Source organism: Onychomys torridus, chromosome 4, assembly GCF_903995425.1.
Source record: "Onychomys torridus chromosome 4, mOncTor1.1, whole genome shotgun sequence".
NCBI lineage: Eukaryota > Metazoa > Chordata > Mammalia > Rodentia > Cricetidae > Onychomys > Onychomys torridus.
The window spans coordinates 91,376,309-91,520,487 of record NC_050446.1 but is presented as its reverse complement, the minus strand read 5'-3'; the positions used below and the strand labels follow the sequence as shown (position 1 = coordinate 91,520,487).

At 43.4% G+C, this 144,179-nt stretch overlaps 2 protein-coding genes across 2 annotated transcripts; one reads left to right on the top strand and one right to left on the bottom strand.

Moving 5' to 3' along the window:
* The first annotated feature begins 35,588 nt into the window (after nucleotides 1-35,588).
* Nucleotides 35,589-102,356, top strand: Rasgrp1 (RAS guanyl releasing protein 1). The gene is made up of 17 exons (XM_036184528.1): nucleotides 35,589-35,831; nucleotides 40,124-40,308; nucleotides 70,143-70,248; nucleotides 73,422-73,484; nucleotides 75,118-75,249; nucleotides 77,950-78,103; nucleotides 81,021-81,194; nucleotides 82,085-82,201; nucleotides 84,055-84,330; nucleotides 86,203-86,283; nucleotides 87,473-87,577; nucleotides 88,728-88,837; nucleotides 89,471-89,615; nucleotides 91,271-91,307; nucleotides 91,949-92,101; nucleotides 97,291-97,673; nucleotides 99,826-102,356. The coding sequence occupies exons 1-17, from the start codon at nucleotides 35,797-35,799 to the stop codon at nucleotides 99,958-99,960; spliced, it is 2,391 nt and encodes a 796-aa protein (XP_036040421.1). The 5' UTR covers nucleotides 35,589-35,796; the 3' UTR covers nucleotides 99,961-102,356.
* A 3,522-nt stretch (nucleotides 102,357-105,878) lies between these two features.
* On the bottom strand, nucleotides 105,879-128,118 carry Fam98b (family with sequence similarity 98 member B). Its single transcript, XM_036186239.1, has 8 exons — nucleotides 128,002-128,118; nucleotides 122,238-122,383; nucleotides 120,878-121,012; nucleotides 119,713-119,891; nucleotides 116,431-116,511; nucleotides 115,436-115,552; nucleotides 110,304-110,471; nucleotides 105,879-106,818 (listed from the first exon to the last, which is right to left on the bottom strand). Exons 1-8 carry the CDS (start codon nucleotides 128,070-128,072, stop codon nucleotides 106,423-106,425), a joined length of 1,293 nt encoding a protein of 430 aa, XP_036042132.1. The 5' UTR covers nucleotides 128,073-128,118; the 3' UTR covers nucleotides 105,879-106,422.
* Between the last annotated feature and the right edge of the window lie 16,061 nt (nucleotides 128,119-144,179).

The window sequence follows — 144,179 nt, the reverse complement described above, 5'->3', positions numbered from 1 at the left end:
ACCCTGGTTGGTACATGCCTACTGGCAGTAAATCCATTATACCAGGACATAACTTGAGATCCCTGAAGCAAAACTCTGCAGTAGACAATGTCAGCCTACTGCTTTTCTCACATGTAGATTCAGGCTAATAATGGTACTCCCCCACATTTCTATTTTGAGTTTTAAAGGAGATAATTTATGTCAAATGCATAGAACAGAGTCTGACACAGGAACTTCTGTGAATGGTATTATGATCATTATGCAAGTTGTACTACAGATCACTTTTCTCTGTTTTACCAGTTTGCTATGCCCTTGACGCTTACTTGGCTTTGTGGTGCTGACCCATGCATTACAGAAAGTGTGCCTCAACAACCAACAAACTAAGACAATTCTGGAAATGTATCCCTGGACAGCACAGCTTGCTGCCTCCATTAGGCAGGTCAAAGTGCATGACTCTGGTCTGAAATGTTCCAAGTTCTTCCAAAGTGGCCCAGAGTGAGACTAAATTTTGTCTTTAGATGATAAATCATTAAAACTGAGTCTTATGGAAGGAAATTGTGTTCACAGAAATTATAAGTAAGAATATTCTGCAGCTAACTCTGCCCTGGGAGCTTCATGTTCTCATATAGCAAGGAGATAGCTCATTAATTATCATAAATAACAAAGTAAACTGTGTATTAGCATGCTGCCACTAAGTAATGCCACCAAACCAACATGAGGAATTTAAATATTTCAAGAAGATTGTGATGAATCTGAGCATGGCTCAAGCAATGACTTGTTTGAAATAGGCATGAGAGTTTGTGGATTTGGTACAGAGCAAATGAGGCACAGAGAAACAATGCTGCCTGAGCCACTGTTCATACATACAAGGGATTTCTCAGGCTCTGCTCTATGCCATCATAATCACAACTGCTGTGGGATGTTCTATATATCAAATGTGTTGCTCTGATCATTTAATAAATAAAACACTGATTGGCTAGTAGCCAGGCAGGAAATATAGGCAGGACAAACAGAGAAGAGAATTCTGGGAAGTGGAAGGCTGAGGAGAGAGACACTGCCAGCCGCCTCCCTGACAAGCAACATGTAAAGCCATGTGGCAACTTACAGACTAATAGAAATGGGTTAATTTAAGATGTAAGAACTAGAAAGCAAGAAGACTGCCATGGCCATACAGTTTGTAAGCAATATAAGTCTCTGTGTGTTTACTTGGATGCATCTGAGTGACTGTGGGACTGGTGGGTAAGAGGGTAAGAGAGATTTTTCCTGACTGTGGGCCAGGCAGGAAAACTCTAACTACAAAGAGAAAACTCTAGCTACAAATGGCGCCCCACATTGGGTGCCAAATGTAGATGAACTGTCTTATTAAATAAGAAACACAGAGCCAATTGCAGAGTTAAAAGCCCAAGAAGTCAGAGCAATAGCTAAGAGCTAAAAACCCTTTCTTATCCTTCACTGGCACTGTCAACCTTCCCCTCAGAAAGAGACCTACTCCCTATGTCTCTGTCCTTTTATTGACTTTCTGTTCTGCCTTCTCATTGGTTGTAAACCCAACCACATGACCTTCTCATCACTGCCTGTCTGTACAGACCTCCAGGTCTTCTATGGTTGGTATTGAAATTAAAGGCGTGTGTCTCCATGCCTGGCCGTTTCCAATGTGGCCTTGTACTCACAGAGATCCAGACAGATTTCTGCCTCTTAATGCTAGGATTAAAGGCATGTCCTACCACTGCCTAACCTCTATGTTTAATATTGTGGCTGTTCTGTCTCTGACCCCAGATAAGTTTATTAGAGTGTACAATATTTTGGGGAACACAATACCACCACACACAACCACTGGGCTTACAGGTAAAAGTGCTTGTTGTGCAAGCTTAACAACCTGAGTTCAGACCCCCAAGTCCCTATGAAGAGGTAGATGTGGTGACACACGTCTGTAACCCCAGAACTCTTACTGCAAGATAAGAGGCATAGACAGGAGAATTCCCCTAGGAGCCAGAGACTAGAGATCACTCAGAATCTCATGGGGCAGCTAGCCTTGAGTGCACAGCAAACTGGAAGAAACAATGAGACCCTGCCTTAAACAAGGTGGATGGTGATACCCAACACTCAAAAGTTATCCTTTGACCCATGTGGTATGGCATGCACATGCCCACACATGTGTACACACACACACACACACACACACACACACATACACATACACACACCACATACATACATACAAACATCTCTCATACAGGTGTCTACACACTATACTGCCCCTATAAAATTTTTTAATTAAAAAGCCTAACAACATCTAGGTGTTGTTTAAATTTCTCATTAGATACTCCTGACTATTGTCTTGCCAACAATGGGAAGCAAGTACTTACCAAGTTGCTATTATTTACTATAGGTAGCAAGGATGTAATATTAGGACCCAGGTCTTCTGACTCTTGGGGTTCTTGGCTATCCCACGGTGTCTCTCCATGGTGTGTTGTGAAAACTGTGGGAAGAGGCCCCAAATAGCAAAAGAAACTGAGAAATAATTGGTTTTTTCCAAGTGTGCTCCTGGGTAAGCTTGGGAGCTGGGCTTCACCACATTCCACATCTTGACTTATGAGGCACATTAGGTTATTAGGGGCTCTGAGCAATTCTACCACAAAGAAACCTGAGATGTATTCCTCAAAACTTACTTATGATAGCTTTTTGGGTTGTGTCATTTGTTAATATTGCATAGAAAAATTATTGGGAAGATATTTTGACTGTTAAAAACATTTACACAGTCACACAAATCTTTCCTTACCTAGTCCTGCTTTTTAGGCCCAAACTGATTCCTAGACATAATAATTCTACATATGATTCCTGGAGCTGCAAGGACAGCACATAGAAATAGAGCTGAAGCAAGGCTAGTGAAGGCAGAGAATAGAGCAAAACTCCTGCCTCTCAGTGGCCTTAGGGTTTCTCTTTCTACCTCCATAACTTTTCATTTGTCCAGAGCTCTGTCACTGATTTCAGAAGGAACATATTCCTCCCCCACTCCCACCTGTGACTTTCCCCAGGAAAGACACTCTCTGTCTTCAAGAGAAATTCTTGCTGTTTCTAGAGCTCAGAGTTTCAAGTGGAAGGTGTAAAGGTCACCTGTGGTTGCAAGAACAAAGGTTCCAGGCACTGAGGAAAAGGGGAAAGCAGCTAGTGTGCTTTCCTAGAAACCTTTACCCAGCATGAACCAACCAACCAGTTGAAATCATCCACGCCAACAGGGTGAGCCTTTATGGCATCACCAAAGTTCACTGCCTCTTACCAGTGGCTGCCTCTTCCCAGCTGACTAGTAAACCCTAAGAGAGTTCAGTGTGAGTCCTCTCCATCCCACATCAGCACATATCTGTATTAAAGTCACTGAGCAGGGCTGCATTGCCTGTTGGCTGCACATACGTCCCCTGGAGAGTGCAGGACACACTACCCCACAAACAGAATCTTGGCATTTGCCACTTTCACCTTCCACTGCCCTGTTCCCCCAAAAGAGGCCAACAAATCCAACTGACCTGTTCCTGGTAGATTTCATAGACTCTCTAGAAAGGTACTTCAAACACTTGGAGGAAAGGAGCCGAAGCTCCAGAAGCAACAAGAAAATCCTATTAGACAGGCCTTGCTGACTCTCCCCCATACCCCTGTCTCCCCCATACCCCGTACTCACTGCCTCTAGCTCATCCTTCCTTTTGTCCACTTGGGCTATGGCAGGACTGTCCAATATAAGCATAAGACTATTTCCCCTTACCTCTTTGGGTCTTTATTTTCAAAGGCTCTTGGGGGAAAATAGTAAATAAATAAATAAATAAATGATCAAATAAATAAATAAATAAATAAATAAATAAATAAATAAATAAATAACCTTAAGTGAGTTTGTGCTTTGTCCTCTTGTTTATCTGTCTTCCACTATAGGAGCCTCAACCATGACCTTAACTTTGAGTGAAGAAAGTGTCCAAAGTTAAGTTTTGGGTACACTGTTTTTCTTCCCTGACACCCACTGAGAGAAACACATGCTTCTCTCTGCCTATGCTCTTCCTAAAGCAGTGATTTCAAGAAGTTTCTTCTAGTTCTTAGCCTCATCCTGAGCTAAGGAGGAGTCAGAACTTAGCACATTGGGGACCCTTTAGCAAATTAGTGTTTTCTTTCTTACATGATTCAAGATGGTGGAGGCCCCACAAAAATCTCTCTCCTTCCCAGGTCTCTCTGTTACAGTGATGAACCAGCCTGCCTCCATCTTAGGCTTTAAAGCCATCTTATAATAAAGACAAACTAGATTCACTTCTGTTTGTGACTAAACCTGTTTCTCAAGGATGGGCCATGCCCCACCTGTAACCCGAACTACAAATGATTCTTTCTGTACTGCCTGTTCCAGGAAACAACAACCACATCTTTGTTGCAAAAAGTTGTTAGGACCCTCTTGCAACCCTACCTTTGTTTCAAAAGGTTATTATAACCACTTGTTGTTATGGCTACCTTGTTATGACTGCCTCATTATATTCTGCTTCTGTAACCCACCTGCCAAATCCCCCATTTGGTGACCCCTACTCATGAGCTATAAAAACCTTACCTTCCCCACATCCAGTGCTGACCTCTTAAACTGCACCTTTAGGAGGAGGAAGCCCATGCACATCAATAAACAAGGCTTACTCTAATTAATTCCTTGCTTTAATTAATCTGGCCATGATGATTTGGGTCAGTGGTCTTTTTCCTTGAGTCTTTGGGATTATCAACAGCAGAGAAGTTCTCTCAAAAGACAGTCCAAGCATTTACAGACAACTTCTCCCCCAGGGCGTAGGCCAGTCTCTCCTCTGATCCAGAAGCAGAAAATGCCCAACTTCTTGAGCAGGTATCTCTTCATCACAGGAACCATCTTATGCTATAAAGAGTCTCCTGAGTAGAAGTAATGACTAGAAGTGGAGTAGTGCTCTCCCTGGGACAAGAATGGAGGCAGCTCCTTTTCCAACCCTCCTGCCTCCACTCTCCCTAGCCCATGTGACCAAAGAGATAGTCTCTTTCATAGTTCCTCCAAGGGAAAACCACTGGATGAGGGCTGAGTAATGGGAGCACCCATTCTGCTGTTTTGGTCAGTGGGAACAACACATTAATATTGGGAACCTCTGAGCATTCCTCTGGGAAGCCACTGTCCTCTCCTGTACCTCCACCTTGCTCAGAAAAAGAGCAAGTCTGACTTTCTACACATTACAGAGTGAGGGACTCCTTCTTAAGGATTATAACTACCAGGGTGGAGGAAGAAGAGCCTGCAAGGATGACTTGTGTTCTTGGATGAAAGAGATAGGAAGGATTGCCAAAGTGAGGCTGAAGTAGCAAGACCTGTTGGCTCACATTCTTCTGTGTTCCTGTGTCTTTAGAGATAAAGATGTCTCTTCCCTCTAGGTTCCAGAACTGGGAGGAGAGGAGGCTCTCCTGCATTGGAAGTGTGCTTTTGACCTGCTTGGAGGGAAAAAGACAAAGAGAAGACAAGATTGTCTTTCTTGCTTCCATAGTTTTCAAAATGCCTGGGTGAAATGTTTTAGAATAGCATGCTTGGAAAACTGGGATATTTGTGATTTTTATGTTATTCAAGATATTATTCTCAAACTGTAACAACTGCACTATGCAATAACTAATAGTAAAATCTCTTCTTGCTCCTCTGCTCCTAACTATGACCCTAAATTTAAAGCAGATCCTAAATGATGCTGACTTTCAAAGGGAGGCAACTTTAAATGTAAAGTCTTCAAATGTCCCTTGCCAGGGCACTAAGATAGGATGGACCATCTTTCAGAAATCAGTGGAGCTTGCCTGAAGAACTAGAGCTGTGCTGGAGCTATACTAAATGATCAACTGAGCCACCTGGGTGCAGAAAACACTATGAGGGCCATGACTGCATGACTGTGCTAGAGCAAAGTCGTAAATAAAGGCTGTGTGAAGCTCAAAGAGAGCAACGGGTAGTTCTAATTATGATTACTTACATTGTTTAGTATTTTTTGCTCTTTTGATCCCCACTGTTCTCTGCAATGTTATCAACTCTAAGGAACGTACAATATAGAACAGAACAGGCTTTCAAGATGCATGGATGGACACCAGTGTCTTTTAGGCATCGATTTCATCCCAGTCCTTTGTGTTTGGTCTCTTCTCACCCTACTTTACAAGAGAAATCAGGGTGGGAAGCCAGGAATGGAGAGTGAGCCCTTATCTTCCAATACCTGACTCCACAATCCTGTCCCTGCCGCCTCCCTACAGATGGAGCAGACAAGGACACCCCACAGTGGCAAATCTCCTGCTGTCATGATACACTGAGCAGAAAGGAGACACAAAGGCCACACACACAAGAGTCACCTGGGAATCTGCTGAAAAATGCACATTACCAGACTAGAATATAGCTCAGTGATATAGCACTTACCAATGAAGTCCTGAGTTCAATTCCCAGCATGTGAAGGGGTGAAAGAGAGAATCCTATTCCCATTCCTAAAGCCTTAAGTCAGCTTATGATGTGTCTGCATTCCACAGTATTTAAGTCATTACATTTTAGACAAAACATAGAAAAGGAGAATGCATGTTATTTATCTACCACAGGTCTTAAAAACTAGTCAGAACATGTTAGAGTGGTCTCCAGAAGCCTTTCCTAGAGGGTGGGCTTTGCCCAACCTGCCCCACTGCCTTTCAGGCACAGATAAGGTAGAAAGATGAAACCAGCTTAGGGAAAATGTGATGCTTTCTACCATCTGTTTACTATTTTCAAACCATCTGTTTCTTCTCATGAAATATTTTGCCTATTAAGGCCCCATAGGGTGATGATTAAACTTGTGTTCTAGACCCAGAACACCAGGAATTAAATTCTGATTTTCTGAAGTATAACCTGATTAAAACATTTAACTCTTTCTGTACCCCAGCTTTATGAAATATTAATATCTGGTGAGACACAAGACATAGCAACCCCAATACGGCTAAAGGATGCCAGAAACACAGCACCCCTCAACATGTGTGTGTGTGTGTGTGTGTGTGTGTGTGTGTGTGTGTGTGTGTGTTTTGGCTGCTTGGTTACTTGCAGATGGCCATTTTGGGAAACCGCAGACATAGGAGGAGCTGAGAAGTTGTCCCAGTGTATTAGACATTTGAAAGGAGTTTTCCTCCCTGCACCAAGAAGAGAAGCATGGCCACATCCCTAGAGATGTGGTCAACAGAGAAGACACTGGGCCTGGTCCTACCTGGACAAGTCACCCCTGCCTTCTTGACCATCTTCTTTCACCCCAACCATTTGCCTTTGTCCCACATATTAACAGTGCTCAACTCTGAAGCTTCCTTGATGTATTTTCTGGAGACTGATTAATTCTCTGGGCCTCCTCCCAAATCTAGTAAAGTAAACCAGAAAACTTTTGTGTGTGTTTCTCTCATTAACTGGTCTTTTCTTACAGAGAATTCCATTAATAAAAACAGAAAGAAAATTGTATTTCCTCTCCTATATACTTATTATTATTGCCTTGAGGATTACACTAATTAAAATATGTTATGACATTTTGACCAACACAGATTAAGAATTCAAATAGCAATGGTATATTCAGGACTTGAAGCAGAAGCTGGTAAGTGTTTGTTAACCAAAGTGAGTATTAATTATCTTCCTTTCATTTTTGTTCCCTCTGCTACAATCACTTCTTAAGATAGGAAGAATGGCATCTTCAGCAAATGGCGCTGGCATAACTGGATGCTGGCATGTAGAAGAATGCAAATAGATCCATATCTATCACCCTGCACAAAACTCAAGTCCAAGCAGATCAAAGGCCTCAACATAAATCCAGTTACACTGAACCTCATAGAAGAGAAAATGAGAACTAGTCTTGAGTGCACTGGAGACTGCTTCCTGTATATAAAACCAGTAGCACAGACTCTGAGATCAGCAGTTAATAAATGGTACCTCATGAAACTGAAAAGCTTCTGTAAGGCAAAGGACACTGTCAATAAGACAGAACAGCATTTTACAGAATAGGAAAAGATCTTCATAACCACACATCTGACAGAGGGCTTATAACCAAAATATATAAAGAACTCAGTAAACTAGACATGAAAATACCAAATACTCCAATTTTTAAAATGAGGTACAGAGCTAAACAGAAAATTCTTAACAGAAGGATCTCAAATAAACAAAATACACTTAAAGGACTGTTCAACATCCCTAGACATCAGGGAAATGTAAATTAAAATGACTCTGAGATACCATCTCATACCTGTCAGAATAGCTAAGATCAAAAACACTGATGTTAGCTTATGTTGGAGAGGATGTGGAGTAAGGGGAACACTCCTCCACTGCTGTTGGGAGTGCAAACTGGTACAGCCACTATGGAAATCAATACGGCAGTTTCTCAGAAAAGTGGGAATCAATCTACCTCAAGACCCAGCTATACTAATCTTGGGCATATATCCAAAGGATGCTCCATCATATCACAGGAAAGTTGCTCAACCATGTTCATAGCAGCATTATTCATAATAGCTAGAACCCGGACACAACCTAGATGCCCCTCAACCAAAGAATGGATAATGAAAATGTGGTACATTTACACAATGGAATATTACTCAGGTATAAAAATAATGACCTCATGAAATTTATAGGCAAATGGATAAAACTAGAAAAAGTCATTCTGAGTGAGGTAACCCTGACAAATAAAGACAAACATGGTATATACTTTGCTCATAAGTAGGTATTAGGAGTACAGTACAGGATAACAACAATTCACAGCCGTAGAGGAGGAGAATAACAAAAGAGACCTCTTGATGTCTGTGTGTTGGGGAGGGGTGCATTTCTGGGTTAAGAAGAAACCTGGTGCCAGGGAAACTCCCAGGAGTCCACAAGGATGACCCTAACTAAGACTCCTAGCAATAGTAGAGAAGGTGTCTTAACTGGCCATCTACTGTAGTCAGATTGGTGACTACCCTAACTGTCATCAGAGAGCCTTTATCTAGTAACTGACAGAAGGAGATGCAGAGGAGGCATGGTGTCAATGGCAAAGACACTGAGCCGGGTGAAAGGCAAATAGCAGACTCATTTATTCAGTAATGGGGAAAGCCTTAGATACCCTTCTCTCAGCACTCAGGTTTTGTCCCATTCTGGTGACATTGCATGGTTGTCCCTCATTGGCTGTGCATGATGACAGCACCTGTTGCTAATCCCTGAGGCAGACTCCACATGATCAAGCAGACCCCAGGTTGGCTCATAAGGAAGTATGCTATGTGCATGCCTTGGCAACTGGTTTGAGCCAATATCCTCAACCCTATGGGCCTGTCCTACTACACATCCACTCTTTTTATTTTATTATGTGGGCCCTCAGAGTTCTTTGCTCCAGCCTTCCTCAACACTGTGGGCCTGTCCTACTACACATCCACTCTTTTCATTTTATTATGTGGGCCCTCAGAGTTCTTTGCTCCAGCCTTGTTGAGACCACATCAGGGCCCCTCAGCAACTGGACTGTGCCTGACTTAGGTTGGCTTGCCAAAAAAATTCTTACCCATCATTAACTATCAGCTTTCCTTGGGCAGTCACCCTGGGTGGGGAGGATCAGACAGTAGCCTTTTGAATTTCAAATTTCAGAAAGCCAGGCATGTGTAACCTCCTGTGAAGAGCTATGAGTTGGAGGTCTAAAAGCCATTAACACCTGTAGAGTAACCTTAGTGGATGCCTGTTGTTGCTGCATGTGCTGTAGGAGACACTTTAAAAGGAGGAAGATTAAAAGCACCACCCCACCAATCAAAACATAAGTGAGAATCCAGGAGGGATCAAACAGCCTTTTTATATTACAGAGATCCACAGCCAAGTACTGGGCTGAGCTCCAAAAGTCTTCCTAAGAAAGGGAAGAAGGATTGTATGAGCCAGGGAGATTACGGTCATGATGGAGTAATCCTCAGAGACAGTTGACCTGAGCTAGTGGGAAAACATTGTAGCCAGAAGTTTTCCTGTGTGTCCTGCCCAGTCTACAGCCGCTCACACCCAAGGAAACACACAGAGGCTTATATTAATTAAAACTGCTCAGCCTTTAGCTCAGACTTATTACTGACGAGGCCTTACGCTTAAACACAGCTCACTTCTGTTAATCTATACATTGCCATGTGTTCTATGGTTTTACCTTTGTGTCATTACATTCTGCTCCCTGGATGGCAGGCTGGAGTCAGCTGACTCAGCCTACCTCTTCCCAGAATTCTCCTTGTCTGCTTATCCCACCTATACTTCCTGCCTGGCTACTGGCCAATCAGCATTTTATTAAACCAATGTACAAAAACATTATCCTTTTCTGTTTAATTAAAAAGGAAAGTTTTAACTTTGGCATAGTAAAATTATATATAACAGAACAGTTATCAAGCAAGAATTATAGTTACAATATCTAGTCCATCTATATTTGGCAAATTTAAAGAAAATATTTTATTTATCCCATATTTATGAGTCCAAGTTTCATATCTACCTTATCTTTTATCATAACCAAGGGCAACTATAATTATAATTAGTCTTCAACTACATCAAAGACCTCAGAAGGGTACAATGTAGGGGCACCAATTGTAGATGAATTTCTAAGCAGTCTTATTAAATAAAAAACATGGAGCCAGAAATGGGGGTGAAAATCTGACAGAGATCAGAGGAATTGGAACACCTACCAGCTAACCTTACCTTACCACACTGCAACTTCTAAAGTGAGCTACTTCCTATCTACCCAGGCTTTTATTGCCTTGCTCTTCTGCCCTCTCATTGGTTCTTAGCCCAGCTACCTCATTTCCTTGTCACTGCCTATCTGTACAGACCTCTAGGTCTATATGGTTGGTCCTGGGATTAAAGGCATGTGATACCACACTTGGCTCTATTTACTTGAACACACAGAGACCCTGCCTAATAAGTGATTGGATTGAGGGCATGTGCTATGACTGCCTGACTTCTATGTTTACTTAAAATGGTTTGCTATTCCTCTGATCTTCAGGCAAACTTTATTTATTAACATACAAATAAAGTATCATCACAGAACATGGACTCTGGACCAACAGTTAGGGAGCCTGCATGGGACTGATCTAGTCTCTCTGCATGTGTGTGACAGTTGTATAGCTTGCTCTGTTTATAAGGCTCCTAGCAGTGAGAACAGGACCTATCCGTGTTGCTTAACTGGCTTTTGGGAACCTATTCCCCATGTTGGATTACCTGGACCAGCCTTTTTGTACAAGGAGGAGCTCGGTATTACCTCAGTTTGATGTGCCATGCTTTGTGCAAGTCCAAGGGGGACCTGTCCCTTTCTGAATGGAGAAGGAGGAGGAGTGGATGGGGAGAGGGAGATAAGAGTTGAGGGGAAGGAACAGGGGGAGAGGACAAAGGGGACACTGTAGTCCCCAATGTAAAAGAAATGAAAAAAATGTGAATTAAATAAAATAAAAGTCTTTTTTAAAAAAATGTTGCAAAGAATGGTGAACTATTCACTTGACTACCATGGGTACAATGCCAGGGGTAATTGCACAGTCACGGCTCTGGGCCTATTACTTGGCTGTATCAGTCAAGGTCACTCACCTTGCAGTCTGCCCGCATGAAGGTCATGAAGGACTGGGGCTGGCTGGTGCAGAACTATGTGAGGTGAGGATGTATATGGGGCCAGCCATGTGTCTGTGACAATGAACTATGTCATCCTAAAGAATTTACTCTAAATTAGTATAGTGACTAAAGGGACTGCTCTCTGACCTTTGAAGGTTTGCTGGGACAAACTGGTAAAGACGAAACCAGAAGAAAAGAATGCAAATCTATTAACAAGCAAAGGAGGAGAACAGCATTGGAAAATCACAGTAGTGAGAAAAGTCACTGGCCTAGTGCCTGCAGAAACTTTGTGCTTCTTTCTCTGCAAAGAGTGGGAAGGGTAAAGAATGTGGACAATTTTCAAGTGGGTAGGTGATTTTCAGGAAACATTTGTGGCTTTGGAGATTTTTGTTTGAGTGTTTTGTTTGTGCTGGGATTGAACCCAGTACCCTGTTCATGTTAAGCACACACTCTACCACTGAGCTACATACAATTCCAACTCTCCTTGGGCTCTGACCATCAATAGCCAGAAGCAGTCTGTTTGACCTGCAGAACACACAATCGTTTGTAAGTAATTATCTGTAGGATTGAAACATAGAGCAATGGCAGCTACAGAAGTCTGTCCAGCTGTGCCAACGGAAGGCTTTGGTCTTCATTCCTAAGGTAGGAGCTTGGATGTTTTCCAAAGGGACCAGAGCTCAGTGTTCTCCAAAGGGACCAGAGCTCAGTGTTCTCCAAAGGGACCAGAGCTCAATGTTCTCCAAAGGGACCAGAGCTCAGTGTTCTCCAAAGGGACCAGAGCTCATTGTTTTCCTCCTTGGGTGTCCAGACTTTGAACAGGTGAAGATTTGTAGAAAGCCTCTGCCTGCACTGAGAAAAATAATGGAAGTTAAGAGAGATATTCTGTAACATGATTTGCTAAACAGTCTTACTAATTAAAAACCCAGAGCCAGATATTGGGGTGAAAGCTCAAAGATCAGAGAAACAGAACAAGCCAGCCACGTTCTTACTTCTATGAAATCCTCAGCTTCAAGAGAGAGACTTCCTGTTTATTCATGACTTATATACCTTTCTGTGCCCTGCCATCTCACTTCCTTTCTAGTTCTGGGATTAAAGGTGTGTGCCACCATGCCTGGCTCTGGTCCTAGTACAGCCTTGAACCCACAGAGATCCAGATAGATCTCTGCCTCCTGAATTAAAGGTGTGGGCTACCACTACCTGACCTCTGTGTCTAATTTAGTGGCTGGCTTTGTCCTCAGATCCCCAGGCAAGCTTTATTGGGGTACACAATATATCACCACATTTTCATTTTGGGATTGGAGCTGAGGTCTGTCAGCATGCTAACACAACGGTCTTGGGACGAAGACCTCTGAGGCCTAAATTTAGCCTCCAGTAGAATCAAAGGAATGTTTTAATATGGTTTCCTCAGACAAAAATCAAGAGAGTTACATTTTAAACCAGGGCACAGGCCCCTTAGGGAAGAAAAAGTTGAGACATCTCCCCAAACTGATTTAATCTATGTACTCCACCCCCAAGCCTTTCCTCCCAGATCCCCCAGTTAAGCGTATTATTATTGATGTGGGGATAAAAAGTCAGATGGATATGGAATGGAAAGGGGATGAATCTGGGAGGAATTTGGGGGAAGGGATGGATATGATCAAAATACAATGTATAAAATTTGCAAAGAATTAATAAAAATAATTTTTAAAGAAATGGTATCTATCCAGCCCAAATTTGTTTTCTCAATAAAATGCAAGCAGCACTCACCACAGAACTGAGTGTGGTAAAGTATGCCCTAGAAATGAGATTTGCTTTCGAGAATAACCTTCTTGCTGTTTGGAAACCCATGAGACTTACTATGAGCCCTATGTGAGAACATCATTAAAACTACTGAAGCATGTCATATTGCAGTACACCTTGAGTAGGAGCCATTAGACTACCCGGAGGCAATGCAGGTCGATTCTCACTGTGGGTCTCCAAGAAGCTGTCTACTCATTAAATGACAAACATTCAAGCTATGATGCCCCGGGTGCTGGAGTCCACGGGGGGGGGGGGGGGGGGGGGGCACTAAGACTGAGCTGCTGGCCACTTGCTACCTGTCTGAGTTGGAATAAATAATGAAAATCCCTTTGAGGTTGAGTTGCTCTTCTGGGACATAGTGAACAAGATACAGAACTAAACTATTTAGGTTATAACTTCCCTCAGCTGTAAGTCCCAGAAAAAAAAAAAATCATGACTCAAGAGCTGTATCATGGGAAGTTCCATCACATGTAGTAGGAAATGCCCAGGCATGGTCACAGGTGTGCCACGCAGCCAAGTGCCTACCTACCTCAGCTTTGCCAGGTTCTAGCCTCCACCCTCTGTTTTTGCTTATTTCATAACTATTGCAATTGCAGGTAAATGTCAGGTCACCAAAAGGTAGAGAGAGGGAAATCTCTTCCTCAATGGGAAAACCTTCGTCTTTTTCTTCCTACTATCCTTGGCTTCATCTCTCTCTGACAAGAATTACCCATGTCACTTGATCACTTCTGAACTAATCACTGGAAACAAGTGTCAGATGGGTATAAAAGACCATTCCACCCTTATCCTTGATCTAAGGACAAGACCACCTTCCCTGAGGATGGAGAGAACAACAGCTTCCTTAAAAAACAAAATTGTCCTAATAAGTTGTGCTGGCTGGCATGTAGGCAGCTAAACATGTCTATATCACCATATAAAATTCTTGTGATGAACACATAAATTGGTGAAAATGGCCTATAACATCACCTGGCATGTGAGAATAATAGCAACTTGTATTTTGAGGAGTCATAACATTAATTACTTTATATAAATTACATAATTTAATTGGTGTTCTGTATGATAGATACCATTATTATACCCATTTCAGTTAAAAACACTGAGCCACCAGTGGGATGTGTAACTTAGTCCAGGCAGAATATATATTCAAACTCAGTCCTACTTAATTCAAAGCCCTACTCTCATTCATTGGTTCCCTTCAGAGCCCTACTCTCATTCATTGGTTCCCTCTGATTTTCTGTGCTGAAATGCAAATTGGATGTTCCTTTCCTTCACTAATATCAAGAAATGTATGCATTTGGGACTTCAGAAAATTAACCCACAAATAAATAAGAACATGAGGAAACAGCAGTGATGACCTTGGTGGCAAAGACCCCAAGAGAGAGGGAAGTCTTTCTACACAACTCTCTTTCATCAATGACTTCTTTTTCTGGTCCCCATCCAACTACTCTCTCCCTCATCTCTCTATGACCAGAAGTGACTAATAGGCTGAATAAGGAGACTATGGATTGAGAACCCTTGGGAAAGGGTCCATATGATCTGGACCTTGTGCCACAGTGAATGGAGAGGTGGTAGGACCCCACCTCTGCAGTAGTTTGTAGTATTCATGAGACTTAGGCAAAGAGAAACGACTGTGCACCCCACCAGCTAGAGGAATGGAGAAGCAAAACAGAGGCCCTGACACACTCACCTCTGGGAGACTTTAAATGCTGCCTCCCCTAGGAACTCAGAGGCCTCTGTACTACATCACCATAGACTTTATGAGCCAGGAAACCATTGCACCAAAGAAGGCCAATCCCATTAGAAGACTCAGTCCTTTCCCTAAAATCTTCCTCTATCTCTACCTATGAACCCCAACCTATGTTATGAACTCTCACGAGTTTAACTCTCTTGCCCCCGAGTCAGAGGTATCTCCAGATGCATTTGCTTTAGATAGAGAGTGCTAGTGTTCAAACTCAGAGGGCTTTGTGCCTATCCCCAGTTTTCATGACCCTTCTACAGTCATGTCCCTACACCTACATTATGCCAGCCCGTGTCATAGTCCTGCAAAAGGATTCCCAGTCACAGAACACTAGCAGACCCAGTTGGTCTTCCCCAGGGGAGTCGGGGGAAAGAGGGTTTCTCTTTATGTCTCAACCATTTATGCAGCACCAACTTTAACATCAAGAAAGCACCTTCCAGGACACACTCTGGGCAGGTTTGGGCAGTGATGCTTTTAAACAGAAGTGATTTGTTACCAACCCATGCAGAACCTTGACTGCAGAACCCAAGGGTCTGCTTCTTGTTCATCATCATTTATATTATCTAGTCTGGAAATTTCTCCCTAGATGTCTCTGCTATCTGACATCAGAAAGGTTAGTAAAACAGTCAGTCTAGGAAACATTGGAGTGGACTCAGTGCTTACTGTGATCATTGCAAGTTCCCCTGGACCCAGGACTGAACCTCTGCAGTAAAGTAGACACAGAAGAGTGCTCGATGCTGACAGAGGTTAAAAAGAAAGAATAAGAAAGACATCTTGCTCATTGTCTGCACATAGTCACTGTTTTGAAAGACAGTTATTTCTTCTTCTTTGCCCTTTCTCCACTATAGAAAATGAAAAGGAGTGAAAAAACAGTCAAAGCACAGAATATCTGTCTAAGATTGTATGGTATGTGACTACGTCACCAGTTGCTGTGTGACCAATGGCGAGTGTTTTGCCTTCTCTGGATCCTATCCCTCATGTCCACAAACAGAAGCTTGGTTTTGTCTTTTGGGTTTTTTTTGTGTGTGTGTGTGACAGTTGATATTGACTCTCAACTTAAAAGGGTCTAAAACAGTGGTTCTCATTGTGGGTCACAATGCTTTCAGGTCTGCATATCAAGTACTTACATTATGATTCATAACCATAGAAAATTACAAAACAAAATAATCTTATAGTTGGGGTCACAGCTTTAGGAAGGCTGAGAACCACAGGTCTAGAATCATCTAGGAGACCAATAAATATCTGGGCAATTCTGAGAGGAAGTCTATAGACTGGGTTAACTGATGTGAGAAGGCTCACCCAAAATGTGGGCAGTGCCATTGCCTGGGCTGAGATCTTGGACTGAGAAAATGAGTTGAGGACCAGTGTTGATCTTTCTCTCTGCTTTATGACTGTGAATGTGATGTCATCAGCTTCCTGAAACTCCTGCTACACTGACTTTCATGCCATAATGGACTGAAATCAAAATAAAACTCCTTTAAGTTACTTTTGCAAGATATTTTATTACTGTGATGAGAAAAGTAACTAATTTTATTTTCAAAATCACTTATATATTAAAATTGCATTTGAACATAATTTACTGTCTGTGTTTCCCAAGTCCTGAGTCATGGGAATTCTCCAAATCCATCAGCTTCATGCAGGCTCAGACCCATCTCCCTCAACAAGGTGTGGTCCATTCTTCCCTTTCAACTCTATCTTCAGGATCCTGCCTTCTTCTGGTGTGTTGTGCAATGGCTGCTTTCCGAAAATAGCGAGTACCTACTGACCACTCAGGAAGGAGGTGCATTGAGGACCCAGAGATAACGATCTACAAAAGGCACAGCAGCCAGATGCGGCCAGACAGTCTAAGGTTCAATCATAGCAGACAAACCAACAGAATAGAATGTAGGGTCAGCTGGTCCTGAGGTCTGTAAAGTGTGGCCCTATGAGATAGGAAGGTTTCCCAGCGGCAATGGTGCAGAGAGCGTGGGGAGACAGAAACAAATGGGCCAGCTCTACTCTCCCAGAACGAGTCCACCTCTGACTCATACATTCCCAGGTTTTCTGTCTAGAAAGAAATGTTCCAAAGGTCACCAGTGTTGTCTTCCCTTCCTCAGAATGAATCCTGCACTTCTGGTAAGTTCTCCTAAGAAAATCATTCTAGATCTATGAAAGCTTCAAGAGCATCATCCCGCTGCACTTTACAGTAGAGAAGGAAACAGGGATCATAGGCAAGAAAGAGAAGTGGCTGAATGTGCATCACATTCCCAGACATGGGACACTGGGAAGTCCCAGAGAGCATGGAAGATGGGCGCTTACTTAGGAAAATGTTCACAATAGATTGCTAAGTGGAACACAACACATACACATTTGTTCTGTGGCTAATTGTCTCCATCTATGTCATTGAAGGCCATTCTTGGAGTGTCTAACTGGGGCACCATCCTGTCCACAATGGTTAACAGTTGACCTGTGGCATTGGCCTGGTGGCCCTTTTCTCATCTGCCAACTCTCTTTCCTGCATGATATCTCCTGCTGCTGCTGTTGTTGTTATTGCTGCTGCTGCTGCTGCTGCTGCTGCTGCTGCTGCTGCTGCTGTAGTCTGAATAAATATCTCCACGCTATAGTGCCATCACCTCCCTGCCTCCATTTCTGGTACACCAGAACTGCAGGATTCTTTACTGGTGACTCTGAGCCACATTCTTTTTTTCTGATCCTGAACTGTCATGAATATACCCAGAGTCTCATCTCCTTCTTTGAATGGTTTCTTCCATTTCTGGCCATCAACTTCTGTCTAACAGGCATCAAATCCTGTTTGTCAGCAAGAAAGGATCTTCTTCTTCTCTGGTTTTGTTTTCCTCTTCCACCTGAAAAACACCAGCAAAAAAAAAAAAAAAACAAAAAACCAAAAACAAAAACAAAAACAAAACAAAACAAAACAAAAAACAAATAACTTCTTACTGTTCTTCACTTGGCAACACTAAGCACTTGTATGAGTGTAAATACCTCTACTCGGTATTACATGACCAATAAGGGAATGTGTCTTGGAGTTGGAAAGATATGATAAACAGATAACAGCCCTCCAGAAGTGATATAGGATAGGTCATAGGACCATGGAGGTAGAAGTTGGAGTCTACTTATGGAGCTGGAAGAAGGAACGATAGCCACAGATGCCAGCAGCTTCCTTCCTTCACTCCAAGGAATGTCAGTGGCCAAAAGGGTCAAACAATCAATCCCTTACCTGCAGTCACTGGTGGGGAGCACTGCTTCTCTCCTGTCATCACTGGTGGGGAGCACTATTTTTCTCCTGCAGTCACTGGTGGGGAGCATTGTTGGCTGTCTTGATCCTTGTTCTACAGTGCACATTTCAGCTTCCAAGCTCTGGATCAGCAAAGCAACACATTTGTATTGCTTTAAGTCATGCAATTTGGGGTATCAGGTTATCACACTGAGGAAACTCATGCAAAAGGTAAGAAGTTCATTCTGGGAACAGCCAACCTGCCCCATTGTTAATGACTTTTCCTTAACTAATTTTCTGTCTTTAGTCAAATGAACACACAGTAACTTTTGTAATAAGACTGAAACATTTTCAAAAAGAAAATCCTAGTGAAGTATTATAGAAAGTTCCTGGAAGGGAGATGGGCTGGAATTTATAAAGGTCCTAGAAGGGTGACCTGCAATCTCACCTGTAGCTTAGTGGGGGATGGGACTGAGTCAAAGGAAACAGGCATGGGGTCTGAAATACTGCCTTTATCGTTTAGGACCTTGATGTCCAGGGAGTCTGGAGATATGGTTAGGATAGCACTCAGGAACTTTGGTACTCCCAAAATATAGACTGAGAGAAGGAATCTAGAAGTGAGAAAGCACAGAAGGAGATTTAAAAACAAAACAAAACTGCAAAGGAGTCAAGGATGTTGCCTATAAGACCAACATTGGGAAGGTGAAGGCAAGAACATGAAGAGTTCAGGGTCTTCCTCAACTTCATAGCAAGTTCAAGGTCATCCTGTCTACATGAGACTGTCTCAGACACACACACACACACACACACACACACACACACACACACACACACACCACAAGGGGAGGCGGATGCACTAGGATGGCTGTGGAAGAAAAGTCAAGCTATTACATGAAAGTGAAAATGAGTCTCAGATACTACAGTGACAAACAGTTCTTCTTTTCAGGTATGTAGGAAGGAAGTCTCAACAAAGTCAAGGTAATGGACTGGGCTACCCTGAGGAAACCACAACACAGGGGATTTTACAGTCCCTGTTGTAGAGGCTATGCAGAGTTACCTACCAGAACATTCCATCCAGGCCCTTCCTGGAAATGACCCTTTCTTGGGATGTTTTCTCACCCTTTTTCATCCAATAAAGACAACTTTCATAAACACTCCATTGTCTCATGGTCGTGGAGGAAAATAGGGGAGGCATATTCTAGAAACGGCCATACTCAAAAGACATATGGCATAATTTTTAATCTTCTGGTGATTCTATTTAAATAAATGAAGTGAGGTGAATTTCAAAGTGTGGTGATATATAGTGTACCCCAATAAACTTATCTGGGGAATCAAAGGACAGAGCCAGCCACTAGATTAGACATGGAGGCCAGACAGTGGTGGCACACACTCGGGAGACAGAGATCTGTCTGGATCTCTGTGAGTTCAAGGCCACACTGAAAACAGGGCTAGGTAGTGGTGGCACACACCTTTAATCCCAGGACATGAGATTTCATGTATTTGCTTGGAAAGCACACACACCTTTAATCCCAGGAAGTAATGTGGCAGGACACAGAAAGGTACATAAAGCATGAGGAAACAGGAGTCTTGCTCTTGAGACTGAGGATTTCGTAGAGGTAAGAACTTGTGGTTGGCTAGCTCTCTGAACTTTCAGCTTTCACCCCAATGTCTGGCCCAGGTTTTTTTTATTAGTAAGACCATTTAGCAATTTGTGTTATACAATAGTATATCTCATTTAATTAAATTATACACAAAATATTTCAACATGTTAAGTCAAAGTTTAAAATATATCAAGATATCTATCATTTATTACTTCACACTAGATCTTCAGGATTTGATGTGTATATTGCATTTATATTTTAGATTTATATCTATTACACTAGCTGTAGTTTAAGTATTCAACAGCTACATATAGTTTGTAACAATTATACTAGACTACAGTTCTAATTAAAAGAAATAAGACTGAATTAGTCTGTTGCATGTTACTATAACAAAATATCTAAACCTGGCTACTCTATAAAGAAGAGAGTTTTGTGTCCATGACCACATTGCTCCTTAGCTCCAGTGGGCTCCTTGTGCTCCACCCAGCTGTACACATGGCCTACTTCAGATCCCTTAGAAGAACCACAGAGAAAGTGCAATTAGGAGGATCAGATATTAATACCTAAAATAAGCTGCAGAAGTGTGAAATGCCAATCATTATAGAATCTTTAAAGCACATTCTCCTCTTAAAGCACCAAAGATTAAATAGAGACAAAGCAGAAACATGTTGTGTATGTTGAAAGGTTCTATTAGCCAAAGCCCAAGGTAGCCCAAAGCATAGCTGTGCTCTAGACACTAGCTGAATAGTATTGGATTTTGTTGTTGTTGTTTGAGAAGTCAAGAGGAAAATACAGATTGTTTTTGTTCTAAGACACAAATCTGAAGGTACTTTTTACCCACTAACAGAAAATGAAAACCAGTATGCAAATGGAGAAATAACTTTCTACCTCAGAAACTCTGCACTCCTGGGTTCCAATTTTTATTTTGCAAATGATCTATTTGTAATGTGTTATCCTGGTCCCTGCTCCTCCCTCTGTTTTCCACACTGTGAAGCTTCTTATGTTCCAAGGTTCATCACCCTTTGCTAGGTCTACGGAACTCATTTATTTCCCTACCCTGCTTCCTTAAGTTCTTTTGACACTAAAAATTTATCATAGCATGTACATTTATATATCCATGCACTCACACTCATCAACACATATAGACACAGACAGACAGACAGACAGACAGACAGACACACACACACACACACACACACACACCTGAATTGACTCACATGTAGGAACATCATACTAAACACTAGAAGTCCTCAGACAATTGTCAAAAATTCATGAGCCACATAGCCTCTTAACTTTGTGACATCTGGTTAAAATTCTTGGCAAAAAGAAACAAAATGTTACATTTTTAAAAGTCTACAGGATATCTTCAAGGATATGGAGTTCTATGATATTGTTTTAATTTCCTAGGATATGCACTAGTTGAATATTCTTTCAGAAGGCTATGTGGTCCACTTTGCTAAACTTACCTGTAATTGGTAGTGTTTTCAAAGTCTATGAATCCTTCAAAGTGATTTTCTTCTTAGTAGGCTGTGATTTGCTCCAGCATTCATGCGCTTGGACTTAAACCCTTACCTCACACATATACTTTTAACTGTAGTGAGCTTCTCTTCATTCCTCTGGAACCCCCAGGCTCCCAAATGTTGAATGTGGATAAATGTTGCCTATCTAACTGAAGAGCATGGAACACAGTGGAAATTTAGCTGGGTGACAGATGAGCAGTGCTACTGACTGAACCCAGCTAAGAAGCCTAGGGTGTCAGAGGTGAGGGGCGTACCTAGTGTGATGAGGAAGAAAAGGAGAAGGAGGAGCAGAAGAAATAATGAACCAACATTCCGAATATAAAATCCTTAGATAGAAGCTGAATCAACTATTGAACTCATGTCTGATGGCCCTTGGTCTCTTCCTTGCCCCTTTGTAACTACTGTGGGGCTGTCCTGGTTAGGGCATCTCCCAAGGATGGGAGGAGAAAGGCCTGAGACTAACTACCCCTCCAGAAATTAACCTCAGTCCTTACCAACATTCTTACACATTGCCAAACAAGACACAAAATTCAGAAGATTGTTCAAATCTAAAATCAAAGTTTTTAAAATTAGTGTTTTCAGTATATTTTTCTAAGCCCCTGATTGAATGACATTTTTAAGGTCAGCATTAAAACTTCTCTTCTGGGCCCAGCTGAACACTGGCTAGAAGGCCAGACACAAAACTGAACAAGAAGCCCCATGGAAATTGTGTCTAAGATGTAGGAAATTTCCACAAGCCAGTTTTATTAAAAAAATGACCTGACTTCCTGCCTTTTTTTAATGAGAGAAAATAACTAAACACACAGGCAATGTGTGAAAATTCAACTACAGAATGTGCATCAGTTATGAAGTCAGGCACCTCAGATCTCTGCTAGAAACCAGGAACAAAGGGCTTGAAGCCTGTGGCCACTTTCCCACCTATGACATAATCTCTACAGATAAAACAAGATATTCTGTTGGTCAGAAGGCCAAGCTGGATTTTTGAAGACATGATGCAAGGCAGAACCTGTCAATGGCTCACTCTACAGGGCACCTATCTCTGAGCCTGATGGAGGATTCCTGTGCCTATCGGACAGGCATGGGAAGTCCTCTTATAATAGGAACTACCCCATCATATACACACATCTCTGGGAAGATGAGGGATTCCCCCATCCTTAGACATGGAAGCCTGGAATTTCCCTGACAGTCGCTCTCCAGTAGCAAGGGTCCAGTCACTGTGTTTCCAGAGAATGCTCATGACCACAAATACACACACACACACACACACACACACACACACACACACACACACTAAACCCAGTTTATTGTTCACGGGGCTCCAGCACCCTCGGGATCCAACCATGCCCCTTGTTACTCTTGGAATGGATTCATTTCTTAAGGTCAACATGAGGATTAATATGACCTTCCTGTGTTCTTCACATTCATACTGAGATCTGGCTCACACCTACTTCAGAACAAGGGAGGTGCTATTGGCAGTCTTTCCACGGGACAGCTCCTTCCTAGAATATCTCCTTTCTCTGTTCGCTATGTTACTATAACTGCAGCCTTGGCCCTTGTGGAGTCCAAGATCAGAGTCACGGCAGAGAACAAGAAAGGAGTTGGCCCTCGCTTTCTGGATGGGCTATAGGTGCATCAGTGAGTAGTAGACATCTTGAGATAGTGGCTGGCCTGTCCATGAAAGTGCTGTTCTTTCTGGATTCCAAACCGCAGCTGTCAGTACTTTCTCCATGCAAATAAGCGACGTTGGTTTAGTGCCACGTGGATATCTGAATCCCAGGACTGAAAGGGCTTTTGTTTTGGATACTTCTTTGACGTGGATTTTGCTTTCACTTCGGTCCTACTCAAGTTACCCAACAATCACTTATTGTTCAGAGAGAACCACCCCTGCCAGAGACATCAGGACCTGAAAATCCAATTCTCTGAGAGACACTCCTAACTCTCAGAAACCTGTCCCAGGTCTGAGATGGTCACCCCCTTAGGAAAGTTAACAGCATTTATTTTTTTTAATTTTTTTTATAATTTAATTTAATTTTACATATCAGCCATGGGTTCCCCTGTCCTCCTTCCTCCAGCCCCCACTGCCCTTCCCCAGCCCACCCCCATTCCCATCTCCTCCAGAGCAAGGACTCCCCTGGGGATTCAGCTCAGCCTGGTAGATTCAATGGAGGCAGGTCCAGTCCCCTCCTCCCTTTGCCCAGGCTGAGCAAAGTGTCCCTGGATAGGCCCCAGGCTCCAAACAGCCAACTCATGCCCTAAGAACAGGTGCCAGTCCCACTGCCTGGGGGCCTCCCAAACTGTTCAAGTTAATCAACTATCTCACTTATTGAGAGGGCCTGATCCAGTTGGGGGCTCCTTAGTTATTGGTTTATAGTTCATGTGTTTCCACGAGTTTGACTATTTGTCCCTGTGCTTTTTCCAATCATAGTCTCAACAGTTCTCGCTCATACAATCCCTCCTCTTTCTCGCCAATTGGACTCCTGGAGCTCTACCTGGGGCCTGGCTGTGGATCTCTGCATCTGCTTCCATCAGTCATTGGATGAGAGTTCTAGCACCACAGTTGGGTTTTTGGCCATCCAATCACCAGAGTAGGTCAGTTGGGGCTTTCTCTCGACCATTGCCAGAAGTCTACAGTGGAGGTATCTTTGTGGATTTCTGTGAACCTCTCTAGCACTTTGCTTCTTCCTATTCCCATGGGGTCTTCATTAATCATGGTCTCTTTTTCCTTGTTCTCCCTCTCTATTCTTGATCCATCTGGGATCTCCCGCTCCCCTAAGCTCTCTTTCCCTTGACCCTTGCCCTTCATTACCCCCGCCCCTCACATCCAGTTTGCTCATGTAGATCTCATCCATTTCTCTGTCATTGGGCGATCCCTGTGTCTTTCTTAGGGTCCTGTTTTCTAGATAGCCTCCCTGGAGTTGTGAGTAGCAGTCTAGTCATCTTTGTTTTACATCTAGTATCCTCCTATGAGTGAGTACATACCATGTTTGTCTTTCTGAGTCTGGGTTACCTCACTCAGAATGATTTTTTTCTAGATCCATCCATTTGCCTGCAAACCTTATGATGTCATTGTTTTTCTCAGCGGAGTATTACTCCATTGTGTATATGTACCACATTTTATTTATCCATTCTTCAGTTGAAGGGCATCTAGGTTGTTTCCAGGTTCTGGCTATTACAAATAATGCTGCTATGAACATGTGTCCTTGTGGTATGATTGAGCATTCCTTGGAGATCAGCTCCCAGCTCCCATCTGGCCCAGAGTTAACAACATTTAAAGTACTGAGACAGTTGTTCATTTCAGGGCCCAGGTGGAACATTTCAGACTGCCTTCAAGACACTACATCAAAAACACAAGTCTTAGCTAGAGAGGTAATTTTTCACCAGATTACTTAACGTGAGACACAGTTAACTCGTTTCCTGGGACCCTGGACATATCACACTTCTGTTTAGCAAAGCTTAAAAAACAGGCACTTTGCTGTCCTGCCAGTGTGCAATTGTCCCAGGATGCTTTTCCACATGATTGCACTTTGAAGAGGCTGTGGTGCAGAGAAAGATTTGGTGTGTGCTCACATAGCTAGCTGAGGGGCCAGCTGTCCTCACTAAATAGAAAATAAAAGTGAAAAATGAGCCACAAGTTCCCTAAAGGGCAAAAGAGCATTGAGACACTGCCAGGATGGACAGCAGTGAAGAGAAGCCTCTGTCTTAAGTCTCATGTAGGCATCTCAGCAGTGGATGGAGGCTCCCCTCTCCTGGAGCAGCAGTACAAGGAGGCTCCCCTCTCCTGGGTGTCAGACTCGAGTCAGAAGCTTCAAGCAGGATGTACAGAGGAACAAGGAGGAAGATGCTGAATGCACTAAGTTTAGACCATTATGGGAAAGAATAATGAGACAAAGGAAAGAAAATTCTAGATGGGCAGTAATTTTTAATTGGTGGGGCAGGCCAAGTATCTGAAATTGTGTTAGCACTTCAAAAACAATATTCACACCTGTTTAAAGTAGACTTTGAGACCAAGACCACAATTCCAGTAACAACTTGGTCATAAGAATAAATTATATGTATACATATTCTTTCTCTCTGTCTCTCTGTCTCTCTCTGTGTCTCTCTGTGTCTCTCTCTGTCTCTCTCTCTCTCTCTCTCTCTCTCTCTCTCTCTCTCTCTCTCTCTCTCTCTCTCTCTCTCTCTCTCTCTCTCTCTCTCCTTGCCCCCTTTGTGGGTGGGAGCAATGAGGGTAGATGTGGGTGTGTGGGTATGGGTGTGCAAGTGCTAAAATCCTGTTACAGATACAGCTTAAAATGTAAAACTTCTTGGGTTGTTATTAGAAAGTCCCAATACCCAAGTCACTTCATCTTAACAATGTCCCTTTTCCTGCTGGAATCGACCAAAGCCTTCAAGAAAAGAATCATGGGGAAGAGATGGTAACAACAGCTTGTTTCTGGACCAATCTAATTTTTTAAATGAAGAGAGAGGGGGAGGCACCTAGGGAAAGAGACAGAGTCAGAGACAGAGACAGAGAGCACTCACTGTCCCTGCCCTGTGGAAACTGGTGTGTTACACTGGCATGACTCCAGCCAACATGCAGACGGCACACTGAAAGCACACTACTTTCACTTTTCAAACAATGTGAAAGTGAAAACTTGGTGGCAAGGCCAAAAGAAGTGATTCTTCTTAGCTATTGTAGAGATGTCCTTGAGACAGAGCAAGGAACAGTTTGTAAGTGAGCCAAGAATCTCATCTCCATGATGCTCAGGGCAGAAACTTCTAGTTGATAAGACAGTTGAGAAGTTAGCACTTTCCTAGGCTCATCAACCATTTATTTCTCCCTTTTCCTTATGAAGTACCTTTTAATGACTAGTGACCAACAAGCTCAAATGATTTGAATGCAGAATCTAAGCTGTCATGAGTGAATGCCATAGCAGAGGGGTGGTTAGCTTGTGTCCCAGTTTTGCTTCTCACAGGCTGTGCTCAGATGAGTAACGTGGCCCCCCTAAGCCTTAAGTTCCTCTACTACAAGGCAGGGACCATGACAACTGAAAATCAACACAGTGTTTTGTGAGGGTGAATGAGGTCATAGACATGCCTTCCTCAGAACAGCTTCCAATGTGTAGGAGTTACTCCCTAATGAGGGTGAGGGAAACAGAAAAGCAGCAGACACATCAAATATTTAAAATAAATTATTAGTAAGTAAATACTTACTTTAAAATATTCTGCTACATCACAGCACCCAGGTCAGTGCAAATCAGCATGCAGCCAACCTTGGCAGTTTAATTGATTTTTCCTGATTTTCCTCAGTAGTCAAGGATTGCTGTGTCCTTTCTGGCTAGTCCTCTGGTATAACAGCTCGAGTGTGACATGGAACAACAGAGACTTATGCACATATGCATGATCCAGGACAAGCACTTAAGAGTTGGTATGCCAGCAGGTAGTTGTAGGGTAGTTATGACTCTGAGAGTCTCTAGTATTTAATGACATTTTGGCCTCTAATTTGCTCAGATTGTGATGGGTTCTTTGTTTATATGTTGTCAGGGTCTCACCATGTACCCCAAGCTGGCCTCAAACCCACTATTCTCCTACCTCAATCTTTTGAGTGTTGGGATTTTTTAAAAAACATGTTTTATTTTTAAAGAGCAAGTTTTATGTTCAAGGCAAAATTGTGTTGAACAGTATCATTTCTTCTCCACATGTGTACAGCATCCCCTTGCAAAATAGAGTGTGTGTGACAACTGATGAGCCTGGGTCGTTATCACCCAGAGGTCATGGTTTGCACTAGAGTTCTATAAGTTTGAATTCAATGTCTAGTGTCCCCACACACATAACAGTGTCTTACAAAATAGATTCATTGTTCCAAAAAGTCTACGCTACAGCCCACATTTTAAAGAAGATACAAGGCAGGTTTGTGGGCCCTGGCCTATCATCCTAGGATTTGGGAGATGATAGCAGGGAGACAATAAGTTTAAGATCTATATTGAATCCAAGGTCAGCCTGGGCTCATGAGACGTTGTCTCAAGAAAATAAAAACATAAAAGTAAAAAAGAGTGCGTGTTTATGTGCCCCCCCCCAATATCCCACTAACTGTTCTTTATTTCTCCTTCCTGTGAGTCCAAGGGAACCAGAAAGTGGTTCCTCTCCAAACTCACTGATGACAACTCTTCTGAGACCAAGTGAGATCATCTAATCTTCCAGGAAGGAGCAAGTCTTATTTGGTTCTGGGCCAAGGACCCAAAGCAATCATAGCACCCACAAAAAGTGTTTCAATTTCACTACTTTTATAAATAGACAAAATGTGTAGTTAGGGCTGGATAGACGACTCAGTGAATAAAACATTTGCTGCCCAAGCATGAGGACCTGCGTTCAAATCCCCAGAGTCCCCAGAAAGATTGTGAGCATTTGTCTTTAGTCCAGCCCCACTCTGGCTAGATGAGAGACAGAGATTGGTGAATCCCTGGAAGATCAGAAGCCAGCTAACTCAGTTTACACACAGTGAACAACAAAGAGACCCTGTCTCAAATAAGGTGGAAAGGAAGGACTAGCAAGCAAGATTTTTCTCTGGCCTCCACATGCATACAGAACTCATGTACTCATACACGAGATCATACACATCACACGTGCATCCACACATATCATACACACAAAATAAACCCCAAGAATATTTAATAATGAGCACAATCTGGATTATATTCACCTTTATGCCAATATGGTTTGAATTTTTATGGAAAAAAAATGAGAATGCTAAGTTTGGAGAGGCTTTGTGGGGAGGTCTTAAGATAAACAAATTTGTGATGTTATCTCCTACTGTGTGTCTACTCATCCATTTTCTTCCTCTTGCCATTCCCAGGCAAAAGCCACAGCAACACTGAGTTCTCCAAGGTTGTCTTTTTAAACAGCTACCAGCATTGATTATACAGAACTTGTTTATTTCTTGTGCCCATCATAAGCCTCTCCCAGATTTTTCACACCCCCATCCCAGATACAAACTAACAATGTCACAGCAACTAACAGCACAGTGGGGTCACACCTGCATGGGCCAAATTAAGATCTGGCCTGGGTAGCGCTCCTCTGGGAGTAGATCTCACTTCAGAGGCTCCTGTGAATCACACATAGCAGCAGCGATCACACTTCTCACAGCCAATGGCCGTATCTTCTGCTGATTAATGAGCAAGAGCAATGACTGAGCGCTTAGTTATCGCCTGGTCACGTGCTGCTCTCCATCCACGCTGGCAAGCTGTGATGAAGACGGTGCTAGCATTTTCTACCTAAAACAATGTAGAGGAAAAAACAAAGAAACAAAACAAGCAAAAATGGTAGTGTTTCCTTTGACATTGAATTGTGTGTGTGTGGGGGGGGGGGGGTGATAGTGAGAAGTTATTTCCACCAAGATGCTTGAACCAGTTGCACACTAGGCAGTCATGCAGACTAGTCTTGAAGGTGGCTGAGTAGACACAACAGTAGCTGCCACTCAGCATTTTTGTCCCCCCCAACACTGCAGTTCTGATGTGCACAAACCAGCCTTGCACTGACGCTATTATTGTAGGACATTCATTATGTATGAGGAACACAGGTACCTACACCATGACAACTGCCCTCACTCAGAGTTTGCTTTCTACTTCTCAAGCCAGATGGCTCAAAAGACACACATGGAAAATGATCAGTCAAACCCAAGGGAATATCCTTGTTCATCCTCTGTTCTCATGACAGTGAATCAGACTGAAAAACAACAACAAGAAAGACATTCTCAGGACTAGTAGGATAGGTACACTTTGGCACAGGAACAGTGGGATTGGCTATCAGAATGCCAATGTCAAAATCAAGTAGTAAAATCATTTGTGTTTATTTGGGTGTGAAATTGGCTCCTTTAGGTTTCGTTGAGTAAGAAAAAGAATGAGCAGTGTGAGGAAATGGGTCTGAGTCAGGGGGTTACTCTCCAGGCATTACAACCTGAATTTTGGCCCCCACCACCCTAATAAAAGCTTTGCACAGGCGCATATATACCTGTATAGCCGGTGCTTCAGCGTGCACATTGGAGGACCCAGGAACTCTCTGGCCAAACAGAAAAGCAGCAAGAGCAAGGAGAGACTCTGGCTTGAGGGAATAAGGTGGAGGGGAATACAACAAAAGACCTGACATCCTCTTCTGGCCACCACATATGAGCACATGGAAACACACACACACACACACACACACACACACACACACACACACACACACACACACACAAGGGTGGCTTCACCTTAAAGGAAACATTCCCTTACAGAGCTTAAGGATACACCTGCTGATGGACCTGGTCTGAGAAATTTCTCTCCACATTAACTTGCAATGCTTTTCTCTGCTGTTCACATGCAAGTTGGTCTACAAATTTCTGGAAATTTTTGTTCAAGCACTCTACCACTGAGCTCAGTCCCCAACCCCATCATGTACTTTTTAAATGTATATTGAATTGAGCACTTTGGGGTTTTCTTTTTGTTTTGTTTTGTTTTGTTTTTACCCAGAAAACCACATCCTTTGGCTGATCCTGGCCACTTGAATATTTCTATAAACTGTTTTTTTCCAGCTTTTGCTCATGTGCCTTTGCAGGTGTTACGTGATTAAACAGAATGAGTTCTGTGAGGTATAAAATACGAGCTTTAAAAATAGTATTTGTGTGACCAAACTGGTTTAACATTGGAATCATTGCTGTTAGACTGTACTGTCAGCCTCTGGAAAGAGGCCCAATGTTGAATTTTAATCCCTTCAGCCCTCTCTCAAGTCCTAGTTGTCCCAGGCACCCAGTAGCAAACCGGAGGGTGTGTGCTAATTGAATCACACTCGACAGGGAGGGAGGGTGGGAGGAGCTGGAGAAGGCTTTTGAAGATGCAGAACCTTCCAGCCTTTACCAAGGCCGGAAGAAGCAGACTGATATGCTGGCAGTGTGTGTGTATCTGTGTGTGTGTGTGTGTGTGTGTGTGTGTGTGTGTGTGTGTGTGTAGGGGGTCCTCTAATATTGTGATTCAGCACTGGTTCTCCCTAACCTCTGCAGGTTCCTTTTCTTTAGCATGCCCTACCTGACCCCTTTGTTCTCCTCTCCCTTCTGGCTCAGGACACTGTCCTGACCCTTTGTGTCACTAGCCTGAACCTTCCTTCCTTCCCCAGCCAATAAGTGGAGTAGGTATCCATGGCTCGAACACAGTGCTTGGCAGAGTACTGGCACATCCACTCTGGCAGCACCCACCCTGGGTCACAGAGGAAGTAGTCAGAGCACTAACGGTACCACATCCGGGGCAAAGTTCATGCTGTATGCTCTGATTTTTTCAAACTCTTTTGAGCTCGTTTTTTATGAACAGGCACAGAAAAATATGTTAACTTACTTAAAGTCACTAAGCCATCTCAGGGATGAGAGAGAGTCAAAATAGTCTGACTCTCAACTCATACTTTTAGCCAATGAATTCATCCATTGTTAAGAAAAGGTGATACTATTTGCTACTTGAACAAAGTAGATTTTCCATGTTAGTATCATGGGGGGCACTTCTCCCATATCCTCGTATCTGTACCTGTACAGAGGTGTGTGTGCCTGCTAAAGCAGAAGTCAGCTCCCAGCCCTCGTCTTCTTCCTCTCCAGGAAGTTCTCTCTCTCCAGAAATAGATATATCATGAGACCTTTTCTATGCTCTGGTATGGTATGGTATCATATCTCATACACAGTATTCTATTCTTCATATTATAGTACAGTGTATTGCATTGTCATGTGTTTATCATGTTAGCATCCTAAAAGATACTGAAATCAAAGTTGAGACTATTTAGAGACACTGTTTCTGCCTATGTGCTCTGTGGGATAAATAGATGCAATTTGCCAGACTCTGGTAAAGAAATTCACAGAATCAGACAGCAATCTTCAAAGCAGCTAAAAACAAGAACAGGTTTCCACATTTGGGATCTGACTTGGAGTGGTCTAACATAATACAATGTAATGGCCTTCATAAAACCTCCATTGAAGACTTTGGAATAGATTAATTGGTAAAATGATTGTCTAGCATGAGTGAGCTCTGGATAAACCAGTACTACATAAACCAGGTATATTGGTTGGTGCCTGTAATGCCAGCACTCTGGAAATGGAGGCAGGGGGATCAGAAGTTCAAAGTTCAAGGTCATCCTCAGCTACATAGCAAATTTAAGGCCAGTTTGGGCTACTACAGGATCTGTTTAAATACAAACTATCAAACAAAACTCTTCTTTGGAGAAGATACCTCAGCTCAGTGGAGCTCCCCAAGCCCTCCTCCAGACAGAGACTCCCTGGGAGGCCTCTGATGGACACAAGGACAATGTCCAACTCTAAGACCAAGTCTGAAAGACAGAAGCGAAAGAGAACCTCTCACACAGAGACACCCTCCTAGCCTTGGTCTGAGGTGAGCCACAGCAATGAATGTACTATGCTCACAAACCTATGGGTCTGCAAGTGACATCATGCAGTGAGACACTTGGGAGCACTCAGCTCTAGATCCAATCTTTTTATCAGAGTCCTCCTTTCAAGGCTCAGGGATCTATGTAAAAGAGATGAAAAGGTTGTAAGAACCAGGGATAGTGAGAACTACAAAGGAAGAGTGTATTCCAGACACAGCAAAGCTCATGCACATAGGAACCTATGGAGACTGTGACAGTGCACAGAAACCTGAGCAAGTTCAAGCCCAAGAAAAATCTCAGGACAGAGAAGGGGAAGTGGGTACAAACACCTACCCCAACCAAGAAGCTATTTGCAATTGATACCTCCCGGAAGAAGGAAGAGCAGTTTTCGCCAGCAGAGTGCACTGAGTATAATAACCACACGCTAGAGCAGGCCCCAAACTCAGGAGTAGAGGGCCAACACAAAAATAAACACCCTGGTTTTTGTGTGCTGCTTTGTTTTGTTATTTCTTCTCCTTTTGTTTTGTTTTGTTTTATAATGGAGAGAAATAACTTGAATTTAGGTGGGTAGAGTGTGGTAGGTTCTAGAATGAGTTGGGGGAGGGGAAAGAATATAATCAAATATATGAAAAAAATTAAGAAGCCAATAAATAAAATAAAAACCCATGCGTCAAAGGCTGAAGCAGCGGCCCAGTGGTTAAGAGCTCTTACTACTTTTGCAGAGGACCTGAGTTTGGTTCCCAGCACCCACATAATGGCTCACAAGTAACTCATAACTCTAGTTCCACAGGCTCTAACACCCTCTTCTCCTCCGAGGACGCATGGTGCATAAACATACACACAAGCAAACAAATAAATAAACTGTAGAACAATCAGTACAATCACACAAATAATGAGGCTAAGTATCCCTCCCTCTGGGACAGAACTATGGTCAGCAAAGCATGCCATAACCTGATTCCATTCCGCTCTCATCTCTTCACTCTCCTCTGGAACTGAGTGCCCATATACACTGCCCTTGTTTTACAGGACCGTGAGTCTTGACTGGAACATGGGACCATGGGGAGGAAGCCTCCACTGGAACACTTTGATGCATCTCCATGAGGATAGAGGTATCCTGGCCCTGAATTGGCAGTCCCTGGACAGAAGAGGGTTAAAATCACAGCATATTTACATATTCATTTATTTGCTGGACATGTGAGCTCATGAACACAAGGACCTTGCCTACCTTGTTCTCTCCCAGACGCTGAGTAGCAAGAACGGTATCTGACACCGGGGAGGCCTCTAGTAATTACATCTTCAAAGGGTGATTAAGTCTTAGACAATGCCAGATGGATTCCCCAAGGATGGCCGGTCATCAGGTCAGGTCTGAAGAGAGGTGTGTACACTCTGTATCCATAGCTGCCCTCTAGGGTGACCTGATTGACTAGATAACCTGGGTGTAACTCCATGTTGTGTGTTTACCAGGCAAGGCAAGAAGGGAGGCAACAGCAAACTGACAAGCAAATGTACTGCTTCATAGGACACAGCAAGGAGCAATTATCAGGAGTGCTCAGAGTTCAACCTAAGAAGTCAGGTACCAGACAGCAGGGTCCAGCCATGAAGGTACACAAAGTTATGATGTCCAAACTTTATTTTCTAGGTATTGAGGAATCCCTGAAGTCTGGAAGCATGATAATATAACCATGGGAAACACCTAAAAAAAAAAATGAGGAAGGCCTGTTACAAGTCTATGACACATGTCCTGGTGAGGGACGATGGGAAAACATGCCAGTTTGTGGTTTTGGAGACAGAGAGGAGGTGACAATTAAAGGGGGCAATGGAGGGAGATGTGACTCCATTAGATGCTAGGTGTAGATACTCAACGGCATTCTGAGGGTCTTGTTGAAGCCAAGAAGAAAATGAAAACACCTCACTGAAATGCAGGTCCTATAGAAAAGCCAACAAAAGGAAACCCACTTTCCCCAGGAAAACCATACACAAACATGTGGATACGATTGCAAGGGAGTCATACACTAAGTCCCTCATCTGAGTAAAGGGCCTGTGGACCTTCATTAGGAACCCCTGTGTGAGAAGAGGACGTCTGACCTTGCAGAGTCTGGGAAGAAAGACCAGATGGATCTGACTGCCACAGAGGCACGAACAGCCCCAGATTGGAAAAGCAGAAGCAGCAGTGAAAAGATGGGGTACAAAATAGCAGACTCTTGGTCTCCAGTTAGAAGTGGTCCTCCGAGTGCCCCAGAGACTAGCACATGGCAGGAGATGAAGAGGGAGATGGGGCTGGCATGAAGTTTAGGAGGTTAGAGAGGGCAGGTAGTGGACAGAAGAAACTCATGGGAGGTCTCGGGTGAGTGCTTCCTTGAGCTGCCACAGGTATCTCATCTTCAGGAAAAAGTAAGGCGAGGCCCCCACTTCCACTTTAGCAGGACTACACTCACTGCCACCAGCCTGCACACTGTTGCCCTCATCCTGCATGACCCTGAGGCAGTCATCACCTAATAATGCTCAGGAGAAACTTCTTCCCAGCATCTGCGACAATAACTGCAGATTTTTGAAATACATTCTGTGTGTGTGTGTGTGTGTGTGTGTGTGTGTGTGTGTGTGTGTGGTGGGGGGGGAGTCTTTCATACGTAAGGGGGTGAATTTTAGAGCAGGCACCCCTCTAGGACTTGACTGCTTGACTGACCACTTGATGCAAGTATATGCTGGATTCTGTTTTCCAAATGCGTACGTATGTATTGGCACATGATTTTCAGAATAACGTTCACTTTTGGCCCCATTTTATCAGCGTTATCCTCCCCCCACACACACACACATACATACTTATTTTTACTTATTTTTGTAGGTTATATATTCTTGTAAATGATCCTCAATTATTTTTCTAGGACAACATGGCACATAAACATGAGGGAATATATGAGATATAGCAAAAGGAGTTCTTAAAGTCCAGAACTTTGTAGCTGAGAAGATTATGGGATGTGACAACAATAAGGAGTATGTTATTAGGCCAGTCCAACAGGGACTTAGAGGCGCCAGGCAGATCTGAGTCTGGGCCACCTCTCTTTTCTGGTTACTGGCTATGAGACGTACTGTTCTCTGAATCTTAAGTAGTGACCTCTTTGCATTTGGAGCGATGGCTTAAATGAGGTAATGTGTGGGACACAGGTAGCTTAGCACTGGATCAGTACTGGGTGCTGTTATTACTAACATTGCCATCCCTCAGACAAGTAGTTGGTAGGTTTCCCCTCTTGGCCACGTCTGCTGGCACACTGGCACAGCCAGAAAGCCCCCTCCCCCAACCTTCCATCCCTCACTTGGCTCCACTGGTATCCCACACCCACAGACTCCAAGCAGCCGTCTCTCACTGACATGGATCACTCCTCCGGAACTCACCTCCACACCCACCACCTCTTCTAGGATGCAGTGCACACATCCATGTCCTTAGTTTCTTGTAAAATGTGCCAAAGAGAACTAAGTGTGCAGGTTTAGGGGTCTCTGCCTTCCCTGCCCTGACCCAACTGTACATCCCCACTGATACAGACAAGCAGCCCTGAGATCCGGAAAGGGGACTGAGCACAACCCCCGGGGGACCCGTGGCCTTGGGTCGAGGCAACTCTTCTGCAAGGCTCTAGCTGGGTCAGTTTCAGGGCTGCTCACTCTGACTCCGCGGACCTAACCCTTGGGCTGGGAGAGATGAATGACCGGCACCGAGGAAGCGAGGGCTCCGCAGGCCCTCATCGAGGCTCTACCGAGTAATGGGGGCAGGATTCGAAGAAGAGCTGAGGGCGCCCCACGTTTCCTCCAGCCTGATGATAACATCAGCGCCTGTCAGGTGGTTGGTGCGAGGGCGTGTGCGCGCGCGCGGGAGCGAGCGCAGGGAGCGCGCTCGCACAAACTTTGTGCCTGCGGGTGCGCCTGGGTCGGCTCGCCTGGCTCCCAGAGTGGCCGGCGCCGGGCTGCGAGGGCCGGCGGCGGCCGAGAGATGCGCCGCGCCCCGCCGAGCCGGTCCCGCCGCTCCAGGTGAGACGGCTCCAGGAGCGCAGCGCGCCGCGGCCATGGGCACCCTGGGCAAGGCGAGAGAGGCTCCGCGGTGAGTAGCTGTGGCTCCTCGGGGAGCTCGGCATCTTTAGTGGGGAGGGATGGCTGAACAGTGTCCCCTGCTGCGGTCCTCTCCGAGGGGGTAAGGAGCGGGATCGGAAGACCAGGCAACTCCTTCCGAGGACAATCGCACCCCGGGGTGGACCATAGTGGTAGATCCGGGAGTCAGGCCAAGACTGACGTCGGGGGAGAATAGGCGTGAGGCAGACATCCCCGGAGCCCAGCACTTTGGGCCAGGAGGGAAGACAGAGTCGGGGCCGCTGGGGTGGCGAGACCACAGGTCGCCTGGCCAGATCTGGAGTGGTCTGGGCCTCAAGCCTTCACCTACCCAGTGCCCCCACAACAGTGGACCTTCCTGGATGCTCTTCAGCAGGTCACCCCCGGGAACTCCCACTCACATACTTTCTGAGTCCCTGGCACCTGCTGAGGGCGCGGGGAGCGGGAAGCGCCACCTGGTGGTCTCTCCAGGCCTTTCTGGAGCGACCCGCAGAAATGGCTGCAAACGGAGGTGGCAGTGCTTGGCTGTCCGTTGAGGGGAAAAAAAGTTTCCAAATCAGTGGTCTGTGAACCTGCACTCCTACCCCCATACTCTAGAGAGTATGTTTGGGAGAGTCTTGGGATGACAGAAAGTGAAGAAAGAGTGGCTATGAACAGTCCTGCTCTTGGAAGTAATAAGGGCCTTAGGTGGTCAAGGAATTTGACATTTGCCCTCAAAGCACAAGAAACCCACAACTGCCTGGACAGAGCTTCGCCCTGGTTGGGACCGATCTGGTTGTGCCCTTCACAATGCCCTTCATGTGGACGCAGATGTGAGCGCACCACGACCGACCTATGTATGGCACTATGCCCATTCTAATTCCCTACCTGGCAGTGCATCCCGAGTGTGTCTTTCCGAGTGTCCTCCACCTTCCTTCGCGCTACCCTGCAGTGGATCTGTCCATCAAATTAACTGTATTCTGGGCAGCGTGGGGCAGGACTGGAAGGTGTACTCGGCAGAAGTGGCCAGCGAAAGCCGCCTTTCCTTCTGAGCAGATCACGGATGTCTCTCTCCACTCTCCCTTGTTCCTCCTTTGCCCTGAGGATATCTGTGCCTGGAGATCAAGTCTCCCAAACCAGTTCAAACTTCCTTCAGCAGGCTCTGGGAGTGTGTTGGGGAAGGGAGAGCTAAACACTGTAGAACTGAGAAAACATCTTCAAGTTAATGTGTTTCTTTCAAGATTTTGTTGTTGGTTTGTTTTATTTAATGATGCTTAAAACTCTCTCAAAACTTCCTATAATAAAGCACTGTATTAACTCAGCGGATCTCAATCTATGGGTCCCGAACCTCCTGGAGTCACATATCAGATATCCTGCATGTCATGTGTTTACATTACGACTCATAACAGTAACAAAATTACAGTTTTGAAGTATCAACAAAATCATTTTATGGTTGGAGATCACCACAACATGAGAAACTGTACTAAAGGGGGGCAGCATTCGGAAGGTTGAGAACCACTGGTATAAATCCTTATCTATAACCATTCCACCAGGAGGTGGGGGAGAGAGAAAAGGTGGAAGGGGATGCTGGGGGCTTGGTCCCTAGCATCATGAAAGAAAACAATTTAAGTTGTTTCTTTTATTTCCTTTAGTTGCATCCTAGTGAGATGGCAGGATTGTTTCTTAACCAGATGGGATGAGGCATGCTTGCAATTCCAGCACCAGAAGGCTGCTGTTGAAGGTAGAGAGTTCTAGGCCACCCTAGACCACATAGTAAGACCCTGTTTAAAAAAACAAAAAACAAACAACAAAAAAACTCTAAGTACGTTTTTGTTTTTGTTTTTGTTTTTAAGAAAGAGAGACAAAAGGAAACATGATCTGAGAGTTTTCCAGGGCAAGCAGTCAAGAGACTGAGCAGAAGGAGAGTGTGCAGCCCACAGGGCGCCCTCGGCTTTTAACACTTTCTCTCCTGTTTCTTCATGCCTGAATCTCTCAGCACTGGACCAGGTTTGGAGAGTTGTGACTATTTGTAGGAAGGGAAGGGAGCCCAGCTAGGAAGCTGGCTGCTGGCCTTCTCTGTACTTGAGGCCAAACATACCTCTGTCATTCATCTGTGGGTATTTAGAGAAGGACTGTGTAGAGACTGGGCAGCTCTCAGGTGCTAAGGACTGTTCCAGGGACCTGCTGAGCAAGTGAGCACCAAAGATGCCACCTTTACATTATCAGCCATCTTTCTGAAAGGAGCTGGCTTTGTCGTACATTAAATAAACTTTTTCAGTCTTTTGACAATCTGCTCACCAATTCCAGTGTAGTTATAAGCATCTAGCCTCCAACCCAAATGTCAATTAGATGAATAGAGCCAGGGAGACTCCAGGTATTAGTCCCCTGAGATAGACCACATGCACAGCCTCAGAATGTTTAGGACTCAGTTTCCACATCAAATGGTAGCATCTTTCTGGGCTGTAGCTTCAGACACAATGCAGATCCCAGCACAGTGTGGTTGGAAAATGGAAACTCACTTTGTGAGGGCTGTTACTGTTTTTGGATTATCATTTTGTTCTCACACACTGATCTGACTCTCAGGACCTGAATAAAAATCAGTGATGGCCAAGAGTTTGATGGAGTTCTGCAGCCCCAACCTGATCCTTCTTTGGAAATCAGTGGCTTGGACTAACAGGTTCCCCGGTACCCAGAGTGACTAGGCTTCATTGGTCCCACCTCAGTTTGGAACAGAGCCCCATGTACACCACAGACTGATGTTCTGAGGTTAGAGAACAGAACTGGAAGGACCAGGGTGTTGCCCTGGAGTCTGGCTGTATGGTGTGGCTCATGTTCAGAGTACTGTCTTTATACAAGCTGATTTCTCCAAACCCAGGTGTGCCCAGGGTGGTGTTTTGTTGGTTATCTTGTTTGATGTTTGTTTTTATAAGTGTATGGTTGGTCCCTTCTCGGTGAAGCCTTTACCTTGTCAGGGCAGATCTTCCACACAGTCCCTGGTGCTTTTCCTTCTTCAGAGAACATTATGCTTCTTGCCCCCCACACTGTCTTCGTACAGTGGCCTAAGCTATGTGGTCACACTCACTGACTTGTTTAGGTTCTCCTACTATAGCTGTGAGTATGAAGGAACTCCCCATGCTTTTATACAAGAATAACTAACATGCCCTGGACATGGGGTATAATTTACAGAGTAATTACAAAGTCTATCTCACTGTGCTCCCCCTGGCCTACTGCAATGTCCTGCTCATGGAGTAAGTACTTGGGTAATGGATGCCGGTTTAGGCTTCCCGGTATGTGTCATGGTTCTAGAGAGTTCCTCACTTTTCCTCCTTGACATTAAACTATCATTTAGCCAAAGATGCAACAGGAAAAGGAGAACTAAGTATGTGCCCAAAAAGTGATCAGCAACAACACCTTTCATTATTGAACCTGCAAAGATTATAGATGTGGGTCTCCGTGTGTTTTTTTAGTAGAGGGAAATAAAACACACTACGTGAGACACTTTGCAGAGTGACTTGTATCAGCCAGGTCATGCCCAGTAAAGCCAAGCAAAAGCACCGGACTCCTCAGCCATTTCCAGGCACAAAGGGCTCTTTTACATTCCGCTCTAGAGCAGGCAGTTCAGCTCAGAGTCAACCCCTCCCCCCTTCTTCTCTTCGTTAAGGACCCAAGTAAGGACCTGATAGAATGTTACTGGTCTAAATGATTCATAGTGATTTCTTGTGTTATCAAAAATGAAACTATTCATTAAAACCAACCAAGACTTGAAGAAAAGCAGAGATGCCTGAGAAATCTAAATGCCGCCACCATAACCCCCACTTTCTCCCCACCCTGGAATCTTTGAGTTCTCCTGCAAGGCTCTTAAAGGTGTTTCAGAGGCCCCCGGCCCTTCGGCGTCTTCGGCATTGCTCAAATGAATGAAACTAGCTGAAAATGAGGCCAACTGAACCAGTCTTTCAGACCCCGAGTCAGTAGCCTAGCAGGTAGAAGCTACGGCTGCCAGGGTACAGTTTCCCCTCTGCCTCTCCCCTTCTGAAAGAGGGCCGGCAGCATGGGGTAGTCCTTCCACCAGTGGGGAGTAAGCTGTTGCTGCCCTGGAATCTCACCTTGTCATTTGCTGGCGAGATGTCTCTTTAACAGCCAACCAGTCCGTTCAGTGCTTCTGCCAAGTGGGAGGGTCTGCCTTCTACCAGCCCAGCTTCAGGGACTCATTGCCCTCTCTCCTCTTCCCTCTGTCTTCAGAGCCTAGAGCTGCTAGCAAGACCCCCAACTGCTTGGTCTATCCTAACCTGGATCTCTCTTTCCCGGCAGGAAACCTCCCCATGGCTCCAGAGCTGGCCCTAAAGCAAGACTAGAAGCCAAATCAGTCAACAGCCCTCTCCCTGCCCAGCCTAGCTTGGCCCAGATCACCCAGTTCCGAATGATGGTGTCCCTGGGACATTTGGCCAAAGGAGCCAGCCTGGATGATCTGATTGACAGCTGCATCCAATCTTTTGGTGAGTTGGCTAACTGCCCACATACATAGAAATGGCTGTGTTATTTCTTTCTTTTCCTTAAAAAGTGTCTTATACAAGAGCAACCTAGATTGTAATTTGGCTTTAAAAATAGCTTTTGAGCCTTTGAAATGTTGGAGACAGTCTGCACTGCTATGGCACATGACTATGTGGGTGGAAGAGGTCGTGTTGAGAGGTGCAATCTGACATGAGAAGTTACCGAGGGGAGTTGGCATTTTCTCTGCATGGAGGTTTGTCCCGTGGTGGGAGATAGCAGATAATGATATTGGCCTCTAGTGCTGTCTTCCTTCTGGGGTAGAAAAAATAAGTCTGTCTCACACTGTCAAACAGAATTTGAAAACATTCAGGTCATTTGGACAAATAAGGTCTCAATAATTCCCCTTCCAGTATGGAACTGTGCTTGTGTTTGTGAAGACAAGATAAGAGTTCATGGGTTGCAAGGTCAGGTGTGGGGGAGGGTCAAGGAGCTAGGAACTAAATATGTGGGCACGTAGGCCAATCGTGCATGTTCCAGGTGCCGCCCTCTGTCAATACATGCAGAGCTATACTGCCAGCAAGCAATGCCCTAAAAAGATTTATTTTTAATTAAGCATTTTCTTTTGCTGATGATTTGAAAGTACTAGATATTGGGTTTGCTTCAAAACGAGCAGAATTAAAATTGATGGATTTCAGTGAAATCTATTAATTCAAAGATTTTCAGCATCCTTTTCCCTGTCTCCTTTTCTATGTTCCTGCATCTCCTGCTGGGAAGCAGATGAGTTTGTGGGGCTCAACTCTGAAGCATCAGCCCACCCCAGCTGGAGCCTCCTGGAGAGTAGAGGGGAAGTGTGTTCAGCTCTCAGAAGTGGGGACTGTTAGTATTTAGGGCTTGTTCGGACCTTATTTATAGACTTGGGAAAGACTTGGCACTTTGGGGAGATTCATTGCGTGCAACTGTCTCAATTTTGGTTTAAAACAGTGCTTCTTCAACATTCTTGCTTTTTTTTTTTTTTTTAGTAATGCAGATGGCTGGGTCCCACCCCCAGAGTTTCTGCTTGAGTAGGTCTGGCTAGGGTGGGGTCCAATAATTTGCATTCTAACAAGGTCCCAGATGAGGCTGAGGCAGCTGCTCCCAAAACCCCACTTTGAGAATCATTACTTTAAATTACTATTTGCTCTAGACTTCTTGCCTTTGGAAAGAGGGAGGGGATTTGATGTGTGACTCAGTAATAGAGTACTTACTTAATACACGGGGGCTTGAGTGCAACCTATCTATCCCTGAAAAAGAAAAAGCCATTTGTTCTGTTCCTTGATTTATCCTTACCTGAAAGATTGATTTGAGATGGGTATTCTACCACTAAGCTACATCTTTAGCCCCAGATTGAATAACTTGGTGTTTCAAAAATCATCTTAGAAAATATGTACATTCAGGGAGACAGCTAGAAGCTGGTGGCGACCAGTGGGAGCAGGATGGTGTCTAGTGCTGTTAGGTACGCTGTCCTTCTCTTTGGCTGCTAGTTGTATTTCCTAGACCTTCACAGGACGTAGCATTGCTACTACGTGAACAAGGGTCTTTATTCTCTGCTTCACTACTGAGCACACTGCGACCGTAGATGTATTTATCTTTATCATCTATATTCTTGTTCTGCCAATCATCCAACTACCTGATGAGTTCAAGACTGTTTCCTTAGCTTTCAAATAATTGTGGCTTTAACCTTAAAAATATATGGTTACTTCCAGAGTCCTTTCCGAAAATAACCCATCATAGCCCACTCCCCATGACCAATCCTACAAAGGCAGCGGTACATTGTTTTCCAGAATATGCTAAGGTGAAAACTTGAGTCTTAAAATGCAACAGCTGTGTAGGCCCCACTGAAGCTAGAAGTCCTTTGGGTCATTACGAAGAAGCATGTATTAAGTCCCTAATTATACCTGTGTGGGACCCAAGAAAAATGACAGTGACCAAGTGTGTACTTATAAAGCACCTGTGAAATAGCCTGTTCAGGAATAAACACACACACACACACACACACACACACACACACGCACACGCACACGCACACGCACACGCACACGCACACGCACACGCATGCACGCACTCGCGTGTGCACACACACACACACACTAATAAATGAAGGTGTTCAGGAACAAGTTCCTTTTGAGCAAGGGCACTTACTGAGAAAGACTAGACACCACCTCACAGCCCCTGGAACATGGGAATGCTGTAAACAAAAATCTCAGTTTCTTCTGAATTATATGTTGCAGAATTGCCCATCCTAGAATTTACATGAAAGACAAAACAGCAAAAGCCAGTGTATGTTGGAGACAATTAGAGAGGATACCTTTGTGAGTCTGCCTTCTCTTGGTTATGAGCTGACCTATCTATTGGGAGGAGGAGCTTCTCACTGACCTTTCTTTACTTTCCCCTGCCTTCTCCCCTCCTCTTCATGCAGCCTAGGATGTGTTTCACTCAGCCTGTGTACTGTTGTCCAGCACAGCAGCCCCTAACACATGCAGCTACTGTCATATATTTTTTAATTAGTTACAATGAAATCAAGTGTAAACTTTAGTTCCGATGCCTCCATCGCCAGTCTTCAAGTGCCCGATGGCCTCAGGTGGCGAGTGCTACTAGACAGACAATGCCATGGTCACAGGAAGTCTGACTGTCAGTGCCGGTGAAGGAAGATAACTGACGTCCAGGGAGTGGCAGTGGGTAGATGTTTCTGAAAACTGAGGTTCCGTTCATTTCTCAAGTGCACCTAAGGGATAATCTAAATATTACTTAAAACCTCCTGGGCGTTGAGACGTATATACTGAAAGCTGTCTCTTGAGCATTATTAAGTAGCAATTGTCCACCCCTTCCCGCAGCTGTTCTCAGAGGAAGGCTGGATTACAATGTTTTAAGGATACACATGCAAATGAAGGTACTGTGGAAGGCCCCCAACAACCCACCCAGTGTCAGGAAGTTACAGGTCTGTGATTAGAAACACCACCCCTCCAGTTGGTTCATTTGCCTTAACCCTGCCCCAGCCCACTCCCACCTTCTGTTTTCCTCAGACCCCACGTGTGACTGGTAGTTAACCCATTTTGACACTGAGCATAATGAGGTGGATGATCACAGCCAGGAACATTTATGTCTGATGTGTGTGGATCACACCAGCCGTTACAGAGCTTACAGGCCTATGAGATCACTTAAGCTTTTCATTTCTTTTTCACTTTGCAAGAGGGCTACCAGCATTGGGGCCACGTGGAAAAAATCAAATACCCCAATTTACAAAGTTCTTTCATGTCTCCTTTCTGTGAAAGACAAATTCTAATAGCATCAGAGAGCAATTGCATACGTGCCCTAGCAAGCACCCTAGCAAGCTGTTCCCTTGTGTCCAGAGTGGGCTGTCCGGGCCCAGGACAGTGCATCCCAGTAGCTTATATTTATGGGGTGTTATTTTTTTCTTAGTGTTCCATATGTATTGATTTTTCTTTTATAGTCAAAACAAGCCTGAAATAGGTCAGGTATTATTATCTCCATTGGATGAACAAGAAAAAAGTGGGGCAGCTGAGAACTGAAACCACACGCCTTGTACCCACATCTAAATAGAAAACATGCTGCCCTTTTTCTTCTGCCTCTGCCTGCAGCAGCCCTGTGTCCCCTGAGCTGGGGCAGGTGTGGCTCTCCCCCCAAGACAGGCCTCACATTCTCAGAAGAGTCTTTGTGCTGCACAGAGTGGCCCTGCAGCCTGTGCTTGCCAGTGTGTAGGCCTGACCTCCCCAGTTAGAAACCAAATTCCATTCAGTGCAAGAAATAGTCACAGACTCCATCTCTATACCATCAGATGTCTGGCTGAAATTAATTCTCAAATCAAATTTTTATTCTTAAATTACCATGTGCATGGATTGTACTAATGTTTCCCAGTCTAGAAAGACCTTATGACTTGTAAGTATAGTTTCTGTACTATGAGCTAGTTGGTACTAAGCACTTTGTAGACCTTAATGCATTATGGGTATAACTATACATGTCTTTAAAATTGAAGCTGAGTGAAGGCAATCAGGTGCTTGTTAGAACCACAGTCCTCTCCACAGCATGGGGAAGGTCAGCTATTTCTCAGCTCTCTGTAGCTTCAACTCTGTCTGCCAAAGCAAGGTGTAGAGGAGACAGACAGGCACCACACCACACGACACATCACCACACAGATGGGTACTTAGAACTGGCAACCACAAGCACAAAGCTGTGTATATAAAGTCACGTATATGAAGCCTTTGCTACTGCTGATCACAGGCCCTTCAGCTGTCTCTGAAGCCTCCCCAGGAGTACTCCCCAGATTACAAGGTTTCTCATAGAAAATAAAACAAAACAGTCACAGGGTCACCCTGTCCTAAACAGCTGGGGTTGACAGATGTGCCCAGCATGGCTCTTCCTAGTCCTCTGGAGGGAATTGACATTCTCTGATCAGCATGCCACTTATGCTGTGTCTCTGCTGGGCTGGTGTCACCCAGTGTCCCTAGGATGTCTGCCCTCTCATGAGTGTGAGTTCTGGTGATTCTTGGGCCTGTGGAAGGAAAGTATTGAATTCTCGCCACCCTGACCTTTCTTGTGTAGCATCACCTCCAGGAACCTTCCCTGTGTGCTGGAGCAAAATCAGTCTTCAAAACAGTGATGCATAAGAGCCACCATTTCTCAGGAATCCTGAGTACTTTTCCTCAGTAGAAGGCCCAGAGAAAGGAATCTTCCTGCTGACTGGAAGACAGAGGATATGCAGTGACTGAGCGCTTATGCTTACGGATCATGGGCTCTGTGGGGAGTGAGCCTTTACCTGAATTGACCCCACTGGGCTTCCCCACATCACTGTAGGTTATTAGTTTGCTCTCTAAGCTGAAAGGGAACTGGAATTCAGGAGAGGGAAAGGGCATATGGGATGTGGTCCAGCTCAGTACTGGGCCAGCTGCTGACAGCGAAGCTCTGATCTGCTCTCCGAGGCTTGTGTTCTCTCTGCTGGATTAGAGTCTCATCGAGAAGACTAGGTCAGATTCAGGCTCCTGACATGCAAGCCCAGAGGTTTTTGTCTGCCCAGGACTCAAGATGATGTTTGAGCAAAGTCCCTCATGGGCTAATATTGAGTACCACTGCCTTGTAGCTCACAGGCTTCTTGGACATCCCAGGACATGTTCTCAGGCTTTCTAAGAAACCATGAAAAACCAACATCTCTGAGAAGCAATGGAACAAATAGGTTTTTCAATTTACAAACTGGTAAAGCTCTCAAGGAAGCCAGCCTCGTGGGAGCATGAAAGCAATCCAGCCAGGCTTAATTAGAGATAGGCTCCGCCTGGGAGCAGGTCGGAAATCCTAGCACCACTACTGTGTGATTTGCCTGTGTTTCTCTCTCCTCGACGGCAGCAAGCTTTACAAACCTGCAAAATTTACAGCCTGTCCATCTTACACTCGGGGAAATAAACAGAAAGTAGATGTCTGTGGTGCCCACAGCTTTGTCCCTTGCTCTCAGAGACAGTTTTCTCAGGCTTACATTTGCAACTTTGGTGAGCTTATGCCGTTAAGGTCTCCACCCTCATCTCCATGCAGCCTGTAGGATTCAGAGGTCTTCAAGGAGTAGCTGAGCTGGAAGGAACTGGAGAAATGCTTTTCCCTGAACTACCATCCAAACAAACCAGTTTGCCAATAGATTTTTCTGAGGTTTCATTGGGGAGTAATATGAATCCAAAAGCGGCCTGCTCTGTTGACACTGACTGGACCTCTGAGAGCCCTGGAGAAGGGCACCTCAGAGGCAAACTCACTCCCTGGCCTTCCCGTTGCTGCCTCATGCCTGTAGCACTTGCAGAGGCCTGGTACTAGACTTTAGGACACAGTCAAGCCCGGCTTCCTGCCCTGGGGGACATTGAAGGAAAAGCAAAAGAAATAGTAAGACAGTGTAGGCAGGACCAACTTCAATGCCACACAGTCTTCAAGTTGTGAAAAAGGGGGGCACCTATTGGATCTTAAAAACCAAATAGCCAATCATGAGCATGAGAATCACAGAAATGGGTGGGGATAAGGATAATTTGCTGAAGATGTAGAGGAGAGATGGGCCCAAGCTTGTTTTCTTTTTTATGGATATGAAAGTGTGTGTAGAAGGGTAGATAGTAGCCTTATCTGCTAACAGCAGTATATTACATGATTATTGAGCTCACAAGATCAAAACTGTTCTATTTTCCCTAATTTGGCAAGCCAGTTGTTAAGCATAGCCACCATTAAAGATTAAGTTATGTCCCTGTGTGATGAATAAGTTCGTAAATGACAAGCATTCTATTTTTTTTTTCTTTTTGAGCTAAGGATCGAACCCAGGGCCTTGCACTTGCTAGGCAAGTGCTCTACCACTGAACTAAATCCCCAACCCGACAACAAGCATTCTAAATGATCACTTGCTAGTATGTGGTCATGTTTACTATCCCATGTGCTTTTGAGAGTAGATCTATCGTGCCTGCATGGTGAAAATGTCTTGGTTTTTACCACACAGTTAGGAATAAGGCTATCATGGTTTTTGCCTCTTTCATACCTTAAGAAACAAACTCTCCATTTGGTCAAGACGAGATCTATTAAGGAGGTGAAGAAATCAAACATCAGCCAAGCTGAGGTTTCCTTAAAGAATTGTGGAACAAAGACTAAATCCAAGAGATCATTTGGAACTGAACAGACTACTTATATGTAGTAATTTTTTTTTTCTTAACTCACCTCTAAACACTCTGCAGGATTAAACCTCTCCTTCTTTTCTCAGCTTCCTGCACTTTGCCGTTCACATCTTATGTGCCGGCTCTACTGTCTTGGGTTCCACCCTGTTGACCACTGGCCTTTGTTCTGCTGCATGCTGGCCCTCTCACTGGTGTGTACACACAGGCTTTGGCTGAGTGTTTTGTTTGTTTTGTTGTTGTTGTTGTTGTTCATTTTTAATGAGTTTGTGTGTAGTTGTGCTCCTGATCATGAAAGTTCCCTCAGACCTCTTGCCTGTTTGTTACTGCTGTCCAATGCTCTCTCGTGCTAGAGGTCTCTGCTATTGACTCCTGTGATGGCATTTGCTGATGGATGGACTTTCCCTCATTTTCAGCTCTCCGTTAATTCTACTATTACAATATGGATAAATTGTGTTTTTATGTATGTGTCTTAGATTTTTAATCCTTTATTAATTTTAAACTTAAAATCTGTATTCCAACCACTTGGGGGGAATATGTTCTTGTCATTTTAACCAAAAGTAAAATCATTTTAATACATTCAGTGTATAATATGTATCATATACTCTTGGGAATGTTATCGATGGAGGAGAGAAAGCCCTTGGCTCGCTTTCTAAATTAGAGCCTGTCTGGTTTGGGCTGCAAAACAAAACACTGCACAGGTCATTTTGTCACTCAGAGCCCTGGTTTCCCTGATACTGTCAAAGAACATCAAAATCAGTTTTGGAACCACATAATGTCTGGAAGAATAAATATGTGATCTCAGATGTGAAATTGACTGTGAACTTGAAGGAAACCCTTCAGAATGGAAGTATGAAGTGCTTTTACATATTAAGTGTTTTATATATAAAGTGCTTTTTTAACTGCTTACAGAACCAACCAATAGCCTTAGAAGACTCAAAAACTCAACTATGTTTAAATCCAATTTTTCTAAATTATTAATATAGACTGAGACTATGTTGTTCTAAAATAGGCCTTTTTGTGATGAGCTACACAAACATTAACACACACTTACCTAGTCTTTCTAAATCTTCAAAGTATTACTTCACTAATAACTGGCTTTTGAAGAATTATTGTGAACAGTACAATGTTTATGTTAATATTTCATATATTTATTTAATTTATATTCCTATGTTCTTGTACCTACAAAGATTTAAAACTCAGAACTCATATTTTTAAATTTTTTAATAGCTTTAAAAAACCATTTGCTTCACCCCGGGAAACCAGAAATATAGAATAACAAAAGGAAAAAATTACAATCACATATCCCACCCTCACAAACAATATTAACCTATGAGCATTCTCAGGTGTGTCTTGGCCTTCTAAATTGACTCCTCTGGACATTCACAGATACTGTAAACTTATTGCATGTTTAATGATAGATTATCCAACCTCTGGATGTTCAAAATTTACATCTTAACCAATTATAATCCTGTGATCAATATTAGTAGTTCCTAAGAGACATGCTAGCATACAAGGATGCTATTCTATCCTAAAATTGATATTAAAAAATTCTGGTATAATTCCATCAAATATGAGATATAATGTTGAGGATTGCTTGGCAACTAAAATGATGCTGGTGAAGAATTAAAGGCATTTCCAGGAAAGAAGAGTACTTATTTTTCCAATGCTAAATGCTAATTATAATAACTCAGGACTAATTACTGATAGAATAAATGAAGGGGGGAATCCTCTACTAACTGAACATGGGAGATGTAAGCTATCTTTTTTTTGTTATGTGTGGTGAAAGTGAGTTAAAGGTTTGCTGTCCAAAACAAAGAATAAAATCTGTCGCCTTCATTATAACTTCCTTAAGGAGCTGCTGGTGGGATTTACAGCAGAGCCTAGAAGAGGCCTGAGTCTGCCCTGTCAGTCTCCTACAGTGAGGACGGACCACTGGGTGGTGGACAACAGCTGCAAAGGCTATTGTTTACTTTGGTTTTACTCCAGAACAGGTCAAGGGCCCTGGGAAGATCATGAGGATCTTGCCAGAGGGCTTTATTGTTGGGCAGAAATGGCTGTCAGGATGGTGGCTGACCTGGGGGCACATCAATGATTGATTGAAACGGACAAGAGAAAGTAGTGACTACAGGAGAAAGATGCAGCCTAGATGGTTAGCTTTGTACTGAAGGAGTGCAGGGAATCATGGGAGTTGTACCGCCACTGAGGATGAAGTCACATGAAGATTCAGAAATGGGATAGCCTTAAGGGCAGAAAGTGAAATTCCCAAGGGGAAGAGCAGAGAGTTATTCCGTCTCCTCTCAGTGATTTGTCTAGCCACAGTCTAGGACTTGTTTGTATAAAATTTTGAACAGCCCCCATTTTAAAGAGGAAATGCAGGAAGCGGTGTCTCCCTACTTATCGTGTGTGTGTGTTGTGTGTGTGTGTGTGTGTGTGTGTGTGTGTGTGTGTGTGTGTGTGTAAACTTGTTAGCATGTAGTCACACCCTACAGAGGACCCTTAAATCCATTGTGGGCTAACTCCACATTCACTCACTTCATGCATGATCTTAGAGACTTTTCCATACTCCCTGCCCTTCTTTCTCACCTTGTATTCCAACTTTTCTTCATCCAGGCCTGCCACGCCATTTATCTCCAGTCCTGGGTAACTCATGCTACACAATAAAGCATTCAGCATCTAATACATTGCTTTCCCAAGGTCAGCCACAGGACCCACACTGCTGGTCCCCATCTGTCTTCAGTTCCGGCTCAGGATGTATGCTGTCTCTGTGGTAACTTGTGATTTGCTCTACAAATGGACTCCTCTCACTTGTTCTTCCTGTAGACTCCCCACTGCCTCTGTGCCCAGTGGCTGAGAGTCCCATTGCCTTGTCATCAGCCACCAGTGTCAACCTGAGATGGACACAGTGTCACTAGTGTCACAGGGGAAAACATGGAGAAAGAGTCTTTAGATTAAAAGAGATTGGTCTGATGTATGTCTGTGTATGTAGGCAGATAGGCTCACGCTATACAGTTAGATACATTTGTATAATCATATATATATATTGAAATTGGGATACTTAGTTTGATATTAAAAAATCACAACTGTTTTGTTCAAGTATTTTTAGTCTTTTATTTTTAATTTTTACTAACACTAATTATATAGTAATGGGGTTAGTATATTTCCATGTATACATACACACACACACACACACACACACACACACACACACACACTCACACACACGCTCACACTATACACTGATCAAATCCATCCTTTTGTTCACCTCCACATCCACCCTTTACAACCTCTATTTATCATTATTCTGCATTCACATGAGAAGAAAAAGGGGAGTGGTGTGTAGTGGTGTCCACCTTTGACCTCAGCACCTGGGAAGCAGAAACAGGCAGACATCTCTGAGTGCAGGCCAGCCAGATCTACACAGTGAGTCCAGGCAGGGCTCCAGAGTGAGGCCCTGTCTAAAAAAGAAAAAAAGAAAAGAAAAAAGAAAGAAAGAAAAAGAAGGGGCACTATTTGGAAAGAGAAAAGATGGGGACAAGAAAAGGAAATCTAAGGATAAATATGCCCATAGTGTGTTATATACATGTTATATACGTATGACATGGAAATTTCAAAAGGAAACCTATTATGTTGCACAATTAGTGAATATTAATAATTTTAGTGCCAGGCAGTGGTGGTGCATGCCTTTAATCCCAACACTCGGGAGGCAGAGCCAGACGGATCTCTATGAGTTTGAGGCCAGCCTGGGCTACCAAGTGAGGTTCCAGGAAAAGGCGCAAAGCTACACAGAGAAGCACTGTCTCAAAAAACCAATAATAATAATAATAATAATAATAATAATTTTAGCATAAAGAGGGGAAAGGAATATAATATATCTATGTCCTGTACTAGGCATCCCATGTCAAACCAGCTTGTTTTCCTGTCCACACTCATATGATAAATTCCTGGGTGTTCAAAAGGCAAAGAAATCAGAAACTTTAATATTCAGTTTTCCCATTAGAGGTTCTATTTTCTCTTTTTTTTTAAGTAAGAAAATGCAGTACTTCCCTCCCCCCCACCCACATACGCAGTCTGGGTGATAGAAATGCCAGTGGCCTGGGCACAGCAAGCTCCCTGCAAGGCAGAGAACAGATCGCAGCAGTATGCCATTAGAGGCCACATGGTTCTGTAGGTTTGGGACGCTAATCCTGACTCTGCTGTTTACCAATCGTTGTCCTCGGCAAACTGTTTTCCTGTACTTGTTCTCATCTGCAAAATGGCTAAGAGTGATGAAATGTTTTAAAGGTTGTTTTAGGTTAGATGAATATCAGTTTGCCTTGGTTTGAGCTGTCCCTGAAGCAGATCCTGAGACAAGGAATTGAGCACGGGTAGTGTGCTTTGGAAGGTGGGCCTGGGAAGAGCTGGTGTAGACAGAGAAGGCTGCCCAGCTCACTGCCTTATCACATGGGCACCTACTCTGGAGGGCAAGGTAGAAGATGCAGAACCATCCCGAATCCAAGAGAAATGTTTATGTGCCACATTACCCAGGTGATGCTTATGGGCTGCTTCTAGGGGATGTCCAATTTTCAGCATATCCATCCAGTATTGCACACGGGTGAGGGTGGAAAAGAGCCAGAGAAAATTGTGGGCAGACATAGCTCTGGATATGTCCATCACACTGTCACTAAGCTTCGTCTCAGAAAGTTAAAAGACCCTGAAAGTCCACATTCTCCTGAGGTCCAGTCCCAGTGTTGAACTATAGTGATTTTGTGGGTTTTGTTTGTTTGTTTGGGTTTTTTAAAGGTATTGTATTTTTTAAAAAAGATACTGGATATTGCCATAGTAACCCCCTAGCCTAGTATGTATAGATCCAGCAGGTCATTTTATCATTTAAATTTGACATGAAATTGAGCTATATTCATGTGCTTCAAAAGTTTCTCAATTTTCAAAATATTATGACTTCTTTATGGAAGCTATTGGAGGTTGAGAGGATGTTCCATATACCTGCAGCCCAGGGAGGGACAGGATACCTGCAGGCCCTGGGAGCCTCCAAAAGCAGGGCCTGAGGTGTCTGTTTCCCACATACACTTTGCATGTTAGCCCTCTCTCCTCACTGAATACTTCTCTCCATGGATGGGAAACACGGTATCATCATGTGTCTCGGACCCTCGGAGACTTCATGGTTTTCATCCTTTGATCAACTTAACAAATGCCTGAGAATTTTGACTGGTTCAGATCGGATCTGGTGGCAGCTGCTTGAACCAGTCACCTGTGGTCACAGGGGTGGAGTCACTTGGGAAGGCAGCATTTTGTTTCCCAAGGAAAGGTGGGTGTGTTGTAGCAACAAGACATCTAGTACTGTCAAGCATGTGCGTGTCTTGATAGTATGATGTTGGATAGGCATGCAAGAGCTTCTATTATCACACAAAGAGTAAGTGTGTTTACCAGGAAATGGACCAAGAATTGGGACCTCCCATTTACAAAAGTATAGATGTCAAAACAGGAATCCATTTCAGAATGTTGAATACTGGATTAAAGCAACTGTTTTCGTGTATTAGAAAACAGTGCAGAATGGAGACTGAGAATTCAATGAAACATAGGACATGAATTCTCAAGTCACCTTGACTCGCTGTCTGGAACCACTTAAACCACAGAACAAGGTCTGGGGCCCAGTGAAAGAGGGACATGTTCAGGACTTCCAGAGATGGTGGGGATTTGTGAATTGACGTAGAAAAGAGAGGGTGTCTCCCTTAGTCTTGACCAAATACTGAGCTGCTCTAACTATCATTCCCAGGCACTGAATAGTTACTGCAGCTGTGGGGGTCAAAGAGGCCTAATAGTCAGAGAATATCTGCAGTTCTTACCTGAGAATGGAGAGACCGCACTTGGGGCACACAAGGGGGACATAAAGAGTTAGACTGGGGCATTCTTCACTCACTCTCACAAAACCTAAGTCCAAGCCTTGGCAAGATCAGTCTGAGGCTCCAGTAAACTGAATACCACCATAAAGGAGCCCAGTTTGTCAGTATTGTGACCACACTATTACCCACATAATAAAAAAAATTATAAGGCATAATCTATAGAATAGAGCCAGATATGGTGGCTCACAATTACAGTTCCAGAACTGGAGAGGCTGAAGCAGAAGGATTGCCATAAGTTGGAAGCAGCCTGGGATACACAGATTCTAGGTCAACCTAGAATACAGAAGGAGACAGACAGACAGACACAAAGAAGGGAGTATGGAGGGAGGGAGAAAGACCCTGGTTTTTTAAATTAAAATGAATAAATAAAGCAGGAAAACTTAGGGTACCATAAGTGTAAGGGGTCAATAAAAGTAAACTCAGAGATGCAGAGATGATGCAGTGTTGGAATTAGCAGACAGAGAATTTTAAACAGCTCTTAAAAATATGTTGGAGAATTCAAAGTAAGATGAACAGATGGGGAACTTCAACAGAGAGAAACAAAGGGAGCCCAGTGAAAATTCTAGAACTGAAAAATAAAAAGTACCAAAAGGAAAAAATTCACTAGATGGGTTTAATTGTATGTTGAATGCTGAGAAAGGAAATATCAGCGAAGTCGAAGACAGGACCTGATTTCACAGGGGAAAGGACTGGGCAAAAATCAACTCAGGTTTCAGGTGATTTAACCAGGGCTCACAGGCACGTGAAAGGATGTAGGACAGCTGGGATAAAGTTGAGAAACATTATACTACCTGTCCTCATGAGTTATTGTAAAGCTGCAGTTTAAAATAAAGAAGCACAGGAAAAAAAATAGATCAGAGGCACAGAATAGCAATTTCAGGAATAAACACATGCATGGTCAATTGTTCCTCCTCAAAGACACCAAAGCAAGTCTATAAGAATGGGTGTCCTTTCCACAAATGCTGATGGAACAAATCACACACACACACACACACACACACACACACACACACACACACTCGCATGTGCATGCACCCATAGACACATGATTGCATGCTCACATACCCACACATATGCACACATGAACACACATATACATGCATATACAGACATATGTACATAAATTATGCCACACATGAAAAATAACTTGAGATGATCAACTTATTGATTACAATAAGGCTCCTACTAGGAAATATAGGTGAATATTCATGCAAGACTTGAGGAGTTATTTCTAAACAGGATATGAAGTAACCCTAAATAATGTATTTAACGAGTTGGATTTCACAGAAATAAGACAGTTCTACTCCAAGGAAAAAGAGACCATGATTAATGAAGACCCCATGGGAATAGGAAGAAGCTAAGTCCTAGAGAGGTCCCCAGAAATCCACAAAGATACCTCCACTATAGACTACTGGCAATGATCGAGAGAAAGCCTGAACTGACTAGTCTGGTGATTGGATGGCCAAACACCCTAACTGGTGTGCTAGAACTCTCATCCAATGACTGATGGAAATGGATGCAGAGATCCATGGCCAGGCCCCAGGGGGAATCCAGGAGTCCAATTGGTGAGAAAGAGGAGGGATTATGTGAGCAAGAATTGTTGAGACTAAGATTGTAAAAAGCATAGGGACAAGTAGCCAAACTAATGGAAACACATGAACAATGAACCAAAAGCTGAGGAGCCCCTAACTGGATCAGGCCCTCTGGATAAGTGAGACAGTTGAATAGCTTGAACTATTTGGGAGGCACCCAGGCAGTGGAGCTGGGACCTGTCCTTAGTGCATGAGTTGGCTGTTTGGAACCTGGGGCTTATGCAGGGACACTTTGCTCAGCCTGGGAGGAGGGGACTGGACCTGCCTGGACTGAATCTACCAGGCTGAGCCAAATCCCCAGGGGAGTCTTTGTGTTGGAGGAGATGGGAATGGGGGGGGAGGGTCTGGGTACCGGTAAAGCAGGGGCGGGGGGGGGGGGGGGAGGACAGGGTAACCCATGGCTGATATGTAAAATTAAATTAAATTATAAAATAAAAAAAAGAAAGTTCTACTCAATAGGTATTACTGAAGAAATGAATATACAAGCCACACAGTGGGAGAAGGCTCTTGGCAATATGACAAAAACATTGGATTATGTTAACATACAATAGAATTCTCCCTGCAACCCAGATTAATTACTTTGGGGTTTTGTTTGGTTGGTTTGGGGGAAATCAAACCCAGGGCCTGTAGATACATGCTAGGCAAGTGTATCTCTCCCACTGAGTTAGACTTCCCCCTGACCCAGGCAGGCTAGTTACTTTCTACCATGGCTCTCTGGGTGTTTCCTATTGTGTTTTTCCAATTAGAACTGGCCAGGCCCCACCACAGTGTCTGTAGCATTGCTAAAAAAAAAAAAAAAAAAAAAAAAAACACCCACTTACCTTCAGTTTATTCCACTGATTTCTGAAGCTGTGAAGATCTTTGTGGGGCCACTTAGTAGTATGTAGACCCACCCAAGGGTTAAGGCATGAAATAAATGGTTCAGATAGGCCCAACCAAACTTGACTGCAAGGCTTTCAAAATTCAACCCCCCCCCCTTTTTTTTGTCCCTGGGTGTCTTAGTCAGAGCTATTATTGCTGTAATGAAACACTATGACCAAAAGTAACTTGGGGAAGAAAGGGCTTATTTCACTCACATGTAATAGTTTGAGCATCAAAATCAAGCAGGGCAGGAACCTGGAGGTAGGAGCTGATGCAGAGGTCATGGAAGGGTATCGCCTACTGGCTTGCTCTCCATGGCTTGTTCAGCCTGCTTTCTTATAGAACCCAAGACTATCAGTCCAGGGGTGACCCCACCCACGATGAGCTGTACCTACCCCATCAATTAAGAAAATGTACTACAGGCTTGCACACAACCTGATCTTATGGAGGCATCTTCTCAGTTGGTCCTTCCTTTCTGGTGACTCTAGGCTTGTGTCAAGTTGGCATAAAACCAGCCAGCACACTGGGGTATCTTGACATGGTGATTGAGTAGTAGCCCACAGAATATTCTCACTACTTTGTCACCAGGAAACTAAATTTCACCCACTAATTGGTCCCAATTGCTACCTTTTTTGAATGTTTTCTTTGTTGTTTTAAGCCGTTTTCATTGTGGTGACTGTGTGTGTGTGTGTGTGTGTGTGTGTGTGTGTGTGTGTGTGTGTGTGTGTGTTCTGGAGCATTAAGTCTCTAATACCTGGATCATAGACACACCTTTCCTTCACTTTGTGCAGGTGGGCGGGTGTCTTAGTGCTGGAAGGTGGAAGAAGAAGAGAAAAAAAAATGTACCAAGTGAGGATACCATTGTAGTGTCTTCTATTGGGACTTGTGGTCGTTTTCTGGAGATTAGGCGTGGAGGTGCCAGGGGGCGGGGTGCTTACCAAGCAACTGTAAATAAAATAACCACATTTACTCCACTTTACCAGGCGGGTGAAGCCAAAGCCTTGCCGACTTTAAGCTCCACCCTGGCTGCCTTCGTACATGTTTGGGGGTATGAATTTCTCCCACTAGGAAATGAATGACCCAGCTCTTGCAGATCAGGGGGAGAGGCTAGGTCTTTTAGTTTTCTGTAGCCTTCAGGATTATGCTTCCTCATCTTGGAAAGGCCAAGCTTCAAGGCAGAGGAAGGTTATGAACACCAAGGGACCAAGAGTCCCAACTTCAAGTGACAGCGCCTTCTACAAAATTAGCTCGATTCAGCAAAAGCCGTCTTTTGTCTTCTTAGTTACGACAGTACATGCACATAGGGGTGCTTACACACTCTTCAGCCTCCCTTGGTGACTGTCTTCTCAGGAGCTATGCTGTCCAGGAAAGGTAGACATGCAGAATTTGAAATGATGTCTGAATTCTTTACAAATGACTCGTCTCAGGCTTGAGGGATGTTTCGGATGGTGAAGTGCTAGCAACATGCAAGCGTGAGGACCTGAGTCTAAAAAGCCAGATGTGGCCACTCAAGTCTGTAACCTCAGTCCGGAGGTGGAAATGGGAGGACCTCTGGGCTCATGGCCAGCTAGCCTAGTGGAATTGCTGAGTTCCCGGTTCTGTGGGAGATCTTGCCTCAGCAAAACAAGGTGGAGAGTGACTGAAGGCTCCTGATGTCAGCGGTCTCTGGCCTCCACCTGCACCCACATCAGCATATGCATATGACACACTCATGACAATAAACAAATAAACAGACAAGCAATAAATAAATAAATGAGTGGATAGATAGATAGATAGATAGATAGATAGATAGATAGATAGATAAAACCTTGCTAAGAACCTCAGGGCTCAGGTTTTTTGTTTGTTTTGTTTTGTTTTATTTTGTTTTACAGTACTTAGGATCCAATCCAAGGCCTGGCACGTGCTAGGCAAATACTTTAACATGAAGCCATAGCATCAGACTGTCAGTGTTAACAAAACACTAGGTCAGAGGTTGCTGCTTGCTTTACTTGGAGGACATTCTGATTTTTCAGCCTTCAAGACAAAAATCAAAGCAAGGGCTCCTTCTCAGACAAGTATGTGAGGTCCCCAACACCATGACCCTGATCCTCCTTCCTACCCATGCATCTATCACTTCTTCCATATCAAAAATTCCTAATCCAACCAGTTTCCTTTCCCACACATATCTTTATCTCTGTTGTCTCCAAATATAGAAATCATTTATTCCCCAGCACACTTACCTCCATCTTACTCTGTCAAAACCCGGCCCCTGCTTCAAGGCCAGTCTCCAATGTCACTGTCCTTCTGAAGGTCTCGCCATTGCTTCTTGTCAAGTCTGGCTTTCCCTTTTTCTGAAGAGCCTTAGTGTTTTGTTTGCAGTTCACTGAAGGCCCTGATGCTCAGCTTTCTGGGACGAAAGGATCTTCATTATACCCGTAGCCCCACAGCACCTAGCACAGCTTTTTGAACAAAGAGCTTTTGACTAGTTCCAAGCACGGAACTTCATCTCTGTTACTTGGTGGTGGGCTATTACTATTTGAGGGTTGTTATTTAACCAGAGGTGATGTTCAAATCACGTAGTGACTGGGACAGCCCAGGTCCCTGTCAACCTGAATAAATGCCTTTTGGTACAGCCTGAGTATTAGCCCTGATTCTGTGCTTTTTCCAGAAGAATATAGTCCCTCCCCTCAGCCTCACAAGACTGCTCTGGTCACATGAGGTAATGCTGGTGAAAGTTCTTGGGTAGCAGAAGGTGGTTTGCAGATGTGGGGCTGCAGGCTGTCCTCCAGGGCCCAGTGTGGGCTTGGCTCCTTGACATTTAGTGTATCCTGACCACTGCTCCACTTCATTCAGAACCACCTCCCAAGAATAACTGTTGAGCAACTGATCAGGACACCACATGCTTGAGGGGACTTGGAATCAACCATTTGGTCTCCCTTGCCTCTTAGTGTTATCTTCTTCAAGCTGGGCCTCTTACCTTTTTAGGCAAAAGGCTAAATATTTTCAGTAGATGAGTTTTGAGCAATCTCATCAAAAATTTAAACCTAGGAAGACTTTTTGAACATTACTGTAAATTGGCTCACTTAAGAATCCCACTCGCTATTGCATTTTGACCTTAAAATCCAGGATCCTGAATGATGTCTGGACATATCAGGTGTTCTGACTTCCTGTGTGACACTGGGATACTCTGACTAGATCTGTGAGGATTGACACCAATGAAAACAGTCCAAGGTTTCATCTTAGTTCCTTTGTTTTTACAGTTCTCTGTCTCCTTTTCCAATGTGTTCTCCCTTAAGAAGTGTGTTTGAGCCTCACCACTTCATTTCCTCCCTGTATTCCCTCCCATCCTTAACTGTGGAAATACAAATCATTAGCCACTTCCTTCTCCTGAAGACATTAACTCTTTCCCATTAAGCACCAATTGCTTTTTTATGTTTATTGGTCATTTGTAGTCAATGTCTCTTCTTGCACCTTTGGATTTCAGGAAAAAAAAAAGTCTCAATGTTGTGTATACAGCAGAGTACTAGGGATCCTTGGGAATTGACAGAAGAGTACACATGACTCTTCTCCTTAGCCTTGAGGAAGTCCTATCTAAAAGGCAACCAAGAATTATAATAAGTATAAATAAGTTAAAATCTTAGAATCAAAATAACAATTTCTATTTGGACAGTATTGTGCCACCACTCTCTTTTCAGGCAGGTCACATCTCATCACCGCCGTTCTTCATCTATAAATAGTGAGAATGATATCAGCCACCCAAGGCTTTGTGAAACTCGGAGGAGACCGCACCAAAGGAGAAGGTGGCTATTGGCTGTAGCCAGGGCAGGCTGATCATGCTTCAACAGCTTAGTGAGGAGTTCATGTGTTCATGTGACAACTGTCAGGCCACGTCTATGCCTGAGACCCACAGATCAAAGAGACATCAGTTTGAACTCAGTCCAGGACCTTGAGTACCCGTCCGAAAAAATGTCTGCCTTCTTCTCTCTTGCTTGTGTCCATGCCGAAAGGAGTGAGAGTGAGACACTGTCAAACTCTGAAAATAAGCAAACTGGGGCTCAGAAATAGTCGGCACCCTCTCAGGGATAGACAGTCTGGGACAGAATTCTGCATCTACTGCTTACAAACTGTATAAACCTGAGCAGGTGACAGGGTCCCCTAATTTCAGCAGTCCCTTTGCCAGATGGCATTAACACCACTTAGTGGACTGCACAGGTCTAATATGGAAAGGCTGTGTCAGCACAGCCCTGGGAAAACAGGAAGAAGTCCAGGTATGTCCGCAACAGCAGCAACAACCAGAAAGCAAAAAAGAAAGGCTAGAGCTGACTTTCTTCCAGCCATGCCCAGGGTTTCTCCGAGTCTCTACCTGCACGGGTGGAGAAAGCTTTGTGATGTTCAGTCTTGTATCTCAGCAGTTTGCATAATGCAGTCACATGGCATTGGTTCATTACTCAGAACGTTGTGAACCACATTCTCACTGGGTTCTGGGCTAACTAAATAGTGGCCAATGTCTTCCTTTCTATGGAAGAGACTCCCACCCACCCATGCGGTTCCCCCGTTCAGAGCTGCTGCCCACATCCTCATGAAGCCTTCTTCCTAGCAGCTCTTAAGTTCTGAGGTGCTGGTAAAGGGGAAGGTGCAGGTAAAACTTAGAGCTAGGAAGACTTTTGGGAGGCAAGAACTAACTGCGATGGAGTCTTGTTTGAGAAATAGCTAAGTACAGTGTCAGTGGCCCAGATGGTGTGACAGACCACAGCGGACAGTCGCTCCTGGGATTGCAGCTTCCGTTAAGTGTTCTCTGAAGATTCACAGCCCAGATCCAGAATAGTCAAGGAGCGATAAAGAGCAATAAAAGGTGAAGAGAACAAAAGAATGTCCTAAATCTGGCCAGAGAAATAGGGACCACTCACCATTATCACAGTGCTTCACGGTTTACAAAGCATCTGTAAATACTCAGTGAGGTGTAATCAATCACTGATGGTTTACAAGGGGAGAAGGGTGTTCAGACGAATTTCTGATTATGGTAGACTGTACTCAGTGATTTTTGCTTTACATGGTGTTGCGCTGGTCTTTTCTCTAGAACTATTTGGGGTGGTAAGGTGGCATTTGGCACCTTTCTAGTTAAAATCAGCATGCCTGATTACTGTCAGGCTGCCTCGTGCTAGACTGAGGTTATCTACTATCTAAGCTTGTCAATCTGATAAATTCAAGTTACACACAGAAAACATTTCTGAAGAAGACTGAGGGCTTTGCGTTAGTTCACTGTGTGGGTATGCAGGAAGTTCCCCTTTTTAGTACCTCCTTGACCTTCTGTCCCTGTCCTCAAGCCCAGAGTTTTATTTTACTTGATTCAGGAAAAGTCGTAATTACATGATTCTTTTATAATTATTTTTTCCTTTATACAATGTATTTTGATCATATTCTTTCCCTTCCCCCAACTCCTTCCAGATCTTCCCCACCTCCCAACCCACCCATAGACTTTATATTCTCTATTAAAAAAATCAAAACAAACAAAAAAACCAGTAAGATAAAGAATAACAAAACAAAACACACACAAAAAAAAATATGGAATCTGTTTCATGTCAGAGATGCCTAGAATTTAATAGACAAGAAAGAAGTAAGAGGAATGAGTTACAATGAGCAAGGTAAGAGGAGTGCCCCCCATGTTCTGCCCAGTTATTTGTATTTCTGTCTTCTTCAAGTTCCTTGACAAGTGTCCAGCCTCCCATAGGCCACTTTCCAGCAGCTCTCCAGGTCCCTCTGAGAAGCTGGGGCCTGGCCCATTGCTCCATCTTCCCTGCCTAGGTGCATTCCTGTGCGACCACAGTGGGATAGGTCATGGCCTGTGTGCCAATGAGGCTGTGTCAAAAGAAGCTTCCTTCAAATCAAATCAAACTACAATACACTTACGGGCCGGGTAATTCTACAGTTTGATGGATGCTGAGAGTAGAAGCTGGCATGGTCTTCCAACGGTGGCTTTTTAGAGTCTGAAGTCATTGCGTTACACCAGAGTCAGCTCACGGCTCTTCCCACCTGTCCCGCTTCCACCCTGGCCCAGTCTTTAACTCTGCCTACTTATTCTCAGAACTGTGTCTACTTTGCAGAATTTCTAAGGGCAACTTCCTTCATGACTTCTCAGGTCCTTGGTTCCACAGATGTGGCAAGTCCAGACTTGGGCAAGCAGCCCCCTAGGAAAACCAGCTGTTTTGTGCAGCAGAGACGTCCTGCAGCTGAAAAGCCCTTTCACACTTTATGCAATCCATGCACTTGGTTAGACATTCATAGACTTCAATCACTCATCTAAAAAAATTAGGTCATTCTTTATGTTGAGCTTCATGTCTAAGAAGGAAAGTATGCTGAGAGAGAGAGAGAGAGAGAGAGAGAGAGAGAGAGAGAGAGAGAGAGAGAGAAAGATGTGTTTGTTGGTGCCTGGTTTGCAATAGAAATAGAGAACACTTCTCCCAGCCATACAGGGTACTAACAGCTTAGGACAGCCACCATTTTTACCCAGTGGCCATTGGCTCATAGGCTGTCTGCATACTAGATGACCCAGGGAAATGGTACCAGTAGTAACTGCCTCATGTGCTCATAAATAACAGTGGGTAGATCTACAGGTTAGGATTTCTGGGGAAATCTCCAGAGCATGTTGTATAGTTCTACAAAGAAGAGTGAGTCTGTGTGTGTAGTGGTTCTTAGGCAGGGGAAAAGAGGGAGGCACTAGTGGGAATATCCTTGTAGCATGGGCAACTTTTCCTGAGACTTTACTACCCCAAGGAGTAGCAGGTGCCAAGGAAAGAGCCCAGTGCTGAGGACAAAAGGCCCTTCCTGCTGGGTATTCAATTCACCAGCCACATGACCTTGACTAAGGCATGTTGCTTGCATTTCTTAACCTTAATATCAAGTCCACGGTCATCCCAGAGAATAAGAGTCAATGAAGATAGGGAGACTAGAAGAGGACCCTAGTAAGCATGAACTCTTTGACCTCACAGGTCTGCTGAGGGTGCATAGATAGCATATGCTGACTGTCAGCTGACTCTCAGCACCTCTTCAAGGCTCCACTTCTCAGCTGTGGCTTTATGTTGTTTCCTTGGGACAGACCATAAGGAGAATGGTTACACTACAGAAACACAGAAACAACACAGACCCGTCATCCCCAGAAGAGCTCTTGAGAGCAGCCATGCTGATTGGCAAGCTTGTCCTGGGTCCCAGTTACTAGCATATCAATGGGTTTCTCCATGCTATTCTTTTCCTCTCAGGTCTTGAAAGGCTGAGAATTAAAAAAATAATAATAATAAAAATTAAGGTGACATGGACTATACATTTTAAGCTGCCAAGGCAGTAAAAGCTGTGAACGTTGAAAGTATGTGTAACCACATTCCTTCTTCACATAGGCTTGCTGTCTCCATTACCACTGTCATCATTAGAAATCCCTGAACCCAACACACAAAACCCTGGGAGTTTGGGGGTGTAGTTTCCAGCATGTAGAGAAGGCTCTTGTCTTGCTGTCAAGTAGGTTTCTCTGAAGTACTCACCCTATTGTTAGATGTTCAGAGTTCTGAGTGTGCCTGTTGGGTTCTGCCTGGATCCAGTCTGCCTTCATTTCTGGGATGCTGATCTCCTTTGACAGGTTCAGCCTTGCCCATGGATTTCTGATCCTAGCCTCCCAAACCCCTGGATGGAGCACACATGTTACTTCCTGTTATACAAGCCACCTCCACCCCCATGCTTACTCATGCTCAGTACACCAGTTTCTGACATTCTGCCTTTGGTACCCTCCACATCTTTCACACATCAAGATATTTCCATGGAAACCAAAATAAAGGGGGACCAAAAGGCTGTGTGTTAGACTTTCTGGTATCGGTCATGTGCCTGTGTGCTTCATGGAAGCTTTGCAGTGAGGCATTTTCACTGGAAATGCCTCAGACAAGTCTCACTGGAAAGCTACCCTGTCCCCTTGTCAGCAAGGTGGGGAACATGGATTGCAGCCTCTGCTGGCTTTTCTCACAGGATTCAGATCACAAGGAAGCCGTTCATCCATCAGAAGCTAAAGCTTATTTAAATCTAAGCCAAAAATAAAAAGGGGGAAGAGTGTCTGTGAGGAGACATAGACACAGCTGGACTTTGATGTTCCAGGTCTCTTTGCCAGAGGCCTCATGAAGTCCTCCCTCAGTCACGGCATATATGTAGGGTCGTCTCTCCCTTCTCCTACCCCTCCCACCATTCAGCAGGGTTTCTGGGATTTCTCATCCTAATATGTGGTACCTAAAATTGTTAGGTCCACTGCCTGTGGTTTCATTTTTCAGCTAGATTTGGAGCTCTTCAGTGGCAGCATGTCCTCTGCTCTTCAGACATCTGCTGGTACGTAGGACTATCTCGGGATAGTTTCATAATCAATATTGGTTAATAAGGTAAAAACATGTTTTTGCAGTGCTAAGTACTGAACTCGGGAACTTGCACATGTTAAATAAGCACCCTACCGGGATTGGCATCATTGGGCATCAGTTCTTTAAAATAAAATTGAAAAAGAACAAAAAGTTGATATATTGAACAGTTTGAGAGTTGTGTGTCTTTATTGGTACAAGTAGATGCTAGGTGCTCACCCACTGACCTGCAATGCTTTTAGAAGGCAAAGATGTATGAGCTAGAACATGGAGGTAGAAGACCATCAAGAATCTGGGATTCTGTAAAATGGAGCTTTTGCTGGTACTGGGACCAATGGTGGAAAGTAGATTGTCAGCTCATGGACAGATCACTCCAGAGATCTTTTTTCACTCTATCAAGCAAAGGGTCCACAGGTTAGACGTGTTTTATCAAGTGTATTTCCCGAGAAGTATGCATCCATCATTCTATGAGTCAAGTTGCAGAGAATATTAGAGTGACATCTTGCACTCCACTAGGTTTCAGCCCTTATAAGAATAAGCAGCAGCAGATGGTAGTGAAAAATTATGCATACTTTATTATGCATTGCACATTTTGCTTATTAGAATTTTTCATGTGACACCCTGCATTTTTAAAAGCCTAAAGATGAAAACAAAATGGAATTATTCATTGAAATATTTAAATCAGCTTACAGCAATTATATCAAAATAAAATCTAGCACCCTGGAAGGTAGTTAGATTCCCCCTTGGCCAGCATCTTGAAGAAGTGTGTTTGTTCTGTGGGATGAGGACAGGAAGGGAACACTCCCTCAGTGAGGTCCTCATCATCAAAGGTCATGCGGGGCAGAGATAGTGGTAGGGTGAGGATGAGGGTGAGGGACTGCACTAAGCCAATCCCATTGAAAAAGGAAAACCAGGAAGGGAAAATATGAGAAGCTCTGTCTACGTGTAGAGAAAAGTGCTCCTCTCTGCTCTTCCTCTCACATCATCTCTGCCTTCCTTAGTGAGTGAGTCACCCCCTCCTGGACTTACCATTTGCCAGCACTCACCCCCACAGAAAGCATGTGGGATTCACAAGCCACCGTGTGGGTGTGTCACTGAGACTGTAGAAGAGGTGGGGGGCGGGAGTGGAGTGTGAAGATGCTTGTGAATCCTAGGTAGAACTCCCTGGCATCTTAACGACAACCTTCAAGTTCAGATGGAGCAAACATGACATTTGAGACTTCTAGAAATCACCAGGTTACAACGGTTATTCTTCCATATGTGGATTGGCTCCAACTGGGGTTTCTAGCAGCATTCTAGAACCTGGAGCCAGAGGAGCCAGACACATTGTTCTTAAAGCTCACTTGAGTCAGCTCCCCATTTAATACATGAGTGCCTTGGCCTGACAGATGGCCACACAGCACACAGCTAGGTGTGGAGGAAAGTACACGGGTTCTGAAATTTAGCAGATTGAGCCAGATCTTTCCCTCTATGCTCCATTATCTTTTGACCTAGAACATATTACCCAACCTCTCTACTCTTGGATTTCCTCTTCTGCAAACTGTGAACTATGCAAACATTGCTGGGTTGTTCTGAGAATAAGAAATCACTTTACCATGTTTAGCACAGCCTCAGTCCTGCAGAGGGCTTCAGAAAATGGGAATCACTATGTAGTGTGTGCATTCGGTATGATCTCTAGACTCTAAGTTCTTTGTGATGGGAAGGCTTTCAGCACTGGGTGAGCATATCAGTTATTCTTTTCTGCCACACATTAAGATAAATGCTGTTTTCCACAAGTGTCTGTCCATCAACTGGGACACTGCCTTTTATGATCCCACCGAACAAATCTAAACTTGTTCCAACAAATAATTACCAAATACTTGAACAGTTTCAGTGTCTCCCTAGTCTTCTCCAGGGTGATCCCTTTTAGATCTGGGAATCCTTTCAAAGACCTTGTTTGGTCTCACTGAGGACACTCCTGGGACCCTTTCCTTCCTATGTAAGCATCTGTGGGAAGGTGTTTGCCAGCCATAAGGAAATTCAGGGATAGCAATCTCAGGGGCAGTAGTACATCCTGAATAAACTTGTGTGGACCTGTCAATGTGTGCTACCCAGAAGCGTAGTTCAGTCTCCTGTCTTCCACCACTATGTTGAGGGACACGAACACTACTACATCTACAAAGAAAAGCATGCTGTAAAATCATGTGTAAAATCAAGTGTTGCATTGAAGAGTTACTCCCTGTAGCTCTCATTGGTTTTGTTGCATTGTTGTCCTCAATTTCTTTTCCTCTGTATGTCTAATGCTTCCCATGTGACTTGAAGTTCCTGCCCTTCAACTTCAGATTCGAAAGCATGACCTGCTTTAACCAAGAGAATGAGACAGGAGCGACAGTAGGCCACTCCCAAGCATTGGTGTAAGAGGCTATTGGATATCTCCATGGAGCTCGCAGGATCCTATCATCATGAGAAGAATATACTCACATTAGCTTAGTGGTTCAAGGAAGCTGTGAGACTTACTGAATTGGGCCCCCAGCAAAGGTATCAGTACCAGCCTGCACATAGCCGAAGCATAGGTTCTTGAGCAAAATGTTTTTAAAATAATTTGTTATACAGCATTTTTGTGTCAAGGGACAATTACACAGAAACTATGTGGGTCATAAAACATACATATAGAAAGCAAATTCTAATCCTATCTATCAGAATATAAGTTTAAAGGAATTTATGGGTGAGGTTACAAAACTATAATCAAGTTAAATGAATGTTTCATTAAAATGCTTTATCAATCTGCAACTTTCAAGTTAAAAAAGAACTGGCTAAAAAGAAAATAAGTATGTGTACTATACCAAGTGAGTGAAATGGCTGATGAAACAAGCAAGCTGAATTATTACCAAAGAGACACAGGAAGTCAGGGGGATTCCTATTGGACACAGTTTACAATGTTGTTCAGTCCATGCTCATTGGGTAGCCACTATGTGTCAGTACTAGTCTAGACCCTGAAAATAGATTGTGGAGGGAAATTCACAAGGCTCAGGTCCCAGAAGATTTGTATTCTATTGAATATTTAGGAAGTTAAACATTTTGTTTTGGTTTGGTTTTTGGTTTTTTGAGACAGAGTTTCTCTGTGTTGTTTTGGTGCCTGTCCTGGATCTCACTCTGTAGACCAAGCTGGCCTCAAACTCACAGAGATTCGACTGGCTCTGCCTCCCGAGTACTGGGATTAAAGTCATGCACCACCACTGCCTGGTGAGGAAGTTAAACATTTTTAAAGACCAATGGGACAACCAGATCATATGTGCAATGAAGAAATTAAAGCAGAGTAATGGCTACATTGGATAGTCAGAGGAAGACCTCTCATGGGATGGGGCTTATGTGTTATGCAAGAGCAAATGGAAGAAAGATAACATTGAGGGCCATAGCAAATGCAAAGGCCAAGATTTAGCAACAGCCTCAGAGTGTTTGAAGTGGAAACAGAGGTATAGAGAAGGGCAAAACATTTCAAAATAAAGGGCCATATTCAAAGAGGCTAGACATGTGGAGCTCTGCCAGCCACAACAAAGGCAATGCAACTCATTGGAATGTACTAAGAATGTGACCTGATTTTTCCAGGCTTCAGGAGCTGTGTGGAGAAGAGATTGTGGATAAATAAGAGTGGAAAGAAGCAGGCCAGTGAGACTGTTGCAGGGTGGTGGTTGTTCTGAAGAGATAGCAAAGCCAGAGGCGGGCAGGTCCCCAGTGTATTTTGGAAATACAATCAAGACTCACTGATGGAACAGGTGCAGGAAAAGTGAAGGACTGCATGTGAGCTCTAGTTTCTTAGCTTGGGTAGCTCAGGGGGTGGTTGGTGGCTCATTTCTGGAGATGAGGAAGAGTGGAGAAGAAATGAACCAGAGAAGTCAAGAGTTCTGTCTGGATGAGTTCATTTGGACTTATGCCTCTAAGGACACTAAGCTGCTGGACATACTAAGTTTGTGGTCGAGGCTGAAAATAGAAGTTGGCAGATATCAGCATAGAGATGGCGTTTCAGTCAGAACCTGGATTGCTTCATCTAGGGAAAGAGTTCACTTTTTCAATTTAAAATTTAAGAACTTTTAAATTCTAAAAAAATGTTAGCAGAAAGCAGTGGGAGGACCAAACTGTAGCACAAGCTGACATTTAAGAGCTTAGCAGAGGGAGAGGAGACAGAAGAGGAGCCTGAAAGAGACGTGACACCGTGTGGAGAGATGGAGCCAAGAGAAGAAAGTCTTCCAGGAGGAGATTCATCAGCTTGGCTTTGGCTGGATGGAGAGTAACTGAATCATAATGCAAGATGAGGGCAGAGGAGTGAGGGGAAGTGTGCAGCTGATCGATAACCATGACAATTAGATACTCGGGCTGGCTGTTGTGGCTCGTGCTTAGGATCCCAGCAGTTGGGATACTGAGGCAAGAGAATCTCTAATTCAAGGCCAACCTAGGCTAAGTAAGAGATCTTGTAGAACCAACAAACAGACTAGTGGAGACAGAAATTGAAACAGAATGCTTGAAAAGTAGCTGAGAGGATACAAGGATGACCCTGAGATCTTGAGGAAGAGGGAAACAGAAATGCAGAGATCCAGGATCAATGTACTTTTGATTTAAGTAGGAGATGCAGGGGCACAATTAAATGACAGTGGGCATAAATGAGCAGGGAAAATGTTAGTGTTGCAGTCTCATCAGGGTAGACAAGCTTAGTGGTCCTTGAAAAGAGGAGACAGGAACAGAGAGGAGCCGTGGGCTTCCACAGGGCCTTCAACAGTGAGGCAAGACAGGCAGTGAGGGCTGTAAGAGAGCTAATAAACACTCAAGTTTTCTCAGTGACATGTGACTTTAGGTCAGCTTTTGGGGATTTAGGACTTCTTGAGACTATGTCCTTCATTTACAACTCACTGAACTTGAAAAAGAATGTAAATGATCACCTTTTACAATGTATTTTAGAAGGCATTATAGATGGCTGATAGATAGATAGATACATAGATACATAAATAGATGGGACTACTTATGGAGATGAGTGGGATTGAGAGATGTTACACCAGAACTGTCCAACCACCAGCAATAATTCCCATCCTTAGGTCTAATGAGTCAGGAGATAACAAGACTGAGATCCTAGTGAGCACCATAGCCATGAGGGAAGGACCAAGCACTGTGACAACTCATCCAGGAGGTAGGAAATGGGTCAAAGCAGAGAGGGATGAGAAGGAAATAGCCTGACTTCTTTCTTCTCTCATCTTCTGCTGATTGTTTCAAAAAACCGCAGCCAACTAGAATCCACCTGGCAAGTGATCATGACTAATGTGTAGAACAGGTCCTTCTTTGGACCACCAGCTCTCTAATAATGACCCAGAGACCTTTTATTAATTATGAAAGCTTGGCTTTAGCTTAGGCTTGTTCACAACTAGCTCTTAAAACTTAAATCAATCCATTTATAGTAATCTATGTCTGCCTTGTGGCTCACTACCTCTCCTCAGTACCATATGTCCAACTCCCTCTGTGTCTAGCTGACAAATCTCCCACACCTCCAATTCTTTCCCAGAGTTCCTCTCTCACCCTGGAAGTCCCACCTATCCTCTTCTGCCAGCTATTGGCCATTCAGCTCTTTATTGAACCAATCAGAAGATGCCTTAGTCAGGTAAAGTTCTTTATTGAACCAATCAGAAGGTCCTTAGTCAGGTAAAGTGAGACAGAGACACATCTTCACACAGTATATAAAAAGGATTATCCCAACAAAGGTGATTCATGGTGAAGGTCAGAGAGTAGATTTGGTGGGGACAAGCAGCACGGCCCTTGACATTTCATACCATGGAAACCACTCCTAGGGGCATCTTTACACCCAATGCTGTTATACATAACACAGCTTGCAATTGCTACTCAGTGGGATTTGGAAAGTGCAAATGGTGCCTTTTGCAAATCATTGCAAAATCCACCCTCGAAAATCCACTGCCACTCTTCACCTGTAATGTTTATTCCAACCATCCCTCTTTTATTTCACCACAGGCCTTAGAATTGGGGCAGCTTGTACTTCAGGCTCCTGGTTTGCATGAGCTCCTTACAAGGCCAGGAGAGACCCCTAGAAACACATCCGACTGGCCATGTGCCTTTGTAAAAACTCTGAAAGATATTTATTTTAACTGTCTATTGACCCTGTGACTTCCCACTCTGACCCTAAAGAAGTCCCTCTCAACCCCAAATTGTATAAACTTCAGGTTCTCTAAAACAGAGCTGCCTCTGCTTTCAGTCTAGATATGGACTCTGTCACCTTTGAGGCAGCTTGATTAATGCGTACCTGGAGATAGGAGAGGGTTACAGGAGGATGGCAAGGCCAGGAGGGATGACCTTGAGCACAATGCAGCCAGAAGAGGTCTGTGTTTGAACAGCCCTAGGCTGTCCTCTGAAGTCCTGAAGGATGGTCAGGGGCCCCACCGTTTCTCTCTGAGGAACTCACATGCTGCTCTTTGCATTTTCAGATGCGGATGGAAACCTGTGTCGAAGTAACCAACTGTTACAAGTTGTGCTCACCATGCACCGAATCATCATTTCCTCCGCCGAGCTGCTACAAAAACTCATGAGCCTATATCCTTGGGCACCAGCGTAGGCTGCAGCTTCAAGTGCAGCTTTTATTTTGATTGGTTTGGAATAAACCTGAGCAGTAAATGGCTCCATCTGTCCTCTTAAGGATATAGTTGTGTGTGTGTGTGTGTGTGTGTGTGTGTGTGTGTGTGTGTGTGTGTGAATGCCGGCGATGCCTGAGCGGTAGTTCCCGAGACCAGTTAGCACTTGAGGCCTAGGTCCCTGGGGCTGAGTCAGGACATGTGACTGCGCAAATCCTTTCCCAGAGAACAAAACAAAACAAACAAAAGATACACTACAACTTGGGGAAGAAAAGGAGAAACGAAACAGCAGGACAGACTGACTTCCTTCTCTAAACCTCCTCCATGAAGCTGTATCGTTCATCTCGGAGACCAGTCTCCCGGGGGCATGACAAGGGTAGAGCATGGGAGAGAGCCACCTAATGAGACATACCTGGAGTAAGCGGGTGCCTCCTCTGCAGAGAATTTCAAACCAGTTCACTATGCTCTTCCTGACTCCATGCACCCGTAATTGTGAGCAATGCCAGCAATTAAACACTCCTCCCTAAAAATGTGCTGGCCTCAGGACTAAAGGTACTTAAGTGGCCTCCTTTGGGACACCACTGGGTGCTGTTCCTGCAGCAACCCCTCTACTGCCCGCCCTGCCACATCCCACACACTCCACCCCCTCTTCCCTGTGCGCTCACACAGCCTTTCAGTGGCACCTGCTTCCCAGCCATTCAAATGTCCCACATTTAAAAATAAACTCTTAACCCTGTTTCCCCTTTATTCGACTGTTAGGATTAGAAATTGGATGTGAAACCTTCTGAAATAGTCTGCCTTCACAACCTCCAATCTCTACTCCTACTCACCCTGCAGCGCAACTACGGCTCCCACGGAAAGATGCAGACTTCCCTCTGGTGTCGCTGTGGCCTCTCAGCTGCCAGGCCCAGGGGGCTCTGCTCCATCCTTGCTCATACCTCCCGGAAGCACTGGACAGACCAGGCCTCTGAGGCCTTTTCCCCAGGACTCCTGAACTGTACCTTCCCATGTCCTTCCCAGGTCCTCAAGTCACCTCTCCCCTGAGCACACGTGCACACAGAGTCCATCTGGGTCTTCCCACTCAGCAACCTTTTGTGGGTGGTTTCACACAATGATTCCTCCACCACTCTACAGACCCAGGATGACTTTCAAGTTTACATGTCTCTATCATAAACTTTTCTTGAAGGTCTGGACCAGTTTGTCCTGCTAACATTTTAAGGTATTCAAATATATTTGTTAGCTGGCTTCCTGTGTTTGTTTCTGTATGTTTGTTTTTGTTTGTTCCCTTAGCCCCACATAGCATGCCAGTTTCTTTAACCCTGCACTGGCCCCTGTATTTTCAGTTGCAGGCAAGAGTACCACTGCCTAAAACAGAAGCAGCAGCCTCGAGCAGGTTGCCTTTGCTAAGGCGCAACAGCTGAGCACTGGGGAAACTTCCTCCTTCTAAAGGATGCTTAGAAGCCTCCTGGCAGTCTGAGTGCTGCTGCTGAGGTCTGCACAGAATGCAGCTCCTATGCACCAGACATCAGCAGGCTAGGGAGGACACTGCACTGAAACAAACCAACTCCTTTGAGTTGACATTTCCACTGAGCTCTTTCAAAAGAGAGGGTGTGTGTGTGTGTGTGTGTGTGTGTGTGTGTGTGTGTGTGTGTCCTTCCCTTTTACTAAGGAGGAATAAACATCTTAACAAGTTGAAAAACATAGAACTCCAAAAGTATTTATCAAGAACATGTCTTGTGCCATTTATGTTGATGTTGCACATTTTCTTATTGTAACAGAGAAATGTGTGGCCATTCTGTGTTCCTGGCTTCTGAACCTTTCCCTTCATCCATTGCCATTGGTAGCCTGGACACACTTTGATTTTGATTGTTTTGATTGTGTTGTTGATGTATGAGGTTTTATGTTGAAGAGGGTTGTGATTTGGGGGGGGGTGTTCTAATTTCAAGAACAGATTTAATAAGAAACAAATATATTCATATATAATTTTCAAATTAGTCTTACATTTATTAAAATTACAAATTTTAGCATAACCCTTTGTGTTTTCAAGTTTAGTTTGCTCATCTTTAAGTTTTACATTTTAGGGTTTTTTTTTCCCTTGAGTTATGATTTATCACTCGAATGGAGTAACATTATCTTGGGTGTTCTAAAGCTGACCATAAAAACAGTGAGATTTTCAGTTTGAAACACATATCTACTGTGCTTAATCAAATATTCCACACTGAAGTTTCAAGTCTGTGGGTCCAAGATGCTCAAAATCATTCAAAATGCACACAGGCTTTCATAGTAAACACAGCACCAGAGTCCTGATGAGCTCTGCCTTTTCTGTATTTAACTCAGTTTTCCAATGGGGAATATACTCTCACCTACTGAGGGAAGAAAGCTTCTACCCCAGTCATGTGATTTGGGCTGGTTATTACTAGACCCACCACTGGCCCAACTGTGATTCACTGACCCCCTATATTACAGTTAATCATGCCTCAGTTGTTAAAAGAGAAAGAGGCCATGGCCTTGTGGGGTAAGTAACCAGGTAGCTTGCTCTTCAATCTGTCAACAGAAGAAAGATGGTAGGACATACCCACCTTTGCCACTGGACTAGAGTTCTCATCAGATACTTCAATATGCAAATATTCTTTCCTTATATCTCAAAACACATGTAAAGGCAGGGTTTTTTTGTTCTTTCAAAATATTCAGAATCATAAAGGCTGTTAAAGCACTCTTTAGTTGTATATTTGGATTGTTCCATAATTTTGTTTGCCTTGCCATGGCGATGCACAAGGTTGATCAAATGATGCCTAATATATTTGTGTGTGTACATATATATGTGTATATGTATATGTATGTAGAAGAAAATGTTCATGTTACTGTTTTTAACTATCAACACATCTGAAGATATATGGATATATATTTTCCTAAATCACTGCCCAAATAGTTACTGCACAAGTCAGTTACTGGAAATTTTTTAAAAGATAAAGGGGATCTCTTTCTAACTTACTCATTCAGTTGGACTCCTAGTCTCTTGGGCACAGGCCAGAGGTCATTTGCCCACATATCAGGGGTTGATTTGTAGATACTTCCAAAGACAGGAGGTTTATGGTTTCTATAAAACAGCTTCCATTTCCCTTAACCACACCCTACATATAAGGATGCCCTAGAGAAGAATTCTCCGGGAATTTGCCTGAAGATCTGCTATTTTGTCAGGTAATGTCTGCATGATTTGGAGACTATATGGAGTAGGGTTAGATGAAAAGCTGCTCCTTGGACTTCTGCTCTTTCTGGTCCTCCCAGCCTCTCCCTCCCAGTCTTCTGTAAGCTGCTTCTGACTCTGTAGCCTGCCTCTACCACTGTAGCCTGCCCCTGACACTGTAGCCTGCCTCTGACTCTGACAGAGTAGCCTGCCTCTGACTCTGCAGCCTGCCTCTGACACTGTAGCCTGCCCCTGACACTGTAGCCTGCCTCTGACTCTGTTGCCTGCCTCTGACAGAGTAGCCTGCCTCTGACTCTGCAGCCTGCCTCGGACACTGTAGCCTGCCTCTGACCCTGTAGCCTGCCTCTGACACTATAAGCTGCCTTTAACACTATAGGCTGCCTCTGGACAGACCAAAAGAGCAAAGGCCTTAATATAGGAAACTCAACCAAACACACTGGATTTCCTCTGATGTTCTTGTGCTTAAGATTCTCATCCTTTTTTTCTTTTAGTATTATGATAATTTGTATCAAATGACACAAGAGAAAGATACAAAGACAATTCTTTATTTTTATTCTTAATTATTGTGGTAATATAATTCATTGAACATTTTGAAAATTCTAAAAATGATATAATAAACACTCATAACTAACTACTTATTTTGTATATATTCTTTATGAACTTTTTGTTTTGCTTTTTGTTTTTAGTAGTTTTTACTAATGTTTTAAGTTAACATACAATTGATGGGTTTCATTATGGCATTTTCAAACATGAGTGTCATTATATTTTGTTCCTTTTCATCCCTTTCTGCTCATGTTCCCCTATCTCTCTGTCCCCTTGCTTTTGCCCGCCTTTAATCCCAGGACTCAGGAGGCAGAGGTAGACAGATCTCTGAATCTGAGGTCAGCTTGATCTACAGAGTGAGTTCCAGGACAGCCAGAACTATACAGAGAAACTGTGTCTCAAAAAATAAATAAATAAATAAGAAATAAAAAACCAAAAAACAACAAACAAACAAAAACAATGTGTGTGTGTGTATATAGATATAGAATGCTTTTGTACTGTGTATCTTGGAGTTTTGTGGGTTTGTTTGTTTTGGTTGGTTGGTTGGTTGGTTGGTTTTGTTTGTTTTTTTTGAGACGGGTAGCTGTCCTGGAACTAGTTCTGTACACTAGGCTGGCCTCAAACTCACAGAGATCTGCCTGCTTCTGCAGAGATTAAAGGTATGCACCATCACCACCCGGCTTATACTATATATCTTTTGCTTAGCTTTCTGTTGTAAAAAATTCTCTCTAGTTTTTACAAGTTTTTAATGTACATTATTTTTCATAGTTATAGTAACATGTGATAAAACATACTTTACACACCCTATTTTTGAATATTTGCTTGTCTACATGGTCGTGTCTAGATCCTGTCTGGGTTCTTTGATATGATACTCCTTGTCCCATCAAAGCATTTGTGTGTGGAGACACTAAAGCCTGCTAGGTGGTTTTCTTCCCTTGGGAACCTTCTACCCCCAGATCTTTCACTACAGACAAATCACCCTCTGTCTTATTCTGCATGCTTTTTGTAGCTTCAAATTCCTTTGGGAATCTGCCTAACTGTGAAGCCCTGGGCTCAGTGTCCTTTCTAACTGCCTCCTTGTAGGTACTGGATAACAGAATTCTGGATCATGTTCAAAATGGATGCCAGCTTGACCAGCACTATGGAAGAGTTTCAGGACCTGGTGAAAGCCAATGGTGAGGAGTCCCACTGCCGCCTCATTGACACGACACAAATGTGAGTGTTCTGGGGGGTCCCCTGAGCTCTGGGCCTCTCCTTCCCTCCACTTCTAAGACGTTCAGACAGGCAGCTTCAGAGAGCCACACACACACAAAGATAACTTGACATTTACTAGAAAAGCAGAGAGGCCCCCAGTGAGGAAGCTGCAGGGCTCGGGACCAAACAGCAGAAGATAGCCAGACCTTGCTAGAAGGTAGCCAGCCCATGAGAAACCGAGAGCTCAGTGTCTGGACTCATTCGTAGTGGGGGCAACAGGCACCCCTGAACTTAATGGACCAGGCACTGTTGCAAAATGTCCCAAGCAGAGAGTTAGAACATATGTCTGTGAAAGACCACTAGAGACCCAGAGCTGAGAAGGAACTCAGGGATATTTCACATCATTCTTTGAGTTCCTTATTCACACAGTTGACTCAGTCTGGAAAATGAGCCCTTCTTGATTTGGGGAAGGAGGGCACACATATTACATGTTGGGGTTTTTATGTGTGGTTAATTATTTTGCAATAATACAAATTCCCCAAATACAGAGTTCTAGAACTGCAGCATATTGGAGAGACCCAAACTCCTGTTTTTGCCTGGGGTCTGTGACTGGCCTGGGGTCTGTGACTGACTGGCCTGGGGTCTGTAACTGACTGACCTGGGGTCTGTGACTGACTGGCCTGGGGTCTGTAACTGACTAGCCTGGGCTCTGTGACTGAATAGCCTGGGCTCTGTGACTGACTAGCCTGGGCTCTGTGACTAGCCTGGGCTCTGTGACTAGCCTGGGCTCTGTGACTAGCCTGGGCTCTGTGACTGACTAGCCTGGGCTCTGTGACTGACTAGCCTGGGCTCTGTGACTGGCCTGGGCTCTGTGACTAGCCTGGTCTCTGTGACTGACTGGCCTGGGCTCTGTGACTGACTAGCCTGGTCTCTGTGACTGGCCTGGGGTCTGTGACTGGCCTGGGGTCTGTGACTGGCCTGGGGTCTGTGACTGACTAGCCTGGTCTCTGTGACTGACTAGCCTGGGCTCTGTGACTGGCCTGGGGTCTGTGACTGGCCTGGGGTCTGTGACTGGCCTGGGGTCTGTGACTGACTAGCCTGGTCTCTGTGACTGACTAGCTTGGAGTCTGTGACTGGCCTGGACTCTGTGACTAGCCTGGTCTCTGTGACTGACTGGCCTGGGCTCTGTGACTGACTAGCCTGGTCTCTGTGACTGGCCTGGGGTCTGTGACTGGCCTGGGGTCTGTGACTGGCCTGGGGTCTGTGACTGACTAGCCTGGTCTCTGTGACTGACTAGCCTGGGCTCTGTGACTGGCCTGGGGTCTGTGACTGGCCTGGGGTCTGTGACTGGCCTGGGGTCTGTGACTGACTAGCCTGGTCTCTGTGACTGACTAGCTTGGAGTCTGTGACTGGCCTGGGCTCTGTGACTGACTAGCCTGGGCTCTGTGACTGGCCTGGGCTCTGTGACTGACTAGCCTGGGCTCTGTGACTGACTAGCCTGGGCTCTGTGACTGGCCTGGGCTCTGTGACTAGCCTGGGCTCTGTGACTGGTCTCTCCCTTGCCTTGTTATCGCTGCCCTCTATTTGACAGAGCTGAGATACTCTCCAGTGGCAGAGGTGTAGCTGCACTCTCAGCCCTGCATGTAGCAGCCATGCACAAAGATCTGATTTCAAAGCCACACCCCACAATCCCAAATCAGTCTGTTCATCCATTTGGGTCCTCTATACTTCTCTGCTTGGAATTACACAACTTGATAGATAAAAGAGTTTTGGGTTTTTTTTCAAAGCAACAATCTTCATTTTAAAGATTAAAAACCAAGAGCCCAGGGCCTCTTGAAAACTTCAGTCTTCTGTCCTGATGTTTTCTAGCTGAAGTTTCTCTCCCAAGGTTTTTTGCATCATTCATTCTTTAGAAAATGTTAGTTGAGGATATTACCTGACTTGATGTATTTAAGGAAATGCAAGGTTTGCTTTCCTTTGTCATTCATTTGAGAGTCTTGAATACAGAGAAGAGGTCTACAGAATTTGTAGCCTTTCCCAAACTCAAAATCAAGGAATCCTTACATTCTGAGCTGAGGCTGTCAGAAAGGCTAGTTTAGAAACCCAAGCTTGTGCCCACTGCCTTCCAACACTAGCTGCTTAGTGCAAACCTGAGACTAAGAGAGAGTCTGGGGTGCGCTGTGAGGACACTGAGGACTCACTGGGTCATTCTCGGCTCAGCTAGGTTATATGGTCATTTTTGTAACTGGGGCCAAACAACAACGACATGTTTCTGCCCAGGGTGAGCACATGCTCCTACCAGTGATTCCTTGCAGCAGCGTGTCTGCTGTTTATCTCTGAGCTCTTCTGACATGAAAACTGCCCTCCTCTTGTGATTTCCACCAATGGTCCCATAACCTAACAGGAATGAAAGAACACACAGAGGCATCGAAAGAGTAAACATAGTAAGGCCAGAGGAAGGGCCAGGACCAATGCCTAAAAGTGCCCCTTCCCACTGCCCTCCTGTCTGTCCCTCCTGCTGCATCCAGAAGGCCCACTTCTTTGCATTGTTATTATGGGGGAAAAAGTTGGCTGGGAGAAATCGGTTAATGCATCATTTAGGCCGAGTGGAGCTAGCCAACTGCACCTTGGGAATGCTTGTGGGTCACGCCAGTGTGCTTACTCATGCCCATCAGCTGTGGCTTATTCGTATTTTCTCCTTTTCTCGTGTACCCACAAAAGTAATTCTCGAGACTGGTCCAGGAAACTGACTCAAAGAATAAAATCAAACACCAGCAAGAAGAGGAAAGTCTCCCTGCTGTTTGACCATCTGGAACCTGAAGAACTGTCCGAACACCTCACCTACCTGGAGTTCAAGTCCTTCCGAAGGATATCTGTACGTAGCCCAGGGGCAAGAGGAAACCTACTCTGGGAAACTTGCGAACACAAGCAGAGAAGTCCGCTGCCAGTTGCCCTCTTGACCCAGCGTGACCCTCTCCCTGCCCATGGTGCTGGGAGACTTCCCTAGCAGGCATCGTGGGATCTGGAAACCCAATGCCATCAGAATTCCTTTGGCTGCCCATGCTCTGCTTCCCCGTGTCACACCCTCTGTTCCCACATACCACTCTAGCATTCACTCAACCTATCAAGACATAGCACTGGGGGTACACACGATATCCTGCATGCATATGCCCTTCACCCCTGAAAATCATTAGACTTTTAGAAAATTGTTTTATAATTAAAAAAAAAAAAACAAGAAGAAAAAAAGAAAAATTTTTTTCTTTTGGGACTAGGTTCCCTAAGAGTTAGATTCCAGGGTAAGCTTTGAATAGCTCTGGGAAGTCCTGAAAGTAAAACAAATATGACCCATCTTTCTAAAACATACCTAAATTCCTAAAATGGTGCCCACATGGCCAGCATTCTGGAAGCAAACCACTGACCAAACTGACACTGTTGGAATAACCAAGCAGGCAAAGGTGAAGAGAGGTGAAGGGAGAGGATTCATTTAACCATTGGTAACAGGGAGAGACCCCAGCACATCCTGTCCTCACTACAGTCCTCACAACTAACTCTACAGGAAACCCGAGAACACTATTCCACACAAGAGCACTTGTCCCCTACCCAAGGGAACTTGCCGCCCTGTTAGATGCAACATGCTGTCACTGGCCAATGTGCTTCCCTGAAACCTGGCGCACTTATTCCACTCAGGTTCCCCTCACACCCACAGGTATTGGTTCAGTTTTTCTCTGACACCAGCCAGTACCATGCTGCCTGCCTTAGAATGACCTGTATTCCCCAGGTGTAGCATGGAGGGCCGGAGGGTTGGCTTGAACAAGGTCTGCGCAGCTTATTAGAGTTGGAGCTCATGTGTCCCGGTCACTCAGCACCAACTTATTGAGCTCAGCCGCATGTGGATGGAGACGAGCATACCAGATTGCAGAGATTAGGTCATAGCTTCTCCCATAACATTGATATCCTGACTGCCATGGCCCAACCAGAGACCCGGGCTTCCCCTTGTAGCTGACTCCAAACAGTCCTCGGTGCTAACTACCCAGTTTCCTCATGGGCACCCCTCAGACAGAGTGCTAGGCCCCCATTGTGAGGCTCCAGCTTTGGGTTTTCCATTTAACCCATCTTCCCTGTCCCAAGACTAGAGAGAACTGGAAGCCTCTGAAAAGAGGCCATTATCACCCTGGAAATCAGAGCTCTGCTAGAGAAGCTGGCAGAGCTGTCCTGGGCCCGCATGATGTCTGCCTGGTGCCAGTACTCGGCGGCGGGAAGGCAGAAGTAACAGTGAGGGAGAGTGACTGGGAGCCAGTATCTCTGAGTTGAATACCGCTCTGTTTACAAATAAAAGCTTCAACCTTGTACCTTTTGAGTGGTATGTCCCCTTTGTTAAAGGCTATTTTGGTGGGTTCCTTGTTTGCTTTTATTTTTCCTAGGCAGTTGTCGCAAATAATAATTTTCCCTCCAACACTGGGGAAATGTATCTCTGCTGTGATTTGTTTAACACTTTGTGGGGAAGCTGTATTAAATCCTCTCTTTTAAAGAGAACAAGCGAGTGGACCTATTTCTAGTGAGAAGGGATATACTGCATCCACCGGAATGAGGGTGACCACTTCCTCTTAGAACCAGGAAGAATTTGGCTTTCTGTGGCTGTCCCATTGCTCTTCTAAAGAGTGCTTTTGTCCCACTCAGATATGTCCACCCACCAGCAGTCACAGCACCACGGGGTGGAGATTGGTTAATGGGCATCTGGGCATCTGTTTTATTTAGGCAAGGCAGACATTCATACCCTCCCTGCTGCCTCTCTCAAGTTTGCTTCCCACCACTCTACAAGTCTAACAGGTGTCCGTAGAGGCTGGCTGCAGTGGCCAGTCTTCATCTGGTTGGGATTCCCATCATCTCTGCAGCACTAAAAAGGGAGACGGGCAAAGCATACATTGGCACTTAGCTTGGTCCTGACGCGTCGCTCACATGCTTCTAGCCAATTCACCTGCCCACCCTGGCTTTCAAAGTGCAGAGTTCAGGACAGCACCAGAGCTTCCCGTAGGGGTATCCCTGGAGGCTAGATTCTTCTTTACTGCTGAAGCTGAGAGACTCTTGTGGCAGGGACATGTCAGCTATAATCATCACTTAGAGCAGACAGTCCAGGATATTTCAGCTTCATACACACACAGCTCCATTGTTACCCATAGCTAACGCTACTGACAGGTTGGGCAAACATGGTCACTGTGTGTTTATTTAGCTGTGTTCCAGGTGCCCTTCTCACTTGGCCCCTGCTCAAGGTGGTTCAGACAGGCTAGTGCTAGCATGGCTTTCCTATTAGCACCACTTCACATCTGTGCAAGACTGTGAAGAAGAGAACTTCTCCCATCCCATGTGGTACCTTGAGTTTAGAACATGCTCATGTTCCAAGTAGGAGGTTTTATGATCACAGTTTTTTTATAGACAGCAGGTGGAAAGAGAGAGGTCCTAGAAGGAGAATTGTGTTCGCGAACTGGAGATTCACAGCTGGAACTAATAAACATTTTCTACTATGCTATGCTCTATTCAGAAGAGAGGGAACACCATCTACTCAAGTATGCCGTTTGGGTTAATTGATGTACTCATCCTTGTGTGCCTAATGGACTTCATATAGAGAGGTCCCGATGTGAGCTCCCACACATCATTCTTTTGAACCTGGGAGTACACGTGCCAGGGAGGTAGCCACAGGATTGTTTGCCCATACTGGTTCCCAGCCACCACTGAGCAGAGCTGATGTGTCCCTCAGAACTCCAAGAATACCTGATGGTTGTCTTTTTTCCCTCCAGTTCTCTGATTATCAAAATTACCTTGTAAATAGCTGCGTGAAGGAGAACCCCACCATGGAACGGTCCATTGCCCTGTGCAATGGCATCTCCCAGTGGGTACAACTGATGGTTCTCAGCCGTCCCACCCCGCAGCTCCGGGCAGAGGTCTTCATCAAGTTCATCCACGTGGCTCAGGTGAGTGGCCAGATTGAGACAATCATCCCAGGCCATGAGGTAAATGACTTAGCCCTTTCACCCTCAGCCTAGCCTGTCCGAGTTACGCCCCCTCTGACCCACAGTGGGGTTTAAGCACCTTCTGTTGCCTCCTGGTCTAGATGTGCAACTCTTCTGCTTTCTCACCCAAGAGCAGTGTAGAAGGCCACATGGGCCATCTCAAGAGCAGGACTCAATGCTTTAATGCTTTTTCAGGAGACACATTATTTTCTCATAACTAGCCATATGGCAAACAGATGAGCAGAGCCTGAGTTATCATAGGTTCTTGGGTTGGGGCTGTACTGAATGGTATATTCAGTGTTTGAGGGACAGAGATTCTAACTTCTCTTCCCTGGCTATTAACCTTTACTGGCATAAGCATCACATAGTAGAATAATATCTTAGCCTCAGTAATAACCCTGGCAATAGGATTAAGGCAATAAGATTGTGTTTATTATATTTTCCAACTTGGGATACTCTACACCAGTGTTTCTCCAATTTGAAAATGGCCTACCTGCTCTGATACTCATTAGAGACAGATGAGGTGAGCTCTCTAAGCCTACCCCCAGTCAAGGGAACCAGAACTTACAGGGTTGGATCCAGAAGTCTTCCTTAAGCATGTACTCAATGATTTTTGGAAACCAACAGTTTAGATGGTAGTCTACAGATCAGATACCACAGTAGAGGGGCATATGGTCTCCCTGCTGATCTCAGATTGGGTCTGGAGGTCAATGAGAAGGGAGGAAACTGCAGCTCCTGGCTGTTAGTCTAACAATTCTATGGAAAATATGCAGTATAGAGATGTCAGCTTCTAAGCATCCCTATGTAACAACATGTACAGTGACTGTGCTGTCATCTGTCTTGTGTCACAGAAGCTCCACCAGCTACAGAACTTCAACACGCTGATGGCCGTGATAGGGGGATTGTGTCACAGCTCCATCTCCAGGCTCAAGGAGACAAGCTCACATGTCCCACATGAGATCAATAAGGTCAGTGAGCTGTCTTCTCTGGGGCCCTTAAGACTACACAACCCTTGTCAACAAGGTTAGGGACCAGTGAGGCATACCCTGAGGAAATCAGGCTGGGTGAGTCACAAACCTGAGAATGTGTGTGAGATTCCACCTGGCCTCAGTGTCACTGTGCCCCTCTCTGCCAGACCACTTATAATAATGTGTGCACCCTCCTTGTGGCTACAAGGCATCAAGTGTTCAGTTGCTGTCCTGGTCATCAACTCCATTGCCCAGTTCTCTTCGATTAAGAATGTGTTCCCCAAACAAACAGAAGTTCAGTTGCTCGTAGAGTGTGTCAAATTCAGTGACAGCCTGGAGCACTAGCTTACCAGAACTCTTGCAGACTTTCCAGGCACTTGAATTTCCAGAGTTGGAAACACCCTCCTTAGATACAGTATTGTTGAGAAGAGCCTGGTCACCAACCTACACCCCCAGCCATTTGCTGCGGCCTTATAACACGTCTTACATGGGATGATTGTCCTTAAGTGTCTCATACAGTGCCCTACATTCTTAGTTAGACGTCACAGGAAATTCTTTAATCTCTATGGCAGAGGGCTGCTAGTATAAGTACCGCCCACCATGATTTTGTGAGCCGTGCCTGGTATGGGCTGGCTAATGATGGCTATTTGAGCACTCTCATCTTGTGTCAGAGGACTTTCCTATCCACAAACCACAAGCATCGTAAACTGGAACTGGAGAGGGGGGCTCTTATTAGGGAAAGATTTCTGAGTCTCAGTATCCCTATCCATTTATCCCATGTCTTCATCCTCTTTTCAAGGATTCCCTCTTAATTATCCCTTCCATCAACCTGTGAGAAGCCCTTTTCCTATGGCTGGGTACCCAGAAACATCTTTAGTCACCTTTTCATTCCCTAACAGTTCTGCTGAGACCACACTGAAAATATTGCTTATGTATCAGAAACCATGGAAACACTAACAAAAAGTAATATATCCTACATCCCACTGTTTATCTCACCTTGTGAGTTCACATAGCTCACATTCGCCAGCAGCATTAGACAAAGGGGTAGAGGGGGTCTCTTGCTGTCTCAGAGTGACTGAGCAGGCACGGTCCAAGCCTCTTACTCCCTCACTGTATAAGATGGTTCTTGCTAGATACAATTTTATTAAAAGAACTTGGCATAGTGTCTAATATGGTTATTATATGTGATAACATGATGGGCGAAGTCGCTCCACATCTTCACTTCTGAAAAGCTGTCATCATCACACTTGAGGAAGGGGGTTCTGTAGCCAACATCAACCCGGTGTATTTGAAGAGACTGTCTCTGGCTGCTCCTGTAGACATAGACCCATTTTGAGAATCTTGAGTCACAGAGTCGTAACCTGCACTCCATTACTGCAGCCCATAGCTTCCCGGGGCAGCAACAAAGGCAGCTCCCACTCACCTCACATGCCAGACATTATTCCACACCCTACTTCTGGAAGCTTTCAAGGACACCAGGGAAGGCAACTTACGGTTTGGGGTCATGAAGGCACTTACTTACTGGATACTCCTGTACCTTTAACTGTGTGCCAAGTGCTTATATTAGTTCTAAAAATAAATCAGTTGAATATAAAATGATAACACTTCTTCAGATGAAGCTATGTAGTGATGTGGAGGAAGACATACTTGGTTTATGCCTCTACTCTGACATTTGATGTAGCTGGAGTTTGAATTTGAGAGCTGTAACAGCTGCAAATGAAATGTATCACCCACTGTCCAACAAATGAGGGATGGGCTAAAATCATGGTGGGCATGTGAGTAAGCAAGGTGGCTGGTGTGGGCAGCACACTGGGCCCCACAGGTGTCTGTGACCCTTCCGTTCTGCTTTGTAGGTTCTGGGTGAGATGACTGAACTGCTGTCTTCATGCAGAAACTATGACAACTACAGACGAGCCTACGGGGAGTGCACCCACTTCAAAATCCCCATCCTGGGGGTGCACCTCAAGGACCTCATTTCCCTATATGAAGCCATGCCTGACTATCTGGAGGATGGGAAGGTGAACGTCCAAAAGCTCCTGGCCCTTTACAATCATATCAATGAACTGGTCCAGCTGCAAGAGGTGGCCCCACCGTTGGATGCCAACAAGGACTTGGTACACCTGCTAACGGTGAGATTCCCATGGAAGAATAATTACTAAGTACCATCTATGTCCCAGGGGCCAATCTTTCATCTCCTCTTTATGGATGGGATATGGAGGCACAAAGGTCAAGTTCCCAGAGGAGCTGACACTTATTAGGTAAAAGAGGCCTCAATTTAGACTTGAGTTGGGGAAGGGGACCCAGGAGGCTTTCTTTTAAGCACTGTGCCTTGCAGATTTCTAAGGGTGTGCTCCTACTCCTGCAAAAGCTGTTCCTAAGCTCTCAAGGCAGAGTTGGTAGCAAATCAGATGCAAGCCTTGGTCACAAATGGAGACAGGGTACTCTCATAAAATACAGTATGATGGGGGTAAAAAAACAAAAACAAAAACAGCCAAACAAAACAAAATAAGAAAATTAGCGACTCTTTGGGTCCTGTTAGTTTCAGCTTAGATCTCTGTGCCTGGACACATCCTAGCCAAGGGTAGATGTGGAGAGTGGAGACCAGGGTTTGTAGTGGGTGTGGGGTGAAATCAGCTGCACTTCCTTCCAAATTTGTGATGCTTCAGTGTGCCAGCTGCATGAATGTGGGCCTATACTCTCCAAGCCTGTTCCTTCTCTGTGAACTCTGAGGGGCCAGTCTTGGGGTGATTCAAACCTCTTATCCTAAAATTACACAAGTTGAAACTTGCTTCTCTGTCCATAGTGGAAAGAATGGTGGCCATGGTATCTTCCTACCTCACAGAGCATGTTGATGGCCACAGGGTTCACCCATCGCTTGGGCGCAGTTTTAGAGTTCTAACCCTTTTTCTTTAATCAAGTGACTTTGGCAAGTCTCTGGCCTCAGACACCATTATCAATTCTATGTAGATGCATAAGATAGTAAGCCACAATTAAAGAGAACATCTTAGAACTTCATCAGTATTTAAGAACATTTTAACAGAAACAGATTGATGTTTTCCCTATTGAAATAGCAGGCAAACTTTCTGAATTTTAATTTTTTATTTGTGAGTGAGTGAGTGAGCGTGTGTGTGTGTGTGTGTGTGTGTGTGTGTGTGTGTGAGTGTGTGTGTGTGAGTGTGTGTATGTGAGTGTGTGTGTATGTGTGTGAGTGTGTGTGAGTGTGTGTGTGTGTGAGTGTGTGAGTGTGTGTGTGTAAGTGAGTGTGTGTGTGTATGTGTGTGTGTAGTGTGTGTGTGTGTGTGTGTGAGTGAGTGTGTGTGTGTGTGTGTGTGTGTGTGAGTGTGTGTGTGTGAGTGTGTGTGTGAGTGTGTGTGAGTGAGTGTGTGTGTGAGTGAGTGTGTGTGTGTGAGTGTGTGTGTGTGTGTGAGTGAGTGTGTGTGTGTGTGTGTGTGTGTGTGTGCAGGTGCGAGCACAAGCATTAGCAAGGTTCCGGTATGGCTGTTAGAAAACAACCTTGTGAAGCCATTTCTCTTCCTTCAGCTTTATGTGGGTTCCAGGAATTGAGCTCAGGTCTCCAGGCTCCCACAGCAAGTGATTTTACCTGCTGAGACATCTTACTGGCCCTCACTTAGTGTTTTAAAAACAAACTGCTGAGTCTGGAGAGGTGGCTCAGTGGTTGAGGACACTTGCTGCTCTAACAGAGGACCAGGGTTCAGTTCCCTGCATCTACATGGTGATTCACAACCATCAGCAACTCCAGCTCTAGGGAATCCAATGCCTTCTTCTGACCTCTGCAGCCATAAATCACACCACGCTACACATACACACATGCAGACAGAGCACTCAAACATAAAATAAAACGAATAAATCTAAAAAACAAACAGAATCACTGCTAAGCACCAAGATGAACCACTGGAAAAAAATGCAACCAAGAAAAAACCCCTCAGTTCTGGAAGAGGTAGCATGTCCTAGCAATTAACCATGTTCTGCTTCCCCTGCAGTTATCCCTGGATCTCTACTACACTGAAGATGAAATCTATGAGCTTTCCTATGCCCGAGAACCAAGGAACCACAGAGCCCCGGTGAGTTCCTCATCCTGACGCTCAAGTATGGCAGGCCTTTGAAAGCTTGATTCCTTCTCAAGAAGCTGGCCTTCAGTTGCTTACTCAGCATGTTTGTGCTGTGTGGTCAGCTGTGTGCAAAACACATAGAAAGCTTCTCCACATACGTGTGACACATAATTCTTATCCATAAATAGTTTGTTGTTTAGACGAAGGGACTGCTGTGTGAACAGGAAGTGACTGTATGCCTAAGTGGGGTGGGCTAAATTTGTCAGGGGGCTTACAAATGAGAGCAGGCAGCGTCACGAGACACAGTGCTGCCCCCACCCCCCAACCCCCGTCAGCGTTCCCATGTCCCTTTTCTAAGACTGGGTGATGGCAACAATACTCACACTAAAGAGCAAAGTTTGTGAAACTTTCTGCTGTGGTCGAAAGAAGAAACTTCATTGGCCAGTGATGCTCTGGGACAGGAAGATGCTGGATCTTTTGACTGCCTATGCCCAACAGAGCTCAAAACAGCACCAAGCCCTGGCTTTGCACACAGTAGGTCCATTGCAGGCTATCTGAGCCTGCCTCTCTTACTGGCAAGTAAGCAGCAGGATTATTCCCATCTCCTGAAAAGCTTCCCAACTCTGCAATCAAGGACTTGAGGGAAGGGAGTTGCCTACACACAAGAAATCATTTCGTTGTTGATGTCAGGTTGCTAAGTCACATTGCCTCTATAGGACGGTCAGGAGGGTCCACATCCAGGGCATTAGAGGCATTTCAGAAGAAGGGTCGGCAACTTTTTTCCCACGGGAATTTTAATTGGGGCCAAATTTCAAATGATCAGCAGTAGATTCTCTCTCAGATGTGCAGACTGCATTTCTTCCTTGTGCATCTTGCTGTCTTGATTCGTTTTTTCTCACCCATCTCTACTAAAATGTGACTGGAGTCCAGAGGCAGTTGACACGATTCACATTAGCCTCTGTTGATAGGTCTGAGAAGAGATTTCATGGAGAGGGATCTGGAAGTCAGGCCCACTGAGAAGAGCAATGATCTGCAGCTGAGGGTCACGTAGGAGCACTGTAGACACCTGTGAGCCAAGCTAATGCAGACAGATCCCAACTGGGTGTGCTCTTCTTCTTCCACGGCACACAGTCAGATGTCAGGAAAGGAAGGAGCCCTGTCACCTTGGATTAGTCACAAGCGCTTCCCTATTCCACTGTAGCCCCTGACACCTTCGAAGCCACCGGTTGTAGTAGACTGGGCCTCCGGAGTATCTCCCAAACCTGACCCGAAGACCATCAGCAAACATGTCCAGAGGATGGTGGATGTAAGTACCCATTTCAGCAGAGAAAATCATGGTGTCACCTGCTTTAATTTTAGGATGTGGGGAGGAGGGGGGCCAGGGTGATGGAGACAAAGGTGTGAATGCTGGAGCTCGTTCCCTTGGGAACATAAAGCTGCTTCACTCCACACATTGTGGCCGTAGAATGTTTTGGAGAAAATAATGTCAACACCCTGGTCTCCAATGATGTGGGTTTGCCTTGCTTAAAGGCCCTTACAGGGGAACATATGATTAAAAGTTATTGGTTATTATGTGGCAAATGTCAGCATATAATAATGCAAACATGGAAAATGGGAAACTTGGCACCGCTTGGTCTGGCTAACTGCAGAGGAAGGAGATGTGATTACATGTTGTCTTTATACAGAACAATGAGGAGTACAGGGCTCAAAGATGTAAACGGAGGCAGAGTTTTCCTGTCCCAACCACCTGGTCCCAAATAAACACATAAAAGCTTTTATATTAAGTACAAAATGCTCGGCTAATAGCTCGGGTTTATTATTAACTAGTTCTTAAATTTAAATTAACCCATTTCTATTAACCTATGTATTGCCACATGGCCCGTGGCTTTGCTGGTTCTCTGGCATCTTGCTTCTTGGGGCAGCTCGCTTGTGTCTCCCCAACTCCACCCTTCTTCATCCCAGTTGTCAGTTTGATTGTCCCACCTAACTTTATCCTGCCTTGCTATAGGCCAAACCTATATTGGTGATTTACTATTAACCAATGAGAGTAACACATACTCACAGCATACAGAAGGATTATCCCACAGTACAAGGAAGAGAGCACTTCCAATTGGGTTAGGCCATGAGCTTCCCAGAAAAGCCAACAGCGCCCTGCAGGGAGAGCAGAGTGGAGGGAGAACTCGCCCTTCCTCTACCCAGTGCAGTGGCCAGTGTGTGGCACAGTTGATACTTACAGGTTGGGATCACTTGGGCAGCCTGTGGTGGCTGGTGCAGCAGAGTCCCGGGATGTCCCCTGCTGTGCCAGTGCCACAGTTTAGGGAGTGTGTCTCAGTGCTGCTCTTATTTAGGTGGTTACCAATCTTTTACGTATCGCCCCCTTGTCATTTACCTAAAGGGAGAGATGATCGGTTTCCTTCAGTAAATGAAAGAAACTCTTTTTTTTTTTTTTTTTTCAGTCTGTCTTCAAGAACTATGATCTCGACCAGGATGGCTACATCTCTCAGGAGGAGTTTGAAAAGATCGCTGCTAGCTTTCCCTTTTCCTTCTGTGTGATGGACAAAGACAGGTGAGGATAGTGTGTGGGACTATGTAAGGGGTCACTGAGGAACTTTCAAATACATGTGCTGCCAGGCTTCTGTGATTCATAAGCCTGGAAGCAAGAGCCACAATCAAGTGAAGGCCTCGCTCCTTTAGTCTGGACTGCAGCAAACCATGAAACCCATGCACTCTCTGAATAGTTCTCACATGAAGACTCCCAATGCCACCAGATTAGGAGAAAGCATCTGGCCTTCCTTCCCGCTTTGGTGTTACAGATCACAGAAAGAGCAACGCGTCCTGCATTTTCCTCACGGCTCTGAAAGCTCTATCTTAGTTCTCAACAGAAAACCAATGCATGGCCAGTGGGTTCTACAAGTGTCCTTCCTGTCTCAAGCCAAACACAGGCATGAAGTCTTTGCTTTCCTACACGCACACTCCACACCACTTCCCTTTCAAGTCTGGAACACACTGATCTGTTTGGCCATGTAGCAGGTGTGACGAGCAGTCAGACCGCCTCGCTTTCTCACTCTATGCTGTCCCATGCCCTTACTCTGAGGAGAACTCAAGGAAGCAGCCCTAGGAAGGACAAAAGGAAAGGTTAGCTCCAAAGGCTGGAAACCACCCTTCCTCTACTCACCTCCTTGCCTGTCATTTGCTTCAGGGAAGGCCTCATCAGCAGGGACGAGATCACAGCCTACTTCATGAGGGCCAGCTCCATCTACTCCAAGCTGGGCCTGGGTTTTCCTCACAACTTTCAAGAGACCACCTACCTGAAGCCCACTTTCTGTGACAACTGTGCTGGCTTTGTAAGTTGTTCTCAGAGTGTCAGAGTGGAACTTGGTGTGTGCTGCTGGGGTTTGCTCCAGTCCCGCTCAGGCCCCCACAGTTCTGCTGCCCACTTACAAAATAATCACTCAGAAGCTTATATTAGTTAAAACTGCTCAGCCATTAGCTCAGGCTAACTATTGACCAGCTCTTACATCTTAAATTAACCCATTTCTATACATCTATATCTTGCCACATGGCTTGTAGCTTACTGGTATCTTTATATCTTACTTCTTATGGCAATGGCAGCTGGCAGCGTCTCCTGACTCAGCCTTCCACTTCCCAGAATTCTCCACTCTGCTTATCCCGCCTATACTATACTTCCTGCCTGGCTCCTGGCCAATCAGTGCTTTATTTATCAATCAATCAGAGCAACACATTCACAGCATACAGAAAGACATCCCCATCAGGTGTGGTGGGGTTGCAGGGGGCTTGGGTGGGGAGGGAGTAGCATATAGGACAGTTTAAATGAGTAAGACAGACATGGTCTCAAAATCCTTACATAATCACTCCAGCTCAGAACTCAAGAGAACACCCAGAAAACGTAGTCCTCAATTGTAGGGGCTTAGCCTGTCACTAATTTCTTCCTGCTGTTTTTCTTCCCTGGTGCATTAAATGTCTGGGATAAATGGTACGGAAATGTGGAATTTGGATATACATTTTAAAAGTGCTATATGCTGTTTCAAATTGTTAGAAAACAAGAAGTAGGAGATGCATTTCTTCCCCTTTCAAAAGAAATTAAGTTACAGGTGTTCCAGTGGGTTGCTCCACACCCTACAGGGGGAGCCGTGATTAAATTCAGTATGTCACAGAGCAAAAACTAAAATGATATGGCATTGGGAGGGAAACTTATTGAGAGGAGTGAGGGTTAGTGGAAATGAGAGAAGGATAAAGGAGGATGGGGTAAAGGAATGAGTATCACTAGAATGTATTATATACATGAGGGAAATTGTCCAAAAATAGATTTTTTTAAAAAATCTTATCTCAGAGATTACCTGAGTGCTGTGCTGTTTACCCTCTGTCCCAACCCAATTTCCTCAAAACCCAAGTTTATGACCCAGGACTACACATTGAGTGCTCAGGGTGCCTGTTGGTCTGGGCTCATCCTCATCAGACATGCAGAGTGCTGGTCCATACAGAGCTCTTGCATAGGTATCAGTTGTCTCTGACCAGTGGCTTCTTGTCAGAGGACTAGGACATGAGAGAGCCACCAGTGTCTACCCATTTATAGATGGTAGGATGAATGTAATTAATTCTATCAGGGTCTGTCTACCCATTGATGGACAGTAGAATGAAGACAGAGAATGAATGCTACCATGGTCTACCCACTGATAGACAGTACAATGAAGATAAATAATGAATGCTACCATGGTCTACCCACTGATAGACAGTACAATGAAGATAAATAATGAATGCTACCAGGGTCTACCCACTGATAGACAGTAGAACAAAAATAAATAGTGAATGCTACCAGGGTCTACCCAATGATGGACAGTAGAGTGAAGACAGAGAATGAATGCTACCAGGCTCTATTCTTTGACAGACAATAGAGTGAAGATAGAGAATGAATGCCAAGGTGCAGCTTCACACCAGACAGATAAATAACTTGTGCCATATTGTTTCCTTTGGCTCATAGCTCTGGGGAGTGATCAAGCAAGGATATCGCTGTAAAGGTAAGTCTCAGCTTTGGGGAATGGGGTCACTTCCCTTGTCTGAAGAGCTCTCCTTGATCACATTTTTTGTGCATAGTAGCTGTCCACTCAGTCCAAACTTTCTCGGCTGAGTTCAGAGCCTTGTGTCCAAACTGGTTTCCAAAGAGCATCCTAAGAGGGATTGTTGCCAGCCAATTAGAGGGATGCCTACGAGTCCAGTCAGGTAGTTTCCCTCTACAAGACCCTCTCTTTGTCTCAATTGCCCTGGAAATATGGATGACTGTGCTCCTTATAGAAACATGGAAAGATAGATGCTCAAGGAAAGGGAATCTCCCTGGGTAAGGTTACTACAGGACCAGTCAGGTTTTCTTTTTTCAGCAGATACCCCAGGACCTAATTTTCCAGGTTGGCATCTCTTCTCTCCACAATGAAATGCTGCTGAGTTCTGAAACTCATTGATGTGGTGCTGACAAACTCTAGGACTTACCAAGGGGTTAAGAATCAGGAGGTGGTCTTCCCTAGATCCCTTAGGAATGTCAGGTGTCCTAGCTGCAGAGGCTAGACCAACTGAGTTCGACAAGAGGGCAGTGCATGAGTTTGGTTGTGAGAGAGTCACTGGAGAAGTGAGTGAAAGACTTCTGAGCAGAGTGTCTTGTCCACAGACTGCGGGATGAACTGCCACAAACAGTGCAAAGATCTGGTAGTGTTCGAGTGCAAGAAGCGAATCAAGAGCCCAGCAGTGTCCATGGAGAACATCAGCTCTGTGGTGCCAATGTCCAACCTTTGCCCACTGGGAACCAAAGATCTGCTCCATGGTAAGCAGGTACCGGGGACGTTTGCTGTGGTTAAGGGTCAAGTTTGGCAGGTAAGAAAAATCACCCCATGGTTCTTATTTCCAGTTAGCCTTGACCTCAATTGTTATGCCATGGCTGACTCATCATGGATTCTAACTCTCTGCGTGTTGTAACAGAGTGGAAATTAGACTAAAAAGAAAAGTCATCATGTGCTTCTGGGCACCTACACTAAGTGCAGCATCCCATGTTAATTCTCTCCCTCTATCCTTAAACCTAGACGAAAAATGGGGAGGGGGAGAGACAGTGAGAATGAATATATAACATGCATAACATGCAGTCTGAAAGCAACATATTATGTAAAATGAATAGCTGTGTTCAGAAATGAAGACTAACATCTCCATAGCTCAGAAATGTCTGGATAACATACTATTAGCAGAAGCTGAAACAATATTAGTAGAAGCTAAATCTCGAGGGCTATGGGGGTCCAGCCCCTCGATAGTCCCCTCCCAGGGTCCGGAAAGAATCTACAACCAGCTGATAATTAATCTTTGAAGAAATGAATCTATGTACACGAAACTCCTTAGTTCATACACTTTATTATTCTGTGATAGTTCTCTCTCTACACAGCTTCTATTCTGCTCTCATGCCTAGCTCCTTTCTTGACTGATTTCTCTCTCTATTTATCTACTGTCCTCTCTAGGTTCTATCTTAATTCCTTCATCTAGTTCTGTCCCTTCTAGGTTCTCATCCATTTAGTTCTTTCCCCTATCAGTTCCTCTCCCATTTCCTTCTCTCTCATCTTGTTCTTCTTCATCTTGTTCTTCCCCATCTGGCTCTTCCTCCTTTCCCATCTCATTCCTCTAGTTCTCTCTTCTAGCCCTTCAATCTAGTTCTTCCCCATCTCAGTTTGTTCCTCTCAAGTTCTTACCCACATAGTTCTTCCATTCTCTTTTCTCTTCTCCCTCCTGTGCCCTGGAAGTCCCAGTATAAAAACGGGAGGGTCCGAGCTAAATTGTGTAAAGCTATTACTTAATGTCCACCTGACCTAGGCGGTGTCCTCTTGTGGAATTTACCTTAAGTCAGGAGACTTGTACATGGGCTGCTATCACTGTTAGTCCTTGAAAGTTGAGCACCCACCTGGGCAGTGTTTCCTATAGTCCTTGAAAAGTGGCTAAGGGAGATATCTGATTCCAGAGAAAGCCTTTCCTGAGGCTGTTCTCCAAATTCCTGGAATGTATATGTCCAGAGAGTGATCAATCCTCACTGTGAGCCCTTCTTAGGGAAAAGTCAATTGGGAAAACTATTAAGGCACACATGATTTTCATAACAGAATACAGCTGATATATAACAAGCCAAGTAACACCAAAAACTCCTTGGGATTTAGCTTCCTCTGGAGGAATTCCCTGATTCCTCCAGGTAGTGACTTCACCATAACCAGCTGAGTTCTTATGATATATTCCTACGACCTGCAGCAGCTGAAACCATAGGCCTTCTTGACTCTGTTTCCAGAAGGAGGCAGACACTGCTGAGAATTTAATTTCTGCAGTTTAACAGAGACCACTATGCACGAAAGTGACCAGAACCAGACTCATTGCTAACAACTGAGAAAGGGGCCTCCAACACAATGTGACTGGCACTTAGGGCTGGCAGCAGAAAATAGGCTTCCCTACCGGCAAGACTATGTACTGGCTCAGTGACTGTGCATCATCCCTGGTTTTCTTCCAGAAGAGGAGCCCCACCCATTAAATTAACACCCTGCCCTGGACTGAGAACCTTGAGAGGTCAGGTGAAGAAAAATGACTAAAATTCTAAAATCAGAAAAGTAAATACAGACAAAAAAAAAAAAAAGGAGAAACTCTGGATCTCTGCTTGAAGATTAACCAAATCATTCAGGGCTAAGCCAGAATTGTCACAGCTAACTCTGCATATGGCAGAATGCAAGTAAAGAGTGATTCGGAAATAATTTGAAGCAAATCGACCAGAGTCTCCCCAGGTCTGGAAGGCAGAGAAGTAGAGGGAATGTCTCCAGTTGGGAGAAATGACAGCATCCTGACATGGAGCAGGGTGGAAGCCAGTGAAGGCCAAGTAGGCTGTGGGGACACAGATGACAGATGTGTACATCAGAGGGATCGCTGTGTCGGGCTGCTGGGAACGCCTTCTTGGAGAAGGTGGAATTTCAGCCAAGTTTCAAAGGAAAGGTGGTGCTACGTCATGAGGAAGATGAGGAATACTCCAGAGAAGATGGCAGATGGAGCAAAAGGCAGGAGAGCTGTAGGCAGAGCTGCTGGGATGAGTGAGGTGCTGTGGTGGAAGTGAGGTAAGAAGTGAAGTAGAAGCCAGTCAGGTGTGTTGTAAATGCCAGGTGGAAGACTGTGCGTTGTCCCTGTTCCAAAACAAGAAGCCCTTACAACAGAGGGGCAGAGTCCTCAAGATTCATTCTCTGGATTTCTGGAGTTCTGCCTCAACAATAGAGGGGGCATAATTTGGGAAGTCTGGTTGGTTTAAAGTGTGACTGTGTTAAAGTCAGGAAAGGGAGGGGGTTCAAGATGGCTGAACAGAAGCACCTGACGCCTGCTTCTCAGCTGGTGTGATGGCTCTCGAGGTGATGATGTGTGCTGTGCAAGACTGGTGGCCCCAATTCAATCCCTGGGACCCACATAATGATGGAAGGAGAGGGGCCTGTGTGGAGGCCCACAAAAGTTTCCTAGTGAGATCTGAGCTTGCTCTACCCAGCAGGGCGGCATTGAGAGGATTGCTTGGCCATGTACATGGTTACCAGGTGATTGGAAGGGTCTGCTGCACTTGGCTGAGCTGGGGGGAGGTCTTTTGCTCCACCCCTTGGCATTCCTATAAATAGAAGAGACAGAAGGAGCCAATGGAAAATGATCCAGGCCCTCCTGAGGCTATCCTGTGTTTCTATCTGTTTCTTTCTCCTCTATCCTTCAATCTAAATATTTCTCACTTCACCCTCCTCAAGAGTACCCTGTGGGGGAAAAATGGGAGCAGGTCTCCCACAGGCCTGGAGAGATGGTTCAGTGGTTGGGAGCATTGGCTGCTCTTCCAGAGGACCCGGGTTCATACCCCAGCATCTCAACTGTCTTTAACTCCAGTTCCAGGGGACCTGACATCCTTTACACACACACACACACACACACACACACACACACACACACACACACACACATATACAGGCAAAACACCAATGAATAATTTTTTAAAATCATTTTGAAAAATGGAAGGAGAGAATTGAATCCAGAGTTGTCCTCTGACCTTCACCATGGTAAACACACAGACACACTAAAGTTTACAACTTGTTTAACAGGTATATAACACATTTTTAGATAGAATGAGAAAACAGCAGCAGAATAGGGAAAGGTATTAGAGACCTGGGATGGGTGTGGTACGGGAATAAAGCACCTTGATGCCTGATGCCTCAGTTCCAGCCACAGGAAAGGGAGTTTCTCTGTAAAGCATGAAATCAAGAGTGCCCCAGCAAACTTGTCAATGGGATGCTGGCAAGTCTGGCTAGTGAGGAATTGCACATCCCTCATAGGCTTTTACCTAACTAGACAACTATCTTGAGATCTGTTCTGTAGGCAGCTTTGGGGAAAAATGCATGTCATCTTCTGAACCTCAGGGGTGCTGTACTCAGAAGGCATCTGGAGAAAGGACTTGTCTTCTGACTTTGGTCTGCTCTATGGGTCAGAACACCAGCTTATTCCTACCTCTGGGATTTGAAAGATAGTCCACTGAACTGGTCAACAGGAAGTAGCCCTGTGAACCAGCCTTGGTTCTGTGGAGTGACTCAGTATGTTTGAGTCAAATTTGCTGGAGATTCTGCATTCTACAGGATGGATATTGTTGCATGAAAAAGGAAGGGTAAGGAATATAGAGAATGGGTGTAAAGTAATAGAGGATGCCCTGTGCCTTCTAGCCTCCAGGCATGAAACAGACAGGCACATACCTCTGTACACAGACACAAAAGAATCCCTTTTTAAATTCAGCAATAAGAAAAATGTATCATTTTAATATAACTGTATTTCAAAAAAGTAGAAAAACCTTACTCATGTATAAAATCACTTCATTCTCTAAGCTCTAGAAAGTAGGATATTTTTCATCTCCACCTAATGAAATAAACAGAATCCAAAATGTATTTATTCATAATGTTGTATAGACCCCAATTACTTTTCATGGAGCTCAAAATTAGTGCTAAATCTCTGCAAAAGGTAAATTTGGATGACCTCCAGTTTATCTTACCACCCATCTCAAATGCATCCTCTAATCCTCTACTTTCTCAGGAAATTACTCCTTATAGTTAATATTTCCAGACTGAGTCCCAGGCAGGTATATTGGCTAAAAGAAAAATCAGATGGCTGGTTTGTTCTGACCCCTGCAGAATCAAGTAAGTATGAAACATTTTAGAACACACTCCACAAAACTAATTCTGCCACCTCACCATTAATCTGTACCAATCATACAAGTGAGTCCCACAGAGAGTTCCCACTGTCTATCTGCTTAGGTAGCACTTCCAGTACCTGAATCAAACTCTGAGTAATAGCTCTTGCCCTCGAGTCCACAGAAAGCATTTACAGAACATTCTGTCTATATGTTTATCCAGCTATCTTTAGAAGTGCTTAGAAAACCTTGCTACATCGAGGCAAGGATTTTAACTTACTTACAGGAATAGTAACTATCCAGGTAACTTTTGTGTAAACAGAAAAGGATGCTTTGGTTTCAGGGGATGGCTCAGAGGTTCAGAGCACTTGTTGCTCTTGCAGAAACCTGGATTCAGTTCCCAGCACCCACATGATATCTCACAACCACCTGTAACACCAGTTCTACAGGACCAGAAACCCTATTCTGACCTCCAAGAGCACTGAATGCACGTGGTATACACACACACACATACACACACACACACACACACACACACACACACACACACACGTAATACAGGCAGAACATCATACACATTTAAAAATCTTATTTAAAAAGGTAAAAAGGAAAAGGTGTTCTTTCCTTGGTATGGGTGAATCCTGACACTGAACCCCTAGGTTACTGCTTCTACTCCTGCCTGACAATGCATGCCCCAAAACAGACGGTACTTGGAAGTGGAACTCCCGAAATAAGGAAAGTCCCGTTTGAAAGAAATTTTGTGAATCTTGAGTTCATCATTGTCAGAGAGCACTAACAAATGTATCTCCCCGCAGCACCTGACGAAGGACCTTTTATATTCCAAAATGGGGAGGCTGTGGACCACAGTGAGGAGAGCAAGGATCGGACCATCATGCTCCTGGGCGTGTCCTCACAGAAGATTTCAGTTCGACTGAAGAGGACTGTTGCCCACAAGACCACCCAGACAGAATCGTTCCCGTGGGTTGGCGGCGACACACCTGCTGGTCACTTTGTGTTGTCTTCCCCACGGAAGCCTGCGCAGGATGCTCTTTACGTGCTCCCCAGTCCCCCGTCCCCATGCCCCAGCCCAGTGCTGCTCCGAAAGCGAGCATTCGTCAAGTGGGAGAACAAAGAATCTCTTATCAAACCCAAACAGGAGCTTCACCTCAGGCTCCGGACCTACCAAGAACTGGAACAGGTGCTACCCTTCTCCCTTTTTAGCTCTCCTGCTGAAGTAAAATCCAATAGGGAACGCATAAGAGCGAATATCCAAAACAAGTTGATTCCTAGCAAGTTAAGTTAGCAGACAAAAAAAAAGGAAGAAAGTTGCCAAATGTAGGTAACATAAGCCATTTTAGTGTCAAGGAAGAGAGGAGACATTAGCTTGAATGGTGTTTATTTTTCCTAAGGAATGTTTTCATGCCCTTTTCCCTCAGACACCAAGATTTGCACCATCCACCTAGCTTAATGAGCTTATCTGTGTAGTATACAGTGAAGCCACCCCCAAGGTTCCAGGATGCTCATCATTGTTACCAGCAAGGTTCCTTCCCTGCCAGGGAGAGTCAGAGAGCTGTGTGCTAGACAACATCCCTGACTTGATTTGGTGACTGGAATGAAGAACATGGAAGCAGGAGGAACATGGGACAAAGAGCCACAGATTTTCTGGAAGAAAACATGCCTTTTACTCAAAGTACCTTCAAAATGCATGTTAGCAGACAAGTTAATCAGGAGGTAGCCACACTTGGGTTACCTTAGGAAGAGAGACCGCTAAAAGTTACTCTTTAGAGCAATAAAAGAGATCGTGAAAAGGGAACATGGTATAAGTAGAGGACTTTGGTCTGAGACTAAGACATTTATTTTTGGTTTTGTTTTGTTTGTTGCTGTTTGTTTTAGTTTTGGTTTTTCAAGACAGGGGTTCTCTGTATAGTCCTGAATGTCCTGGAATTCACTCTGTAGACCAGGCTGGCCTCAAACTCAGAGATCTGCCTGCTTCTGCCTACTAAGTTCGGGTATCTAATCCCAGACATTTCTTATGCCAGTTATTAAACACTGTAACCTGGTTGGTCCTCTGTAAAATACAGGGCTAAGAGTGCATGCTGAGGTTTCAAATCTTACATGCCTATCAAAGGTAGCAAAATAGTTGTGAATAATGCCATGAGAAACACTTGACAGAATAATTCCCACCCAACTACGAGGGCCATAAACCTTGATGTTTTATTAGCTGCTTCTCTTTTTTTCTTACCTGCATCATAGAGACCTGAGGACCAGAATTCTCCACAAGCATTTTAGAGAACAATTGTGTGCCCTGCTTTTCCATTAGGGACCTGCAATGACTGGTCTTTAATCCAACAGTCCTCGCCACAAGGAATGAGTCCAGTTAAACTAGTGTTTAAAATAGCATGCAATAAGGACGGCTGATTACAGCTGTGTATTGTAATACACATTAAAACAATGTGTTATTTTAGTTCATGCCATAACTGAATCAGCGCGGAACTGAATAAAAATGGAAACTAAGACATTTGGGTCAGATATGCCTGGGCTCTAGAACTATGTGTTTGCACTTTCAGCCCATCTAAAGTTTACAGCCAAAACCTATTGCCCCAGTGTACCTGAGGATTAGCTGCCTATTATCTGACAGCATTCTATTATCACATAGCAGTGTCAGGCTGGCAGCAAGCACTCAATCTCACATAAATTGGTAGAGAGCACGAGGTAATTCAGTCTGAGAACCCAGAGGGTGCCCAGTTAATCAGATGCTGCACCTATGTTTTCTGACATCCATGTAAGTCAGTACGACTTGAGGATACGTTCCTCGACACCAGAAGCTTGGAGATTACCCAATGGCTATACAGTGAAATTGCTGCCAGTGGAACATTAAATCCCCATTTGGGATGAGACAAGAGTCTTCCATCAGAAAGGCATACTAGTTATCACTATTGGGGGTTGTGAGCCTAGGTTTAATTAACTATAACATCTCATTTCACTGTTTTGAGGTACTGCTTTTATTGTTCAGAGTAGACCAGACCACAGATTACTTTCTGCTAGGTTACAATGCCTGCTACACACTATCAAAAGGTGGTGTCTTCCTCCACTCACTTCCCAAGAATGGATTATTCTGTCTGCTAGCCACTCACATCTGTGATACGATAACAAAGAGTAATTGCTATTTGCTCATGTCCATGATAAAGTGTTATTTTATACTCACAGCTAAATAACTACTTTGAAAATAGTTGGTAATTCTTAACCTCAGTGAATAGGAGATACCAATCAAATTGAATACTCTCGATGCTGTACGTGATTTCCCACTCACTGCCTCTCTATTAACATGTCCTATTCTCATTTCTCTTTAGGAAATAAACACCCTGAAAGCAGATAATGATGCCCTGAAGATCCAACTGAAGTATGCACAGAAGAAAATAGAATCCCTTCAGCTTGAGAAAAGCAATCATGTCTTGGCACAGATGGATCGGGGTAATTGTTCTTAATCCCGAAATTCAAGAGAATCTGTGGACACGTATCCTGGGATCTCACTTCAAAAACTGACTGTAGAGGTTCGGGCAACTTCAGATGAAGTCTTGAAAGGGGGAAAGCCAGCTGTTGTTGTTGGCGTCATTGTTTTTTTACCTAAAATATTCTTAATGTGAGTCATTGGTTTTCAGTCAGTGGACTCAATGGGAAGCTCAAGTTTGGTAAAGCTTTGAGCATTCATATTAAAACCCTTTTCTTTCTTTACTGGAACCAATACCAAACCGTGTGCTCAAATAAGACTATAGTTTCCTCATAGTGTCTCAGGCAGCCTGCTTTACTGATTTGTAGATGAAAAGTCCCTGAAGAACCAATGTGCTGCCTTCCCCAGGGTTTCTGCAAACTTCTACCCAAGTCTGCTCATAATGGAAACAATACCCTGAAAGTGGTGACTTGGACATGCCTGCATTGTTTGTGACACTGATCCCTACCTCACTACCTCAGATCTGATCAAGAGCCTCCTTCCTGTCCTTCCTCACTTGCCCCACCCCACTCCCACTTCCTCCCTTGCTGGTAGGCACATCAGCTTATCTACCTAGAAGTGAACTTCTAGACATGTAGCCTGGTTTTAAATCCAGGGCTTTTTAATTGAACTTGACATTATCCAATTGCAGGTCAACTCATAGCCCTAGGTCTTAGTGATCATGAAATACAAACTACAACTCACCATCCACAAATAGCAATTTCCATGCCATACACAGCTAATTAGCTAAGACAAATGACATAAACGTGTTTGTCCATGTATTCTCTAGTGGGTACACTTAAGAATCCGTGACTTTTTAAAAGAAATGGTCTGTAGACAGTGTTTAATTCTTCATGCTCAAGTTTCTCTTTTTAAGTAAACTATCATAAGGTTTTCTTTTGAACTGAATTTGTGCTTAAACTGTTTTCACTTTTACTATCTAGAAATAAGCTAATGGATGTGATGGCTTTAACAGCTGACAGCATGTACATATGTATAGAATATGTATATACAGTATCAGGCATGCATGTAGCTCAGACTTTCTCCTTTAGAGAATGCAGACGTGAATCAAATACCTTTTAGTAATTTACACAAATTCACAAATACAGTTCTGTTCATTAGAAGACAAACTGCTAATGATGTAAATTATATTGTTTTGCAAAATCATGAATAACAGTCTCTGAGTATTTATCATGAAAGTTAAAAATCAGTGTGGGTTTGACTTGTTGCCTGGGAAGCTATTCATAAAATTTGTCGGCTTTTCAGCTTTCAAAAACATTTCATCTGAACGTGTCCTTTTGGGAAGACTTCGCTTCCATGCTGGGGAGGTCTGGCACCATGCTAACTTGTAATTCATACACAGGGTGAACAACTTCCCAGAGTGCCATCTCACAAAATGAGTTCCAAACCTACAGCCAACAGCACTGAGTCTCCAGAGGAGTGTGAACTGTGTGGTGCTGCCCCTAAAGTACTCAGATCACTTACGTTTATCTGATGAAAGCCTATTGTCCATCTGTGTACCTTTGTGGAGTTTTAGTGACAAAGAACTGACTTATGGTGAAAGTTTCACTTGACTTTAATGAACCACTTTACACACAATTTTGTCCTTCTTCTACATCCATAGTCAGAAATTCTCAAAGCATAGCTACCACCTGGTACATCCACCTCTAGCAGGTGTGATATTATATGGAACAATTACATGGAACAATTATGAGTAATAATAGACCTCACAATATGAGTAATGACAGACCTGAAAATTCATATTGTTCACTATGGATAATTTCCTCTGCTATGTACCAGTACACGTGTATAGCTCATTTTTTTTTAAAACACTGTCTTTTTTCTTATTCCCCATGCCCAATAAAGATCTCCCAAGGAGTTTTTATGTAAATAGCCTGTAATATAGGAATTCAGAGGGCCTAGGTCAGTGATGATCATGGCTAGATGATCTTACGTCCTGCAGTAGCAACAGGAAAGACAACAGGAGGCAGGGATTTCATCACAGATCCTTACAGTCCAGCAAGGACAAAAGATGTCGGGAGTCTGCCCTGGTGCCGATCCTACAGAACTGTAGGAGCGGGTGGGATCTGCTGGCACAACCTGGAACAAAGTTCTGCTTCCCACACCAAGTGTTGTCTACCATCTTGCTTGAATTGTTTGGGCAGACGTGTGTCTGCCAAAACAAGGGCAGATGCTGTCACTAACAGCGATGTCTCTTCCCATCTCCTCTGGTGACTGACTCACCCCCTTACTGACCACTTGTGAAATTCTGTCTAAAGATGTATAATGTAAAGGCTGCAAGAAAACAAAAATGTACAGACTGTAAAATTTTTGATACCTTGTAAGTTTCCTTGTCTGATATTTATATGATAAAAGACATTTGGATCCCTATAACTTCAAGGTCTTGTGTTAACTTTATGCATTTCATTTGACTTTTTCCTGGAATTCAAAGCAAAACTACTCCATTCTATTAAACAGTTTTCTTGGGGGGATAAGAGGAAAAAACAAAGACAACTCACAGCATTTCCTATGAAATTACTCTAACAAGCTGACCCTGAAGGAAAGGTGAAAATTCTTCCTGTCCACCCTCATTCCCAATCTGCAGGTCTCACTGTAAGCTGTCTACCTCACATGGTAAAAAGACATTTTCTGGTTATAAATTCTTTTGACATTATGCTCACTGTTTGCCAGGAGTACTGGTAAATGGTTTTAAATTAGATGCTATGTATTTTCTTTTTAATGAGACAAGTTTTTCTAACTCTACAGAGTACAAGGAAACAGCTCAACAGCCGCTTCCCCTGACTCAGTTCACGAGCTCAGACAGCACTGATGTTCCCAGCCCAGAGGAAAGCTCAGTTACTAATTCGGAAATTTCTAGTAAGATCGTGTCCACAGGTGCTCATAGGTGCTCCAAGCTGGGCAAAAACATGGAAAAAAGGGGGGACAAAAAGTGTAAATATAGAAAAAGCATGAAATTTGAAAACCAAGAAACAAAGAGAAAGTATCCAAAAAGGTATTAGGTCTTAGAGGTCAGTGAAATGCCATTCCTCATCAGTCTCCATGTACTCAACCATTCCTAACACTCTCATGTGATGACCTTCCACCACAAACGCCCCAAGAAACCATAGTGCCATCACAGGCATCGAAGAGCAAATAGTCTGCAAACAAGTTCTGAGCAAAGGGTATCATCATAATCCCACCTAAGCTATTAGGTAGGCTGCAGACAACAGGGCTTCTCTCTGCAGTGAAGCTCACAGCTGGGGACACAGAGCTGGCTCCACCCAGCTGTGATGTCAGAGGTGCCCAGTTGAGGAAAGGCTGCAGATGGTTGCAGGGACAACCCCACAGCACGCACAAAAGGAACAAGAAGAGTGCAATAGAAATAAACTAATGTCTCCTTCATAGTTATATAAATCTACAGGGTTAGAGGGAAAGAACAGACATGGTGGTACAGGCCTGTAGTCCCAGCACTCAGAGGGCTGAGGCAGGAGGATGCCAAAGTTTGAAAATCAAGTTCAAGAGCAGCCTAGGCTGCACAGCAAGAGCCTCTCTCAGATAGATGGATGGATGGATGGATGGATGGATGGATGGATGGATGGATGGATGGATGGACGGGGAGACAGAGAGATTAGCTGTAAATCATCCCTTACTGTCAACAACTAATGCTCATGAAAAGAAAGAAGAAATGTGAAATTTTTCTACAAACTTCTTTTTGTCTATTCCACAATATTTTCCTCATATACAAGTATATTTTATACTGTTTTGCCTTTCAGAATACACAGGTACTGATACATGTATTTTCTTAGTTATGGAAAGGCTTCTGCTTCAATTACCACACATGAAAAAAAAATATTAAATACAGACACAAAAACTCTAAGTTTACAAGTGACCAACAGTTTCCCTTCCCCACATTCTTCAAAGGGTTGGCTTGAAAACACATGCCTGTGACTGTGGCACATATAATATTTACTTTTGCATGTTGCAGATTATTTTAAATTTTATCAGTTTACTATAGATAAAACAGCACATACTTGCCAATCAAAAGCCAGTTATGTGTTGTCCACAGATAACAAGCTGGTTGTTACAGACAACTGTGACCTGGAGCCTGCACTGAGGGTTTGCAGGAGTGAGCAGCTGTGATAGAGTATCTCCACTGTCCACACTGGATTAGAACCCCTAGGAGGAACAGTTCTGGGTGTGTCTGTAACAGTGTAAAGTCAGGTTTAGCTGGAGAGAAAAACCTACCTTAACAGTGGATGGCACCGGCAGGAGACCTACCTACATGCCTGCCGGTTGTGGCCTGGGCATGATTATGGTGAGCAAATATATGGTGGGGTATGGGAGAGAGAAAGAGACAGGGTGGTTCATGTCCTGTGGAGAGAGGCAGATCTGAAGAGGTGAAGGTGATGAGCTGCAGGCTAAGGTGGGTGGCTTGTTTGCCACACAGGGCCATGGTGATGTCCTTATTGCAACCAGTCTGTTTGTGTCCATGGCTCCTATTACCACTGCAGGATGAGAGGGCTGCAAAATTGGCCCAGCCCCTCACAGGCTGACACTAGGGAGAACTGGCCCTGTCCCTCACCAAGTGCAGCACTTGGGAGAGTGGATCCTGCACCTAGCCTGGGCAGCACAATAGAGCTGACTCTGCTGGTGAGGAGTGGGGGAGGGTGAGATTGCCCTGAGGGTGGGAGAGTAGGAGAGCTTTCCCACCAGCCTCATCTGCCATGTGGTAGTATGGGTGAGGGAAAGATGCCCTCCCCACCTTGAAACCTGCAACAAGCAGTGGACCTGTCCCAGCCCCTCACCAAGCTGCAGCAATTAGGAAAACAGGTCCTGCACCTCACTTGGGTTGCACAATAGAGTTGATCCTGTTGATAGGGGTGCAGGTGGGCTGGCCCCAAGAATGTAAACATGGGAGATCTGGCCCTGGCCCTCATCTGCCATAAGCAAGGGAGAGATCCTCTGCTCTCCCCCTTGCCACCTGTGACAGGTGGGAGGCTGGCCCTGAGGTCGTGCCCCTTACTGGCTGCAGCACTCAGGAGACTTCGCCTATACTTCATCTGGGCAGCATAGTAGAGGTGACCCTGTTGACACGGGGTTGTGGATGAGCTGGCCCTGAGAATGTGAAGTCACAGCTCCTGGTTGCCAAGCCTTTGACTACTCCAGTTAACAAATCACATATATCTACCCCTAGCTGGAATCTCCCAAAGGATACCTTAATACAACCTCTGATATACTGAAGCTAGAGATGACTCCCTGAGCCCTGTGACACAGCCTGCCTTTTAGAACTTGGTGTCTGAAGCAAGGGTACTTAGAAGGAACAAGTTATTTTTCACAGCATAAAATAAAATCAGTATGTATCTTTGTTCCTTTAAAGTAATTTTGATCTTATTTTTTTTATTGAGAAATTTACACATGCATATAGTGTTCTGATTAAATCCATGCCCCTACAATTCCTCTCCTGCCCCCACCGCATACTTTTCCTTCTTAAACTCATGTGCTCCTGTTTTTGTTCTTGTTCTGAGTCCACATGGTGCTGCCTCCAAGTGCATGGGTTTGTCATCTACTAGAACATGGGCAGCCTCTCATGTCCTACATCCCTGAAGGAAGCTGGCTCACCCTCTCTAACTGCCAACAGCTCCTCAGCTAGGGGGTGGGCCTTCAGGAGCCCCTCCTCACTCCATGCTGGGACTTTGTCTGGCTTGGTCTTACATAAATAAGTCTTGTGCACACTGTCACAACTGCTATGGATTCATATATGTAACCATCCCTGTGTCCAGAAAACACTCTCATTGTAGTTACCCACCATCTTCGGTTTTCACAATCTTTAACTTAGCTATTCAGTCCATCACAAGGGTTTCATATCCAACTGGAAGATAAGCCATGCATACATAATGAAATAAAGAAGACTTTGGCTTCAGTTAACAGAAATTTAATAAAAATCTAACCAAAGGAATTTCATCCTATTAAAAAATGACAACTGCTTACTAAGCACAAATATTAGACACTTTCTCTGTTTTGTAAAATAGAATTAACACTATAGGACAGATCCACAGAAGTACAAACAAGAGTCTAGATTCCTTTCTGTTACAGTTGGAGTCATTAGTGTGTCTCAATCCTGAACAAAATACCAGTTTACAGTCTAAATTCAATCATGACAATAAAATACATTCCATTTTCCAAGTTGCTGGTAATAAATATTTACATTTTTAAAAATAGTTTTTGGGGCTTTTTTCTCATTTTTTTACTTTTTAAAAAGACACAGCATGCTTGAGTACACAGAATATGGAAAACATGTTGCAGGATCACCTGGTAGTATAAAATGGCCTTCTGTATTCAAGAATGCCATCCTTAGAGATACTACCACGGTCTCCCTCAGGGTGACGTTCAAGTATGCTCCTCAGAACACTATCTCTACATTGTATCTAGTAAGAAGCAGTGCCCTCTAACCCTGCAGTTTTCAGTATCTTCTATACCCACCACCACCACCTCCCCCTCCATATGGATCTCCATAACCTCTCCCCCCATAGCCCCCTCTCCCACCATAGCCCCCTCTTCCACCATAATCTCCCCTCCCACCATAATCTCCCCTGCCTTGGAAACCTCCTCTACCACCCCCTCCCCCACCACCTCCTCCCCACCCTCCTCCCCCTCCCCCACCTCCACCCCCTCCCCATCCTCCTCCACCACCCCATCCACCTCTACCACCCCCACCACCTCCTCTGCCACCACCTCCACCACCCCAACCACCCCTCCCTCCGCCTTCTTGTCTCTTCTGCCAAGGGGGCATTTCAGGGGGTGGTGGTTCAATTTCATTCGGCCGTCCTCCCCTGTCAGGTACCCTTCCCATAAGCACCTGTGTAAAAAAAGAGTTTTCATTAAGTTTCTATTTTTCAAAGTTAAAATTTACATAAATGTTTCAGATAATATTAAAGTTATTATTTCTAAATAAAGCCAAATCTTTGAACATAAAAAGGTTGAACATGGAATGAATTAATACTGAAAATATGTGTGATGTTTAACAAATTCCTAGAAGTACAGTATTATTTTTAAACAAACTAAAGCAGTATTCCCTACAGTTGAAGTCTTGTTTCTTTTCTCTCATTTAAATTTATTTAGCAAATTTTATGGCAAACATGGTATCTGTCACATTAAGAACTATTTTAGTAAAATGTTTATAAGACAAAACTATATAACCTCTGTTAGTCAACTTCCACAAGGGTTGATCTGGCAATGGGCTAGCCAGGAAGTCTGCACTCCTCAGATGCACTTTAGTCCATCAGTGCAAAAGACTACACAACATGCAGCTCCCTTTGAATGGAACAGCAATCCCAAGTTCTGTTTTGTAGCAGTTTCCTCCCAGAGGGAAGCGTTCCATCCTGCAGGAAGCTCATTAACACAGGAAGTAAGCAACTCAAAATAGCTCAAGAAGTCCCTAAAACTGACCGGATTCACTATGAAACAGAACAGAATGCTGAGCCTCTCTCTCAGAGGAGCGGAACTACACAGACCATTCTGAGAGAAGCCCTGCTGCCCAGAAGAAGCTGAGACCAGCAACACTGCATGAAGAAGCGAAGCCCAACAGAAGTGCTGGAAGAGGCTCAAACCACGCCCACCACCTGCTGAGCTGCCTGCAGGCTGTGCAGTGTGCTCCAGGTTCCCATCTTTTGGGAGCAGACCATGCCGGGCTGTGGTGATGCAGCTGTCTGAGGTATTTCTGCTCCTATAAGTAACCCCTCACCCATATTCCTATAAGTAACCCCAATAAAATTCACTGGCTGGAATTGATGGTATCCATACTTTGATCTGCCTGGGCTCCAAATCTGGGGAGAGTCTCCCAAACAAAGTTTGTCACATAACAAGTGACAGAGAGAGGATTCTTATGATCTACTCCTTTCTTGGCAGAAACTTAAGACCAATAATGCACTTACTATATTATTACAGCATAGACAACCTAACTCTAAATCCAAGGCATGAAATGTTTGCACAGTAGAAGCACAGGCATACAAAAAAAAAAAATGTGGCGCCGGGCAGTGGTGGCGCACGCCTTTAATCCCCGAACTTGGGAGGCAGAGGCAGACGGATCTTTGTGAGTTCGAGGCCAGCCTGGTCTACCGAGAGAGATCCAGGAAAAGTACAAAGCTACACAGAGAAACCTTGTCCCGAAAAACAAAAACAAAAACAAAAACAAATATGGCACAAAAATTACCTCCAAAATTACCTCCCAAGTATGGGTATAAGGTATACACAAAACAAATTCTGTGTTTTAACACTGGTCTCATCCCATGATCATTATGTGGGGATTTGAAATAAATATGTTTTTTAAATCTGTATTTTTTAAAAATTACAATTTAAATCTTTATTAAATGTCATTTAAAACACAAGCACTTCTTTCCAAGTATTTTGAATGAGGACTAGTAAACCCTTAGAGAGAGAGCATGCACACAAACACCAATTTCCTTAGCCATGCTTTTAGCAACACTTGGAAGGATAGTTTCCACCCTTCTACAGACATAAGCTACATTGCACACTTACGAGAGAGTGAAAAATCACAGGTAACTATGGAGGGTGCTGTGGATATTGCTCTGTATAAATAAAATGCTGATTGGCCAGTAGCCAGGCAGGAAGCATAGGTGGGACAAGCAGAGAAGAGAATTCTGGGAAGTGGAAGGCTGAGGCAGAGAGACGCTGCCAGCTGCCATGAGGAGAAGCAGATGTAAGATATTGGTAAGCCACGAGCCATGTGGCAAGGTATAGATTTATAGAAATGGGTTAATTTAAAATAGAAGAACTAGATAACAAGAAGCCTGCTACGGCTATATAGTTTGTAACCAATATAAGTCTCTGTGTGTTTACTAGATTGGGTCTGAGCAGCTGCGGGACTGGTGGGTGAGAGAGATTTGTCCTGACTGTGGGCCAGGCAGCACTGGAGAAAACTTCAGCTATAGGAAGGTGTCAACTTCTGCCACAGCACTGGCACAGCCAAGGGGACTCCAACAGTTTTGAGGCAACAAGGCAAAAATATTCACCCCTCAAGCAAAGCAGCCAAAGAATCAGGTAGATTGCAATGGCACTCTTAATGAAACCCACAGAAAAAGAGGCCAGGAATTGGAGGGCGGGGGGGGGGGGGGGGCACAAGGGTCTAAGCAATGGAGGGGTGTGTGTGAGGGGGGTGTTGCATGGGAGGGATTTGGGGGAGGAAAGATAAAGGGTTTGATATAATTATATCATAAATCTAAAAATTATTTAAATGCATAGAAGAAGTTATGTTCTAAATATGATGGCATGCGCTTTTCATCCCAGTATGTGGGAGACAGAAGCAGGCCAGTCTCCATGAGTTCAAGATCAGCCTGGTCTGCATAGTGAGTTCCAGGTCAGCCAAGGTTACACAGTAACACCACCACCACCACCACCACCACCACCACTACTACTACTAATACTACTACTAATAATAATACATTCTCACTATGCAACAAATTTCCACATTTAAGAATCTTTAACTCTCAGCAATAATGTCCTAATTACCAAATCAATCAATCAATCAATCAATCTCTCTCTCTCTCTCTCTCTCTCTCTCTCTCTCACACACACACACACACACACACACACACACACACACACACACCACCACCACCACCACCACCCTTTCTTAGCTATTATTCTCACAAAACTTCGGCTAAATATGTAAAGATGCTGCCCCCAAACAGCTTACAAGCTCTCCCTCAAATGACCAAGCTATACAGTAAAATCTCAGAAAAGACTGACTTTAAACCACCATGCCGAGAGACAGTAATATGGGTTTGGTAGAGCACTTACCTAGCATGCAGGAGGGGAGAGGAAGGGGAATCCTATCAAATCAACTACCTGCATCACTGCTTTTGATTGTTTTGTTCTTTGGTCATATAATCGCCTGTGGATGCTCTAGATACAGAAAACTTTCTACTCAAGCTAATGGTGACATTTTGAATTAGTCTGTAGGGCTCCGCCATTACACAGTCAAAATCACAGACATCCTGAACTTCATGCAGACCACTGCCATTAAGGATTGAAACAGATGCTAAAGAGATTTCAATTGTATAAATCAAATAGATAAAGCAAATACTTGAGAAAGCTACTGGGAAAAGCACTTCTCAATTCCTCGGCTTCAGAAAGCTTTGATTTACTTCATGACTACAAAACTGAAAGGGCACACAAGTGATAATTAAATGCAGATGGATGTAAGCCCCTCTGCCACTCTTCTCTCGTCCATCAGGGCATGAATAAAAAATGGACTAAAACCTGTAAAAATAACAAAGCAGAAAGTTGTAACTCATTCTCCACCAAGCTGAAAGAAAAACTGACCTTATTAATGGCACATGCTGTCTTCTCCCGGCTGATGCCACTGCTTGTCCTGATGATCTTAGACAGGTCTTCCCGGGCAGCAAGCAGATGCGCCAACGTGACTGTTGTCTTGGGTGACAAAGCATACCGCTTGGGCTGGTAAATTCTTGCTATATTATCTGTTTTTGCCTAAGTGATGGTGAGAGGGAGGAAATTAGCAGAAGTGAATCCAAATGAAAATCAGTAGTGAGCACAATCTTTAGAAAAAAGACAATTTATAATATACAAGCAGGGAAATAGAGAAGAGAGTAAGCATCCCAATACCTGATGCAATGTATGTAGTCAAATAAATAGAAAGAAATAATACAGATAAATAGAACAAAATAATACTACTCATGTTAACACGATACAAAACAGGTAATAAATCTTGCAGAAACAAAAGCCAAACTTGAAGAAATGGTGAGGACTATCAAATGTCTGGATGGGGAAGCTGGCCGTTGTCAGTTTCCTTCAGTTTAACTTATACATTCAGAGCAACTGTAGCCTATTGGGGATGGTTTTAAGAAAGACAAGAATATAAAAAAATAAAAATGTAACCTTAATCCAGAACTGAAGTATGGAAGAATGACTTAAATATTTTAAAGTTCTACCATATACTAATAATATGTAATAGGAATTTATCTTTTTGTCTCTTTGTTTTGTTTTGTTTTTTCAAGCAGGGTTTCTCTGTGTAGCCCTGGCTGTCCTAGAACTTGCTCTATAGAACAGGCTAGCTTCGAACTCACAAAGATCCACCTGCCTCTGCCTCCTGAGTGCCAGGATTAAAGGCATGCGCTACCACACCCAGCTGAATTGATCATTTTTAAAGCTAACATTTACACTTATTAAGCACACTACACTGCTTTCAACACAATTCCAGAATTATTTGTTTTATCACCCCCATCTGCAGCTTGCTGAAGTCTCTAAGACACAGTGAGAAATTCCAGCTGAACCACATGCTAATGCAGGAAAAGCACCCAGGGCACAACACACAGGACATTCACTGCCTTACCTCTCTAGTTAACTGAAATTTGGAAGGAAAAAAGATGAAGCAAGACAGAAAATGGATATTTGGAGTCTCATAAATAAATGAATATAAAAATAATCTGAGAAGTGTCACAAATTAATGAGCACAACGAAAAGATTATTTTCCACGGAGTGACATGAGATGATGGACAGTGAGCAGAACATCAGTGATGACGGTGGTGGCGAGGCACATTCACCAAAAGTCATCCCAGAGAGCAGACCCGTTGAAGTTTTACCTTTAATTTTAAAACCTATCACACTGTACAGATTAAAGTTTCCATATACTATATATCAAAGGGTTTAAAATAAAATCATCAGAAAATTGAGGAAATATTCTTAAAGTGATATGTGAACTTTCTTAACAAAAAAGTTCAATCAAAAGGAAACCAGGAAGACACAGTTAACAGCATCAAGACACAAGTAGAAAACAGGAAATTCAAATGACTAATGGGCCTATGGAAAACAATTTTCCTGATAAGAAGAAACAAATTGGTAAGTTTTTAATCTATCAGGTTAGCAAGAAAGTTAGTGAGACCTCCAGAAGATAAAGTGAGACAGGACAACCCATACACAGAAGCTTCAAGTATTAAAACTAATAACCTTTCGTGTAGCAAATACCATTTTAGGAATCCACCATAATACATTGAAATTTACAGTCAATTATGAAAGTTATAAAAATTGCTGACATTAAATAATATAGGGAAAGATATAAAATTAGAGTTAAGCAAATTATAGCATCATATGGTAAATTTAATTCAATCTTCAAAGACAGAGCTCCTTGCTCCCAAGGATCCAGAAAGTACTGTGCACTCAGACTTCTAGCTCTCAAGAGATCAGAAAATATCACAGGTATAGGCCTTCTGCTCCAGTGGGTCCAGAGAGTATCTGGGAAAGATGCTCCAGAGGGATCCAGGAGCACCATGGGACCACATTTCCAGCTGCAGCAGCCTCAGAGACACATGCAGGGTCTGAGCTTTGGCTCCAGTGGTCTCTAAGGTCAGTGTGGTTGTGAGGTTTTAAGTTCTGTAGTGCTCACCAGAGCTGAAAGCCAATACTTCTGTGGTTCCAGAGCTTAACCCCAGACCTGTACTCCAGCCACAGCCCCCAAACAGTAGACTTCAGTGAGTCTGACATTCGCTATCCTGACCCTAGTGTGCTCACAGATTCCAAGGCAGACCAAAGTTTTGACTCTATATGGCTGTCTCCAGGCTGAGTGCACAGCTCCACCCTTGGTCCTGTGGTGTACAACCAAGATGGAAATCATGTCAGAGCTTCCATTTGACAATCAACACTAAGTTTCACCAGTCCCCATAGCTGAACTCACAACTCACAGATACATCCCTCTAGGACAGCAGTTCTCAAACTGTGGATCTCAACCCCTTTTGGGGTTAAACAACCCTTTGGGGGGGGGTCACATATCAGATATCCTGCATATCAGATATTTACATTATAATTCACAAATGTAGCAAAACTACAGTTATGAAGTAGCAACAGAAATAATTTTATGGTTGGGGTCACCACAACATGAGGAACTGTATTGAAGGGTCAAAGCTTTAGGAAGGTTGAGAACCACTGCCCTAGGAAGACTCACAGAATATAACACATTCAAATGGACTGGAGGAAGAGGAAGTCAAAACTTAAAGAAAAGACCACTTCAACAGATGGACAACATACAAACACAAGAACTATGACACAGCCATCATGCATGACCCATCTCCATCCGACCAACACACCTATGATGCAATCCAAAGCTACAGAGATAGATAACTGAGTATCTGAGAAATAATTCAAGACTTTTCAAAGAATTAATGATCAAAGAAAGGTCCAAAGAAACATGCACAAAGTAAGGAAATCTATACAAGACCTCAACAAGACAGTCTCTAAAATGATTGACAGTCGGTAAAATTAGAGGGAGATGTCCAAATTATGAAGGAAAAATGTATCAATAAGATTGAAACACTGGAAAAAAAAAAGAGACAAATACTTGGTGATGGTTAATCAAATAAAAGCCACATCTGGAAGCATCATTAATAGACAAGACCACACAGCAGAACATGGCTCAAGGAAAGAGGACAAGGTTGAGACAAAAACATAAACAGACATATAAGGAGGAAAATATTAAGAATCCTGAATGAAATTTCCAAAATGTCTGGTGTAGCAGTTCAGAGTTAAAATGAAATGGGACAGACTATTTATTGAAAATATCAAAAAACTTTCCAAACTCAGAGAAAGAAATAGTATTCAAACACAAGAGGCATAGAACTCCAGATGTGACAAAAGATGAAACTCCCCACAACAGGTCACAGTCAGAATGTCAGATACGACACAGAGAAGTAACCGCAAAAGCACAGGAAAGCATCAACTCACGCACGAAGGCAGGAACATCAGAATTACTCTACTTTCCATCAACAGCCATGCAAGCCAGCAGAGCGTGGGATGCTGCAAGCTCGGTAAGTAAACAGCTGTGAACCAGGGATGCTCTGCCTAGCAAAGCTAGCTTCCAAGACTGTTGGAGATAAGGATATGTCATACAAACCAAGGCAATTCACAACAAACAACCCAGTATGGTAGAAAACTCTTAATAGAGTACTTTATAGGGAGGGAGGCAGGCAGGCAGGCAGTCAGGCAGTCAGGCAGGCAGTCTGCCTGTCTCCTTAACATGAATACATGAAAGGGTACCCATTCCATGAGAAGAAGTTCAGATAAAGAAACGAGAGCTGGGAAAGAAACAACCATACCCAACACAGCAACTCAGCAAACCCTCAAAACTAATACAGAAAGAAAATAAATACCAATAATTCAGCAAAACAGAACATCACCAAGAATATGTATAGGAAATAGTAAGTTCCTGTCTATAAAACCTAAACTGTAAATGGCCTCAATTCACCACTAAAAAGATACAGACTAACAAACTGGAATTCCTAGTGACAAGGGACAATGAGACCACAACTTCTCAGAACCCCTGGGGCTCTAAGAAGGCAGTCCTCTCACAGTAAGAAATCTGAAAGGTATCAAATCAGCAACCTAATGTGCATCTCCAGCCTCCTGAAAAGCAAGCAGCAGCCAGTGCCAAGCCCCACAGAAGGCAAGGAATAACCAAGATCAGAGGAGAATTCATGAAACAGAGAGACGACACGGAAAGAGAAGACTGTTACAGAGGAGTCAGGTCCATGACAGCTGTACTTTAACAAGCACTAATTCACTCCTGTAAGACCAGACCTCAAGGCCAGGACAGAGCACTCAGGAGGGTGACGGCCTGCCTTCCACTAGACTCCACTGACCACCGTGGTGGGAACCAGCTTCTAGAATATGAACCTTGACAGACATCAAACCATGGTGGTATGTGACACCAAGTAATATAACACAGGAAGAACTGCTCAATTGCACCAAATAATAATAGCAATGTAATATCGGTCAGAGTTGAATAACTGACAGCAGATTCACCCTCTGAAGGGTATCGACTAAAAACTGCCAGATGAACTGGGCAATCAATGATTGTCACACATGGGACATCACAGAGCACAAGACAGCAGTCCTTGGGAGAAGGACAGTCCTGCAACTGCCCCTATTTGCTGTTTGGAAAGTGCTTACACTATGATGAGGGAGGAGCAGAGACCCCCACACTGATACTAGGGAAAGAGGAAAGGCACCAAGCTATCTGGAAAGCCTCTCGTTGGGAATGGCTCTATCCCACAACTCCTTTCAATGAGAAGACATGCCACAATCAGCCAGCCTAAGAAACTCAAGAAACCTATTCCAGTACTACCTAAACCTATTTCTATACTGTTTTCTTCATTAGTTACTCACTACCTCTACCTCAGTCAGCTCACAGAAATACTCATTTTGTACTAAAATAAATCAAACCGTGCGAGTTAAAATCAAAGATGAAAGTCAGGAGAAAACTGTCATCAGCAAACATGAACCTGTAGGAGACTATAATCATTACATGTAAGAGGAGTAGTGGTCAGCTGAACATGTGGCCCAGAAGAGAATTAAAGCATCGAAGTGGCCTAGGTTCTAAGAGCAGAGAGCAGCAGGAGCTGCCCCACACTGCCACCTGCAGGACGCCGGTGGAAGAGCAGCCTCACCTTCGCTCTATCGGACCATCCAAAGGACTGCACGGTCACATCCAATCGCTTCATTAGCATCCGCCGGCGGCATTCATATTCACAGGAAAGGGCATCATTGATTCTGTCCAGTTTTTCCTAGAGAATTTGGGGATAAAACCACAAGATCAGGTTCTTTGATGTTGCTCAGAGAAGAAATTTGAAAATTACTGTACTTTAAATAATATTATACTTAATGATCATTTTATGATCCTATGAGACTATGGAAAAATATTTAAATAACAATTATAAAACATTTATAGTGTTCAGAAGCTATTAAGAAAGCTTATCTTTCATTAGGTATATTTATTTAAGTAAAACATCAATTTGCTAAGCAGTGCACATGAAGGAAATAATATACCAATAACTGCCCATCTTGCAAGCCTCACAAACAGCTTTTCAAATCCCAGCTCTGCTAATATATTGGCCGCTATGAATATTCTTGGATAGGTAGATATTAAATTACTAACTTGATTAAAGTGTTATGATAGATTACTCTAGAATATCTGTCTAATTCTCTAGAATACTAAATGTCCATTCACAGAAGGAAACCAGCGCAAAGGACTGGACGTTGGTCATCCCCTCAAAGGTTCCTGTGTTGGAGGTCTGGTCTGAAGGTGGCAGAGGGACTAAGAAAGAGTACAGAGAGCCTGTGTGAAACGGGGCCCAGGGAGAAGTTTACGTCCACTGTAGGGATGACCCTGAAAAGGATTTAGGAACACCAGCCTCATGACTTTTCATCTGGCATCTTCTTTGTGCACACACACCAGCCTTGCCATCCACCAGGACGTGACGGCCAAAGTGGCCCTTGTCAGAGCTGGCGCCTTGCAGTTTAACTTGACTCTTTAAAGCTGGGAGCTAGGCCTCTTCCCAACAGTAGCCTACCTCGAGTAGTTCCTTACAGTAACAGACGTTAAAAATGAACCAATCCAGTCATGCCTTAATTCATTTATAGAATTAGTAAAAGGAACACTTACTGCCTGTTCTGAACTTAAATCAACCTTTAGCAGTGGTTTTCCCACATGGTTTTTCTGGACTTTAGAGAGAATATCCTTCACCTAAAAGTAAATACGAAAGATTATTTTTTAAAAAAATACATATATATAATTTAAAACCATCGTATTCTTATTTGATGTGCTGTTTTGAACAGTAAATAATAAACATGCTAAAGTGAAATCACTAAGGCACACCTTCAGCCAGCAGGAAAGAGGGTCATGGCAGTGCCAATCCCCCATGCACAGAAAAATGCCAGTGACATCCATTCAAATACACAGCATCCGTGCCCGAGTCAGAAAGTGTACAGAGGTCAAGTTAAAATGGTGTGTGCACAATCGCTGTGGGATTTCCTCAAGCTGGCACTCTTTACTTCCTGCTAAACTCCCAAGAGAGAAACAGTGACATCTAACAAGTTCGTCAATTTTTCTCCTTGATAAATACCATAGTCTGTACTTATTCTGATTTCACTGTCCCACGGGACAACAGGAGACAAGCTCTCTTGTGTCAGTCCTGACAGACATCCTAATTACCTTTACAAAGCCGCTGTGTTAGGGCATCTTTTTTATTTTGAAAACAGGATAGTAGACAATGACTTTTGCTTTAGTCATTCCAATACCAGTAATTTAGCCTGAAAGAACTGACTGCAGAGTAAATTCTAAGTTAGGCTTGCCCTCCTAACTAGAGAGTGGTTTGGTGTCTTATACAATCAATAATCACAGCCAATAAGCAGTAATATTTCTGTAAGAATTCAAAATCAGGCTGAAGAGACAGCCCAATGATTAAGAGCACTCACTGCTCTTTCAGAGGACCTGGGCTCAATGACCAGCAACCATATGGTGGCTCACAATCATCTGTCACCCCATTCCACAGATCCAACAGGCATGCACATGGTGCACATACATGCCTGCAGGAAAAACAAAGTAAATGAATATAAAACAAATCCGAAGAAAAAAATTCACAAGCACCTTAAAAACTGGGATGATAATAAGAAATGACTGTAAACAGGAACAGGAGTTTTGTTGTTAAGAATGCTCTAAAGTTAGTCAATAATTGTAATAATGGCTATACAACATAGAAAATAGACTAACATACATTTAATATGGGTAGATTTTGAAATGCAGACTGGATCTTGAGAGTTATACTTAAACACTAGCTCAGAAGGAGTCTGTACAGCACTTCCCCAAACCATAGTAAACCTTCTCCATCAGTCGACTCTGACCACACAGTGCACAGGATGTGGCATCCTTTCTAAATTCATTTATTTTCTTAAAACATGCTGTTTCTGTAAGTTTCCCAAACACCGTAACTACCAATAGGGTTACCTTACATATCTTAACAACTAGGGGTCAGCTATCATCTCTCACTCAAGAGGACACTAAATGTACAAACAATTTTTTTTTTTTTGTTTCCCCAAGACAGGGTTTCTCTGTGTAGCTTTGGAGCCTATCCTGAAACTAGCTTTGTAGACCAGGCTAGCCTTGAACTCACAGAGATCCGCCTGCCTCTGCCTCCCAAGTGCGGGGATTAAAGGTGTGTGCCACCACCGCCTGGCTAAATGTACATGCATTTATACTTTCTTAGATTTCTAAAATGCAATTAGATGTTGAAAAAAAAAAACTTGTTATAGACTGAGCCAAGAGTAGCAGCTCTGAGAGCTGACTGCCTACACTCGAATATTGTGGGATATTAGTACACTGTGTGAAGATATGCTGCTGTGATTGGTTTAACAAAGAGCTGAACAGCCAATAGCTAGCCAGGAGGTATAGGAGGACTTCCGGGCAGAGAGAGAGGAAGTAGAGATTAATCTAGGTGCACAAGAGATGCCAGGAGACATGGAAGAAGCAGGATGGGCGGTACACGGCAAAACACAGATGACTAGAAATGGGTTAATTTAAGTTATAAGTTATAGTGCTGTGGATATCGCTCTGTGTAAATAAAGTTCTGATTGGCCAGTGGCCAGGCAGAAAGTATAGGCGGGACAAAGAGAAGAGAATTCTGGGAAGTAGAAGGCTGGAAGAGACACAGCCAGCTGCCACCATGAAAAGCAACATGTAAATACACTGGTAAGCCACAAGCCATGTGGCAAAGTATAGACTAACAGAAATGGGTTAATTTAAGATAGAAGAAGCAGATAACAAGAAGCCTGCCACGGCCATACAGTTTCTAAACAATGTAAGTTTCTGTGTGCTTTCTTGGTTGGGTCTGAGCAACTGTGGGACTGGCGGGTAAGAGAGATTTGTCCTGACTGGGCCAGGCAGGAAAACTCTAACTACAATAAGCTACACCATGCTTTCATAATTAATAATAAGTCTCTGTGTCATGATCTGGGAGCTGGCTAGCAGGACAGAGAGAAAGATCTGTTACACTCAAACATCAGATCTACCACACTGCAAAACAGTACCTCAATTTCCTCCTGTGGAGGTTACAGGCAATAAAAACACCCATTATCACAACATGTAAATATTCAGAACAGTAAATGACATGAGTTTGCTGTCACATTACTGAACAGCTTAATTTAGAAAGTAAAAAGTATCTTTTACAATCATAAGAGTGTCCCGTAGGAACATCATATGTAGAAAAAACAAAACACGACATTTCCACTTCTGAGAGGAACTGATGGCTAGGAGGTGTTTTAGGTAGACAGCCCAGATGGCACAGTCAGGAAAAATGCAGGAGGTACAAGATCATAGTTGCTGTTAATTGCCCTATCAGTGTACTTATCCATTCATTTGCCACACAACAATAGACACTTACTAAACAATCAAGAAAGTATGCTTGCTCACTGCCAAAGAAAGCAGAGTGTGAACATCCCACAGGGTGTGGGGAGGTAAGTGTCCTTCACCTTACAAAATAGCCACTTCTTTCATTATATTGTATTACAACCATAGCTAGGAAAGCAATCTTTGAATATGAAAAGTGATTTTTATCATGGAAAACTCTGGCAAACCATTAGGACTCATTCAACAAGATATGATTCTTGAATATTATAAATTAAATTATATGTATATTAAATATGAATCAAAAAACTTAGCTTACATATAAATCTTTGGAGGGAGTATTTTTGTTTTGGTGCTGGGGAGGGAATCCAGGACTTTCTGTATGATAGGCCAAAGCTCTACCACCAATATAAACCTCTAATAAGACAGGTTTCTCTTGAAATTGATAATCTGTATCATAACTGGAATACAGCATTGGCATGTTGGCATTTAGTTGATTTTTTGATAAAATATATATATATATGTATATGTACATATATAAAGTACCTTTGATTCCACCTGGCTCAGTAGGAGTGGAATGTCGGAAGTGTTTGACTTGGGGACTCCAAGGGCGTCACACACAGCTTGAACTTCCTGGCAAATTTCACTGTTTTTATCTAACTGAGAATTTTTATGTTTCTTCTTCTGTAATATCTGTAAAGCTTGAAGTTCTGTACTTAAAAACACTATAACAAAAAAAATCAGAAAAATAACATTAAAACATACATGAGAACTTCTTGAAAAAAAAAATCTGAACTAATTTACATAAACAAGTATTAACAATATCAAAGTGAAGACTAACTTACAAAGAACCAATGAGAACAGCAGCTAAAGAACACCTCAAACCTGAATGACAAATAGCCACTGTCCACTGAATTCTCAATGTAGCACAGAGTTCAACAACACACACGTCCCAAGGGGGAGCCTTAGAGCCGCTGTAGGAATACAAACTGATATATACTCCAAGCCTCACTCAAGAACCTGAAGGCATAAACTGTATTTTATCTGATTCTCTGTGATGTACCCTAGTGCCTAGGGCAGTTCCTGGTTTAAGAGTAGGTGATCAAGAAATGTTTCTGAACTGTCAACCAGTGCCCATCACTAAGGAGAAGATGTAGAAATCTTCACAACAGCTTAATTTCCCAAAGAATTTAAAAAATTAAGTAAGACTGGGCTGAAGAGATGGCTCAGAGGTTAAGAGCACTGACTGCTCTTCCAGAGGTCCTGAGTCCAATTCCCAGACACCAAATGGTGGCTCACAACCATCTGTAATGAGACCTAGTGCCCTCTTCTGGCCTGCAGGGACACATGTAGGCAGAACATTGCATAAAGAATAAATAAGTAAATCTTTAAAAAAAATTAAGTAAGACTTCAGAGACGATGAAGTTAGCCATTTCATAATAAACAGAGATGAGTGAGGCAAAGGAAAGCTTGCTAAAAATACAGTAGAAAGCACAAACACAGGGATTTACTGACCATACTGTATTAATGTGTACTAGTATAGTTTATGTAAGAATGTCTAAAATGGTACAATCCTTTTAGTCAAATACAAAAGCCTTTTCAGTATGTAAGCTATGTAATGTCTCAATGATCAAAAGTATTGGTTCTGATCTGGAAATAACAAAGGTACGTTAAACACATGTGTTGAAATGTCCTAGGGAAGACAACTTACACAGAAGTTTCAAGCAGTCATCCTTCTTCGTGAGGCGGTCTTTAATATCTCCTGATACGAGTACCGAGTACGGACAGGCCATCTCTTTTAAAAATCCACTTATCTCAAGCTGAAAGCTCTCGAGGTCATCCCTCCCTTTAAAAGAAGTCATATGTATTCACTGAGCGTTTACCACAAAATCCACCACTGTAAAATTCATCACAGTTGATTTCCATTTTACATTCAATCTATATACTTTCACTTTCATCTTTAGATAGGTAACTGCAAGGCTTGGGTGAAAGCAAGCACACAATGAATACACACAGAAAGTGACACCTAAGTTTAAGAACATGAGGACATGCTCATAGGATTGGAAATATTTCTACATTTAAATCTTTCATAATGGAGTCTCTATGAAATCAGAGAAGCCAGACACTTTTTTGAGTGTTAGCAACCAGAATATTCAGAAGCATTATCGGAGCAACAGTCCAATTCTTTTCTTATTTTTTGTTTTTTGTTTTTTTGTTTTTCAAGACAGGGTTTCTCTGTAGCTTTGCGCCTTTCCTGGAACTAACTTGGTAGCCCAGGCTGGCCTCGAACTCACAGAGATACGCCTGCCTCTGCCTTCCGAGTGCTGGGATTAAAAGCGTGCACCACCACCTCCCAGCCAACAACTGTCCAATTCTACTGCTTCTCCATACTCAGATAATGAATGTAATCATGGAATTTAGCTTCATTGCTATCTTTAATATAATTATAAGGAACCTGCATCATGCTTTAAATGTAGATATTTTATTTTGTTTCAAATGAATTCTGTCATTTATGATTTTTTTTAAAAAAAAGCAATTACTTAAAAAATAGCTTTGGAAAAAAGGCTACTTTTTTCCTCAGTGAATACCCAATAATTACTCATTTCTCATTTTATCAGACTATCTGAAATTCTACCAGATGCAGGAAGACCCCAGTAACCAGATGACAATGAATTGAAAGAATAGTATAAGGTACTAAGAAATTTATAATCATAATATTTCCATGTGAATCTATGTCCTAAGACAAAGACTTGAGAGTAATATTTAAATTGAGGAGTATACATATTTCTAAAAATTCAAAATGAGTCAGAGTGAAAAGCTCCAGTTTTTAAACTAGCCAATTCACACCACCTTTTCCAGATAGGCTGTGATGGCTTACAGTTTTGGAGCAAATTTTAAGAACCAACTTTGGATTACTATAAAAATGAAACCAGACTTTAACAGCCAGTACTGAGGTTCATCACATCAATGATTTTTCCTTAGATAGTGGTGGCAGTACTAATAGAGCTACGATTTGTGCACTGTCCATTTGCTTTCCTAGAAGAGGAACGGGGTAGAACGGGCAGCAGTACCGGCTGAAGTGATGCTTTCTTCCAGGCTGCATAAGGACTTTATTTGTGAGCCTAACCAAACGCAGAGCTCCGAAAACTCGGGTGAAGACAGTCCACCCTCTGCTGCCTTGGTGAGTGCCTGCTCTTCTAACAGGGGACCCTTATACCTGGAAAGGAAGAAACAACAGTTTAAAGATGAAGTTGTTTTGATATTAGCCATTCCAACGAGAGTGTGATGAAGTTTCAAAGTTGTTTTAATTTGTATTTCCCTAATTGCTAGGGATGATGAACATTTTGAAGGGTTATGTCCTCACCATTTTTATTTCTTCTACTGAGAACTCTCTGTTCAGATCCATAGCCCCAGGGGAGGCCAGATGACTCCTCAAACAATACAGGCTGTTGCTATTGCCTTTGGATACCTCTCAGAGGTTGAAAGTAAGCCCCTACTGCTGAAGACACACTGAAGACCTAGGACTTGGATTATTTGAGCTGAATCTAACCCAAAGCCTCCTTCCTACAATCTAGCTCCCATGGAACCAGAAAGTACCATACAAGCTGCCAAGGGAGGGAAGCAATCAATAGTCCTACCCTGCTGCGACACCTCTGAACCACAATAGTGCCCAGCATGACAAGATAGCCATAAGGTACAAACTCATGTTTGCAGTACCAACAGCCATCTAAGTGAACTTAAGGCCTGCTCAACAGGAAGGAAAGCATGCCTGCTACTCAAAACCTAGCCAGCTGGGGCCTGTCAGGTCACAGTCTTAGAAGAGAACCTGTATCACTTTGTTAGACCAGCATAATTCCTTAACTACATTCTAAACCTTACCCTCATTTCCACAGACAGATGGAGCTTCTCTCTACAGCAAATGGAGATCATCACAGAAAACCACAACTGGACATACACAGAGAGCACTGGATTGTGAGGAGCCTGGCCCAACTAGGTGTATCTGCAGCAGAACTCCTGAATCTATGGCTCAGGAGCACCAAGGAAGAGAGCGCACACGGAGTATGAGAGCCAGGGTACAGGGAACTCTGCTTCTCTTAGAGATGGCTGCATAAATAAAACCTGAACAGAAGATACGAGCAGACATGCTCGCAGAAGGGAGAACAAATCTCATGGGCCCCACCCCAGACAAAGCACTGCAGTCTACGAGTGAGTACTGGGAGAACTGGCCTCTCCCAGGGATGAACACCCTGACTGGTTCTCCAATACAAAGTGGTCAGCCCTGAAACTATACAAATAAAAATGGACTCAGCAGGATGTATTGACACGTCAGTGTGTAAACTGAGAGAGATATATGTCTAAGAATAATAAAGGAAAAGAGGCTATCAATTTGAGACTTGTGGGATATGACAGTTCCTGGAGGGAGGAGAGGAAAGGGCAGAAAGAACTCGTAATCTGTCTTGTTTACTTTTAAATTCTTTTTTTTTTAATCTCTTACTTTCTTGGGGGGGAGGGAGCTCTAGTCCTCCCTGCCACACCCTGCTGCCTGTTTTCATACACCACTTTATCAGAATATAGACATTTACTGCACTGACTTGTGATCACAGCCGCTTTCAGGGCAGAGTGGAACAGCTGACCATTTACTGATTATTCTTATTCTATGTAACTAGTATTTGGCCCTTTGACATTTTTCTAGCAATTTAAAATATTATAAATGACACAATACCAAACAATCTTAATAGCCTTGTATGTCTCAATAGTAAGAACTACAGTGAAAAAAAGCATAAATGCAAGTTTCCAGTATATAAAATAAAGCTAAAAAAAACCTATGAGATCTTAACCTATATTATTTATTTCATAGTTTTATCATTTAAAATATTTCCACAAGTTGTATTAACCAAGACACTCAATTTTCAAAATGCCTTATACATTACTTCAAATGTACGACAGATCAGTTTTCTATACTGACTGTTTCTGCACCTAAGGTGTTCTTCAGCATCATGCACGCACAGCTATCTGCACACTCAATGTAGCAGAAGCTACTCAATTTGTACCCTGAGAGTTAAACTGCTCTCTCTGGCTAGTAGAAGCACACTCACACAGCCAGTCGGTCTATGCCCTTACTTTCCTGACAAGCCAGACACTTCTCTACTAGGGAGGCACCTTTAATTCAAACTACAATATGAGTTCATTCCCAGACAATTCATCTAATCAACAGTTTGAGAACCACAGTTCTGTTTTGCTTTTTAATTTTTAGGAATTTCTTTTTGTTTTCATTCCACTTTTATTTATAATTTTGCTGTATAATTACATAGAACATATAGTTTAAAGTCTACCTTACAAAATGAGGTACAACCACACAATTCTAGCTTACTGTGTTTTTGTCTGTTTTTAAGCAGGGCCTCAGTGTATATATAGGTCAGGCTGGCCTTGAACTCACTGAAGTCCAGGACGATCAACTCTCAGCCCCCTACCTCTGCCTCCTGAGAGCTGGAACTGTAGGTGTGTGCCCCACAATCCTAGCTTGCCATCTGAATCTTATCTCCTTTACTCAACTCCCACCCCAGAGTTAAACACATTTCTTAATTTGGGGCTGTCCTGCAACTATTTCTAACATAAAAATCAACATACTTCTTTTTCTCTTTGGGATAAAAGTTAGCTGCTACATGCGGTTTGGAAGTTCCCTTACACACACAGGCTTACTTCAGACATTTCTACAGACATATCATCTGCAGGACTTCTTAAGTTTTTTCTTCTGTAAGCCTTTGCTACAGAGAACTTGTTATGCAACCTTGAGTATATAGATGTGTAAAGTAGGTATACAGATCCAACAGTTACTGATAATAAATCATAAATTTTCTCTACTGTAGTTTTACCATCAACGTATCAATAATACCCATTCCCCCATAACTCACCAAAATTGCCAAACTTCTGTATTTTTACTACCTATTGAGTCAAAAATGAGTTGTATTTCATGAAGAATATTTTCAAATCTACATTTTGCAGATAAAGAAATTAAGCTTTAATGAGATTTAAGTAGCAAATCAGGCCCAGGCCTAGACATGCATATTTATAAATCACTTAATCTTTGTAGCACTACTTTGAAGTCTGTATTAGTCTAATTCTATAAATCCAACAGATAAGAGATGGCTTTCAGATTTAAGCCCAGATGTGACCCCAAACACTCGACATAAACTCTAGACCTCTGTCCACATCTGTAACAAAATGAAACAAACAGCCTAACTCAGATGACGCAGCCAGGACAAGGCAGAGCTGCGGCTGGGACACTGCACCAGCTAAAAGCTGCTCCTCTACATGCCACTCAGGCCTTACAACGCCTCTCACTGAGACTTAAGAGTACACATTCATTTCCCCACTTGCGTTCATTTCTATAATAAAGCGAATATCTAAGTTATACATAGGTGGTTATAAGTCATTTTTCATTGAAATCCCCATTAAGAGAGTCAATAAAAACTGATCAAATCACCAAAACACTGACTTTGAGGAGAAAAAAACAACAACAACCCATAAACCTCCTGCTACATCAGCCTGCCTTCTCCTCTGAAGCACTTCTTATTATAGTGTATAAACGGACAACCACACATGTCTTTGCACTTAACTGTGAGCTCCATAAAGCCAGGCACCAGTATGTTTTGCTCACTACTGACTCCTCAGAACAGTGTCCAAGGCAAGCCATGCTTCATAAATGTTTGAACTAAATATGACCCTCACCCTAGACTGTGAAGCTCTGTAACATCTGCAACATTACACTATACCTCTGAAACCAATGACTCCGGGAGTTGGTAGTATACACCAGACCAGAACCTTTTCATCTGCTCTGTGCATGGTTGCCATGTACAACCAGTCCAGCTAGCTGGACTGGGATGTTCATAAAATCATAGACCACTATAAATAAAAAAGCATGAAATCATCTGCTTGAGGATACTCATTTCATGGAAGAGGAAACTGATTCCTAACTGGTTTTCTTTTGTAACCACTGCATCTCTGCATTGGCCTTCACAGTTTTCCTATTTAAGTCATTCCATTAAATCCTTACCATACATGACAACCTAAAGCACTTTCAATGATAAACTAAATGGTTTCATCACAATAGAAAATACATTATTCACGATCTTCATGGAGATCTGAAAAGACAGTGATCCGTTACAACACATATAATCAGTAACATTTTCCACATTTCACCATCATAGAAGGAGTTTTCAAACTTCAAAATCTTGTCCTTGGCCATTCCAAAAAAAACCCAACAGTTCTAAAGTGTGTAAGCTCTTCTGCTTCTCATATTGAATGTAAACTAATGTTCCTCAGCAAATGCCAACATTACAGCAAATTTCACTTTCTTAAACGCTATAGTAGGAACAATAAGTTGAAGGAAAACCAATGTCTTCCCATTTCATAAACGCCTTACAAGATCACAAAAATTTCAAATGTCAGACTTGGGAGCCAAACTGGTGCCTAAACACTTCCAGCTATTTGAACTTAGTATATAATTACATCCCCAGGCCAGGTAAGAGAATTTCACAGAAGTATACAAATGGTCCTGGAATAATCCCTGGTTCTGCTATTTCATTTAACAAACATTTTACTCATGAACATGTAAATGCAAGGTTCTCTTCTGCTGGGTAACAGCAAAGTATGTATTATCAGAGCCCAATAAAAGTGACTCTTGAGAGCCGGGCGGTGGTGGCACACGCCTTTAATCAGGAGGCAGAGCCAGGAGGATCTCTGTGAGGCCAACCTGGTCTACAGAGCAAAATCCAGGACCAGCACCAAAACTACACAGAGAAACCCTGTCTCGAAAAACCAAAAAGGGACACTTGCTAGGACAATGAAGTTTGAGGGAACAAAAGCACAGCATGGGGGCAGGTTACAAGCTTCTTTAGGAACAGTTATCATAAATAGAAGCTGCGTGTAAGGAGGCAAATGATTGTGTAGATGGCACCAACGTGAGGTCAGAGGTTTGTTTATCAACCCTCAACCGTTTGGCCCTTTGCTTACATGTATGCACCCTCCTTTGAACTTTTGCTTCATTCCTTTACCCAATGGGTCACTGTTCCCTGTGACAAAGCCCGCTCTAGTATGTTGCCAAGAATCCATCACTTGAAGAAAGCTGACACAACACCTGTTTTCCGGGAGCTCGGTAAAGTTCACAAGACAAAACGTGGAAAAAGAGCAGGGCTGTGAAGACAACCAGGCTGGGGGAGAGTAATACTGCGTGTGCAGATATCATCACCGCCCCCCCTGGGATCCTCCCTCAGAGCATCTAGCGCTCAGAATTATAAACTGCAACAGCTAACAGCACTCTGAAAACTGTCCTATCTCCCTGCCTACCACACAAACATGCATTAGGGAGCGGGGAAGGTTCAGTGTTGGGGCTCTCACTCAACTAAAGACCGTCCCCAATCTAAGAAGCTGGAGTGAGTCCTCCTGAACCTGGAGGAAGCCAAAGATTGAGTGGCGTGCGACAACAACGGTCCAGAGGCGGGTGCGGTGCGGTGCGGTGCGGTGCGGTGCGGTGCGGTGCGGCGCGCTCGAGTTCTACGTCCACACAGAGGGCCCCGGAGGCCGGGGGAGAGCCGGCTGCGGGGTGAACGAGATGGGCAAGGCAGCGGGACCCAGGCCCGCGCCGGCCCGGCCTGCCCTCGCCGCGGCAGCTCGTCCCGCCGGCTCACTAGGTCCTGGTTAGCTGGAGCACAGAGGCCTGTGCACGGCCCCGCACGGCCGGGCCGGGCGAGGCGCGCGCCCGAGCAGCAGCGGCCACGCGCAGGGCCGGCGTACATCCCCCCGCCATGGGAAGCGGGGGTCCGCGAGAACACTCACCCCAGGGCCTCCAGGGTGTCCAGGACGTCCCCCTCCATGCTAGTCTCGGGCCCGAGCTCTGGCCCTCTCATTGTCGCTTGGCCCCAAACTGTTCGTCACTCTAAAAATCCCGCCGGAAACCAGCGTCATTACGCCAAGGTTCCGGGGCAGGTAGCCATGACGACCGTGGAGGAGCACGTGGGTCCCAGGCCTGGAAACAATCCGTGCTTGGGGCAACCTAAAAAGGATGTTTGTAACAATAGACATTTTAAAATAATAATAATAATAATAATAATAATAATAATAATAATAATAATAATAATAATAATAATGAAAATAAGCATATGTTCATAATAAAAAGGCATCTTTGTGTTAGGTCTTATCCACGTGTTTAAGTCAATCTTTTTAGTATCATGATTCAACCCTAGTTGTTGAACACTCCCCCTCCTTAGATTTTTTTTATTTGTATGTATGGTGTGTAGGGGTGCCATGTGTGTGCTGGTGCCCTGGAAGCCAGCAGAGGGCGTCAGATCACGTCCTCTGGAAGAGCAGCCAACATTAACCAATGAGTCAATTTTCCAGTGCCCCCAATACATGTACATCTCACTTTTTCTTACAAAAATATTCTGAAAAGAAACTATAATTATCATGAAAGTAACAGCATGTGTGTAAATAAACCAATTGAGCCGATCTATAGAGCAGTGTTCTGGTGTTAATAAGAAGAAATCAAGAGTATTATTTTATCACGAATATAGAACCAAATAGATGATCTGTTGTTTTCATCTAGCTGTAGAATCACCTCAAGTATGTACTCTGATTTTGTGTTGTATTACTGATTATTTATGAATATATAAGTAACAAAATACAAATAGTAGCTACAAATCCAGATTTAGTAGAAACATCCTTAAGAAATAAAAGCAAAGGCTGGGCAGTGGTGGCACATACTTTTAAGCCCAGCACTCGGGAGGCAGAGCCAGGTGGATCTCTGTGAGTTCAAGACCAGACTGGTCTACAGAGTGAGATCCAGGACAGGCACCAAAGCTACACAGAGAAACCCTGTCATGAAAAAAAAAAGAAGGAAGGAAGGAAGGAAGGAAAACACAAAAAGACATCTTCTGAGAAGCAAGTTTAGCATGAATTATTTCCAGCAGATCATGTCAAAAGGAACCTCGGGGTTCTTTGAGTGAAAAGAAAATAATGACAGATGAAAACAAGAGTGTAAAAACTGATGAGAAGCACTCCTAGGAAGAGAAAACTGAGATAAACATTGGCTGTTTAAAACAGCCACAGCAATGCCACGTGGAATTTAAAATGTAGAGAGTGTTGGGGGAGAATTAACAGAGTTAAAGCATTACAGCATTCATCATTATAAAATAAACAATTTATGGTAATGACTCAAGGCTGTACAGCATCATCTTTAAGGTATTCAGTAAACAATCATCAAACACAACAAACAACTGAGGGAAGCGGCAGGACAGTGCAAACGATCTGTTAAAGAGGAAGCAAAATGGAAAGTAAAATGCTAAACCATGATATAAGATAGCTGAGTAACAACATTAATGCCAGCAAACATAATTGGTAGGACAATAAGTATTGTGGGAAGAGATAAGCAGGGAGATTTCATTATTATTTTTTAAGTGGAGAGAACAGAAACCTGTAACAATCATAAATGTTTGTTTCACACTTAACATCAAAACATTTTAAAAAGTTCAGAGCACAAGCAACAACCCAAGGGAGTGTTCTGATGAGATGACATGAAATACTGCATCTCTAAAGAGACTCAAATGCTATTCAGCAATGAGATTTTGCCACTGTCCCATCAAGAGCTATATTTATTGTCCTCTTCAATCCAGGCCCTATGATCACTTTGGTCAATAGAATATGGTAGAAATGATGTTGAACCTATCAGTTATAGTCTTTAAATAGTTGTCCATACACACACACACACACACACACACACACACACATATATATATAAAACAGGCTACCGGGAATGGGATGCCTCCTCTAGAAACCCGAGGCTGAGATTCTGGGGCCATGTGTAGAGACCAAGTGTCAACGTACTGCTTGGTGAACCCAGATAAGATCCCAGGACATAGCCATCATCTTGAGCATCTCCAGCTGAGCCATCAGATGATCAACTATAGTCCTAGGCCACAAATGCCAGTAACTTTGTGCAAGGTCCAAAGCAAGAACCAATTAGCTGAGCCCACCCAACTCATAATCAAAGAGATAATGAATATTGTTATTTGAATCACTAGGGTTTGGGGTAATTTATTATGGGGCAGTAAATAACTAAAATAACAGTGTTTGGTATGTTAATACAAGATTTGAAATCCTTTTGTGGTTCTGCTATTTTGGACACGTGGCAGCTGAGTTCAGCCTAAAAAGATACATGGGGAGTGTGCATAATTATGCAAAGAGTTGCATGGTAAAATTTAGAAGATGGCACATTATCTCTCCCAATATTGTATAGACCAGTGGTTCTCTACCTTCTTAATACTGCAACCCTTTAATACAGTTCCTCATGTTGTGGTGACCCCCAACCATAAAACTATTTCATTGCTACTTCTTAACTGTCATTTTGTTGCTGCTATGAATCATTGTGTAAATATCAAATATTCAGGATATCTGATATATAACCCTGTGAAAGGGTCATTCAACCCCAAAGGGGTCATGACCCAAAGGTTGAGAACCACTGGTGGAGATTAAGACTCAATCATATTTACCTATGTGTAAGGAAACTGGGAGATACACTCTTCCTGTGTGCTTAGGAAAAACAATACATAATTGGGAAGACACTGAATTGTCTCTGCCACAATATTCTTTTAAGATTTATCCCTCCAGTTCAACTATCCAGAAATCTATAGTTTGATCATATATCAAATCTAAATTTAAAGTGACTCAGAGACCTAAATATAGCCAAAAATCAAAACCTTTTAAGAAAACATAGGGAGAGTCTTTGAGATCTTAAATTAGGCAAAGATTCCCAAGATATATCACTAAACACAATTCAGAAAAGCAAACATGGATAAGCTGTGCTTTATCAAAATTTACTTTTGCTCTTCAAACTATTAAGAAAATGAGCTGGACATTGGTGGTGCATGCCTCTAATTCCAGCACTTGAGAAGCAAGTGGATGTCTGTGAATTGAAGGCCATCAAGATTTACAGAGTTCCAGAACTGCCAAGGCTACACAGAGAGACCCTGTATTGAAAGAAAAATTAAGAAAATGAAAAGCAAGCCACAGACTTGCAGAAAATATTTGCAATTCATATCTTAATTTTTAAAAAGGCCTGTATCCAGAAAAAAAAAAAAAAAAAAATATATATATATATATATATATATATATATATATATATATATATATATATATATAAAACTATTAAGGGAAGACATCCATGCCTCTCCCCCCATGCAGTTCCGCTCAGATGGGGACTAGCTAGTCACAGGCCAGCCAGTGTCCTTGAGGCTCTGGCCTGAGGGAAGACATCCATGGGCCCCGTTCTGAGAAACAAATATGTGGTGGAGAAATGAGAGAGAAAGAGAAGTGGGATGGTGCATGTGCTGGAAAGAGGCAGAAAGGAAGAAAAGAAGAGGAAGATGGTGAGGAGTAGACTGATGTTGGACAAGTAGACTGCTTGTCACTCGGGGCTATGGTGATGTCCAGGCTGGGCTGCTGTCAAAGGCAGCAAGAGACCCTCACAGGAGAGCTGGCCCCTGCACTCAGGAGAGATGACCCTACCTCTCACCACAGACAGGAGTGTACTGACCCTGAGGGCATGGGCATAGGGGAGCTGACTCTACCCTTTTGCCTGAGGCAGGGGACCCCTGTGGCCTGGACTGACCAGCTCAGCTACCACCCAGGCCCACAGGCGGGCCAACACCCTAACTTGTACCCCATCTAGGACCTGCTGGAGCTTGTGAAGGGAATGGTTCTATGGAACAAAACCTGCAGGATTTCCAAGAAGTCAGGGCAGCCATAGGATATCCCAGAGGAGTTCTGGTGAGGATCCAGTGATGATGGTCTACCAGAAACCAGAGGCCTTGAACCAGATCAGTGACTCATCACAATAAACATTTGCTAGTAAAGCTAATAGGACAAAAGGGTATGCTGTGTGACACACCATGGCTCCCAGTGTCACCAGGATGAATGAAGAGATGTTGGAGAGGCAGGAAAGAAAAAGTGAAGAAGGGTTTTGTTTGTTAGCTTGCTTGCTTTGTTTTACTTTCTTTTGTGGTGGGGGCTCTGCAGGGGTGAGGGGAGAAGATGGGGGGACTGGGTGATGAGCAGAATTGGGGTACATGATGTAAAACTCCCAAAAAATCAATAACAAAGTTAAATTTTTAAAAAATCTATTAAATCACAATGATTTTTTTAAAAAAATAATAATAAAGAGTACCCAGTCTCCAAAATAGCAAAAAGGTTTGAATAAATACATTTCACTGAAGAAGATAAGCAGGCAGCAGATCACACAAAACTATATTCAATTGTTTCTCACAAATGCAAATTAAAGTCATGAAAGCCCATTATGTGTAGATGTAACCATCTTGTTAAATAAGAAACACAGAGCCAGTTGCAGAGTTAAAAACCACGAGGTCAGAGCAAGAGCGGAAAAACCTTACCCTTCACTGCTTCTGCTGTCCTTCCTTTCCACAAGAGACCTACTTCTGTGTGTCCTATCTTTTTTATAGACTTTCTGTTCTGTTTTCTCATTGGTTGTAAACCCAGCCACGTGACCTCCTCATCACTGCCTGTTTGTACAGACCTCCAGGTCTTCTGTGGTTGGTATTGAGATTGAAGGTGTGTGTCTGCCATGCTGGCTGTGTCCTTGAACACACAGAGATCTACCTAGCTCTGCCTCCCAAGTGCTGGGATTAAAGGCGTGCGCCACTACCGCCCAGCTTCTGCTCTGGCTGGCTCTGATCTCAGGGCAACTTTATTGACATACAAATAAAATCACATTTCAATACAAATAAAGTATCACTATATTTCCCCTTTTCTATTTTAATAAAAAGAAAAAAAAAGAAAAAGTTATAACTAATATAAGAAAAACTATATACAAAAGTACAATAACTATATATACCATATATACAAACAATAAATACCTAAACAATGTCTAGTCCATTTGCATTTGACAAATTCAGAGAAAAATAATTCCATTATCTATCCTATTTTGGTAAGTCCAAAATGTACCTGATTCACTTTCTATCCTAACTTATATTGCTAATGGAACTGTCTTATAATGTCTTTCAAATTTATATACTTACACCTCTTAGTGAGTTTCTTTTCTGAAATTCTTAACAAGGAAAATAATAACTATAACTAACTGATCTTCAACTTCCTCAGAGACCCAAGAAGGAAATAATACGACCTAATAAAAAATAAAAACAGGAAGTGCATGCAAGCAGCTTCCAAAAAAAAATGTGAGTTGACAGAAACAGCCAGCTGCTTGGACAGTCACCTGAGTTTTCTCCACAGTGTTGGGGTATCATCTTCAGCCTATAGGTTTAGCATATCTGACACACTCATTTGTGAACTAGGATGTATACAAGGTCAACAGTTTGACCTCACATTTGGTGAGAGCAGTCCATGTACCAGAAACACCTGAATTCCCTTAGTGTCATGTCATGATCCAGGATTATAAATTCTGGAAATTATTGATGTTTTTTTCAATTCAGCTGTCCATTTTTCTTGGCTGTGTATATGTGGCTTCATCTCAGCATCCCGTTCTTCTCCACATCCCTCTATTAAACGCCAGTCTACTGTTGAGAGGGGTGAGGTTAGTTAGTCTTCAAGAATAACTGTTTCCTCTGCTTTTCCATTGTACATCAGAAGTCATCGGCCCACTCCCTGTTCAGCTGCCTTTGAAGAAAAGGGCACGGTACCTTTTCCAGATTGCAAAGGCCACTCACTTCAGGGATGGTGCCATATTGTCCTGGCTTCAGAAGATGCCTTTTGTTAAAGCCACAACCACACTTGTTTTGGCAAGAATCGGTAGTCCTTGGTTTCATGTCCTGTCTGTCCTGTTTGTCAGCAGTTGATTCGAGGGTACTTTGTTGTCCAGTGCCTAACTTTTGCCACAATGAAAGTTAACTCCATACGCAGTTTCTTCAATGCCCATATTTTCTCTGAAGTAGATTGGTACTGCCAGTAGCCGACATGTCTCACAGTCATAGCAAAAAAGAAAAATTCCTAAGTTATTAAAACATTTTAAATGCCATATTCTGTAGATCTCTGAAGGGTTTGAAGATGACCTGTCTATCTAGAATATATCTGTTTGATCTTGAAAACACACCAATTATGACTACAAGTTCAATTGTAATGTCTAACCACTAACTTTCATTTCTATATAGTGATATTTTATTTGTATTGAAATGTGATTTTATTTGTATGTCAATAAAGTTGCCTTGAGGTCAGAGCAAGCCAGAGCAGAAGCTGAGCAGTAGTGGGGCACGCCCTTAATCCCAGCACTTGGGAGGCAGAGCTAGGCGGATCTCTGTGTGTTCAAGGACATAGCCAGCATAGCAGACACACGCCTTTAATTTCAATACCAACCATAGAAGACCTGGAGGTCTGTACAAACAGGCAGTGACGAGGAGGTCATGTGGCTGGGTTACAACCAATGAGGGAGGAGAACAGAAAGTCTTTAAATACAGGACGCACAGAAGTAGGTCTCTTGCGGAGAGGAGGAACCGCAGAAGCAGTGAAGGGTAAGGTTTTCCACTTTGGCTCTGACCTCATGGTTTTTAACTCTGCAACTGGCTCTGTGTTTCTTATTTAACAAGCAGGATACATCTACATTTCTATATATCCTAATAGTTGGTAATACTAACATTCAAGGATTAGCAAATTGCATTACATTGTTAAATGAATGGTATAAATACAATATCTTGAGGAAGAATAGAAATGTGTGTAGGGCATATTCTAACAATCTCCATCTCAATAATAATAATTTGTATACAATATAAAACAATCCAATCCAATGTAAAGTATTTAAAACTAGTAATTGTCTTTTTCTTTTTTTCTTTTTTTTTTAAAAAAAACAAGCACCTTTTGCCTAGCCCTTTTCCTAACCCTTAACAACAACTTGTAACCAACCCCCCTAAACAATGAAAACTATCCCAGACCCAATACCCATAAAAAGACCAAAAAACCACCCACCCCACACCACCCCTTTGGGAATGTGGGCATCGTATTCTTAAAATTGCTTCCTGATGGGTATGGGCGAAGTTATCTTTATTCTGAAAAGAAAAATTTTGGGTTAATTGGCAAATTCTAGGAAAGGTAACTATATTCTTTGTGATCCATAATGCCAAAGTTCATGGTTTATCTCAAGTCCTTATTCAAGTAGTCTTTGAAACTGGATCATCTCAGCTAGCCATCTCAGAATTGCTCTATGCACTTTGTAGTCCAAAGATGATCTGTAGATGATGTTTGTCAGCTTAGTGATATTATTTTCCACATGGAATTGTCATTGTGGAGCCCCATCTTCTTCCTGGAGATTTCAGTTGATGTTAGGCCTGGCTGTGATTTCCTGCAGAAAACTGAAAAGAGACTTGAACACAAAGACATGTATAGGTAGCTAATTGAAGCCTTTTCTCTAGAATTAATTAGTACTCTGTATGACCATTAATATCTTAACAAAGTTTAAATACATATCTTGTAAATTTTGATCTAAAATTCATACTTTAAGAAAAGTTTAAAGAATCATAATAGAATCAAAGAATTGAGATTAGTAATAGAATAGTCCCTTAATTAATTTGGTTTTTCTCCTGTCCCATGTCAGAAGATGGCTCTTTCTTCTGGTATGATACAGGGAGTTTTCATTTTCCTTTTAATAACATGCTTGAGTTTAAAGAAGGAGAGAGCCATTCTCCAACTCCAAAATCAGCTTTAAACTTTAATTGAACTGGGACTACAAGAAGACCAATAGTACTAATTTTTTAGAGAAGAGCAGAAACAAACATTTAGGAAGATTTGTGAAATTTTGTAGATGATATACCAATAGGCCATTTTACTCTTTTTCGTGGGACAGATGATTTGTCCTTTTTCTTCAGATGTCTCATTTGTCCAGTGTTCTTGAGATTCCTTAGCCTTCATTCTCCTGAAAGACAAAAACAAAAACCCTTCCCCAAGACTAATTTTGGGGAGGTTCCCTTTTGGCAAGTTACATCTGATTAAATGAAAAGGCATGTATTAATGGTATAAGTGAGTTTAAACGGGATGGTCATGTTGGTTGATGAACTATCACCTCCTCTAAGTAAGAGGTCTCTCTTGTTCAAATCAAACCTTTATCAATTTTGATGGCAACTTTATTAACATACAAATAAAATCACATTTCAATACAAATAAAATATCACTATAATTATGTAACTTCAAAACTGCTAAGCTTTTCAAAAAGACTGGCCATATCAGACTTAAACCAGAAATGGAGCAGACTGAAGTCACACATCACCAGGAGAAATGTGAGCAAGTGACTATGAACTACTTCAGAAGATAGCTCATGGCTCCCTGGAACGCTGAAAATTAATCTGTCGTATGTCTGTCTCCACTGTACAGCTAGACATTCACACAGACTATAGGAAACAATGTCCAAAGACTTGTGTGTGATGTTCATGGCAGTATTTGTGATTGCTCCAAACTGGACATGACTTCATAACAATAATGTCCATTGATAAGTAAACTGAATAAAGAAATGGTAGCATATGACCTGTCAATTGTCTTAGTTAAAGCTTCATTTGCTGCAGAAAAAAAACAAACAAACAACAAAAAACAAAACAAACAAAAACCACACCAAAAAGCAAATTGTGCAGGAAAATGTATGTTCACACTTCCACACTGTTGTTCATCATCAAAGGAAGTCAGAACATCCATTTCAGCAGGGCGGGAACCTGAAGGCCTGGAGGAATGCTGCTTGCTGGTTTGCTCCTCATGGCTTGCTCAGCCTGCTTTCTTATAGAACCAGGACCACCAGCCCAGGGATCGCACCACCCACCATGGGCTGGGCCCTCTCTTATTGATCACTAATTGAGAAAATGCCTTACAGCTGGATCTCACAAAGGCATTTTCTCCACAGAGGACCCCTCCTCTCTGATGACTCCAGCTAGTGTCAAGTTGACACACAAAAGTGCCCAGTACACCAATAAAAAAAATCAACTGAAACCAAATGGGTGAATTTCAAACAAATAAAAGGTGAAAGAAACTGGTTTTAAAAACAGTACATCATAAAAATTAATTTACATAAAATTTGAAGAAATACACAGTAACTCATAGTGACAGACAGGGATCAGCTGTTGCCTGGAGACTGTGAGAGGCAGGACTGTCAGGTGAAATAAGGACAACAGAACTGCAGAGGGAGCATTTAAAGACGATTGGCGTTTGAATGTACGTAGAACTGTCAAAATTTAGGAAGTTGCGTGTTTGATGTGTGTTTCTTTATTGTGTGTCAGTCAGTGTAGTTGTTCAATAAAACAGTTTTGAAAGCAATTAATTTCTTAATATATATTGTTTAATCCATAATTTGTAGTGTTTGGGGATTGTGAAAGGAACTATACTGGTAGTTTGATATAACAAAAATCTTTAAACTCAACCTTACAAAGCCACTGAGCCATCTCATTCAATAGCAGTCATCAATGTTAAAGGAAAAGTAAAAACCAAACTAGGCAGAGTTTCTCCGTGTCTCTGCAGCCACGCTCAAATAACCATTCAGAGACTCATTATTAATTATAAACACTCAGCCAATAGCTCAGGCTGGTTACTAGCTAACTCCTATATTTTAAATTAACCCATATTTCTTATCTAATTCTGCCACGTGGAGGTACCTTCTTTCAACAGAGCACATCCTCCTTTCTTCTCTCTGCATCTCTCTCTCCCTCCCAAGACTCTGGCCTTCTTCTTCCCAGCATTCTCTCTGCCCCCAAAATCCTACCTAGCTATCAACCAATCAACTTTTTATTAACATTTTCACAGTGTACAGAAGGATTATTCCACAGCACCAAACATGTACACAAATGCAATTTTTGCAAAGGTCTATTTCATTCCTGGGTAGCACATTTAACAGTCAGTACATTTAAACAATGCCTAGGTGACTACAGCATCGGTCACATGATGGCCAGTAGCTGTCCAAATGTATATTATACAGCTCTTATACAGCTCTTCCTTTGGTTTTGGTCACCTTGGTGGAGGAGTGGGTGCCGGTCATGTGGAACTACATTAAGGCTAAGACTTATGCTATTCCCAGAGGTTTCTTTCAGATGGATTAAATCTCCAATCCCAAGCAAGGCCACATCTGTGACCTCCAGCTTTGGCCCTCTTCTAGTGTGGCAGAGTACTGTAAGCCCCACAGGAGGCCTCAGAGTTTAAGCATGCCTTCTCAATGAAGGGTGGCATTGCTGGAGATTGCAGAGATGGGAGCAGTGGATCCAAACACACTTGGCTGTGATGACAAAGAGAGTGCCGGTGTCACTGGAGGGGTGTCCACAAAAGGCTTAGTGAAATGCCAAGACCTCCACATGACTCTGGTCAACTGGTTCTCCAATGTTTAGCGGGACCTTGGTGTATAGCTAGAGGTCTCCAGTCCTATAGGCCACAGCAAGGATGTTCCTTGTCAGCTTGGATCCGTCACTGTCACAGGTCATGTGGTATCCAGCAAGCCAGCCTTCAAAACCAGATGATTGAGCTCTGTCAGCACAACCAATGTCTCTACATCCTTCCCTCTTAAGGGACTTGACGCCAGCACTCTCCATCCCTGCTGGGTGCAAATGGAGTGTCAGAGGGCATTTTCAGATCTTAGCAAACCTGATCATTAACTGTTCCCCCTATTTGTATTTAGTCTCCAGGGTCCCAGTAACCATAGCAGCATTTTAAAAAATGAACCAGATGTGGAGAATTCCACACCACTGCATGGCTTTGTACATCCAGCTTCCCCGATCCCAAACTAAATGCTTTTACTGCAAACAACTTTGTCAAGTTTGTCAAGGTTCACATATGGTGAAGGCATACACACTGGCAACACACAATAGCAGCCAGCTTGGCTGCTGCAGACAAGACCACAGGAAGAGGCACCTCCACTGTCACTGGGCTCTCTGCTAAGGTGTTGGGGCTCTCTAATGGTTGAGCTGCAGGAAATGAATGGAACTGGAAATTACTAAGCTAAGTGAAACAAGGCAGATTTAGAAACGCAAATGCTATATGTTTTTTGTCCCATATGTAGAACCTAGATTTAAAATTAGATGTGGGAGAGAGGGCAAGCAGATGAAACTGGAAAGGCAATCATAAGAGGAAGGGGAGACATATTAAGGTGTGTGGGGGGTAATGGAGTACGTGTGACATGAGATCAGTGGGGAGAATATTGTCTAAAAGGAAGGGAGCCAGCCAAAGGGCCACGGCAGTGCGGACAAGAGGTGGGGCATGATGAGAGCCAATGACACACAGGCACAAATGTGCACCAATGAAACCATCCCTATCCAGTGACTGGTGGAGGCAGATGCAGAGATCCATGGCCAAGCCCCAGGTGGAGCTCCAGGAGTCCAGTCGGCAAGAGAGAGGAGGGATTGTATGAACAAGAGCTATCGAGACCATCATTGGAAAAAGGACAGAGACAACTAGCCAAACTAGTGGAAACACATGAACTGTGAATCAATAGCTGAGGAGCCCCCATGGACCAGGCCCTCTGGATAAGTGAGACGGTTGACTAGCTTGAACTGTTTAGGGGGCCCCCAGGCAGTGAGACCAGAACCTGTCCCTAGTTCATGAGACGGCTTTTGGGAACCTAGTTGCCTATGCTCAGCCTTGGTACACGGAGGAGGGGCTTGGACCTGCCTCAACTGAATGTACCAGGCTCTGCTGACTCCCCAAGGGAGACCTTGCCTTGGAAGAGGTGAGAATGAAGGGTGGGTTGGGGGAAAGGCTGAGGGGTGGGAGGAGGGAGGACAGGGAACCCGTGGTCGATAGGTAAAACGAATAGAAAATCTCTTAATAAAAAGAAATAAAATAAAACCCACTCCTTTGCATGATAACTTTAAAAGTTAATAACAAAGAAAAAAACTTTGTGTAGCACAGGTATAGCATAGCAGCCATCACTAACCAACTTGGGCACCAATAAGCTTTCATAGTAATAGATCTTAGCCAAAAGGCCTAGAAGCTATGTCTTCTTTAAGACTTATTTTTATTATTTTAAATTACGTGGGGGGAGGTGGGCATGTGCACATACAGGACCATAGAGGCTACAGACAATAGATCCCCTGGGGCTGGAGTTGCAGGTGGTTGTGAGCAGTCTTGTGTAGGTTGTGGGAACCAAACTCTCAAAGAAAGAGCAGTATGTGCTCTTCTGTGCTCAATATGTGCTGAGCCATCTCTCCAGCCTCAGGAAGCCATGCATTCACCTGCCTTTGTTAAGCCTAGGCTGGACCTTGGTATTTGTCTTAAGCTGACTCTTTTTCTGTGCTTGTAGCACACATGAGTGTCTTTGTGTTCCAGGCAGTAAAATGTAGACAGAAGTGTCTGTCCCACCTGGTCCTGCAGCCATTCCGTCCCAAATAAACACACAGAGACTCGTGTTAATTACGAGCCGTTTGGCCTATGGCTCAGGCTGGTCATTAACTAGCTCTTAAAATTTAATTCAACCCATTTCTAGTAATCTATGTTTTGCCACATGGCTTTGTGGCGTTACCTGTGTAACAATACACCTTGATCCTCTGGCAGCACTCAGTGTCTCCTCTAACCCTCCCCTTTTCCCCCCTGTATCTCTCTTGGATTTCCTGCCTGGCTCTATTCTGCCTTACTATAGGCCATAGCTGTTTCTTTATTAACCAATGGTAGCAACACATATTCACAGTGTACAGAAAGACCATCCCACGGCAGCAAAAGGCTCATTCTGAAAAGGCTGATGCTGCAGTGAGGATGTGTTTGCTCGAGCCAATGCACAGACCAAGAATATTGAAGCTTAAGGGATGCTTCCAATGTCATCAATGTCATCAAGGCCCTGGCTTTCCTTTCCACAGCTCTCTCCTCCCTGACAAGAACATTTTTGATGTTTGTCTCACTCACAAAAGAGGGTTTAGTCTAAGGATACTTAGAGGGGAAGGTGAAGGGAGCAGGCCAAAGCACCTTGGCCTAAGTACTTCCATTTTAACCAGACTCCTTTTTACCTGCAGGGTGAAATTAAATTGAAGTTCCCAAGCCCTAGGGGAGCTGAGAACTTCCAATGGCCGACCAACCTCCTCCCTAAACCGTAGGAATAGTTGTTATGCATCTTTAGTTTTCTAGAAACATTATGGTTGTTCCTAACAGCAGAAGGAACAAATGAATCCGATTGGTTGGACTGAAAAGCTTGCATTGTGTATCAGTTGACAATGATGGAATACTTGAGGAAGTCTCTAATCTCTAAATCCTGATTGGTGAAAATTGTAACTGTAATTCGGCAACATGTTTGTGATTTTTGTGCTTATATACTTGCTTCAACTGGCATTCAGGGTTGCAGTCAAGTCTGTTCTACAGTTCTGATTAATCAGCCCCCCTCCCTTCTCCTTTTCTTCTGTATTTCCCTGAGGTAAATCTTGCCTTGTAGTAACCTCTTATGCCTGTTTGGGTTGATTCTGAGCCTCGGACCACAACAGAAAACTGCTAATGACATTGTCATGTATTTCTTTGAGATATTATTAAAATAGAACATAAAGTTAGGAGGAGACACTGCTTTATTTTAATTAATTTAAGTTATTAACTGGTGTTACATTCAGTGTATAATTAATTATTTGGTTCAATGTCTAAAAAAAATCCTTTTTATCCAGATTCAAAATGAGGATCCCAGACTTATTTGTGTGTGTGTGTGTGTGTGTGTGTATATGTGTGTGTGTGTATGTGTGTGTGTGTGTGTGTGTGTGTGTGTGTGTGTGTGGTGTGTGTGTGTACATGGCCATGTGGAAGGCCTGTGGGTGGGTGTACATTATATGTGTGTATACATGAATATGAAGACCTGAGGCTGATATTTATTTTCCTCAGTCACTCTCCTCCTTAATTTTTTGAGACCTGGTGTCTCATTGGTTGGACTAGCTGGCCAGCAAGCCCCAGCGATCTTGGCTATCTCTGCCTCCCCAGTGCTGGGATTACAGGAGTGTGCTGCTATCCTGGCTTTTCATGTGGGTGCCAGGGAACCGAACTCAGGTTCTTAAGCTTACAAAACAAGAACTTTACTGACTGAGCTATCTCCCCAGCCCTCAGATTTCTTTTAAATGGAATGAAGAATACTCGATAGTCACAGAATACAAACCACCTACCATATCACCTTCAATGTCCTCTTTGGTTAGTTCAACCATTTGTAATGAAGAAGACCATGATCGCCGCCATGAACCAGTGAATTCCTGGGAGACCCCCTTGTGGGTGTTGTGCTTTCCCCTGGATTCATCCAACTAGAGAAAATCTTCACAGACAATGCAGCATGACTGAAATCCCACTGGAGACATGGTGAATTATGATATCTAACTTGTGAGGAACACCAACGAGCAGCCAGAAAGGACAACAAAATCAGACTCCATGGATGTGACCCGTCAAGTCTGTTTTCCCAGAAGGAAGTCATTTGGTTATCTTTGTGAAAACAAAAGACTGTCATTCCTTCCCCCTCCCTCACCAAACTTTCAAAGTCTACCCCACAACGTGACATAATTCCTCTAGCAAAGCTACACTTCCTAATCCTCCCCAAACAGTATTACCAGCTAGGAACCAAGTATTCAAACACCTAAGACTATGGGAGACATTTCTCACTCAAACCACCACAATCAATAAAGGCAGAAAAATGGATTACAGATTGCTTGAAACTGAGGTGGCTTAGCAGTTAAGAGCACTGGCAACTCTTCCAGAGGTCCTGAGTTCAATTCCCAGCAACTACATGGTGGCTCATAGCCATCTATAATGGGATCTGATGTCCTCTTCTGGCATGCAGGTGTACATGTAGATAGAGCACCATAAACATAAAATAAATAAATCTTTTAAAAAATTTTTAAAGATGTGGAACTCTCAACTCCTTCTACAGCACCATGTCTGTCTGTATGCCACATGTCCTGCCATAATATGGAATAAACTTCTGAAACTGTACGCCATCCCCAATTAAATGCTTTTCTTTATAAGAGCTGCCATGGTCATGGTGTCTCTTCACAGCAATAGAAACCCTAACTAAAACAACTGTGTTATGCACTGGGCATTTAATTCTCTTAATGGACCTGTGAGGATTAAGTGAGTAGCTGAATGGAATCAGAGGCTCATTGGTGGTGGGGAAGGACCTTCCTTAGCTTCATTCCACAGTTACCATCCTGCCTCTCTGATATAACAGAGGCAATCCTGGTGCTTCACATTTGGAGCAACACCTCTGCAGTTCCTACCTCCACTCTGACTATCCACATGCATGAATACACACAGAGACACAGACACACATACATAAACACATAGACTCATATACAAACACACAGACACATATATGCACATGCACCTGCAAATATAGGAAGTAACTTTTACAGCTCTTTATACGTGTAGCTCAGTTCAGCTACATATATACACATCACCTATATCAGCTAAATATATCACATACATACATACACACATATCCGTGCAGGCCCTAAACTACATACATATTCATTATAAATACATATATATTCTGGCTCTTGAGCCTGTCCACTAGGGTTGTGCTTACATGGAGGGCTTAATGAACACTCTAGAAAAGGGAAGGTTGAAATCAGCTCTGATGGGACTATGTCCGACCTTTACCACCACCCCTGTTGCTTAGCTCCCAGGAAACAAACAATGGCCATCCATCAAGCATCTTTCTGGGGAAATGGTGAAGAAACTCACCCTGAGGAAAAAAAAAAAAATATATATATATATATATATATAGACACCCAGAATCTTTCACAGCCTTTGGGGAACTCAGAACACACATACTCCCTTTTACTTTGTTAGCTAGCTCAGATTGCTTCCCAGAATTCCAAGACAGCAGCAAAGATGTCCAGAAGCAAAAAAGAACTTCATCAGAAGATGGAAGGAGCTCTTAAGGCCTAGGACCAAGGTTTATGAGAGAGAATGGCTTCATTCATTCATTCACTTCTAAAAGACAGGACCACAATCACACAGGATCACAATACACAAGTTAGTAAGAAATCCATCAAGCTAGCCTCAAACTCACAGGTACCACCTTGCCTCAGCCTCCCAGG

Excerpts from the sequence above, each read along its gene's own strand:
- Rasgrp1 (XM_036184528.1), top strand. The coding sequence starts at position 35,797 with ATGGGCACCCTGGGCAAGGCGAGAGAGGCTCCGCG. Across the intron at positions 73,485-75,117 it reads AAGATCTGCTATTTTGTCAG|GTACTGGATAACAGAATTCT; the intron begins GTAATGTCTGCA and ends GCCTCCTTGTAG. Across the intron at positions 91,308-91,948 it reads GCAAGGATATCGCTGTAAAG|ACTGCGGGATGAACTGCCAC; the intron begins GTAAGTCTCAGC and ends TCTTGTCCACAG.
- Fam98b (XM_036186239.1), bottom strand. The coding sequence starts at position 128,072 with ATGAGAGGGCCAGAGCTCGGGCCCGAGACTAGCATGGAGGGGGACGTC. Across the intron at positions 115,553-116,430 it reads ATTTAAGTTCAGAACAGGCA|GAAAAACTGGACAGAATCAA; the intron begins GTAAGTGTTCCT and ends CAAATTCTCTAG. Across the intron at positions 106,819-110,303 it reads CAGCATGTGCCATTAATAAG|GTGCTTATGGGAAGGGTACC; the intron begins GTCAGTTTTTCT and ends TTTTTTACACAG.